This window comes from Mustela lutreola, chromosome 8, assembly GCF_030435805.1.
Source record: "Mustela lutreola isolate mMusLut2 chromosome 8, mMusLut2.pri, whole genome shotgun sequence".
Classification (NCBI taxonomy): Eukaryota; Metazoa; Chordata; class Mammalia; order Carnivora; family Mustelidae; genus Mustela; species Mustela lutreola.
In genome coordinates this window covers 18,290,981-18,435,159 of record NC_081297.1, presented here as the reverse complement: position 1 = coordinate 18,435,159, position 144,179 = coordinate 18,290,981, and the positions used below count along the sequence as shown (strand labels likewise).

The 144,179-nt window shown below is 38.9% G+C and overlaps 1 protein-coding gene and 1 long non-coding RNA gene across 6 annotated transcripts; both read left to right on the top strand.

The window, feature by feature from the left end:
• The first annotated feature begins 1,637 nt into the window (after positions 1–1,637).
• On the top strand, positions 1,638–24,655 carry LOC131838169 (uncharacterized). The gene is made up of 4 exons (XR_009356513.1): positions 1,638–1,782; positions 15,294–15,763; positions 19,117–19,258; positions 21,766–24,655. It is a non-coding gene; the product is annotated as an uncharacterized LOC131838169 (long non-coding RNA).
• Positions 24,656–43,474: 18,819 nt separating this feature from the next.
• Positions 43,475–134,858, top strand: ARMC3 (armadillo repeat containing 3). Of its 5 annotated transcripts, XM_059183939.1 has the most exons (20): positions 43,475–43,559; positions 47,310–47,358; positions 58,563–58,680; positions 66,505–66,630; positions 71,654–71,722; positions 71,964–72,139; positions 74,337–74,531; positions 76,862–77,045; positions 87,320–87,472; positions 87,574–87,679; positions 103,960–104,209; positions 108,065–108,201; positions 109,062–109,230; positions 111,920–112,017; positions 112,940–113,041; positions 113,466–113,573; positions 126,593–126,793; positions 128,916–129,078; positions 129,872–129,995; positions 134,350–134,493. In XM_059183939.1, exons 2-20 carry the CDS (start codon positions 47,311–47,313, stop codon positions 134,358–134,360), a joined length of 2,538 nt encoding a protein of 845 aa, XP_059039922.1. In that variant the 5' UTR covers positions 43,475–43,559; position 47,310; the 3' UTR covers positions 134,361–134,493. The 5 variants fall into 5 exon arrangements, with proteins under 5 accessions (XP_059039922.1, XP_059039920.1, XP_059039921.1 ...); XM_059183937.1 differs by lacking the exon at positions 129,872–129,995 and having other exon boundaries at positions 71,967–72,139; positions 134,350–134,858; XM_059183938.1 differs by lacking the exon at positions 129,872–129,995 and having other exon boundaries at positions 113,478–113,573; positions 134,350–134,858.
• The last annotated feature ends 9,321 nt before the right edge of the window (positions 134,859–144,179 follow it).

Here is a 144,179-nt window from a genome sequence, read left to right as displayed (position 1 = left end):
TCGGAATGCTGTTTCCTAAAGGTCACTCTGGCTTCTGAGTGGAGGGGGGGGGAAGAGTGTGGGGACTGGAAGAATAGTGAATGACCCAGATTGTTACAGGAAGAGGGTCCTGAAGTCATGTGCACAGGTGGCCATGGTGGCTTGGGGTGAGACAGAGATATATTTAGGGGATGAAATCACAGGACTAGATGTGGGGATCAGAATGTGGTGAGGGAGAAAGGGCAGGTAAGGGTGAGTCCTAGATACCTGGCTTCTATAACAGGAAAGGTGGGTGTGTCTTGTGCTGAGAAAAGGAAAGTAGAAGACTTCTATGGATTGGTGGGTGGAAAGATCAAGAAGTTAGTTCTGGAACTGTAGGTATACCTGTGAGACATCCATATGGAGAAAAGGCAGCAGGTGGATAAATGGGTCTGAAGCACCCATGGCATGTCTGGTCCCAAGACATATTTATCAATCACATGGAAAGGTTGCAATTGATGCAAATGCATGGGAAGAGAACACAGAGTGGGGGGAAAAAAGGGAGGGCCTGGTACCACGATGACTATTTAATGGCCAAGCATAAGAGGGTGAGGTGGCAGCCAGAGAAGTACAGGGAAGGCCAGCAGAATCATGCATCACACAGCCCAGAAGTTTCCCCACCACCACGTTGTGGTCAGTGGGTTGCACAGAGCTGTCCCAGCAGTGAGTTGAGGGCTGTGCCGTGGCCACTGAACCAGGGACCTAGGAAGATTATGGTGACCCTGACAAGAGCAGTTTTAGTGGAGGTTGGAGTAGCCGCCAGAATGAGGGGTCGGGAAGTAAGTGGCAAATGGAGGTTGGGGAAGGCAGGATTAAAAAAAACAAAAAACAACAACAACAAAAAAAAACCAAACCTCAAAAGCTTTGACAGCGATGAGGAACCTAAGAAGTGGCTGAGTGGCCATAAGAGGCTGAATAAGTGGCCGGTCCTAAAGTGTGCACAAAAGAATTCTGCCAAGAGAGATTCTCTCTGTGGGAGGAGAGTTACCAGACCGTGCAAGGGTCCTGAGGAGACAAGCCGGAAGGGAGCCAAAACCCGAGTGTAATTATGGCTGTGAATGTCTCGTATCCAGGCCACGGAAGAGACCTCATGTTACAGCTTCAATTTTGGTTGGGTTGCAGCAAATTTGCTGCTGAGATCGAGGGAGGGGCGAATGCGTGCTTGTGTGTGCACGTGGTGCTGAGTGCCGCCGTCGGCCAAGGAGGTGAGAAGCCTGGCCGGAGGAGAGTGAGTTAGCTAATCGGAGAAAGGCAGTAAGAGGCTTCATCTGTGATTTGTTTTTCTGCATTGACAGAAAAGCAAATCTTCTCTGTTGCACGGCATTCTTCGGAAGGGTTAGGCGCTCGGGGCTGGACGGAGACCGTCGGGGTCAGCAAGGGAAAGATTCTGCCAGACAAGGGAAACAAAAATGCTGACCCTTCAGCAAGTGAACTTAGAGTATTGGCAACAGGGCCAGAAAAGTGCTGAAGCACGGGCTCTGCGGGACGAGGAGGGAAGTGAAGACAGGAGAAGGTCAATGACCTGTGTCGGAGACTGGAGCACCGCACCGGAAGTCCGAAGTCCGGAAGTCCGAAGTCCGGAAGTGGTTGAAGGGAGTGGTCTCAGTGGGAGGAGCTGAATGAGCCCGGAGCGAGGAGCGGCGTGCAGAGAGCGTGGTGGCGTCCACGGTTCTGAGCGTGAGGAGCCGCGCGTGATGGCTAGACCCAATGTATGTGCACCAAAGGAGGTGACTTGGAGGAGAGCAAACCAATGGAGATGAGCATGTGAGGAATGAGGGGCCGTTTTGTCAAATGATTGTCACGTGTGCATTGAAGCTCCTGGGGGTAGCAGAGCTTGTAGGCCAGAGGCTAAGAGTAGAATTGGTTGTTTTTCTTTCTTTTTTCTTTTTCTTTTCTTTCTTTCTTCTTTTTTTTTTTTTTTTTTTTTTTTCTTCAAGATGAAACAATGGTGGAGGTGGGAGTAGAAATGAGCAGGGAGGGTGGCATCCCTACCTCCTCTGGATACTAAAGTAGTGGGGACCGGAGGGAAGAAACCTGAGGGCAATCAGAGGAAGTGACCTGGAGGGGAGGCGAAGTCTCGGGTGAGGCAAGGTGAGTGAAGGAAGGTCAGTGAGAGCTGAGGAGCCTGGAGAGTTTCTCTGACGGCCAGCGAGGGGCAGGGCACTAGATCAGGGCTCCCACTAGAGCATTATTATTAGAACACAGAGGAAACAGAGTACTACAACCGCAGGCCAGAAAGAGAACAAAAGCCTTAAAAAATTGTAAGAAACGGAACCTATTAGCGACTAATCTCTGCCAGGGTTAAGCTAATTTAAACCAAGAAAAGCAGGTACCCCCAAGCAGCTCTCCGAACGCCCTTCCCCTAGGAAAGGAGGCTTTCAACCAGACAAGAAATTTGTCGAAACTAGGGTCGGAACCCCATTTGAGACAATTCTCTTAATATTTAACCCCAAATATTTGTGCTGGAGCTTAAAAAGTGTGTTTGCTCCCTAGTGAAAACAGAGAACAGCTGAATAAGAAAATACGTATACAAGCTTGCCAGTTAAAGACGCCAATCTAATCATCTCTTGGCTTTCTCTTCTTTAGACCCAATGATCGCTGTCTCTCACTTGTTTGCATACGTCTTATTTTCTAATCCCTGTTGAATTTAGGGATAGAACGTTCCTTGAGTTCTTGGTGTCCCTCTCACTTTGGACCTCAGGAATGGACGCAGTGCCCTGGGGAACGTTGAGCCAATACCAAGTAAAAAGGGAGGATGATCTCACTGTTCCTCCAGGCGCTTGTTTGCTCATCCCCACACTGTGCGGCGGTTTAAGAGCTGGTGTGATGACTGATTGCTTATCTATTTTCATGGCTGGCTCTTGTTTAGTTGCCCTCGCCTGGAGCCAGTCACGTCTCACTTTCTATTTGTACACTTCATTTCCCTCTCTTGAAGGCACTACCCTGTATTTATCTCCAGGGAACTTAAAAAAGGCATTCTGACCACTTCTCTCATTCAGTCAGGTTATTTTAAATTTTGCTGTTCGCCAGCAGACCGATGCTGGCCTTCCCAGTCCTCCAGTGAGGAAGTGACTCATGTTCTCCGAGTTCCCTTCATGCCAGGGCTGTGTCGGAGGGCATCTGTTTGCAAACATTTGCAGCCGGAGTGGCTATCTACGACTCCTGGGGCTTCTCTTCTGTGCAGGGGGCGTTCTCCACGTGCCTCCATCATCTTCCTGCAGGCCTTTATCAGTGTTAAGAGAACTAACTCCCTGGTGTTTCGCACACTTTAAGGGCATCATCAGGCATCGATTGAAAGAAGAGTGAATGTCAAGAGAGAGCTCTGGAAAGGATACACCTCAGCATGCACAAATCCTTCCTCAGGAAGAGCTAATCTCTTCCTTGGCTGAGTTACGGTGGATGGCACTTCATCTCCTTTTCTTCTCCTCCTTCTGACTCTTTCTAAGTGTTGTTGCAAACACTTGTGCTTAAATCTTGCCTCCCCTAAGAAACTATAGGCCTGCTGAGGAAAGGGCTGGTGACTTAATTCATCTCTGTTTCACTCACAGAATCTTACGTAATGTCTTCCAACAGTCAGTGCTCAATAAATATTTGTGGAGTGAGCGAACAAGGAAAGGGCGCATACGACTTAAGAGAGTTCAATCCCAAGGTTTTGTTTTTTTCTTCCTGGCAAAGTCACTGAATTTTGATCAAACTCTTGCTTCTTTCTAAATAGAATCTTTAACTGATTTAAACAGTGAAAGAATGGGAAAAGATACATTTGGCACCTAGAAATCAAGATTATTTGGAGAAAAGGAGAAACCTTTGTGGATTTTTCTCTAAAAAGCCCTCAGATCAGTTGTCCTAAGCAACTGTAAGAGGAAGTCAGGTGTTTTCCTGCCCCTCTCAAGTTTGGACAAGATACTTGGAAGTGTTCAGCAGCAGTAGCAAATCAGTGAGGGCCATATGCTGAGATCCTCTTAGCCGGCTCCAAATGCTCTGATTATGAGAAGAAAAAAAAACCATATGCAAGCTAGTATTTCTGGATAAAGCACGCATTCAAAAATGAACAAGACAGTCTGAAAAAAATTAGATTGAATTAAACATATAAATCAGATACTTTGTCATACCGTCATTGCCATGCAGGATTATCTAGACCAGGCTAAGAAGGCTACTGTTTGCAAAAATTGACCTATAGTAAATAGGTGTTGTTAATTCCTGTGATCAAGTATCCCTTTATCTGTCAGGCTGTCCCCTGCACTGTAGCCCAAAGAATGTATTGTACCTGAAAGTCCATCCTGGGACTGTTGGTGTTCACGGTTTGGCATTTTCTTTATGGAATGTATAAATGGTTTTAGTTAATGCAAACGTTTTGGTAAGAAAAATAGGCCACATGTAAAAAACAATCATCTACTCAATTATCTATTCTGATATGGTTTGTTACATTAATGGACGATCAGCCACTGTGTTGCTGTTTCTTGGTATGTCAGGTGGAATGTAGAATAAAGAAGGAGAGATACAGATATGAGCTACAGTCTTAGTAGGAGGTACTGACTCTTTCAACATACAAACTCACTCAGACCTGGTCCTGAGCTTTTCCAACCAGAGCCAGGGGCAGGGACATGGAAAGCCATAACCTGAGTCCATTTGTCTAGTGGGATCTGGAATAATTTCTGCAATTGCAGAAACTGCAGGTCTAGAGAGAAGTTTGGAAACTGAGGTATCAGAGTGAGTTTGGAAGCCAAGGCATCCAGGGCATTGCAAAATATCCCTATGCCATGAAGAATTGAACCAGCCTACAGAAACTCAACACTATCAAACAAATATAAAATTTTCCCAACTACTGAATATAGCTACTCTCATTAATTGAAAAGTCACTCTGCTAGGCATTATGCAGAATGCTTTACATAGAATATCCTATTTAATACCTCATCACTACTTGATGGGGGCGGGGGTGGGAGCATAAATCTGCATTTCATTGGTGAAGAAACACAAGATTGCAGAGGATTAAAGGACTTGCCCAAACCACCAGATTGTGGTTTGGTCGCCACATCTCCCCAAGCCTGGGCTCCTCCACTCCACCATACACGCATTCCGTGGAAGATTGCACACCTTGGTCCCTTGGCATTTGGAGCAAGCTCTGACTTGATTCCCAAACTGCTTGGCAGAAAACATGGGGCCCTGCCCATTTCTAGCCAGTCCCCTCTGCCTTTTCCTCAAAGGTTCCTGATGGAAGAATTGTCTACAAGATGATTTATAGAGAAATGGGTTCCAAACAAACAAAAGATGTAGAAATGCTGTAGTTGAAAATTCCCCCTTGGAGATTCATATTATACAGTAGAATCCTAAAGACTCAGGACAGTCTTGCATGAAGGAAACACTATCTAGCGCAGTGTTTCCCAAGCTGATGTGAATACAGAATCCTTCCTGCTTGTATAAAATCTATAAATAACTATGGAAAATTATAATCTGCTGGCCATATCTTGGAAAATGGTGATTAAGGACATTTCCTAGCCTCCCCTCTCAAGAATGACTCTCTTTCTTGGACTCTTGCTTCTATAGCTTTGAAGTTCTTGTTCTTGGATCTTTTTGGAAATCACACCAATTGAATCAAGATGGGTTTTGCTGCATCCTTTTGGACAAAAGACTGCTTAAAGGGTTAGTACCTAGTGCCAAGCTCATCCAGATTTCATACCCTTCTCCCTCACCCTGGCTTCACTTTGCTGAGGCCCCAATCACAAGAATAAATCCATCATTTATAAATAAACCATAACATGCACAGATGTTGATAAAGAAGAGCAAAGAAAGACGATGGAGGCAAAGGAAATGGAACAAAAAAGAAGGAAACAGGAGATTCAGTTTTCTTGTTTGAAAGCTTAACCACCACTTCCTTAGTGGCATCTGATAACAAACAATATATTTACAACCTTTCCTATTGTTGAATCATTCCAAAACAACTTGACAAGTCATGTGTTTGTGGACAGAACTTGCAAATTTAAAGTGAGAAAAATACTCTGTCTTCTGTGACAGGGATGTCGCTGAAGGTGAGCAGTTTTGTCGTTCAGCTCTGTAGACCACTGACCTTCCTAAAGACAATAATTAGCTCATTCATTCAACAAGTTTTTATTGAGCATCTACTAAATGCCAGGCTTTTTTCCCCCCCTCTATTACTTAAACAAGGAGGTTAAAAATACTGTTTGTTGGAAGGGGATAAATGCTAGAAGAGAAGTAGAAAGAGAAAAATTGAATAAAGGTGGGTCAGAGAGGTGGGGGGAGTGGTACAATTTGCACTTCTAATTTTTATAGTCACACTTTCTTCCTCATCTCCTCTCCCACCCTCTTCTTCCTCATTTGGTCAGGTTCTATTCATAGTTTAATTGTTCTTAAAACATAGATATTCAGTCTGTTTAGAAAAAAAAGTAAAAAAGAAGGCGAACGTGACCTGAAATCTTACCAGGCCTTCCAGTTCTGCTCCACACCCCACTATATATCTCCATGCGTGTGAACATATGTACATGCAATATTTCAAAAATGGCATCATGCACTATATATTACTCCATAACCTACATTTCCACCAAACAGAATTTGTAATGTCATTTTCCTGATTTTTTAAAACTCTATTCTTATATTCTGTCACGTTTTAAAAAATCAAGATGATATCAAAATATGTACATTAAAAATGCCACTGCTATTTTCATGCCTAGCCACCCTTTTCTCCTCCGTAATAGATAAAGATGTGTCCTTCTAGAATTTACTTGATGCACATATAGCAAATACAGATTTATATACCTTTTCTGCCTGCCCACCCCCACTTCTTACATAAAAAGTTACATACTACACACTTTCTAACACTCAGCTTTTTAACTAAAACAAGGGGGGGATCTTTCCCATATTACCACAGAGAGGTCTTTTTCAACTTAAGGCCTTGGTTGTGTGGCTCTACCATAATTCATTTAACGGCTCCACTATTGATGGTTATTTGGACTTAGTCTTAAACACAAGGAGACATGACCTTGAAATAGAATGTATCTGAAATAGAATTTAAGGGATGATACTAAATTACTAAATTTTCCCCTTGAAATTGTAATTGAAGTCAATGGGGAAAAATGTTCCACAAAACTTCCGCTGACATCTATGGCTGCTTTAAATATTGAGGGTCCCTGGGCAAATGCTTATGAATAAAAAGATTTTTTTTTTCTTTTCATGTTCATTTCTCATGTGAAGGGGGATAGGAATTTGTAATGAAACTTATTTAAAATAATAATTTATGGGGCGTCTGGGTGGCATTGTCAGTTGTGTGACCGACTCTTGGTCTCAGCTGAGGTTGAGATCTCAGGGTCATGAGATCAAGCCTCATGTCTGGCTCCATGCTTGCTTTCTCTCTCAAGTAAATACATAATTTTTTAAAAAATTTATAAATAAAATAGCACTTCACAGATTTATTCACAGGTTTTGAATATTTTGTAAGCGTCTATCTGGTCAACTATAATATATATCTATTTCAACAGTAGTAGTAAAAGTAGTTTAAATTTCTCTGTCAGATACTTCTTTTTCTTTCTTTTTTTAATCTTTTTAAAAATATTTTATTTATTTATTTGACAGAGAGAGATCACAAGTAGGCAGAGAGGCGGGGGCGGGGGGAGGTTGGGAAGCAGGCTCCCTGCTGAGCAGAGAGCCCAATGCAGGGCTGGATCCCCAGACCCTGAGATCTTGACCTGATCTGAAGGCAGAGGCTTAACCCACCGAGCCACCCAGGCACCCCTCTGTCAGATATTTCTATTGCAAATTTTTTATCAATTATTTCCCCCAAAAGCTTAAAATTACTCATTGTGAGCATTAGTGTAGGATTTTCCTTCAAACTAGTTTATGTTTTCAGAAAAGTAGGTAGTGAAATGTTGCATAGAATGAATGAATGAATACCATGTACCAGGTGTATCCAAAACTTATCTCAGGTGATCCTCACAAAGCTATGATAAGACATTATTAGCTCCTTTTACAGATAAGAAAATAAAATCCTAGAGGTAAAATTTTATGTCCAAATTACTTATCTATTTAGTTTAAAAGCCAGGATTCAGGGGCTCCTGGGTGGCTCAGTGGGTTAAAGCCTCTGCGTTTGGCTCAGGTCATGATACCAGGGTCCTGGTATCAAGCCCCGCATTGGGCTCTCTGCTTGGCAGGGAGCCTGCTTCCTCCTCTTTCTCTGCCTACTTGAGATCTCTGTCGAATAAATAAATAAAATCTTAAAAAAAAAAAAAAAAGCCGGGATTCAGTCCTTAGTGTTTTCTTGCTCTGCAGTCTGTGTGCTTATGCAGTGCATTACCCTGACTCTCAGGAAGTTAATGGTACATGGCCTGTGCTCATTTATTTGCTGACAATTTTCAGATAAATCACCTTCCTTTAAATTAAAAAAAGAAAAATCATTTTGCCATCTTTTAAATTAAGAAAAGAAAAATCATTTAAGGTTTTGTAAGCTAGCCAGGGACCTAGGTCAGCTATCTCTTTCTCTCTCTCTCTTTTTTTTTCTTTTTTGCCCTCAAGAATAAAGTAGCTCTGAAAGGAAGTGATGCATATTAGATAGTAGGTCTTGGTTTCTAAAATTTAATAATGGGACAACAAATTTTTATAGACAAACCATTGTCCCTTACAAAGATAAGGTAGAAAGAAGCACAGAGAAACCCGCTCTAGAGCATAATTTTAGTTTCTTCCACAGAGAAACTAGATCTGGAGAGATAAGTATGTCACCAAACAAAAGAAAGTAAAAGAAAAATGGGGTAATTAGAATCATATCTCCAGTTTTGTAGAGCATGGCCATATTATAACTGTTCTCTATTGACAGAAATACACTATCATCTACTGTTGGGAGATGTCATTTGGCACAACATGTTTTATAGAATTATTGGAATAAAAAAAGGGGGAGGGAGTCCTGTGATTCATATACTGAAAAAATATCTTTATATATTTTGATATATCTTGAGGATGAGGTAGTTCATCCTCTTGTCTAGGTTGTTGATGTGTTCGTGAAATGTAATGTGCACTGAGATTCTCCCTTCCCATTTCATCGGTTTATCTTACTCTTTCTCTTAGAATTGGAGAAGTAATGTGGATTTGAGTTTCTCCATTGTGAAGCAACTCTAGTCAGAGAAACTATTGATGCTGTCTGTGCATAAAAACATCATTTTCAAAAAACAAAGCCAAAATGATATCAGTGGGAAAATAGGAACGTTTTGTGGGTTGGGCAGGTTCAGGAAAAAAAAAATTTCTTTTGGTTGGTAAGAGTTGTTTGTTTTAGGTATTCTGACCGAGAACTTATGGACCCAGAGTGTAGGCACCCTTCCAGTCAGCTGTCCCAGTAAATCCCACCTCTGTAGACATTCAAACCCCTTCAATGTAGAACTGCTGCATCCTTCATGGATTCCAGGTTGTAGTCACTTCATTCTCTGAGCAGACCTGGGGAGGTGATAACTGGGACAGCTGGAGGCCCCACCCCATTCGCTTCAGTCAGTGATGGACAGAGACAGAGAACACCTTGTGATTTAAGGGCAGTGAAGCACATGTACCTGAGAGAAATGACATAGCTGGAGAGAGAAAATGATCTTTCCCCCAGATTTCCTTTTCTCAGGGGAGAGCGAGGGCTACCTACCTAGGAGACCACAAGAAGGTGTCCATCACAGGAGCTACATACATGTAAAAATATTTTTAAAATATTTATTTATTTGAGAGAGAGAGAGTGAGTGAGTGCAGGGGTTGGGGGCAGAGGGAAACAGAGAGAGAGAGAGAATCTGGAGCAGACTCCCTGCTGATGCAGGGCTTGATCTCCAACCCAAGATCATGACCTGAGCTGAAATCAAGAGTTGGATGTTCAAGTGACTGAGCCACCCAGGTGCCCCTAAAAGTATCTTTCAATAAGAAATTATGGAAATTGGGCATTGGAAATATTAATCACACTTGTGTGTTGAATATTCTTGATATATCTTTTTTGGTACATATCAATAAAATAAATGAATATTCAAAATAGTGATTACTACTGGGGAAAGGAATGAAGACTACAAGGGTCAAAATAAGATTTAAAACATATCTATTAAATTTTATGTCTTTAAAAATAAGATGAAACAGGTATGGCAAACTTTAGTATTTGGTAAGTGGGTTGATTTGCTCATGGATATTAAATGAATTTCACTCTGGTTTTTTTCATGGTTTGAAATATTTTTTTGTGTGTGGTCAATATGAATTGCCTTGCTAAAAAGATCCATACCAATCTCCTTCCAATGTGCCTCTCTGAGCTCAGAGAATGGAAATCTAAAAACCAGACTCTCTTCCATCTGGAGTCCCTGAAATGATTTAGATTCCAACAACATGAGACTTAATTGGAGCTGACATAATCGAGGCGAGAGGCAAGAATGAGGCATCTATTTGGCGGAATGTCCGTAGGGGTAGTATGGTTCTGAATTCAGTGGCAGATTCCCCAACATAGCTAAGATGGCTTGTTTTGGAGCTAGCAGGTTCTTAAACCATGCTGTGTGTGGGTGTGGGTGTTAACACCAAGCAGAAAACCAGCAGAGACAGAGTTCCAGAAATGGGTAAGCCTGCATAGGATGGTCTTAAGTCTGCGGTTGCATACTGAGCTATACACATGTCTAGTGAAATACTACAACCTGGCAAAGACCAACAATATAACCTGAGCCCTCCCCAGAATCCTGCAAGGCTAGAAGATAATCAGGTTCTGACCAGTCAGAACTCAGAGATCTAGTTGAACACTTAGGCAATTGATAGAAATGTCTCATTTTAGTAGTGGGATTAAATTAGATTTTGTTTAAAAACTACCCTAGACATATTCTAAAAAAAAAACTTATAGGGGTGCCTGGGTGGCTCAGTTGGTTAGGCAACTGCCTTCGGCTCGGGTCATGATCCCAGGGTCCTGGGATCAAACCCCATGTCGGGCTCCTTGCTTGCCAGGGTGCCTGCTTCTCCCTCTCCCTCTGCCTGCTGCTCTGCCTGCTTGTGTTCTCTCTCACTCTTTGTCAAATAAATAAATAAAATTTAAAAAAATATCTTATAAACAGACTTCAAAAGGGTCAGATTGTCTTGCAAGTGACTTAACTACCAGCCAAAACAAATTTCAACAAAGTGTATCGTCTTTTACAGGAAGGGAAAAATTCAGATACTCAACAGTATAATATTCACAATGTTCAGCATCCAATAAAAAAAAAAAATAGTGTCAATATAGAAAAGCAGGAAGAAAAGTAAAAGATCAAAACGACAGCAATGATGGAATCAACAGAAAAATCCCCTAAGACAACTATTGTATGTTCAAGTATCTAAGGGAAAGCAAGAGCATAATGAGGAGGCTAAAAGAAATTTAAAAAGAACAAAATGGAAATTTCTGAAGTTGAAAAACACAATGTCTGAAGTAAACATTTCATTGGATGGGATTGGCAACAGATTAGACATAACAGAACATAGCAGTGAACTTAAAAACATTGCAGAAGAATGTTGGGTGGCCAGACTGAAGCAAAAAGAAGAAAAGTGGGGGGCCTGGGTGGTTCAGTTAGTAAGCATCTGCCTTTGGCTCAGGTGATGATCCCGGGGTCCTGGGACCGAGCCCCACATTAGGCTCCTTGCTCAGTGGAGAGCCTGCTTCTCCCTCTCCCTCAGCCCCTCCTCTCTTCTCATGCTGTCTCATACACAGTCTCTCTCAAGTATATATATAGATCTATCTATCTGTATGTATATAAAGAAAGAAGAAAAACGTGAAAAAAATGAAGAGACGTAGCACCAAGGAAGACAATAAATATCAAGCAGTCCAGATCCATGTAATTGGAGTACAGAAGGCGAGGAGAAAGGAGAAAACAAGTCATTGAAAGAAAAAGATGTTTGAAGAAGTAATAGCCCCCAGTTTTCCAAATCAGCTGAGCAAAATCCATAACCACACTATTGAGAAACCATGATAAACATAGAATATTAAAAACAGTACGAGGAGAAGGGATGGGAAGAATTACACATGGGAGGAAAATAAGTATATTCAGCGACTTCTCATCAGAGACAATGCAAGCTGGAAGACAGAATATTTCTGTTCTGAAAATGATGAAAGGGGAAAAAAGTCAACCTAGAATTCTATATCTAGAAGAAATATCCTTCAAAAAGACAGACAAAAACACAGACATTTTTGGGCAAGTAAAAAAAAATGCTAAAACAAGATTTGTTTACAAATTTTACAAAATTTACAAATTTAACAAAACGATGTTCTTTGGGCCGATGAAACAAGATCCCTGATAAAAACTCAGATCTATAAAGGAATGAAAAATAGCAGACACAGTAAATATGTTAGTAAATATTAATAACTTTTTTCCTCACTTTTTATTATTTTTCAAATAATTGAGTATGCCAATCAAAATGAATGAGAATGTATTTGTGGCTTTTACCACATGTAGAAGCAAAGTGTGTGATGATAGCAGCGCTGGGACAGGAGAGGGTGAGCAAACCATGCTATCTGTGTGAAGTGGTATACTATTACATGAAAGTGGACAGAGACAAGTTCAAGATGGATGTTCTAAATCCTTGAGCAGCGATAACACTGGGGAGCTGGGGAGGTGTTTTGGAGCTCTGCATATTCCCTCTACAACTTTTCTGTAAGTCCAAAATGATTTCAAAATAAAAAGTTAAAAAGACTAGCAATTTTTTTTCTTTTAAGAGAGAGAAAGTGTGAATAGTGGGGGCGGGGGAGGGGTTGCGCTCAAGGAGAGGTAGAGGGAGAGAGCAGCTTAAGCAGGCTCCACACCCAGGGTGGAGCCAGAGGTGGGCTCCATCTTACAACCCTGAGATCAACACCTGACCCAAAATCAAGAGTGGGACACTTAATGGATTGAGCCACCCAGGCACCCAGAAACTACCAACTTTATATATATATTTGAAGTGGGTGTATTTTATCTTATGCTATTGATATCTTAATAAAGATTTAATAAGCAAAGATACCACCAGGGATCCAGTTGTGTTTCCTCTCTGTGTGTCACGGAATCAGCTCCATTTTCAAAGTGGTTAACCATTCCAGTTTCCGGACGGCGCCAGGCACAACTGGGGCTGTTGGTTTCATGATTGTGTAGGGAGAAGAACAAGCACCTTACAGGAAACTCTGATAATTCTCTCCCAGAGAGCCCCCAAACATCGCTTCTGATGTCCCACTACACCCATTGGCTATTCTTCCTACTCCTTAACAGAGTACTCTGGCCTGGCAAATAGGATACCTTGATATTGGGGCAGATGGGGTCTTGTTGAAACGGTGGTAAAAAGGAATGTAGGCTGGGGAGCTAGCCAACACATGCCTAGAAGAAATGGCTTCTGGCTTGCTGTAAGGACAATATATTTTAAATTTCAAGCCTAATAGGCTCAAAAGACTAACTACTTAGCATTACTTAGTTAACTATAGCTATTTTGTCAGCCTACTTGCCTTTCTAGGGTTTGGATGGGTTTACACTTATACCATTTACATCAAGTATAAGATAAGCTCAAATCAGCGATTTTGACTTCCAGAAGATGCACCATCCCATTCTCTTTCCTCCTCCTTCCCCTCAACAGCCTTGCTTTCCCTCTCCCTCCCTCTCATTTCCCACATTCTTTTTTGTTCTGAATACCTGGCTTACAGTAAGTAGCACAAGTAGAGCAATCTTTGAGTCAAGTGCAAGACCGAATGAAATTTATTTGATAGTTTGCTGCTTTTAAAGAATGTTTGTCCTATAGATGCTGAGGCTTTGATTTTTCCAACAGCTACCAAATATAAAAGTGGTTAGCGTTATGTACAAAAACATCGAATGTTCTAGCTGTGAGCTCTGTGCAAGGGAATAATCAGTTTAAGAGTGGGAATTAGAACCTTGGCAAACAGAAGAAAGCAATCACAATGAGTCCTCCATCCCCCTTGCCTATGGTATACAATTTTCTCAAACTTCCATTGGTAGATGTTTCCCCAGCAACTGTCATGGTAGAAGATTGTAATTTTCCTAAGCCTACTGCAATGCTTCTAGCTTTGACTGAGCCTAACACTTTTGGAACGGATTTCAAATTTTCAAGGAAAAATATGTAACTGGTTTCAGAGTTTGCCAATAACAGGAATACACATCAAATAATGTGTTAACCATAATTATGTTTTAGTTAGCAAGCTCTTATATAATTAGCAATTTTTAGATTACTGTAATAATCAAAAATGCATATATTTTGATAATGTACTGATTACATAGCCCACAGAATATCGCAGTTCTTAAGATGCTTGCCTCTGAGCATTTTTAGAATTCATACAGTGAAAAGTCAGCTCATCTAGCTTCTCAGCTGCAAACCACTTAACAAATCCAGAGTGAATTTGAAAAATGCCAACCCTGCTATCTAAAGAGCCTCTTATTGTGCCAGATTCCGCTGATGGAGGAATGTTTTCTACAGCTTGAATATCAATTGTGAAAAAGTATCCAGCAGAAAGTAGAAATATTAGAAAAAGGGGAAAACTTTTAACCTGAGAAAGAATGTACTATTTCCCTATCTAGAGTGGCCTGGACTAATGATTGTCTGAATTCTGACTTACCAGGTCTGTCCATTTAGAAGTGTTACTTTTGCTTTTTTTTCTTTTTAATAATCTGTACACCCACCATGAGGCTCGAACTCACAAGATCAAGAGTGATCAAGAGTCACACGTTTTACTCTGAGCCAGCCAGGTGTCCCTACTTTTATTGTTTTTAACTTTCAAATATTTTACACCATTCACTGTTATTAATTCACAATTTGGTTGAGTGTTAATTAAAATAAGTTAAATATAATGTGTGTATGTTTAACCCAAATTTACAAATCAAGGTAAATCATTGTTCTTTTTCCCTGGAAGATAAAAAAAATATTCTGTGCTGTTTCATTGGGAACTGGTGCATATGCATTAGGTATGAGTGTGTAAAGCCAGGATTTACACTAACTGACCTCACACTCAGCATAGTGGCAGAGTTGGTGACACTAGGGCCATGCTGTCCAAGAGAACATAATGTGAGCCACAGATGTAATATCTAATATCTTAGTAGCCATATAACAAGCAAAAAGAAACAAGTGAGATTAATTTTAACAATATATTTTATTTAGTCCTATATATCTAAAATATACTGTTTAAACATATAATTGATATAAGATGATTAATAACATACTTTACCTGTTTTTCATACCATGTCTTTAAAATTTAGTGTGTATATTATTCTTACAACACATCTCAGTTTGGCCTAGCCACATTTCAAATTCTCAATAACTACATGTGTTTAGTGGATATCATTTCGACCACACAGCTCTAGGTCAAATTTGCCATGGATTGGATGTCACCTGCTCATCAGGCTTTGGAAGATGAATTATGTTAATGGATTTTTTAAAAATATGAACTTCTTTTGAAGTATTAAACATACAGAAAAATGCACAGATGGTAAGTATAATTGGGTGACTTGTCATTAAAAAACATAGCTGTTTAACTAGAATCCATGAGATGAAATATTAACAGAACCACAGAAGTTCCCTCATGATCCTTTGGATTTTCTTTTAATATCACAAATATCAAGACCTTACTCTCTTCTCTTTCCCTGAAATGGATCGGTGTAAATAACCAAGAAGATATTGTTGATGTGGTGAAAACCAGCCCTTTTGTGCTCAGGGCATTTTCATCAATGACCATGAACCTGGATTATGGACCCTCACAAATATGAAGAAACTCTCAAGGAATCACGCCAGGAAAGGAGGCTTGGCCACAAAGAACATCTCGACTATTGTGCGTATTTGTATTTGTCCTGGCTCTCACTTAGTTTCAAATATAGAGTGATTTAGATTCAAATGGCTTCTTAATCTGCTTTCTTTCCTCACATGGTCATTAAATATAAGAGTAGGATGTGAGAGAAGAGTATAGTACTCAGTTATATCAACTTCCATGAAATGTTGTAAAGATGATAAACATTTTTCATCAGCCAAAGTTTTCTCCTGGCATAAGAAGAACTGGGCGTCCAACATATACTCTAGAAATATTTTGTGTAACTAGGAGCTTGAGAAGCAGAGCAAGTAGCCAAGCACTTTATGTATATTTTTCTGGAAAAAAAAAAAAAAAAAAAAAAAGAAATGTTTGGAAGGCTATCTCTGAGCTTTATAGTTGTAAAATCTTTCTGGAGCCTGGTTGGGATGGGGGAGGCGCACAGAAAGGGCCAGCGTGGGGGTAAATGGGAATGCAAGGAAGCAAACACGGCCAAGCTAGAGACGAAATCACACATTATGCTTGGGATGGGAGAGCTGCGTACCTTAAAGAGCATTCCTAGGCAGAAAGCAGTCTCATCAACGCACAAATCAAAATGGCTCTCCCAGGAAATAGGACGTCTAGCTCCTGCTGTGAGCTTGATGGCTCTTTCTCTCCCCTTCTCTCTCTTTCTGGCTCATCCTTCCCAGGAGGGTGCCTTTCTTTGGAGGAAAAAGTGTCTGGGCTATTTTCAAGCACCTGACAAATGAAGGTCATAATGAGAGCTGAATGGCCATATAGCTATTTAAGTGGTCAAAGACAGAAAATGATATTGGCTAAAACCCAGTCTTTCCATAGCTTAGTGACTACTTTGTCAGGCCCTCTTCTGAAGAGACTGAAATCATTTTATAATATTGATGTTGAGGGAATGCAGCTGAGAATTTCATGTTATTTCACTTTTTCTGTGTCATAGAATATGATTTAACCCTGGTGTATCTGAATGGGTTGAAAAGGCATATTATTGTGGAGTCTCTGGGCTGAGAAATGGGCTGGCAATAGTACATGACCTGTGAAAGGTCTCATTCCCCACAAGACTTCTGACTGAGAATCTCTGAGAATAATAGCCTTAGAACATTCAAGAATAAGGGGTGCTTGGCCTCCTCAGTCAGTGGAGTGTGAGACTTTTGATTGATCTTGAGGTTGTGAGTTCAAGCTCCATGTTGGGTATACAGATTACTTAAAAATAAAATCTTTTTTTTTTTAAATCAAAAATAAAATCATAAAAAAAAGAGCCTTCAAGAATAAAAAAAAGTAAAATCTGAATATTTACATGGAAAACAGATCTTCCTGTTCCCTGAAAAAGAAAACTACAAAGTAAAAAAAAAAAAGCTATCTGAAGTTCTTATTTTTTTAAAATTTCAGCTTTAATGAGACCTACTATAAAATTGTAAGATATTCAAAGTATAAGACATGATTTGATATAATAAAAATTGTGAAAGGATTTCCCCCCATCTAGTTCATTAACACTTATTGCCTCACAGAAAAGTCGGTGCTAGCTATGTAGTTACTGCATGTTTTTTAACAAAAGGAGCAGCAATCTAGCTCTGGGAAGGCAGTTGCCTACAGCAGTAAGAGTTTGATCTCCAGACAGCCCCCAGACAATGCCTAAAACCTACCCATTTCCATTACAACTTTCTGTAACTTCCTCCTTGAGGAGGAAGGAGGAAAAGGAGGGAAAGATGGTGACCTTATGTATCTACTTTCTCTGGCTCTTCCTCCTATCTTCTGCTCTACCCTACTCTTTACTCCCTGATAAAGGTCTCAAGGGTTGATGTGTTTGAACAGAGCATAGAGCTAACATTGTACTAGAGCTTCTCTTTGTGCACCTTCAGGTAAGTTTATCACTGTCATAAATTCAGATGCCTTCTCTATACCAACAGCTTCTAGATCTACATATACAGCACAGACCTTCCCTCTGAGCTTCAGACGCATAAATGGAACTTCATAATAGACATCTCCAAACACATGGTGTCTAGGTACATCAAGTTCTGCAAGTTCAGGGCGCCTGGGTGGCTCAGGCAAGTAAGCTTCTGCTTTCGGCTCAGGTCATGATCTCAGGGTTCTGGGATTGAACATTAGGCTTCCTGCTCCATGGGGAGCCTGCTTGTCCCCCTCTCTCTGCCTGCTGCTTCCCCTGCTTGTTCTCTCTCTCACTCTCTGTCAACTGAATAAATACAATCTTTAAAAAAATTCAGCAAGTTCAATTGATCTTAGGATTGTTCCCTGACAAACCTGTCCTCTTCCAGTATAATGCCTCAGTGAATGGCACCACCATGTCCCTGGTTGTCCAAGTCTGACACTTGGGAGTCATCCATGACCTCCTACATCAGTAGTCCAACTTCCAGTCAAGCACCCAATCCTATTGAATCCAGCTTCTGCATCATCTTAAATCTATCCACTTATCTCCACCACTCCTAGCTGCCCTATCACCACCTCGAAACAGTTATCTAATACCAGTCATATCCCTGGATTGTGTGTAGGGTCTCACCATGCATGTCAAGTAACTATTAAATGCGCAAAAATAATTGTCACTGCTTTAAACCCTTCAAAGTCTTGTTTCCTACGTCTCTAAGAATTAACTCTGAAATCTTTAACATCATGCACCAGACTCTGCATGAGCACAATCTTCCCTCACCTCAACTTTCTGCTGCCTAGCCAGGGTGGCCCCTTTCAGTTTCCAGCGGGATCTTCTTCATCCTGCCTTGGCCTTTGCATATGCTAATCACTCTGCTTAGAATGCTCATCTACTTCTAGGAAGATTTCCCTGACTCCTAAGACTAACTCAGGGCCTGCTGTTCTGTGTTCTCACTATTTGCAGTGTAATTATTCTGTATCTCTCTTCTTCACTGGTCTGTGGGGGTCACGAGAACAAGAAGTGTCCAATGTTAGTACAATGCTGGGTATACAATAGACACCCAAGAGACGTTTGTTGAATGGATGAATGAAAGAAAAGTCACTCATTGGTCCCACTAGAACTAGAAGCAAATTGTGTTACAGAGGCACTAGGGAGATAAAGAACTGGGATATAGGTATCTAACTGGCTCAAGTCCTCCATGCCAACCTCCCACTCAGAACTCCAAATTCCAATCAGCCACTCAATCCAGCCCCTGCATATCTTATATCTCTACTTCAGCTTTGGGTGAAGGGCACCATCCTCCAAACTGTCAAGTCTGCTCAAGACTTCTGACACCACCCAGAAGTTTGACGGTTCCCGGAGCTACCCTCACATCAGATTAACTGGGCACAAATTCACAGACTCCCTCAGGCCTGGTGGTTTGAAAGGATGACTCACAGAACTCAAGAAAATACTATGTATATGAGTACAGTTTTTTTTTTTGTAGCAAAAGATAAAAATCTGAACCAGCCAAAAGAAGATATGTATTGGGCAGAATCTGGGACTGAGAAGACTCCAAGCTTGAAGCTTGCATGTCCTCAAGGAAGTGTTACTCTCCTGCTGGCTGTACACACATGGAGTGTGGTCAGGTAACAGGCTCACCTGAGCTTTGGTGTTGAGATTTTACTGAGGTTTCATTAAGCATGACTATTGAACATGGCCCATATTATGGTTAAGCTCCGTCTCCAGCCCTCTCCCCTCCTGGGAGGTAAGATTGGTCATAATGTGGCTCAAAGTCTTTACGGTATGGTCTGTGCTCACTTTAAAACTATTGGTGTAGGCAGGGCCCCTCTACTGACTTATCTCTTTGCATAACCAGTCAGATGCCCACAATGAATCATCTAATTAGCAGAAACTATTAGGTGTAGTCTGAGGGCCCACTGTGAATATAACACATTTTTATTAGAATTCTTCGGGAAATTCCAAGGGTACAAAGATTAACTCCCAGGAGGAGGGACAAAGGCCAAACCTCTCTTGAGTCAAGTTAATTCATCACCATACAAATCTTGGAACTGGTAAGATGATGCCCAGGAGAGTCTGTGTTCCTTTCCTAACTATATAATAAGGCCAAAGACCAGAAAAAAGCAAATTGGGGCTTAGGGAGGTTTTAGTCTTCAAATACCATTAGCACACTTTAATTTGGTTACTTTCATCTTTGGTTACTTAAACTTCATGTACAATTTCCTCCTAACAATGTGAAAGGCTTACTGATGTAATATTAATATTACGAGATATACAAGTGAGAGATGACATTTTCAGTGACCACTATAGTAGATTAGGGCTTACTTAAACTAAGGGTTACAATATGCTACCTTACCTTTTCCTGGTGATTTGTAGTTTACAAAATGCTTTATATACCTTATCCCCTTGATTGCTAGTCAGAGTGTAAAAGAACATAAATAAATAATTTGAAAATTGAGTGACAATTAACAGAGGAAAAAGATTATTCAACTTAATTTATTTAATAATTAAATCCTGCTAGAATTCATTTCTCTAGCTCCCAGAAGCATCATTTACATAAGAATTGATATGCTAATTGAGATTCATTTAAGAACTCTGTTATGTGACAATGCTTTGTTAATGTAGTTAACATTTTACAAATTTGAGAGTTCAAAGTTTGATAGACAATAATTTTTTGAGAGTTTTCTTTTTTTTCTGAAATCAAGCTTATGTTAGTGTGACATAAAAAATTAAGGTAAAGTTGATAATTAATTTTCTTCTCAGAAAGAAGCTGTTTGCCATTTAAGCAGACTATTTGTTCCTTTTCCCCCTAAATAGGTAGAAATTCTATCATATGTCTTTTTGAGAACATGTTCTTTACTTCTAACAATATCTCAACCTACCTCTCAGTGATTTTCAGCTGCAGAAAGTTATGGCTTCACACTTTGTTCCTTTAAAATTTCTATATTTAAACCTTTCACAAATTCATACTGTCCAAACTAAGGCTTAGCTATAATGATGACATTTTTTTAAACCTATCAAAAAATGATTCCAGATACTTTATTTAAAAAAAAAACAAACAAACAAGAAAATCCCAACTAACTGGGCCCGGGTGCTTCAGTCAGCAGATCACGTGACTCTTGATCTTTGAGTCGTGAGTTCAAGCCCCATGTTGGATGCAGAGATTACATAAGAAACAAAAGAAAAGAAACCCCAGCCTACTAAAGGATTCTGGTTCATGATAGCAGATTGGGCTCAGACCAAAGCCTTATTCTATACCTTCCAAATCCTAGAAATAAGAGAAAAATTAAAAAAAAAAAAAAACAACTGATAAATCCCTGATTGTTTGGTGGTGGTGGTGAGGGGAAGTTGCAGAACAAAAACTATGAGATGCTTGTAAAATATGGAAAGCAGAGAAGTTCAAATTTTAAAAGTCATGGCTGGAAATTTAAGAGTAATTGCTGGAAGAGAATTTTTAAAAATTAATAGATATATTGCCATTTATCAGTTAGGGAAGTGGGGAAACAGGGAGGGTAGGGGTGTGTGTGTGTGTATCTCACACTATCCATAAACTATATACATATGTATATGTTTATATATACTGTGTAAGTACTACATATATATTGTATAAGTGGATAGAAATATACCAGTAAGTGAGTTAGCCAATTTCCTGAACAAATCTCTTTGTACATAGGAATATATATAGGAATGTGTATATAATATAGAGGTATTACATATAGGGATTAGTTATAGGGATTATATAGGAATAAATATATTTATCCCTATATAATATATGTAAATAAATATATTTATTATAAATATCCCTATATTCTATATGGATAAGTATATAATTATATATCATTATACATATATAATTGTATATCATATAATTGTATATCATATAATTAGTATCATATATAATATATATGATTATAATTAATAATGATTAATCATACATAATTAACATTTACTATATAAAATTAACATTTACTATATAAAATTAATATTTACTATATTAATTATACGTGACACCAATTTTTATATTATATTAATTTAATAATTAATTAATAATTAATCATATTATATTAATTATGCTGGTTAAGTAGATTGTGAAACTGTTGTCTCTGCATTTGATACTGAAGCTTGAAATCCACAGGGCTAGCATTATTCAGCATGGAAAGATCATGAGCAGGATGGAGCCCACAAACACCAACTGGAACCCCTTGAGGAGAGACTGAAATCTGTGCCCATTCTTGTTAATTCTGACATTGGTGACAAAGGTATCTTTCAGAAGCCAGGCCTTGTGTCATGGAACTAAACATGCAAACCTGGCTTGGGTGCCAGAGAAGTGGAAGGATGATCCAGAGGAAGGTAAAACAATTTCAAGTCTAGCTGCAATTCCTTCCTGCCCGTGGGACACATTAGGAGATCAGTAACAACGTGTGAGAGAAGTCTAACTGGAAACATAAAAGAAAGGGAACTCTGGGAAAGGTAGCTCAACCTAGCCAAGTTGGCACATTACAAAGTCATCATACTCAGAAAGAAGGAAAATATATTGGATCTGAGAATTTATACTTACCAAATTTGAAAAATGGTTGCCATTATTTCTTCAAATATGTTTCTGCTCCCTATTCTTTTAGGATTCCAATTACACATATGTAATCATGTCTCACAGATAATTAAGACTCTTTCATTATTTATCTAGCCATTTTCTCTCCATGTTTCATATTCGATTCTGTTTGCTATGTTTTCAAGTTCACTGTTCTTTTCTTCTGCAGAGTCCAGCCAGCTGTTAAATCTATCTGGTAAATTTTCATTTCAGGTTTTGTATTTTATAACACTAAAAGTTACTTTTATATGATTTAATTTCTCTCAATATGTTCATGTATTCCTTTAATTCCTTGCTAAATTTTTAATAATGAGTTCATAGTCCTTTCAGCTAACTTTATTATCACTATCATTCTGAGTCTATTTTATTTTTTATTAGTTTTATTTTAAGTAGACTCCATGCCCACTGTAGGGTTTGAACTCATGACCCCAAGATCAAGAGTCATGTGCTCTACCATCTAACCCAGCCAGGTGCCAGTGATCTAATTTTATTAACAGATTTCTTCTCCTTATATTAGTTATAGTATTCTGCTTTTTTTGCCTATATAGTAATTTTTATTGGATGCTGGACATTGTGAACATTACATTGTTGGGTGTCTTCTTTATTCTTTTATTTTTAAAGGTTTATTTCTACATTTGAGAGAGAGTGCAAGCATGAGTGGGGAGAGGGGCAGAAGGAGAGGGAATGGGAAAGAGGCAAACTCCTTGATGAGCACAGAGCCATCTCAGGACTCCATCTCATGACCTTGAGATCATGACCTGAGCCAAAACAAAAAGTTGGCATCCTACTCCACTGAACTACGCAGGCATCCCTATGAAAACTTCTTTCAAAGAGTGCTGAAGTTTGTTATGACTGGAAGGCAAGTTATTTGTGGATCAGTTTGATTCTTTTGGTGCGTCTTTATAAACTTTGCTAAGGTGGGCGTATAGTAGCCTCAGCTTTGGACTACTCTAGCACTAAGTTGTTAAACTTCTGGGGTCTCCACTGGATGCTCTATGTTATCAGTATGGTTTCTCCTTTTTCACTAGTTGGAAAATCAAACATCTCCCAGCCCCATGTGAGCTCTGGGAATTTTTCAGCTTACAGCTCTTTTGCAAGACCTCATGGAGTTCTGCATTGCACATGTGCCATGTAGTATCCTGCCAAAAACTAAGCAGTCTTATGAAGATTTGCACATTTCTTGAACTCTTGTTCTGCACAGTTTCCATTTCCCCCAGCATTCTGCCCTGCAAATTCCATTCACCTAAGTGCCCCCAAACTCCAATCCCACTCTCTTCAGTTCAGGGACAACACGGTGGTCTGCCTAGCTCCCCCTTATTGTGCTACAGTCCGGAAAATGCCTTTAGGCAGAAGCCAGTAGTGTTCATCAGTTTCACCTTATTTGTTTCATTTCTTTCAAGTATCGCAGTCCTGACTGTTTGACAGTGTCTAAAAACTGTTGTTTCAGACATTTTGTCCAATTTTCTAGTTGTTTATGATTAGTTCAGTGCCAGTATTCTGTCATGGTTGAAGAAAGAAATCTACATTTTCTCTTGGCTAGTATCATTGAGCCAATGAATCACATGAAAAAGACTCTACCTCTGGACTTTTTAGAGCCATGAGCCAATGTTCTCATTTTATTGTAAGACAGTGTGAGTTGGGTTTTTCTGCTTACCTACAACCAAAAGTTATATAGTAAGTGGAATACTATATAAAGACTTGGAGTCTCAGTAAAAAATTAAAATATATATTTAATATTCTATTATTTCTCTTATATTTTTTCTCCCAAATTGGTCTTTAGTAATGCAAGCATTGTTCTTATTTGGTTAAATTGCCATCTATACATTATATATGCCTTTTATACAATAATTTACTGAGATATATCTTATAAATTCACCCAACTATAATTCAGATGCTATACTAGACACTAAGAGTTTAAAGGTAAAGTTCCTGCTCTCAAGAAGCTAACAGTCTACTAAGGAAAATTTACACATAAGCATATAAGGATAACGTAGTTCTTTGGGCGTTGAATTACGTCTCCCAAAAAGATATGTAGAATCCTAACCTCTGATACTTATCATGCCATTTTCCTTGGGAATAGTGTCTTTGCAGAGATAGTCAAGATAAAATAAGTCCATACTAGATTAAAGTCCAATAACTAGTATCCTAATAAAAAAGGAGGAAATTTGGACAGAAACACAGAGAGAAGGCCACATGAAGGCAAAAGCACAGAGAAAAACAGAGGAGAAATCTACACCAAGATGGAGGCAGAGATTGGAATGATGTATCTACAAGCCAAAGAATGTGAAGGATTGCCAGCAACCACCAGGAGCTAGGAAGCTGAAAAAAGAAGATTCTTCTCTAGAGCCTTCTGGAGAGTTTGGCTCTGCCTACCTCTTGATTTTGGACTTCTAGCTTCCAAAACTGTGAACAAATAAATTTTTCTTGTTTTAAGCCACCCTGTTTGTGATACTTGGTTCCAGTAGTCCGAGGAAATTAATTCTCAGTTTTATACACACAACAGTGGAAGTGCATGGCAAAGCAGCAGCACAAAGGAAGGAACGATGCATTTCCGGAACTCATATGCACTGTGATGTTATTTACTAGTAGTGACTAGAAGGACCTCTTAGTAGACACTGATCTAGATACTTGGTATCCGTCACAAGCCAGAGAGGGAAGGAGGAGCAGAAAAATATTTGAAGAAATAAAAGCCAACACTTTTCCAAAATAGATGAAAACTATGAAACCACATACCCAAGATCCTCACATTTCAGGAGCTGAAAACAACAAAGATTTCTCGCTCACATGACATTCATCGTGTTTCTGGGAGACTCTGCAGGGTGTTTTTCATCCAGGTGCTGGCTGAGGGGATCTTCCTCAGCTTTCAGCCAACATCACACAATTCTCGGGGTGGCTTCTAGTCAGTGATGAGCAAGGCAATGGATCAAAGGCTTAGTCATTTCTGCCCAAAGCAGAACTTCTCTGTTCTGCCCAAGGGCACTCTCTGATCCAGGGTCCTGCCTTTTGGGGGTGGATTCTGCCGGGTCTGCACTGTGGTCTTACAGCTTCCCCTGCCCAGTCTTGTTTCTTCCCCTTTCCCTTTGTAACTTGTGCTCCGCAATCCAATGTTTATACCCCTGACTCCACCCCCACAGCTGCTTTCTGGAGGATCTAATCTGTGACCCTCCCCTTCTCCCTCCACCCCTCCAGCATGAGAGGAATTTGGAAATCAAAGTAAAACAGATGGAGAAAGGTAGCTTTCTCTGTCTGATTCACGAAGAGATCTTTCTTGTAAAACAGAGAGCACTGTTTGTTGTTATTGTTGTTTGTTTGTTTGTTTTTAATGTTTTAATTTTTTAATTAACATATAATGTATTATTAGCCCCAGGGGTACAGGTCTGTGAATCGCCAGGTTTACACACTTCACAGCACTCACCGTAGCCCATACCCTCCTCAATGTCCACAACCCAACCACCCTCTCCCCCACCCCCACCCTGCAACCGCAGTTTGTTTTGTGAGATTAAGAGTCTCTTATGGTTTGTCTCCCTCCCGATCCCATCTTGTTTAATTTATTCTTCTCCTACCCCCCAAACCCCCCACATTTCATCTCAACTTCCTCATAACAGGGAGATTATATGATAGTTGTCTTTCTCCAATTGATTTATTTCGCTAAGCATAATACCTTCTAGTTAGTACTTGGATGGGAGAGCACGTTTTAATGGAAACATACCCAAGTAGGAGGCAAATGTTCTTTCAGCAGAGTAAGTGGCATTTTTTTGTAAGATAGATGGACTCTGTCACTGTAACAGGAGGACTAGGCTGTCTGTGGTCTCAGAAGAATTCTAATTCCCAGCTGAGTCAGTGGAAGCCAGCTGCAGCCTATCCCTGCAAAGAGAGAGAAGCCAAACTGTCTTGCCCAACACCCAAGGAGCCAGAGCCTCTTTTCGTTCTTTCACAACCAGGCCATAGCTGGGCAGACGAAAAGCCATCTACACCCAAGTGACATCTGTGCTGCAGATTTTGTGAGCCCGGAACGAAGCTGGGGATGTGGTCCTTTATCCTGGGGGGTGGTGGAGAGTGGTCACTAACATTCCCCAAAACTGGTGCCGTGAAGGATCTTGGTCAGCAAAATCCCAGCCCGTAGTGGGCTCATGCCATGCTGCCCGAGGATGTTTCCTGGAAAACTTGAGTAATGACCTTTTGATTTCTAATTTTTGCAAAGTATGCCTTTACTTCCAGGCCAGTTCAATCTGATTTTAATCTGGGAAAAGAGGCACAGCAAAATTTAGGAAGGACGGGTTTTCTATCACTTGGCAGGTCACTGTCTGAATTTTTGTACCATCAGGAAGGACAGCTGGTCAACCTAGATTTCCTTTAATGATCTCTCCCCAAAGAAGGTTGCAAGGGACATCCTGTGTGGGATGTTGATAAAGACAGGTCACCATACTGTTTGTAAAGACATCTATCTGTGTGTAGAATTTCCTAGATGCAAATCGCTCTATTTTAGTTTTATGAATCTCAGTAGTTGGTTTAGACTATAAAGTGGTTTCCCAAAGTCTTCAGGATAAAACCCAAAATGTTTTATGTCAATGTCTTGGGTGCGAGGTCTCTTTCTACCTCCCAGTTTCACCTCCTGTCCCTTCACACAGACTCTGGGGACTCATGTCATGGTAACTTTCTTGCAGTCTGCAAAATGTATCCTGTTAATATTATTTCCTCTATCTGAAATGAGAGCCACCTATTGTCCCTCTGGTGAAAACAATCATTTCTTGAAATTCAGCTTGTACCACCCACTTTTTGGAGCTCTCCTGTATTTTTCTTCCTTCCCTCCTGAACTTGTCAAAGGAACATGTCTCTTGAACAATGCCATCTGTTGCTTCCCCCTGATACTTTCATATCTAATCATGGAGGCCAAGAACTGGGGAGTTACTGACAGCTTTTATAAAAGACAACGATTTTGTAGTCATTAATTACCTTACGCTTTTTATAGGTATAGTGCAGCTATTTTTAATCCATTCATGCAATTCAGATGAATCAAAGTAGAAAACATCTGTGTAACAACAATTGTTTTGTTTTGTTTTTGTACCAATGATCAGAATTTATTTAGCCTTACTATCTAGTCAGGTAAATGGTGATTTTTAAAGAACAGATTGGGGAAAGAATGGAAGTACATACACATGATAGAAAATTCAAAAAGTACAAAAAATATACTGTAAAAACAAGTCTTCCTTTTGCCTCTAGTTCCCCAGTTCTCTCCCTGGAATTACTAATACTACAATTTATTGTGTATTTCTCCAGAGATATTCTAAATATATTTGCAGAAAAATAATTATATATCATAAATGGTAGAAAGAAACAATAATTTTTAAGTAAAAAAACCTTACTAAAATAAAGCATTAGTATAAGTACTATAATTACTATATTCTTTACTATATGTTCCTGAGGAAGAGGGTCTTATATTTAGTTAATTAAATACACAATAAGCCAAAATCTGGATAGAGGAGTGAGGCAGAAACTTAAGTAATCAAATGTAATTTTTCAATAGATTCTTCTTGGTGTTACAGTTTTGCTTCTGAAACTAATAGTCTAATTAAAGACAAATTTCCTAGTTCCAGAGATGGAGTATGAGTAAAACACAAGTGAGTTTTGTTGCCTCTTCCCGTCCTCCTGAGATGCAGAGAGAAAAACAAGAAAGATCTTCGTTGACTTGGGAGGTGGGCATTCAAGTTTCTTAACCTTTTCAGATATGGTGAGCTCTCGCTGTCAGAAGAGAGGTGGGGACAGATTTGTTTCCGAAATGCACGGGTTTCTAAGGAACTAAGTTCTTTTTCCACTTGTCAGGGCAGGAGAACACTGGGTTTGGTGGTCTCTCAGCAGTGGAATGAGCTGACTGTTCTTCCTGTCACCTCAGACTGTCCCATAGCTGAGGACCTTGAATTCTGGCTTAAGGAGCCAACTGGGGGCACCTGGCTGGCTCAGTGGGTAGAGCATGTGACTCTTGATCTCAAGGTTGTGAGTTCAAACCCCACACTGGGTATAGGGATTACTTGAAAATAAAGTCTTAAAAAACAAAAAAGGAGCCAACTGGATACACCCATGGTTTCATAAGCCCGGTAGGGTATTCTGGGTAGGGCTGCCCAGATCCAAATTTCTTCTTCCACCTCTCCTTCTTATTTTTGCTTTAATTCTCTATTTATAAATGATCTTTTTAATATTTAAATCATCAGTGTAATCCCATATTACACAAAAGATATTGAATGTTATACCACTGAGAATAAGTCTTGCTCCTACCCTGGCTCTCGAGTCATTCAGTTCTGCCCCAGATGTGACAATTATCAATAGCTTGTATGTCTTCCAGAGCTTTCTCTCTGCAAACAGTAGAATGATATTCACAGTGGTCTGTACCCTACTTACTCATTTAATATCTTTTTGAGACTATTCCAAGTCAACACATATATGCTATTCTCTTTTTTTTTTTTTAACAACTGCATATAATTTCATTGGTAAATAAACTCTCATTTATTGCACGACTCCTTTCTTAAGGGACATTTATGTTGATTTCATCCCCTTGCAAGTAGTGCTAGAATGAATTTTTTTTCAGCTTTTTTGAATATAATTGACAAACAAGATTGTGATATATCAAGGGTATACAATGTTATTTGGTATTTGTATTTATTGATATTTATTGAGATTTGATATTATTTGATATAGGTATACGTAGTGCATGGATTCTCACATCCACTGCCTCTCATATTTACCTTTGTGTGTGTGCGTGTGGGTGTGCACTAAAGTTCGACTCTCTCAGCAAATTTCAACTCTATAGTATAGTTGTATCAACTCTGGTTACCATGTTATACATTAGATCCCCAGACCTTACTCATCAGGGAGTTTGTACCCTTTTATCAACTTTTCTTCCTCAATTTCTCTTTTTCTCTTCTCTTCTTTTATTGATTTCTATTTCCCCCAGCACCCAGCCCCAGGCAACTACTTTTCTACCCTCTGTATCTATGGTTTTGATTATTTATTTATTTTATTATTTATTTATTTTTATTTATTATTTTCAAATTATTATTTTTTAGTAATCTCTATACCCAATGTGAAGCTTGAATTCATGACCCTGAGATCAAAAGTCGCATGCTCTTCCAACTGAACCAACCAGATGCCCCTATGAGTTTGACTTTTTAAAAACAATTCCACAATATAAATGATACCATGTAGTATTTGTCTTTTTCTATGTGGCTTATTTCACTTAGCATGGTGTTCTCCAGGTTCATTCATGGTGTGACAAATGGCAGGATTGTTGTGGTGTTGTTTTTTTTAAAGGCTGAATAATATTCTATTGTGTGTGTGTGTGTGTGTGTGCGCGCGCACGTGTGTGTGTGTATCATATTTACTTTATCCATTCATCTGTCAACACTTAGGTTGTTTCCATGTCTTGGCTTTTGTGAATAATGCTGTAATGAACATGGAAATACAAATATCTTTTTGAGATTGTGATTTCATTTCTTTTGGATAAATACCCAGAAGTTGGATTGCTAGGTCATATGGTAACTATGTTTTTATTTTTTAATTTTTTAAAAAGATTTTATTTATTTATTTGACAGACGGAGATCACAAGTAGGCAGAGAGAGAGAAGGGAAGCAGACTCCCTGCTGAGCAGAGAGCCCCAATGTGGGGCTCAATCCCAGGACCCTGGGATCATGACCTGAGCTGAATGCAGAGGCTTTAACCCACGGAATCACCCAGGCGCCTTACATAACTGTATTTTTAATCTTTTGATGAACTCCCATACTGTTTCCCATAGTGGCTATACCAGTTTACATCCCACCAAGTATACAAGAGTTTCCGTTTCTCCAAATCTTTTCCAGCATTTGTTATCTCTTGTTTTATTGATAATAGATGTCCTCTAACAGTATGAGGTGATATCTCATTGTGGTTTTGACTTGCATTTCCATGATGATGAGTGATGTTGAGCATCTTTTTATGTACCTGTTGGTCATTTGTGTGTCTTCTTTAGAAAAATGTCTTTTCAGGTATTTTGCCCATTTTTATTGGGTTATTTTTATTGATTGACTGACTGATCACTCTTGAGGTATATGAATTTCTTTTTTTTTTTTTTTATAAGCATATATTTTTATCCCCAGGGGTACAGGTCTGTGAATCACCAGGTTTACACACTTCACAGCACTCACCAAAGCACATACCCTCCCCAATGTCCACCCCCTTCTCCCAAACCCCCTCCCCCCAGCAACCCTCAGTTTCTTTTGTGAGATTAAGAGTCACTTATGGTTTGTCTCCCTCCCAATCCCATCTTGTTTCATTTATTCTTCTCGTACCCACTTAAGCCCCCATGTTGCATCACCACTTCCTCATATCAGGGAGATCATATGATAGTTGTCTTTCTCTGCTTGACTTATTTCGCTAAGCATGATACGCTCTAGTTCCATCCATGTTGTCGCAAATGGCAAGATTTCATTTCTTTTGATGGCTGCATAGTATTCCATTGTGTATATATACCACATCTTCTTGATCCATTCATCTGTTGATGGACATCTAGGTTCTTTCCATAGTTTGGCTATTGTGGACATTGCTGCTATAAATATTCGGGTGCACGTGCCCCTTTGGATCACTACGTTTGTATCTTTAGGGTAAATACCCAATAGTGCAATTGCTGGGTCATAGGGCAGTTCTATTTTCAACATTTTGAGGAACCTCCATGCTGTTTTCCAGAGTGGCTGCACCAGCTTGCATTCCCACCAACAGTGTAGGAGGGTTCCCCTTTCTCCGCATCCTCGCCAGCATCTGTCATTTCCTAACTTGTTGATTTTAGCCATTCTGACTGGTGTGAGGTGATATCTCATTGTGGCTTTGATTTGTATTTCCCTGATGCCGAGTGATATGGAGCACTTTTTCATGTGTCTGTTGGCCATCTGGATGTCTTCTTTGCAGAAATGTCTGTTCATGTCCTCTGCCCATTTCTTGATTGGATTATTTGTTCTTTGGGTGTTGAGTTTGCTAAGTTCTTTATAGATTTTGGACACTAGTCCTTTATCTGATATGTCGTTTGCAAATATCTTCTCCCATTCTGTCAGTTGTCTTTTGATTTTGTTAACTGTTTCCTTTGCTGTGCAAAAGCTTTTGATCTTGATGAAATCCCAATAGTTCATTTATGAATTTCTTATATATTTTGGATGTTAACCTATTAATGGATATTTGATTTGCCAATATTTTCTCCCATTATGTAGGTTTTTTTCCAGTTTGTTCATGGTTTCTTTTGCTGCGCAGAAAGCTTTTTAGTTTGATGTGGTTTTACTTTTTGCTTCTGTTATGTTTGCTTTTGGTGTCAAATCTAAGAAATCATTAACAAGACCAGTGTCAAGAATCTTACTCCCTGTGTATTCTTCTGAGAATTTCAGGTCTTACATTCAAGTCTTAATCCATTTTTAATTGATTTTTGTGTATGGTGTGTTGTATGTCTAGTTTCCCCAATACCATTTATTAAAGAGATTGTCCTTAACCCATTGTATATTCTTGGCACTGTTGTCAAATTTAATTGACTATGTAGGTATGCATCTGTTTATTTCTGGGCTCTTCATTCTGTTTCATTAATCTATTTGTTTTTATGCCAATACAATATTGTTTTGATTACTGTAACTTAAAAATATAGTTCAAAGTCAGGAAGTATGATACCTCCAGCTTTGTTCTTCATTCTCAAAATTGCTTTGGCTATTTGGGGTCTTTTATATTCCATAAGAATTTTAGGATTTGTTATTCTATTTATGTGAAAAATGTCATTGGAATTTTAATAGGGATTGCATTGACTCTGTGGATGCCTTTGGGTAGTATGGATACTTAAATAATATTAATTTTTCCAATTCATGAACATGGAATATCTTCCTATTTAGTTGTGTCTTTTTCAATTTCTTTCATCAGTATTTTATAGTTTTCAGTGTACACATTTTTTCACTTCCTTGATTAAATTTATTTCTAAGGGGGCACCTGGGTGGCTCAGTGGGTTAAAGCCTCTGCCTTCGGCTCAGGTCATGATCCCAGGGTCCTGGGATCCAGCCCCGCATTGGGCTCTCTGTTCAGCAGGGAGCCTGCTTCTTCCTCTCCCTCTTTCTCTGCCTGCCTCTCTGCCTACTTGTGATTTCTGTCAAATAAATAAAATCTTTAAAAACAAAATTATTTCTGTATTTTTTTCTTTTTTAAACTATTGTAAATGGGATTATTTTCTTAATTTCTCTTTCTGATAGTTCATTGTTAGTGTATAGAAACAAACCTAATTTTTGTACCCTAAAACTTCACTGAATTTATTTGTTTTAATGGTTTTTAGTGGTGTCTTTAGAGTTTTCTATGTATAACACATTGTTTGCAAACAGAGATAATTTTACTTCTTCCTTTCTAATTTGTATGCTCTTTCCTTCTTTCTATCTTGGCTTAATTATTCTGTCTCATAATGTTGCTGGTACTGCACAATACTGGTATATAAAGTAGTTTTGGCCATCAAATAATTTTCTCAGTAGTCACAATACTAGCAAATCCATAATTAAATATGTGTCTAAATATTTGAATCAGTTACATATCCCCATAACACTACACATTTTTACTTACATCATAGGGCAAATTGTCATGGAAATAGAATCCAGTAGCCTTGCATTTAAGGCCAAAGTAACAATTATTTTAGGGGATATAGATTATTTTCTTGATTTTGGCTTTTAAGATGAGTTTTTTCTTGATTGAAGCCACTTGAAGGACAACCTTAGAACATTCAAATCATAAAATGTAGTATTCAAAACTAGCAGAAGGTAGAACTTCTGGTATGATCTGCTATTTTTAATTCTGGTGAACCAATTAATTAAAAATGTTTTAGTAAGAGAATAGAAATTACAAATATTTCTCATCACAAAAACTGTAATATTCTATAAAAACACTTTTGGATAAATATAAAGCATACTAACTTTAAAAAAAAGATTTATTTATTTATTTGAGAGACAGAGAGAGAGCGAGCACAGGGGGGGAGGGGCAGAGGGAGAGTGAGAGAGAGAATCCCAAACAGACTCCCTGCCGAGGCCAGAGCCCAAAGCAGGGCTCAATCCCAAGACCCTGAGATCACGACCTTAGCCAAACCCCAAGAGTCAGACCCTCAACCAGTTGAGCCACCCAGGCGCCCCAAGCATAGCAACTTTCTATTTGAACTAATTAATTTCCAATTAGTAATGCCAAACTTAGAAGGATAGTTTTGGATTTCGATTGTATTTATTAGATGTTCAAAAATGTAATGAGAATAATCCAAAATTGCAAGATCTACATGAAATATATTGTATGTGGTCAACATTAATATATTAAAAGAAAAAAGTCACTAGTGTTTAATTCCTGTTATAATTTGAATGCTAAGTAAGAACAGTAGAGTAACACTGGTTTACGCTTAATTTCTCAAGTATAAGGACCAAGTAGTATGTTATGACTACAATGAAAATAAATTGCGTAAGAAGTGGATTATATTTAGAATTACATTTTCTTTTCTGCAAGGTAGGAATGGGCATAAAGAGTTAGAGATTAAATTTGAAATAAAAAATTTGTTCTATTTTGAAGGGAAGAAAACTAAATCTCTTTATTTGGTATCATTTTCTTTTTGGATTTTTTCCTTCTTTTAATATATATCAGCTCTATGGTGAAAAATTAAATTAGACTAATGTGATAGAGAAAATCTCTTGTACTTACGAGTTTGTTTTGTTGCTTAATCTTTGTGTGAGCATGATCTCGGTCTTCCATTAAATACAGATTTCAGAATATTTTATCCCTCTTTAAGTTTTTGATTCTTACAGAAAAATCATATTTAAAATCATGGCTATACTCCTGCAATCAACTGCCCAAAAAATCAGTAGCTCCTTCAGGGTTTTCTGAAGTTGGGGGTTTAGTCAAAATTAAAGATACATTTTAGATAATGCTGATCTCTTGCAAATTATGATTTTCTTAAATTTATAAAAGTTCACTTATCACAGATTATACTCTGTTTGAAACTAATAATTATTTCTTTAAATATTTAATAATTAAGATGGTCACTGGTAGATATATTTATCCATTATAATTTTTTTAAGGTTTAATTTTTTTCTTTTTATTAACATGTAATGTATTATTTGTTTCAGGGGCACAAGTCTGTGAATCATCAGTCTTACACAATTCACAGCACTTACCATAGCACGTACCCTCCCAATGTCCATCACCCAGCCACCCTGCCCCTCTAACCCCTCTTTCCCCCTCTTCCAGCAGCCCTCAGTTTGTTTCCTGACATTAAGAGTCTCTTATGGTTTGTCTCCCTCCCCGGTTCCATCTTGTTTCATTTTTCCCTCCCTTCCCCGGACAAGTCCCTGCCCTGCCTCTCAAATTCCTCATATTAGAGAGATTGTATGATAACTGTGTTTCTCTGATTAACTTATTTCACTTAATTTTTTAAAACACAAACAAACAGTGGGAACCTTTCCTCTCTACTTATTTCAAAATATACTATAATTGGTTATTATCATCTTTTGCTTATTTTTTTTGAGAAGTTAGGTCAAATTTTAATTAATTTTTTTAAAAGATTTTATTTATTTATTTGACAGACAGAGATCACAAGAAGGCAGAGAGGCAGGCAGAGAGAGAGGAGGAAGCAGGCTCCCTACTGAGCAGAGAGCCTGACGCGGGGCTCGATCCCAGGACCCTGGGATCATGACCTGAGCCGAAGGCAGAGGTTTTAACCTACTGAGCCACCCAGGTGCCCCCAATTTAAATTAATTTTAAGTAAGAATTTTCATTTTTAAAAAATATTTCATTTATTTATTTATTTGTCAGAGAGAGAGAGAGAGCACAAGTCGGGGGGCGGCAGGCAGAGGGAGAAGCCAGCTCCCTGCTGAGTAAGAAACACAACATGGGGCTTGATCCCAGGAGCCTGGGATCATGACCTGAACCAAACAAAGGCAGACACTTAACTGACTGAGCCACCCAAGTGTCCCAATTTTGTTTTTAAAGCTTATTTTACTTGGCATTTTTTGAAATAAATGATGGAAAATGAAAAAATTTGGAAATGAAAGATTGATAATTTTGTCCTAAATTAGACACAATTCTCCAATAATTTGTAGAAACTAAACTAACTATACCTAAAATGATCTTGCCTTAGAACCAGATCCATGTGGGGTGGCCTAGTCCTTCAAATAAGGAGGGGCCAAAGGACCCTCCATAGTCAGGATCCAGGATGATAGTCAGCACCTGCTCCTGGAAAGGCTTATGCTCAGACTCCTTTACTGGCAATAATCACTTATCTGTCATGATCCAACCAAAATCTTCGGCCCATTTGGTTAAGAAAGCCAACGTGAGATCTGACCCGGCATCCTGGCCTACAATTTGCTATTGGATCTTACCTCTCACCAAAGAGAAGGGCTTGGAGAACCATTCTTTCTACCACCAAAACACTGGTTTTCTTGGGGAGTCCCAGGTTATTCAATAGAGTTTATTTTGGTGCTTCTGATCTGGGTTGTATTTTTGATCAACCCACTTATTTTCAGTGCCAGGCGTCCTTAAGCTGAGATTGTTAAATAGACAGAGTTGTTCAGCTGCTGCTGCTGCTGTTTCTTCTTCTCCTTCTTTCTTAAAGCACGCTGAATGCCAGAAGCCAAACTAAAGGAATCTTCATGTCAAGGGATTGTTGAGACCATAGTTTCTACTGTTCTTCCATAAGCATAGGTTCACATTTCATGTAGGTATCTGGCTAGTGGGAAAAGTCATTCTAAGGCTTCCTTCATAGCATGAGATGTCCTCACAAAAAATATATATTGTCTGATACACCTGTTATCAATCTTTTTCTTTAAGTGGAATACATCCTGTTTTCTCCTCAACCCCACAACCTCTAGCAAACAAGCTGGTATTTCCATAGTGCAAATTACAGAAACTGAGTTCAGAGTCCAAGGAATGTAATATCAAGTCTAAGAGCTAAATGAGTCCTACTTATGGACCCAGTCCACTAAGTTAGGCTGATTTTCAAGGCCTGGAGTAAAATAAACAATGAATATTGCTTATTTGGAAACTTTCTCTCAGGCTTTTAAATGATCTTTTTTAGGGTGTGGCTTCATTTCATGTGAGGAGATCTCATTTTCACAGTGGGTACTCAGTGATATTACACTTTTGAAAAGCCAACGGGGCTCCCCACTGATTCGTGACCATTTGCAGAACATTGTCAGTCTCTGGGGTCCTTAATTTTTTTCTCCCCTGGTTCAAAGAGACAAATGCACTGAAACTCTGCCAAGGTTTTGCTTCAACCATTGCATGAGATAAAGAGGATTTACAGGCAAAGAACTCTCTTGAACAGCAGCCAAAAAAGCAGATAACTTTTAAATAACACACTGTGGTAGAAGAAACTGCCTTGTGGCAATCTACTTTTGAGAAAAATAGCAACTATTTATAGTACATGTTGGCAAACATGTATGCTAGGCTCTAGGAAAGGTGGAAGGTTACCATACTGTTTATGGTTTTTCTTACATGGCTAACACTGAATTGAATGTTACAGACAGAAGTTACATTTTTATTACTTATCTTCAACCAAGTTCAATTGATTTACAACAATCAGCCATATGACTAATTCAATTTGAATGGAAAGGAGTTCAAAGAATACATTAAAAGAAACATACAATGATAAATTATCTAAATTATACAAATGTACCCCCTCACTTTAACAAATTTAGATTTGTAAAGTAGATAAATAATAGATAATTGCTTTCTTTTATTGAAGGGCTTTTTTCTTTTCCAGTATAAGGTGATTCATCTCCAGATTTCCCTAAATAGTGAACTCTCTTAATGTTCTTAAAGTATAATTAGATTCCAAAAATGCTTTTCAAAAACATGTTTTCTGGAACACATCTATTGCGTGTGAGCCGGGGAAGGGGCAGAGGGAGAGGGAGGAAACTCTCCCACGGAGTGCAAAGGCAGGACTCGATCCCAAGACCCTGAGATCATAATCTGAGCCGAAACCAAGAGTGGCTGCTTAACCAACTGAGCTCCCCAGGCGCCCCTTGTTGACACTTTTTTTTTTTTTTTTGAACCAATAAACCAGCCTTTATCTGCAAGTAAGAATCATTTATACCCACAGTTATACTCACAATTTCATTTCCTTTTTAGCTCAGAAACTTGAGAAAATTTTCTTTGGTCTTCCTCTTTGGTAGGAACTGGTAGTATATTTTTCTGATCTTAATTCTTTGCATAAACTTCTAAACAAGTATGACTCTAGTGGCTTAGATTCACCATTCTGAGAATATCATTTAATGTGGAAAACAGGACCATGGAAAAATTTTACACCAACATTTCTCTGTAATTAACAGTCAAAGATGGCATTTTGGAAACCAACTATTGATATACATCCTTTGACTTAGAACTAAAATATCAGTATACACATCTTAAGCATTTTGCCTAATTTATATTATTTGTTTCAACATATTCATTTAGCATTTTAAATATCTTATCTCAAAAAGTTGGTTTTGGTACCTTTCTGCAGAACAAATGATGGTTTTTTTTGAAGCTTTTCTCTTTAGGTAGTCTAACTAGATTAGTTAACTGGGTATACTTTGTATTGCCTACAGATTGATCAATGTTTGATTTCTAGATTAGAGCTATCTCTATGGCAACTCACATACCGTAAATGCATCTACTTGTGATATTGCTCAAAAATTACATCTTTTCCATGCTCTTATCTTGCTCACCCCAAACATGGGCAATTTTAACATAGGCTGTTTAATTGAGTGATTCTATAATTATGTATGTGAGTTGGCTATTGCTATGAAATTAAACTTCATCTCATACAGGTGTAATTGGTTTCATAAAAAATTTATTCTTTTTAAAATTTTAAGCTCACAGATGCTTTAAGAAGTTCAAATCTTTTTGGAGGGGAGATGGCCTGATTTGCTAGGCACTGTTGCTTCACTTCATAACTTTTCCATGACAAAAAAAAAAAAAAAAAAAAAATGCTGAGGATTAAATGAATTACTGGAGCATACATGTGAATTTCAGGTAATCCTCATTATTCTGCATGATTTAAGGTTTCTGATTCCTTGGTTTTGTTGGTTTCCCACTTTTGCCCCTACGTTTAAGATATATTGGGTTGGGCCGCTGCCTTCAGCTCGGGTCATGATCCCGGGGTCCTGGGATGGAGTCCCGCATCGGGCTTTCTGTTCTGCTTCCCTTCCTCTCTCTCTGCCTGCCTCTCTGCCTACTTGTGATCTCTCTCTGTCAAATAAATAAATAAAACCTTTAAAAAAAAAGATATATTGAGATATATTTATTTGTATATTATATATAAATATTTAAATACTGATATATGTTTATGTATTTATTAATATATATTAACATATTTATTTTGCTCCCAGATTTATTGAGATGTAATTGACATACATTGTATAAGTTTAAGGTGTACAATGTGATGATTTAACACACATATATATTGTAAAATGACTACCACAATAAGGTTAGCTAACATATCCTTCACCTCACATAATTACTGTTTTATTGTAGTTGCAGTGGTGGTGAGAATATTAAAGCTTTACCTGCATAACAGTTTTCAAGTATATAATACAGTTATTGTTAACTACAGTCACCATGCTCTATCTTAGATCTCTGGAACTTATTCATCTAATAACAAATGTCTCTCCATTTTTCCCGACCTCTTGATTCCTGACAATGATGATTCTACTCTGTTTCTATGAGTTCAGTGTTTTTAGATTCCAAACCTAAGTGTGATCATACAATATTTGTCTTTCTCTGTCAGACCTATCTCAGCATAATGCTCTCAAGGTCCATCTGTATTGTCACAAATGGCAGAATTTCTTTCTTTATGGCTGAATAGTATTCCATTGTATATAGATACACATTTTCTTTATCCATTCATCTGTCAATGGACATTTAGTTTGTTTACATATCTTTGCTATTGTGGATAATGCTTTGCAGTACTGTTTGTCAAAATCATCTCTGAAAGCCTAGCACCTGTTCCTTCAGCCCTTGCAACAATGCTATAAATCTTGAATTCTCTGTCAACTAGAATAGATTTTGTTGTCCATAGTGGAACTTCAAATGATACAGTAATTGGTACCAGAAACAGCTGCTGACCTTAGAAATCCAAAGATGTAAATCTGGAAGTGGTTGTTGAACATGAGTGAGTTTGAAAACAGTGAAGAGATCTGTTTACTTTGAGAGGATTTCTGATGGGAATCACCTGTGGTCTCCTAGAAAGACGTACTTTTTGGAGAGAGTTTTGACAGGACAAAAGTGGCTATGCTGTAGCAGAGTGTAGTGAACAAAAGCACCATAAGGGATGCAGACTGGGCAAATTACTTCTAATTATATTTAGTAGTTCTGAGACAGAAAATGACAGGCTTAGAGTTTTAAGTTTAAGTGATTGCTAGAGAACCAGAGAGTTCCAGTGACTGCCGCACAATACCTTGTCTCTTGTAATCACAGTCTGGATCTATAAATTTCTGATTTATAATGTGTGCTGAATTCGTAGCCTCACCAGGCTTCTGAGAAGACCTAGAAACAGTGACCAACCCAGTAGCAATGAGCAACCCACGTGTTTAAATTATGCTCTCTACATTTAATTTTCCACTATGATGAAACTGGGCAGAAAATATTTCCAAGTTATATACGACAAATGACTTGTATCCAGAATATATAAAGAATTATTATGAGGCAATAGTAATAAGACAAACAGATCAGTTAAAAGTAGGACAAATATTTGAATAGATACTTCACAAAAGAAGATATAGACATGGTTAACAAAATGTAGAAAGAGCTGATCATTAATCATGAAGAAAAAGCAAATTAAAACCAGAGGAGACACTACTACACACCCAATAGAATGGCTAAAATTTGAAGGCCTGATAATATCAAGTGTTGTAGAGCATAGGAAGCAACTGGATCAATCACTCATTGGTAGTGGGTATGCAAATATAGTATAGATCCTCTGGAAAAACAGTTTGGCAAGTTCTCATAACATCAAGCATACACATGGCATAAGACCCAAAAATTCCATTTTTGGGTATTTTCCCAAGGAAGGGGAAACATATGTTCACACAAAAACCTGTGTATAAATGTTTAGAGCAGATTTATTTATAACAGTCCAAAATTGGAAAGAACCCAAATGTCCATCAACCAGTGATTGGATGTTGTATATCCATGTAGTGCAATACTACTCAGCAACAGAAAGAGACAAGCTATTGATACATGCATACTATGAACAAATCTCAAAAGCATTATGCTAAATTAAGAAGCCAGACACAAGAGGCGGCATATTGCATGGTGCAATTTATAAGATATTCTAAAAATCCAAAATTATAGGGAGAGAAAACATCAGTTTTTCCTGGAGAAGAAGGCTGGAGGGAAAAGTCTGACTTCAAAGGGGCATGAAAAAAATTGGGGATGATGGAAATGCTCTACAGCTTCATTGTAGTAATGGTTACACAACTGTAAACATTTATCAAAAATCATCCAGTTATATATGTTAAAATAAAAAGGACCCCAAAATATAGACATGCACAGTAAAGACTAAGAGCCTGGGGAAAATAATTAAGAGAGTAGCTTAAATTGCTTTATGAAAACTCTACAATTTGTCTCTACAACTTAACACTGTTAAGTGTATTTTCAGGATGGGCTAGTATGATGCATTGGTTCTGAACAAGGCTATAAAATTCAAGTTGACTTCAGTTCAAGTTCTGGCTCTGCCATTTATGAATAGAGTGACCTTACACTAATTATTTCTTTTCCACCTGAAAGGCTTATGGTGGGGATTTAATGATGCAATTAAATGCTTCATCACTGCTTGGCTCATATGGGCATTCAACAAATGTTAGTTATTTAGGAACATTTAGAAAGAGCCTAAGGTGGGGAGACACACACATAAACAAATAAATTACAGTATCTTGTGAAAAGAGCAGAAATAGAGCAAGTGTAAGGCGCAGTAATGGCAAAAAAATGAGAAATGTTTCACCATGTTTGGAGAAGCCAATGAAGCCTTTGTGGAGGAAATCATGACTAAGATAAAATTTGAAAGACAAATAGATGGTTTTCATCCTAATTAGGAGAGTGAAGGGCATAAAATGTCATAGTGTACTTGAGAATTATGCCCACAGTTTGCCATTTCTTTCCTTTTCTTTCTTTCTTGAGTGATTAGAGAAGTTATTGCAGTGTGAAGGAGTCAGCCAGAATAAGCTCTGGAATGCTAATTTAAGAATCTTGTTGTATCTCATCCTGCATGTGGTGGAGTGGTTGGGAGCCAGCAAAGAGGGAAACAAATTACAAAGATTACTTTGGTCATCTTGGAGAAGGTGGATTGAAGCTAGGATGAAGCTAGAGGGAGATAGACCTGTCAGAAGTCTTGTTAGATGAAATCAGGTAAAGGATGGTGACATTCAGTGCTTTAGCTATGGGAATGGAAAGGTGAGAATAAATTCAACACAGTTTTAGGGGAATTCACGTAACTGAATATGAAGGAAAATGGTTCCAAAATGACATTCACAATTCATGCTTGGGTATCTAGATGGGTAGTGGTACCTCTTGATACATAGAAAAAACATATTCCTAAAGGGAAATGATGAGTTCAGGTGGGTAGTGTTGATATTTGAGATGCCTGTGGACATCCAGTTAGAGCTTTCCAGTAAGAGGAAGGATATGTGAACCTAGAGCTCAGTATTGAAGTCTACTGGGGAGCTATATATATGGCAGTTGAAGTCACAAAAATAAAGATCACCCTCGAAAAGCATATAGTATGGGAAGGGAACCAGGGACAGGACCCTGGGAAATATCAACACTTAAGTCTATATAGAAAAGACCTTAAATGGTGGTCATAAAAGTAGGAGGATCAAGAACAAGTAGTATCAAGGAAACCAAGGAAGGTGTTTCAAGAATGGGGTATTATCAAGAGAGTTATACGCAGCAGTGATGTCAGGAAGAATGAAAACCAAGAAACAGCCAATGGATAGGAGTAGTTTTAGCAGTGGAATCAAACCAGATCGCTGTGGTTTAAAGAGTGAATGTAAGTTAGTACATGTGGAAATATCAAATGTAGGCTACTGTTTTGGAAACTCAGTCAAGAAGAGAAAGAGAAAAACGGAATGAAAGAAATACAGGTTGAAAGGAGGTTTTTTGTTTCTGCTTTTTGTATGAGGCAAAGGAGAGACTTCACAGTATTCCCACATCGAAGGGGAAAAGGCTGAAGATCCAGGAGTGTATTATTTAACGCCCAATCCCAACCAGAAGATAGAAATCACAAGTTATTTGATAGAAAATTTAATATAAAAATTCTTAAATATGAATAAAGTTGTTTATCAGGTAATTTAAAAGGTGATATAAGGACATAAAGCGATATGAAAGAAGCAACTATAAGAAACATCTAACTCTCCTAGGGCTGGGGGACCAGCAGAGGCAGGCAAGGGATGGAGTTTTAAAAGTGTGATAGGAATTCAAGAGAGGGAGATATTTTTGTTTGCTTGTTTGTTTGTTTTTTTTGTTGTTGTTGTTGCTAAGATCCGATCAAAGAGTATTTTATGAAGACGGCATTTGAGCTGGGCTTAACTAAATAGAAATGAAAGAATTTTCCAAGAATTACACAAGTTGCACATGTCCTGGCAAATAGTAGATGCTTAATAAATATTTTTGAATGAATACAAGGCAAAATGAAGAGGGCCAATTGCCTTAACTGCTGATTGGAGGGGAGGGTGGAAGACGAAGAAGGGAAACGGAGGTCTAGGCCATTGGGAAGAATGCATGAAGAGGAAAGAAAGGCGGAAGGGGAGATTTTGAAGGGCCAAGATAAGTTCTGGGAGGGCAGACTAGACATCCTAGTGCACGCAGGGTCTGGGCCCTGCAGGTCTGCGGCTTCGTGGAGTCCGGACAGAAAGTGGAGATTTGTAAATCATCCCAGGATTCTGGCCAGCCCTGTCCTGGGGAGAGAGCGGTAGCATCTCTGAGTTGGTGAATCCAGAACCAGTCCACAGGCGAGAAGCTGAGGCCGCACGCCTGCTGATTTACAGTTTGCACCTGCGCTCGCCTGCAGCTACTAGGAAGTGGAGGATTCTCCCGTCTATCCTGCTTCAAAGCAGTGGAGTCTGGGAGCGGAGGACGCCCGAGCTCCTTCCCTACGGACCCCTTTCTGAAGGCAGGACAATGAGTTCCTCTGGCTGCCGAGCGCGAGCTTCCTGGGCGGAGGCGCGCGCTCCGCTGCGCGCGCAGCCGCGGCCCGGTGTCGCCTAGCAACCAAGAACAACAGTAGCCTAGGAGGCGCGCGCCAGCCGCGGCCGGTGCAGTTCTCCAGATCCGAGGAGCCGCGGCTCTGAGGGATCTCCTGGCAGGTAAACGCAGGAGTGCGGCTGAGCAGCTACTCCCGCGGTTTGGAGAGGCCCAGGGCCAAGGTCCCAGCAGAACTTGGGCAAGGAGAAGGTGCCCCGCGGGTGGGGACATCTGGGCCACCTGAGGGAACGAACGAACACCTTGGAGGGGTTGTCGGTCCCTGCTCTATGCCCGCAGTATTAGACGGGGGTCGGGGTGGGCTTCCTAAGCATCCCGCTGCCTGCCACTTAACAGGTGACAAAACTGAGGCCCGGAGAGGGCATCTGAAAGATTCCGCTACTTGACTCTCAGCAAATCAAGAAGCGAGTCCCCACTTGTTCTAGCCTTCCTCCTCCCCGTAAGTTTTCTCAAAAAAGATCTCCCCGTTAGACTAAAATTTAAAGTCGTATAGTCCGAAAGTTCACCAAGAAGTACAAATAACTGGTACATTTTCGGGGGGGGGGGAATGTGGCGCCTCTCTAATAATCGGGAAGATGCACATTTAAAGCAGATTTGGTTTTGTACCCAATGCCGTGAAGTTCATGCCTTTTCATTTATTTAGTTCATTTATTTTCCTTTACCTTAGAGAAGCAGGTGCAGAATGTGGATGAACATTTTAGGTTTAAGGATGTTCATTGCAGACTTACCCGTAATTTCAGGAAATTGGAAACAAGTGCTCAGCAATAGGAGACTGTTCGGATAAATAGTGGGCTTTACAGTATTATTTTATTTTATTTTTTAAAAAAGATTTTAGGGGACACCTGGGTGGCTCAGTTGGTTAAACAGCTGCCTTCAGCTCAGGTCATGATCCCAGCGTCCTGGAATCGAGTCCCACATCAGGCTCCTTGCTCGGCAGGGAGCCTGCTTCTCCCTCTGCCTCTGCCTGCCATTCTTTCTGCCTATGCTCGCTCTCTCCCTCTCTCTCTCTGATAAATAAATAAAATCTTAAAAAAAATAAAAATAAAAAATAAAAAAGATTTTATTTATTTATTTGACAGAGATCACAAGTAGGCAGAGAGACAGGCAGAGAGAGAGGAGGAAGCAGGCTCCCTGCTGAGCAGAGAGCCCTATTCCAGGACCCTGAGATCATGACCTGAGCCTAAGGCAGAGGCTTTAACCTACTGAGCCACCCAGGCGCCCCTACAGTATTATTTTAAATGACATGATATGCTGATTCATTGGAGATGATTGGAGCAATAAATTGAGAATGAACTCTCTTGAACTTGTCCATCAGTTTAATATAGGAGGAAAATGGTTCCATTTTCCTACTATATTAGGAAGTTGAGAATAGGAGCTAGAAATCCAGGTAGGCTGGTAAAATCACTGTAGAAAACACACGAAAAAGGAACTATATTGAAATAGTGCTGATCTCCCTCAGTTTTTTCCTGAGTGATTCTTTTTTTTTTTTTTTTAAATCCAAGTGCCCTTCCTTGTTTTCCAAATTTTCTGTAACGAAATGTATTACCTTATAAAGTAGACAGTAGACACAGAGTTATACACTTAAACATGATTAAAATCACAAATTTTATAGTATGTTTATTTTAGCACAATAAAAGTCATCAATGGGCAGGTGGTAAAATAGTCAAGGAAAGCAGGTTTGCTTCAGTAGAAAGGATTTATTTTCTTAATTTGACATCTCTGAAGCTTTAAAGGAAAACAAATTTTTAAAGAATAAAATAATATAAGGTAATTTGGTTGTAGCATGTTGATTTTAAGTAAAATGTTGAATTTACAAAGTTAAAAAAAAAACACCTTAGGATTATTTTTGAGGTTTATTGCCTCTGGCTCTATGTCAGTTGTATACTTCCTCCTGCATTAACTGTTATGCTCAAGGTGGCAATAAAAACACAAACTAAATGCTTCCTACTTCAGGGTATTGCGTAGGAACAGCTCCAATGCTATAATCCTGTGTTAAGGCTATTCCAACCTCTGCACTCTTCAATATGCAATTATTCAAAGCCACTATCTTAAAATGGGAAAAATCAGTTCCTGAGTGAAAATCAGATTACCTACAGTAATTCTGAATTACAGGTGTAATTCAGTTCTCAAACACTATTCAGAAGCAGTTCTTATATAAATCAAAGTCTGCCGTATCTTGGAATTGGTTGCAAAGAGCTGTGAAGTCTCTTTTTCCTAGAGGTCAGTCGTAGGATAGATTTTCATTCATCCAGAATAGTTTCTGTGCATCTGCTTGGAATATTATAGACAAAAGCCTAGGGTCTTTGTGCTTGTTAAGCATCTATGAGATGATGTTTGAATTTTGAAAAAATATTGCCTCTAAAATCTGAAAAGAAAATTGAAAAATTAATGTTAAATTTTTTAATTAATATTGTTACATTTGAAAACAGTTTTCTCATTTTGTAAGAATTTCCAAGTGCACAAACTGCTGAATAATTTCAAATGCTTAATTTCAAGACTTTTTAAGAAAAAATTGTATTTAATGGATAATGTGGGTACATTTTAATGTTCAATGTATTGGATATAATGTGAGGTAGTGCATCACAGCATAAACTTGCCCAGACCCTCAAAGATCTTGAAATTTATGTGACCTGAGCTTGGGGATGTCATTTCAGAAGTAACTAGGAGTTTTTCTAGGAACATGTGGCTTTTAAAAATATGTGATAAATTAGGGTCAGTGTCCCTAATGCTAGGAGTTGCAGTTGTATCTTGACAGACTATCTGGACTAACTCTGACATTGTAGATTCTCTCCAAGGATTTTTCACTTCCCAGAATTTCTCTGGAAATTATAGTAATTTCCTCAAGACTAGTTTATACCATCTGAGATTGCACAAATGCCAAGCACAACCCCACAAGCTCTCATGGGAGAAAATTCAAAAGATTTCTGGGGTTATTCTAGCAGTCATCAACATCGGGAAAGTCCTCTGTACCTAAGTGGAGTTACTCCTCTGTGGTGTATCAACTGTGAGTAACAATGCTCTTGACGTTTTTCCTGCACAGTCAAGGACATGTGAGGTAAAAAGGGTCTTGCAAGCAAGAGCCCCTATTTCTCCAATATACAACTCTTCACATTCTGAGTTACTTTTTTTATTGAGCTATGGGTTATATTAGAGAAAACTTCTGGTTATTTGGGAAAATGACACCAATGTTAGTTTAGTATTGGTATGTCTTGGGTATTATATATAAAATCATACTCCCAGGAAAAACGGTTAATGATTTTTATAAGTATCGAATGCCTAGTGTTCACCAGATACTCTCAGGATAGATCAGTGTGAGAAAGCAGTCCAAAATCCATCCTTTTGTGGCAAAACATTCTTGCAGATCTCAAAAGTAACTTGGATTTAGTCTCCCAAGCCCTCTAAGTGAGCTGTAAGCATGGTAAACTATTCCCGGTTATGTAAGTAAAAGTTTTGTCTCTAATGTAATGTCTTCCTTACGATCTGGAAGCCAGAACTAATGCTCAAAAAATTCCAAAAACACTGAGAATTTGAAATAAGAATGTAGGTAACATATTTGTACATGTACAATAATTTCTACATATATTAGTAGAAATACTAATATTAGTAGCATAGTCTCTTTTCATGTACAGTTAAAATGAGGAAATAAATCTCTTTCTAAGGGCATAGGTGACATAGATTTGTACATTTTATAAACAATGTACAAATGACACTTTTTTTTTTTAAAGCAGGCTCCACTCCCAGCCTAGAGCCCAACATGGGGCCTGAACTCACAACCCTGAGATCAAGAGTCAGATGCTTAATCAACTGACCCACCCAGGTGCTCCTATTTAACTATTTATTGCATCTTTTTCCAGAATGGGTAAAAAGATAAAGAAGGAAGCAGAACCACCTCCTAAGGATGTGGTAAGTATCTGATTTGAATATTATAGTAGCACATTAACAACGGTTTTAAAAATAAATTGTTCAAACAGTTTGGCACATACCAGTATATACATGAGTACACAATGGCAGAAGTCCAAAGTCTGACTAATGATAAGATTAGTTAGAGAAATCTAACATTATATAAACAAACATTTACAATGTTGTCATTACATAATTAGCACAATTAGAGAGTAATTATTAGCTTTTCCAGTATGTGGATGGCATGTTTATAAGCCTAGTTAATGAGAAAATAGTTTTGGTTTGTTCTTTTAAATATTTTAAATTTATATTTGCCTGTCTCTCATTAATGTTAATCATCCAAGTGCATTTTCAAAGATAACTAGAGTTTATGCTATAGCTATTAGATGGGGGTAGAAGGTTGTCTGAAGACTGCCGTTTGGACATCAGAAGTCTTGTATTTTCCAGTTCTATGGAGACGAAAGTGTGGGTTCACCCTCTTTTTCTATTCCCAATATTTGAGTAATGCATTTCCTACAACACGAAACCCTGTCTCTCTTTTTAAATTTTTTAAAAGGATTTTTATTTATTTGACAGACAGAGATCACAAGTAGGCAGAGAGGCAGGCAGAGAGAGAGAGGAAGGGAAGCAGGCTTCCCGCTGAGCAGAGAGCCCAATGCGGGGCTGGATCCCAATGAGGGGCTCGACCACAGGACGCTGGGATCATGACCTGAGCCGAAGGCAGAGGCTTTAACCCACTGAGCCACCCAGGTGCCCACCCCCTGTCTCTTTTAAATCATGGTTTTATCTTATTTCTTTAAGGTTTATCAATTACTGAAAGATTGTGTTAAAAATAGAAAATGAACTTGGACAGTTTTCAGTGTGGAAACTTCTTTTGAAACAGACATTTGGTATCATTTTCTTCAAATAAAATGTACATTAAAAAAGTGCTTATAGTCAGTCAGTAGACTCACAGGATTTTATAGTTGAGGGAAGCTGAGCTTAGCACAAGATCTTCCCAACAACACTGGAGTTTTGTGGTTACAAACGTGAGCTACATCCCAGCTCTGCCTCTCATGAGCTGTGTTATTTGGCACAGTTGCCAATTATGGCTGAGTTATTTCAGCTTTTCAAAAAAAAATTTCTTCAGTGCGAATTATAATGTCCAATTCATTTTGGTTGTTGTAGGAATTAAAATGAAATAAAGCACATCAAATTTTCAGTACCTGGCACATAGTTAACACTAGTAAATAAGACCTATTATTATGGGACTCCTTTAGACTCTGACACGGGCACACACACACACACACACACCCCCTACATAACTCCTTGTGGATGATCCTTCAGTACAGTTGGGAACAAAGACAGCAGAAGCATATGTCTGCTCAGGTCTAGGAAATCTTTGCAGAGATAGATGGTCATTGTGGTTCATGATACATTTTCATCATTCTAGTTGTTCTCCCTTTGGACATACTCCTAAAACATTCCAAATTCTCTTGTTTTTACATTACCACTTTTTATTGCAAAATAGCATTTTTTAAAAGATTTTATTTTATTTTTTTAAAAGATTTTATTTATCTATCTATCTAACTGAGGGGGAGAGACAAAAGAGAACACTCAGGGGGAGGGGCTGAGGGGGGAGGGAAAGAGGCACACACAGACTCCCTGCCAAGTGCTGGGCTCCACACCAGGACCTGAGATCATGACCTGAGCCTAAGTCAACAGTCAGTTGCTTAACTGACTGAGCCACCCAGGTGCCCCAAGATTTTACTTTTAAGTGATCTTTATACCCAGTGTGGGGCTCAAGCTCACAATCCCAAGATCAAGAGTTGCATGCTCCACTCACTGAGCCCGTCAGGTGCCCCACAAAACAGCGTTATTGACATCTTATTACCGGAAAGTGGACTAATGAACACAGTACTTGCTGACGAACACTGATTAAAATTGGAATTAAGAGACTATTAAACAACAGAAATATTTGTCTAATACACTTTCTATAATTTTGTAGTGTATTGCAGTCCTTGCAGGGCACAGTCAAGGGCTTGAGAAACAGTTTTAATCCTAGCATTACCAGAAATCTAGCTCTTGTTTCCTCATGAGGTTCACGACAGCCTTAGGGACAGCCAAAGCGTGTGCAATGGCCAATGTCAAAGAAATTACTGCCTGTGTTTTCTTTGGGAGTTTATGGTTTCAGGTCTCATATTTAAGTCTTTAATCCACTTGAGTTTATTTGTGTGTGTGGTATAAGTTATCCGGTTTCATTCTTTTCCCTACACCATTTGTTGAAGAGACTGCCTTTTCCCCATTGTATACTCTTGCCTCCTATGATGAAGATTAATTGACCATATAAGCATGGGTTTATTTCTGGGCTCTTATTCTGTTCCATTGATCTATGTGTCTTATTTTTCTGCCAATACCATGCTGTTTTGATGACTATAGCTTTTGTAGCACATCTTGAAATCTGGTATTGTTATAACTCCAGCTTTGTTGTTCTTTCTCAAGATTACTTTGGCTATTTGGGATATTTTGTGGTTCCGTACACATTTTAGCATTATTTGTTCTAGTTCTGTGAAAAATATTGTTAGTATTTTTTATAGGGATTGCATCAAGTATCCCTTCATAGATGAATGGATAGAGAAGATATGAGATTATATATATATATATATATATATATATATATATATATATACACACACACATACACGCACACACACACACACACACATATATATACAATGGAATATTACTCAGCTATAAAAAGAATGCAAAAACATGAAAGGACCTAGAGGGTATGATGCTAAGTGAAGGAGGAAATCAAAGACAGACAAATACCTAATGATTTCAGTCATACATGGAATTTAAGAAAAAACTAAATGAACAAAACAAGAGACAAACAGAAAAAACAGACTTTAAATTCAGAGAACAAATTGGTGGTTGCCAGAGGGAAGGTAGGTGGGGGATGAATGAGATAAAGGAGATCTAAGAATACACTTATCTTGATGTGAAATGAGAAATGTACAGAATTTTTGAATCATATTGTACATGTGAAATGAATATGACATCCTATGTTAATTATACTTTAAAAAAAATAGAGTGAGACACCCCCCCCCCCAAAAAGGCATGTTACAGTTACCAATGGTCCTTGACTACTGCCTTTCCTCAAGGTCCTTCCATCCTTTCCCTACTCTGACTTTATGTTAATAAAGCTGATAGATTAGTGTGAAAGTATGTAATCACTCTCTATCTTGAAAATTCAAATACTTCAAAACAGTATGCCACAGTTTAAGCTATCTGAACTTGGAATTTTTTCTGAGGTATAGCTCTTCAAAGTCTACAAATTTTTCTTGTACAAATTTTAAAGGAATACCAAATTTAAAAGATAAATATATAACTGCTTAAGAAAATAAACTTTCCTGTGTCAACAAATAACAACTTCCTTATAGAGTTCCTAAAAACATTATTTCCAAAGATTTGTATTTTTATTAGTCTTTCATCTACTATTTAAAATGGGTTATGGGGACAGAAAGAAGAATGTTCAGTTATATGGTTAAAACAAAAAGCTCCCTTTGCTTTTCTTATTTTCTCATTGTCAAAGCATACATCTAATATATGCCTGTATGGTTTATTGACTTCCATTCTTTTTCATGAAATTGACTACTACCTAAGAAGATGCTTGGATGTGGGGAAGATACAGCTTAAGTGAGCAGTGTAAGATTCTGCCTTCCCACATCATTTCCATGTCTAGCTGAAAGGTTGTTTGTGATGCTTTAAATAAAAGGCAAACTTCCTGTAGAGTGATTGCATAAGAGAGTTACTAACAAAGGATCTTAGTAGACAATACTTAATATAAGGCAAGATATTCAGTGACTGAGAACATAGGCTGCAGAGTTATACTGCCAGAACCTGAATCCTCACTCCATCATCCATCGTTTGATCTGGGGCAAAATTTCCAACCTCTGTCCACTCCAGTGAGGAGGTAATGATAGCCACCTCATATCTACTCGCAGTAACGAGACAACGTAGATAAATAGAAGATGCTTAGAACAGTGCTTGGCACTAGATAAGAATTTAGTAAAAGTAGTTATTTTGAATCATGTAGTTGAGGGTACTCTTCATTACTCTGTAAAACTTTAGAGTTTTTATGAATTGTCTAAGGAGGCAGGGAGATCAGCTGTGGAAGACCCGCTGGCCACTGAAGTTCCCGGTGGCCTGGGTGTGGCCATTATGATTCATGGTCAGGTCTTCAAGTCTATGAGCATTTGCTTAATACTTCAGGAAATCAAGTTTCAGTGGATAAATCCACAGCATCTAAACTCACTAGTCACGATGGTTCTGGAATCTCACTAAGTATCAAGTTAAAGAACATTTATTTTCATGCGTCAACACCTTTTCTCCATAGTTCAGTGCCATATGGGGGAGGAGTATTGAGTCAGAGCAACAGGCAATAACAGAACTTGCTCCCTCACATGGGCAACCAAACCCAGTTCCTTGCAAGAGTGGGATGGCTCCAGGGTCCTTTTTCTCCAGGACGCTTTCATCAACCTCAGAATGCAACCCTTAATGCTCTGACACCGACTGCCAAAATGGACTTATTTCAGAAATGGAGCTTCATGGGACTTTATTTTCCTGTCTTTTGCTCTCATCACAGATAAATAAAATGTCATAGTTTAGAGGTGCCTGGGTGGCTCAGTGGGTTAAAGCCTCTGCCTTCGGCTCAGGTCATGATCCCAGGGTCCTGGAATCAAGCTCCGTATGGGACTCTCTGCTCAGCGGGGAGCCTGCTTCCCTCCTCTCCTTCTGCCTGCCTCTCTGCCTACTTGTGATCTCTGTCTGTCAAATAAATAAATAAAATAAATCTTTAAAAAGTCATAGTTTAATGAAAATTATTATAAATTAATAAACATATACAAAACTGTATAAAAAATTATCAGCTTGCTTACCTAGCTCTAAACCTTTAATTTGGGTCATAGAGAAAACCAGAGACCATTTTAGCTGTTTTCATTTTCATTTTTACACGTTTTAGCAGATTTTAACTGATGTCTAGATGTTCTTTACTAAAAGTTCATACTAGAGTGGTAGTCTGCTTGCTTCTGTTTATCTCTCTTTTCCTGTGTTATTGGTTCCTTGTGACCTGAGATCACTGATGTAGTAAACACATTCCAGTCGACATCAAAAAAGCCTTTTATTTGCCCTTATTGGTACCATAAAAGTCACTAAACTGTCATGATTTATATACTTTCACTGAGTTCAACTTTATAATTTTGTATTCTTTTATACCTGTGCTAAAGCAGTAGTCACTGGCCACATGTGGTTATTTAAATTTAAATTTACAATAATTAAAGTAAAATCAATCAAAATTAACAACTAAAACTTAAATGAAAAATTCAGTTCCTCCATCACATTACACTTCAAGTGCCCAAAAGCCCCACGTGGCTTGTGACTTCTCTATTGGACGATGCAGAATCAGAACATTCCCATCATTGAAATTCTACTGGGCAGCACTGTTCTAGACAATCTTGTTTCCTTACCAGAGATATAAAAATATCTCTATGAGTCTATGGCTTCTCTAATTAACTGAGCTTAAAATTTCAAGTTTAGCCAAAATGCTTCCCCTTTATTACACTCTTTCTATAAATAACTTTTGTTCATCATTTATTTTGTACAGAGCGTGAAATTATAATTTCACAACCAGCTTGCTGGTGACTGACTGTGAGCTCCTCACAGGAAAGCAGATGGGATATGTAATTACAGCACAGTATTATTTATTTAGTTGTGTGGCATTCTGTTATAGCTATCATTTTATTCTCAGCACCCATTTTAATAAAAAATTACTATAATGCTGTAGGCTCTGTAGGAGAAACAAATATCATGCCAAGTTTCTCCACTCTCTGCCAAATATTGGTATTTTCCCTCTTTTAATAGCCCTCTAGATTGTGGCTCTCACAGTTTGAATCTTCCCTTTAAGCTTCTTGTAACCCATATTACCTTTTTCTTAAGGATGACCAGAAGACATGGCAAAATACTGAAGTGTTTTCTCAACCATTAAAGAAGGATTAAAGATATTTATGATAGTTTTAGTTTAAATATATTTTCATGTACTCCTTTGACAATTGTAGTCATTGTGTCATGACATAGCCTTGTTTTAATATGGCATATTTATTCACATGCTTATAAAGTCAGCTTTAAAAATATTGAAATACCAGAATAGTAAATATTCTAGTTGGTGGAAACAGTCACTTAACACATAATAATATAATTCAGATAGCAATGATCAATGAGGAAAAATAAAGTAGTCTATAGGGATGGAGAATGATCAGGCTACTTTAAATAAAATCCATGTCAGGGCAAGCTTTCCCAGTGGAGTCACACTTAAGAAAGACAAATGGAATGAGGAAGTATGCTATGCAAATATCTGGAGAGAGCACCCCAGCCAGAGAATAATAACTAAGGCCTTACTTAGTATGTGTGAGGAATGCCAAGAAAGTTGGTATGACTGGAAATTAGGAAGCAGGGAGTACAAGCTAGGTACCAAAGGTGGTGGGATGGTGGTGATGATTGGGTTTTTTTCCTAATGTGCAAAAAGGGAAATCCAATGGAGAGCTACAAGTAGAGGATTAGCAGCATCTCATTTGTATTTAAAACAAAAATCACAAGAGCATTCTAGCTCCACTGTGAAAGGAAAGTGAAAACTGGAAGACCAATTCAGAGGCTGTTAACAGAGGAGCCATGAACTCTGCAGCTAGCCCCAGATGGTAATTGTGCAGGCAAGAAGTGGCCATAGTTGGGATCCATGTTGAGGGTAGAGCTGACAGAATTTGCTGATGGTTTGCATGCGTTGTGTGAGAAGAAGAGGAGTTGGGGGGTGTTTCAAGGTCCGGCTTGAACAACTGAGCAAATGATGGTAAACTTATTGAAGAGGACGCATACACAAAAGAAACAATGCAATGTCTTGAGTGCTATTCTAGAGAAGTTCAGAGGAATATAGCTGTGGAAAAAAAAAAAAAAGCGACTCCCTCAAGCAACAACAAAAACCAAGGATTTTCAATATCTGAACTACCATGAATAAAAAGCAAAAAACATTATCCAGAAAGATGGAGGCCTGGTAATTAAAGTCAGACTTAAGCTTCTACAGTTTCAAGTATTATTATTTTAATTCTCTAGAAGTGAGATAAAAATGGCAAGTGATAGGTAACATGGTGATCACTGATGATGGTCTTAGACTATTTTGGTAAACTGATGAAGATGAAAATCAGTTTAGAGACGTTCAGCAGGAAGTGTGAGAAGGAGAAAATGGAGAAAAATCAATAGTTCATAGAATTTTTGACCAGAAGGGAAGGAGAGATAGGATAGCATCTGGTGATTAACATCTAGGAAAAGATTATTTTTGTTTTAAAATAAGAGAGTTTTGAGAAGCCAGAGTTTAGAGAGGCTAAGATGGCTGGAATTTGCAGGGCCGAGTGCCAGAGAGGAGGGAAATACATAGAAAAATAGCTCCAGAAATTTGGTTAATGGTCCCCTTGATTCTTTGAAGTCAAGCAGCACAAGGGTGAAAGTCATGCTCATGACAAAGAACAGGCTTGAACAAGTATCAGGGAGATGTAAGCTGCATAATTTTTAGACTCATACCGGTCTGGAAGACATTCTGATTTTGACCCAAAAGATTGGAGAGATCTTATTGAACATCTGGGGTATTAAATAGGGGCTCCAGCAAGGTCATGCCTTAGTAGTAGAATGGTTAATCCAGCCCTAGAGCAAAGCTTCCCCAGGCTTGCTGTAATAAGGCTTTAAAACACACCTTAAATAGATCAAGCTGAACCATAAATAAAACAACTGTCTAGCAGAACAAAATTCAACATCCTTTAAGAGAACCCCCCCAAAAGAATCCAGACACTCAACAACGTAATTTTCACAATGTTTAGCTGCCAATAAAAATTATTATATATGCAAAGAAATATGTGATCTAGTCAGAAGAAAACTCAGTTGTTAAGCCAATAGAGAAGATAAAATTGGATACTAAAAATATTCAACTATCCAAAAGAAGATAGGAAAAAAGGAACCAGGGACCAAATCAGAGAAATAGAAAACAACTAACAGGATGGTCCGTTAAAACCCAATTATATCTATAACTATATTAAATGTAAATGATTTAATACTCCAATTACAAGTGAGAGATTGTCAAACTGAATAAAAAAACAAGATCCAAAATATAAGCTGTCTATAAGAAATCTCCTTTCAGTATAAAGATACAGATAGGTTAAAAGTAAAAATAAGGAAAAAGATACACTGAAATAAGCACAAGAGAGCTGGAGTGTCTATATTAATACTAGATGAATTATATTACAGGGCAAATAATATTACCAGAGAAAAAGAGATATATATCATCATAATGAAAAGGTTCATTTGGAAAAATGGTCCTAAATGTTTTTCACCTAGTAACACTTGTTTAAAATACATGAAGAAAAAATGATACCATTTGGCCTTAGCATCAAAAATAATGAAATATTTAGAGATAAGTTTAACAAAATAAATGTAATACTTATATGCTGAAAAACTATAAAACATTGCTGAGACAAATTAAAGAAGACAAATAAGTGAAGAGAAATACTTGTTGGATACAGATACATTGCTGGGGGGAACACAAGACAGTAAAACAATTTTGGAAAAAAAATTATTATTATTATTATTGTTAGTTTTTTTTTTTTTTTTTTGTAAAACTAAACATGCAGTACTAGACAAGCCAGAAATTCTACTGCTAGGTATTTATTCAAGAGAAATGAAAGCATATTTCTATAAGAAGACTTATATGAAAATGCCCATTGCAGCTTTATTCATAATGGTCCCAAATGGAAACAAACCAAAGGTCCATCAGCTGAGTGGATAAATAAATTGTGTTGTATTCATACAATGAGATACCACTCACCGTTAAAAAGGAATGAATCACTGATACATGGAACAATCTGAATGAATCTCATAAGCATTCTGCCAAATGAAAGGAGCCATACATAAAGGGTACCTATGTAATAATTTTATATTAAATAGTCAAAATTAACCTATAGCAAAAGTAGGCAGATGAGTGGTTGCCTAGAGTGGATATGGGAAAGGGAATCAGTTGGAGAGAGAGGCAGGAGCATTGTGGTAATGGAAAGTTCCACATATCATTGGTTATACATATGAGTTTAGTAAAATTCATCGTACTTATACTTGGGTGGATTTTGTCAAATCTAAGTTGGCCCTCTGTAAAGTAGACTCAAACAAAGCAATGGGAATAATTTAATTGTTAGGTGGAAGGTGATTACCCAAGAGAAAAAAAGGATGATTAATGGTATGACATAACTGAGAATATGTATGTTCTATGAGAGTGGGGGAATTGGTTATCTTGTTTAATGTGTGCTCTTCTCAGTGAAATGCATTTATTAGGGGTTGAGTGAGTGTTTATTGAATGAATTAGTGAATTAAAGATGAATAGGTTAAAAATCCAAAACACACATTAGCCATTGGGCTTAGGTAGTAGAAGAAGCATTTCCTTTAATATAATACAGGGATATGTGTAGAGGCTCTTGTGAATATGTGAGGCTGTTGTGAATTTGCTGATCATGAATTTATAGTAATACTGTTTTTCCCTATAGTTTAATGTTCTCTAAGAATGCTCAGTTGCTTGAGCACAAATGCAAAGAGAGAAATTCTTAGTGTCTGTTCATGGTTTGGATATTCTAAAATTGATTTGATAAGAAGACAGAAGGACACAAAGATTTATTTCGGGTTTGGCAGGAGTGTTATTAAAATAATAGATTATTAAATCTAAGCAGGATAAGAAATAAAGTGAAGTAAGAGTAAGACACTTAGGGGCACCTGGGTGGCTCAGTGGGTTAAAGCCTCTGCCTTCGGCTCAGGTCATGATCCCAGGATCCTGGGATCGAGCCCCGAGTCAGGCTCTCTGCTTAATGTGAGAGGAGCGGGGAGCCTGCTTCCCTCCTCTCCTTCTGCCTGCCTCTCTGCCTACTTGTGGTCTCTGTTTGTCAAATAAAAAAAAAATCTTAAAAAAAAAAAAAAGAGTAAGATCCTTAGAGTAAGACATACACAAACAGCTTTAATTTGGATGTTGGATGATGCTGTCCTGACATCCAACAGCCATTTCCCCTACAAGGGGCATTTCTATTCCAGCTGTGCCCTTTTAAGTCATTGCTTACTGCTGTCTTCTCTGCTTTCCCAACCTTACACAATCATGCTTCCTTACTCAGAGTAATCTGTCCCTCCATTCTTAGCCTGAAACTGAACATCAATTTTTGTTATATACCTAGACACAGTAAGATGTCCATTTAGGAAGGGCCAACACAAAGAGCCAGCTAAAACTTTGAAATTTATTTTTTCCCTTTTAACATAAACAGAACACCCTCCTTCTCCAGTCTCTGGAAATGGAAGAAAAATGGTGTGATAATGTGTTTTCACCTTGACTGAAGAAAACTCATAGGAGCCATGAATTTGTTATTGTGCATCATGGCTACCCATGAATTCTCAAGATCTCATAACACAATAGAGATCTTCCTAGAGTTCTGTACTTTTTCTTTACACTGCATTACCATTTGCCCTGTTTCAGATTTTATCCAAATGGGTTTTACATTTTGGTTTTCTATTTTACATTGCGGTTTTCTATTGCCTTTTAGTTATTCTGCCTATGTAATTTCTGCTTTCTCATAAAGAGTAGTGATTAGAAGCAAGTACTGATTATTAGAACTGTCAGGCCATGTAACATATACCGGTACTTCAGGATTCTTGTGTATCAACTTAAAATTATGCTAGTATATGTTATTTAATGATCATCTATTATGTGCCAGACAATGTGCTAAGTGCTTTACATATTTGATCTCTAATCCTCTCCTTGATCCTTCAGGGAGAATATGTATCATTATGCCCATTATACAGAAAAGGAAAACAAATTCTAGCAGCATAAGTAACTTGCTTGATGCCACATAGCTAAGTTGAAAGACTAGATCCATCAGATTCCAAAATGCTTTGCTCTTCCTGCCATTACTCCAGGAATTCCAAAGCCAATACTGGCACTATCTATCAGTGATTTTTTTAAATGAAAACTTTACAGTGCACTTCGTGGGCAGCGACCACATCCTTTTTGAATGATTACGTTCTCTTCAAGTTTCTAGACACTGTTCATTTTTTTATGTGTTTCTTAAAGCTCATATGTGAACCTGACATGTTTTCTCTCTACATTTCAGTTTGACCCCTTAACGATTGAAAGCAAAAAAGCAGCAACTGTGGTGTTAATGCTTAATTCTCCAGAAGAAGAAATTTTGGCTAAAGCATGTGAAGCCATTTATAGATTTGCTTTAAAAGGTTTGGTTTTTTTCAGTTTATTTTTCCATTTCATTAGTTTCTTAAAATATTTACTACATAATGGGCCCTTTCTTCCTATCTTTAATTTACTTCTTGTCAGATGAATTCCTTCAGACAACCAGAATATCGTTTAATGCATTACCTGAAAGTAATATATCTCCCTAAGTGCCTATCTTAATCTTAAGGAGTAATTTAGTCACTGCATAGAATAGTCATGTTGAAGGTTTTATTGTAGTTTAAAAAATTGTAAGTCACAGGAGCTGCAAGAGCTCCCAGTGGTCAAAGCTGGAACAATTTGAGCAACAAAATAAAGTAGTATTGAATTATAACCCAAAGTATAAATAAGTATTTATGAGCCTGTACTGATAAAATAAATAATTGAATAAGTAAATAAATGAGAGAGAAAATAAAAAACTCCCATGCAGAAGAATTCCAAATAATTTATGTACTTTGACCTCAAGGAGGCAGAATGTAACTTTTCACTCTGTGGGTGTGGGCTTTGCATAGGGACTTCTTTTCAAAGATTGCAATATGGAAACAGGGAAAAAAGAGTAAGTTCATAGTGGAGAAACCTGACAAGCACTACTGAGTCAGGTGATCAAAATCAGCATCAATAGTGATAAGTCATAGTGATAATATGTAAACTTGACATGATGTAATGAAAAATGGCACTTCTGTAATTTTCCCCCAAAACTTATAACCCTGAAATCAGACAAGTTCCAAGTCAGGGACATTCTACAAATACACCTAACCAGTACTCCTCAAAACTGTCATAGCTATCAAAAGCAAGAAAAGTCTGAGAAACTCATAGCCAAGAGGAGTTGAGGATAGGATATATGACTAATGTCACAGGGGACCCTGGATAGGATCCTGGAACAGAAAAGGAACATTAGGCTAAAAGTAAAGAAATCTGAATAAACATGGACTTTAATTAATAGTAACATATTAATATTGGTTTATTAATTATAACAAATGTATCTACTAATACAAAATGTTAATAATGGGAACATGGGTTTAGGATATGTGGTAACTCTGTTCTATCTGAGCAATTTTTCTGTAAAACTAAACCATTATAAAAATTGGAATTTATTAAAATACTATACATGTTACAAGTTAGGTCCTATCTCAAGGATTATTCATAGAGGGTTTATAATCACAAATGGTAATTGTATTCTAATTCATTCCAAGTGATGATAAAAGTAGACTTTTATTATACTGTATAACATTTTAATTGAGAATACTGAAGAGTTTAGTATAACTTTGTATTTTTAACAAAACCATTTAAACTAAGAAGGGAGCAATTTGAATTTTAAGGAAATGATACTTACATTTAAGGAAATGATACTAAACATTGTTTTGGGACTTGTATGAGAGAGCAACAAATCACTCAAGTAGCAAATGGTGAAATACTCACCTTGATATATTTCACTCTAGTTATTGGGAATCCAGATAAAAACCAGAATCATTACTTCTGGCAGGTATGGTTTGTGAGTAATTGTGTAGAATTCTGGGCTGGATTTCAGGAAGACATTGGATCATGAAGTTAGGGCAACTTGAGTCTCACTCAGCCATACAGAATCATCAAATGCCATCTTTTTTTATATGACATGAGGTAAAGAAATAGATAGATATATATTTTATGTGAAATCAATACAGAAATTACTGTAAGTCTGGTGTTCTATACTAGCAGTATTTTCTGACTGTGTTTTTAAGATAAATTGCCTCCTGGCCATGATGGACCAAGAGGTCAAATTTACTTTCCTGATTGAAACAACTAAGAAAATGAGAATCTATGAAATAACAGTTGGCAAAACACTGGATATTAGGCAATGAATGACAGACCATTGAGAGATAGGAAATGAAAGAAATAAACTTTGATTACCCCAGCTTATTGATTTCAGAGAATTTCCAGGACCACATCACAGGAAGGGGTATCCTGTATAGAGCCTTGTAGACTCTGAGAAGACAGATCTAAGAGTTCAGGGAGACAAAGGCAGCAAGAGCTTTCAGTAACAGAGAGGAAAGAGAACTCGGGAGAGTGGCAAAGGGTCTGATTCAAGAGTTCAGCTGAGTACTGATAAGGAGATATGTATGTGGGAACTACTTGAAGTCAGACAAAGCGCTTAACAGGATCAGATTTAATAGCACCTGGTGCTCACACAGGGTCACAAGTTGTGCCTATTTCCATCAGCCAGACTAGAAAACTTCAAGATTCATGGAGAATTATATAGAATACACCGAAGGGTCTTGCCTCAAGAGTTAGAAATTATTAGCCCTAGATCGAGCTTTGCTCTAGTACCACCTAATAAATATTTTAAAAAGCAAGACCTAAAGTGATCAAATTGTTTCCAGATAATTATGTCCCAAAACAAATTTGAAGAATACAAAAATTACCATTTACCAACTAGGTAAAATCTACAATGTCTGGCATCCAATAAAAAATAAGCAGGCATGAAAAGAAACAGAAAAATATAACCCATAATGAGGATAAGTCATCAGTAAATAAAAACTGACACAATGTATGTGTAAGTGTAAAGAAGAGAAGAAGGACCGAAAATATGTTAGAAGAAATAATGGCTCTGAATTCCCCCAACATGACAAAAACTCCAAGCTTCTGGAACCAAGAAGATCATACAAAACCAAGCACAATGAATATGAAGAAAACTACACCAAGGTACAACAAAATCAAATTGCTTGAAAAGAATAAAGAGAAAATCTTAAAAAGCAGCCAGGAGAGAAGCACATTACATTCAGAGGAACAAAAATAAGGATGACAGTAGATTTATCATCACAAATGATGCAAGCAAGAAGTCAGTGGAGCAGTATCTTTAAAATATTGAAAGAAAAATAGACTTTAATCCTAGAATTTTATTCCCAGTAAAAAATATCTTTCAAAAAACACAAGTGAGATAATGTCTCAGACATTCAAAAGCTGAAGTAGTTTATTGCAAGCAGACGCACACTACTTATTGTAGTAAAGTAGGTCCTTCAGGAAGAAGGAAAATTGACACTAGATGGAAATGTGGATCTGCACAAAATAATAAAGATAGAACACTAGAAATGGTAACACACAAAGGTTTCTCTCATTATTTAGATCACTTAAAATTGGTTATTTTAAACAAAAAAGAGTAACCATTTCCTGTGCAGAAACACTTGTAAAAATAAGATAAATGACAACAACAGAACCAAGGTAGAAAGGGGAAAAATGGAAGTATACTACTGTAAGTTTCTTGCACTATATGTGAAGTGGTCTATCATGACTGGAAAGTAGACTGTGATAAGGATGTTTACTACAGAATTTAATACAACCACTAAAACAACAAAGAATAATATTAAATAAGCCAACAAAGGAAATGAAGTGGAATCATCAAAATAATATTCAATTCATACAAAGAAGGCAAAGATGAAAAAAGGAAAACAAAGAATAATGAGATGCACAAAAAACAAGATGGTAGACTTAAACCTAATGATATCAACTATCAAACTAAATGTAAATAGTCTGAGTAGTCAATTAACAGGGAGATAGTGCTATAGTCTATAAAAAGCAAGACCAAACTACATGCTACATCCAAGAAATGCACTTAGAATGTAATGACACAAATAACTTGAAAGCAAAAGGATAAAAAAAAGATATCCTATATCAATACTAATTAAAAGAAAGCTGGAGTGACTATATTAATATCAGAATAATAAAAGAGCAGTATCAGATAAAAAACATTATTTTATAATAATAAAAGAGTCAATTAATCAAAAAGCTATGAAAAATAAAACAAGATGAAAACAGAGAGGGAGGCAAACCATAAGTGATTCGTAACTATAAGAAACAAACTTAGGATTGTTGGAGGGGAATTGGGTGGGGGAATGGGATAGTTGGGTGATGGGCATTGAGGAGAACACTTGATGTAGCGAGAACTGGGTATTATATGAAACTAATGAATCATGAATTCTACCCCTGAAACTAATATTACAGTTTGTGTTAACTACATTGAATTTAAATAAAAGAAAAAAAAAAGAAGCTATGAAAAAACCCAAACAATTATTAATGTCAGACCTTCAAAATACATGAAGTTAGAGATGTAGGGAGAAATAAACATCCACAATTACTGCTGAGAACTTTAATAACCTTCTATTAATAAGTGAAAGAACAAATGGATAGCAATTCTATAAGGATATAAAAGATTTGAATAGCAATATAAATGAATTTATCCTAATTGATATTTATAGAATACTCCAAGCAGAATAACATTCTTTTCAATGCATACAGGACATTTATCAAAATAGGTGATATTCTGAGCCATAATACAAGCCTTAATAAGTTTATTAAGTCTTAATAAATGTAAAAGAATTACAATCATATAAAATATGTGTCATACCACAATAGAATTAAATTGAAAATCACTTAACACAAAGGACTCTGGATAATCATTAAATAGTTAGAAAGTAAATTACACACTTCTAAATGATCTGTCAGTGAAAGAATGCAAAAGGAAAATCCAAACTGAAGATGAAAACATAACATATAAAAATAAAAATTTGTGGGATGCTACTCACAGGGTAGCTGGGTTAGCCAAAAGTTTCTTAGATATGACCCTAAAAACATAATCCGTAAGAGGACAATTGATTGGATTTTATCAAATTGACCCGAAACACACACATCACCAGAAAAGATACACAGATGGCAAATAAGCACATGAAAAGACATCAAATGTTATCAGGACATTGCAAATTAAAGCAATAATGAAATATCACTATACACTGATTAGAATGGCTAGAATTCTAAAAACTGACAACATAAAATGCTGGTGAAGATGTAGAAACAACAGGGACTCTCCTTCATTGCTGGTGGGAGTCCAAAATAGTACAGGCACTTCGGAAGATGATTTGGTAGTCTCTTAGAAGCTGAACACGATCTTATACATTTCTCAAAACCTAAAGAATTGTAAAACACATACAGTGAACTGTAATATATATTATCAACTCTACTTAATAGTTACATATCAATATTGATTTATCAATTGTAACCAATGTATCACACTAATGCATGATTTTAATAATAAGAGAAATGGGGGAGGAAAGGGAGATGGAGTATATGAGAACTCTGCATTTTTTGTTCATTTTTTAAAAAGATTTATTTGAGAGAGAGAAAGAGAGAGAACATGAGCAGAGGGGAGGGGGAAGGGCAGAGGGAGAGACCCCGGAGCCCAACACAGTACTCGATCCCAGAACCCTGAGATAGTGACCTGAGCTGAAATTCAGAGTCAACAGCTTAATCGACCGAGCCATCCAGGTGCCCGTGTTCATTTTTTAATAAATTTGAAATTGCTCAGAAAAGTCTAGTAATTTTTTAAAAATATGTGCTATAGACTAGAAGAAAATTTTTATTAATCATATATCTAAAGAACTCTCAAAATTGAATAATAAGGGGCCCCTGGGTGGCTCAGGTGATGAGCGTCTGCCTTCAGCTCAGGTCATGATCCCAGGATCCTGGGATCCAGCCCTGCATGGGGCTCCCTGCTCAGCAGGGAGCCTGCTTCTCCCTCTCCCTCTGCCTGCCACTCTGCCTACTTGTGCTCTATCTTTTTGTCAAATAAATGAATAAAATATTTTTTTAAAAAAACCTCAATAATAAACCAAATTTAAAAATACATATGAGCAAGAGATTTGAACAAACACTTCGCCAAAGAAATATATGGATGGCAAAAAGTTACCTTATGCTCACCATCATCAGTTGTGAGGGAAATGCAAATTAAAACCATGATGAGATAATACCTCACACCTTCTAATGACTATCATCAGAAATATGGACAGATGTGTTGGCTAGGATGGGGAAAAATTGGAACTTTCACATTCACTTTGGAACAGTTTGTCAGTTTCTCGAAAAACTAATGCACATCAACCTATATGGTCCAGCCAAATCATGGTATATCCATGTGGAATAGTAAATAACAATAAATAGGGTGAACATGCTACAACATGAATTAATCTCAAAATAATTAGACTGAGTGAGCAAAACCAGACAATAATGAATTCATCCTGCATGATTATATAAAAGTTCAGGGAAAGGCAAAATAATGTATAGTAACAGGAGGAAGAGATATCACAGTGTCAAGAGGGCACTTTTGGGGTGTTAGATATGTTCTTCATGGTAGCGTTGGGTTTCATTGATGTAAAACACATGTCAAAACTTATCAAGTGGTTCTCTTTAAATATGCAGTCTATTATATGTCCATGATCTCATTAAAGCTTTAAAAAAGAATAAAAATAGATGTAAAAGATGACATAGGTTGTTAATTTTGCAAATCCTCTTCTTCTGATCATAAAATTGTAATATATAGCATTATTTTAAAAATTTTTAAAAATATGCTTTAATGAAATAATTCAAGTTATATAATAAAAGTCTCAGAATGAAAATTTAAAGAAGCCATTAACTTTTATAACAATCTGATATATAATACATGTTTTTATTTAAGCATAAGTATCTTAAAATTTATCTTAAATTAAGATCATTTAACAAAATGTTTTCATCTAAGAAATTAAGTTTTAAGTTTCCATAAAATACAAATATTGGAAGATTTGAAAAAAGTTTGTAAGAGTCAACGATGCATATTTCAACATGTTCTTACCAGGCGACAGATTTGACCATATAGATATGGGGCAGTTCCATGAGCTCTAAGAACATATAGTCCATGTCTTACGAGAATGTGGACCTACAACTTAAAATATAAAATAGTCTAATTTTATGAGAAAACTAAGGCAAGGAAAGTTGAAATGACTCTCAAATTAATTTTGAAAGTGAAGTCTCTATTTTCATTGCCTGTGAAATTGAAAAGCTGAAATTAATCAGGAGGTAAACATTATTCCTGACTTTGTACAATGCTATCTCACTCATATAGATATAGACAGACAACTTCTACAGTTAAGCAAGACTCTGGCCTTACCTGGCCTTCTGGTTCTGGGGCTTCTTGCCACAGCTAAGGAGTCCCCGGTGACCCTGGCTGCTCCCCTCTACATGGACACCTCCATGCTAGCTGCGGGTACATCTTGCCTGACAAAGTAGCTATAACCCCGTTGGGTGAAAAATAAACCCCCGGAAATCAGCCACGACCCCACTTTAACTCAAAGTGGGGACTGTGTATGTTTAGGAAGTCTTGTGATTAATGATGCTAATCCATGACTGGTACTATGCTAGGCACTGAGGGATATGAGAGAGTAGAACAGGAAGGGAGTCTGTCCTCATGGAAATTAAGTTAGAGAGGAACAGGCAGACAAAGCAAGGAGATCGCCAACTGGTATGAAGAAGGCAGACTAAAGAAGGATAAGAAAGGCTTGGATGGGGACTCCTGGGTGGCTCAGTTGGTTAAGCAGCTGCCTTTGGCTCAGGTCATGATCCCAGCGTCCTGGGATCGAGTCCCACATCGGGCTCCTTGCTCAGCAGGGAGCCTGCTTCTCCCTCTGCCTCTGCCTGTCACTCTACCTGCCTGTGCTCACTCTCTCTGTCAAATAAATAAATAAAATCTTAAAAAAAAAAAAAAAAAGAAAGGCTTGGATGTAGTGATAACATTAGATGGGGGGTCAGGGGAGACACCTCAGAGCAGGTGCAGTGTGGGCTAACAAGAGGAAACCAGCTTTGTCACCGTCAGGAGGAAGGAGAGCAGCTCACGTCTAGGCTACCTGTGCTCCAAAGTTTATTCCGAGCAAAATATATGTGGAAGCAAAGAGGAATATGGGAGGCAAATGGCAAATAAGAAATTAAAATGACATGAGGAAGAGTTTTGATGAGACTGATGATGTCCATGCATGATTTTATTTTACCTGTGACATCAGGTGAAGAAAATAAAGCTACCCTCCTTGAACTTGGAGCCGTGGAGCCCTTAACCAAACTGCTCACCCATGAAGACAAAATTGTAAGAAGAAATGCTACTATGATATTTGGAATCCTGGCTTCTAACAGTAAGTGTTAACTTAAAAAAAATAATTAATAATCTCATATAATGCGTTCTCTTTTTTAAATTTAATTTTAAGGGATTTGTTTGAATTTTATTTGAACTGACTTTAATGTTAACAAAAAGTTATGTACATATAAAAATTTTATTTTTTATTTTAGAGACAGAGTGCCAGCTGGTGTGGCGGGGAGCGGGGAGGGACAGAGGGAGAAGGAGAGAGAGGCAGAGAAGGAGGCTCCCTGCTGAGCGCAGAGCCAGATGCAGGGCTTGATCTCAGGATCCTGAGATCATGACCTGAGCCAAGACCAAGAGTCAGAGGCCAACCAACTGAACCACTTAGGCGCCCCAAGAGATGTTTTTAAAATATGAAAATATGTACAAATATATCCATGCAAAATTTGTCAAAGGTGGTGATTTATGTTCCAGTCTAACAAGCTGAAGGCAATCATTGTCTCTTAAAATTAAAATGACTTTTTTTTTCGAGTTAGCATAATGCAATTTGTCTGCCTATATGAAGCTACACTTCATATGTGTGTCACAGTGAAAGTAGCCCAGGCTAAAGAGGTTTGACGCATTGGGTTTTTTTGAAACTATTAAATATATTTTGCCAAAAATAATTTTAGATGTGTATTTATTTCTTAAATCAGACTCATTACTTGCTTGAATATTTTTCATATATTTAATATGGTGGAATAATAGCATTAGTCAAAACATGCTATTATGTCTGTTAGAATATCAGTTTGACCAAAACCATGGCAATAAAGGCAGCCCCTGACTCATGAACAGGATGTATTTTCCACTTGAAAGTCATTTTCATGTTATAATGATAGGTTTTTTGAGTTAGCCAGTGAAAGTCTTCTAACTTTATAATAAAAAGTGACATTCTTGGTAGAGACTGAATTCTAACATGAAACTCAGGCAGCTAGGAATAAACATGTCTCTCTGTCTCTCATGGCATCTGGCTAAAATTACCATATTTTCCCTCTCACCAGTCTCAGTGAAAACACAGTTTCCACCTTCAGCTTCCGGCCCCCCCACCTCACTTTCCTGAACGTGTGAGACAGGGCGGGGGCGGGGAATGGGGGCGCTCCTTATTTCATGGTGTCCGGCAGGGACTGTCGCATTAGTCAGAGACAGGAAGATGGGAAGAGAAGGGCAAGGAGCGTTTTCTGTGGCATCTGTGCCATTTCCGCCTCAGCTGCAGAGCCGGCATGGACAGCCCCTGCAGTGGTGGAGGGCAGGTGGGGCTCCGTCGGGGCTGTTACTGAAAGGGATTTGGGCAGCACATGCAGGAGTTCTAAAGGTGGCTGTTGGGTAAGGCACGGGCTCTGCAGATGGCTGCGGGAGGAGGATGTCCCACCAGCCCGGATTACGGTAACAGTGGTCAAACCTTACACAGAATTTCCAGTGTGCCAGGCGCTGCTCTACGTACTATTTGCATATTGTCATTTAACGAGGTCGGTGCTATGATCGTTCCCTTTACATATAAGGCAACTGAGGCACAGGGCAGTTAAACGAGGTAGTAATCATTTATATTGTGGAGCCCTCATAAATTTTAATCTCAGGGGCTGCCTGTATACTTATTCTGCCATATTGTATGAGCCTCACTGAATGTACTTAAAACCAAAAAACGGAAGACTAAAAATTTTCTTGTGTTTTATTCTGTTTACACACCACAGAATATGAGATCCAGTGGTGCTTTGTAACACGTCTTTTGCAATTCCCGCAAGTCCTCATCTTAAAAATAGGAATGGGCTCTGAAGGGGTTAGGTTCCTGGCTCAGTCATGCAGGTGCTTAGTAGAAGAGGTGAGATCAGAGCTAGAATTAGAACGTACTCTCTAGCTCATAGTATAGGTGGGCTTTCTGTTCTTGGATCTTCTCTGATCCTTAACATTAGTGCACATGCTAAGTCAGGTTCTCCTTCTAAGTGATTTTGTGGGGGGAGAATGCGCTTTGTTTGGAATGGAGAGTTATAATTGCCTGTGTATACTTATATATTCTAATCTAATGTCTAGGTTTCTGTGACTTTTTTTCTGTGACTTTCCTGTTTACTTTTGTTCTTAATTTCTATTACTCATTTTAATTTGATATTTCCATCTTCCAATATGTGAGGAGTTTTAACCTGTGAAGCCCTCCAAATGGCAAAATTTTCCTGGGCAGGATCTATATAGTGGATTCCATGAGTTTCTAAAGGAGCCTGTGACCACACAATATTGTGAATGACTGTTGCGTCTGAGTGCTAAATGCGGTGGTACTCGGACCTCTCGGGTGCTCCTCTGATAGCTGCTGGCTGGGCGGCCACCAGTGCTGGACGAGTTCAGTCTGCAGCCACGAAGCCTAGCAATGGAAAGAGCTTTGCTGTATTTGCGATTTGAGTCTTACATATGATGAGTGAACTTCCAAGAGCTTTCTTTTGATTTTATGAATTGGGTGGAAAAAAATCAAACCATTATGGGAATGAACTCATTTTCTATTTGAATACATGGCGTCCTCAACCGCTTGTGGAGTTTCTTTTCTGTTACTACACCCAGCACATTAATGGCTGTTGCTTCACTCTGCATACATGTCCAGGTTGACATGGAATAAAATATGAGCTGCAGTCACGTGCTCTAAATCAAAAGGCATATTTCCAGATGAATATGTAAATAAATGTACCTCTGTGGCTCCATGGTCAAGCTGTCCTAGGGCTGTTTTAAAATAACTAATTTTACTTTAGCAATTTTTATCTTTACATGGCTTTTATGTACTCAATTGTATCACTATGTTCATATGGATGAACCCACAGAATGTTCCAACAACAGATGCCAGGTCTTAAAAGGATTGCCATGAGAGCAAACAAATCTTACTTTTTCTTGTCTTTTTTTCTGAAGTGATTGAGTTACCTGCCCATGCCAAGCCTGGGTCCTTCAAGATAGGCACTTAAATTACTTTGCTAAACCTTTTTATCAAATGGAGCCGCTGTCTCCTTTTACCTGCCAGTCTGTATTTCGTTTGATGAGACCATCTAACAGAGACTCGTTTAATGGAGTCAGCTAAAGAGAGAGTTCATTGCAATCCTCAAAGCTCAGACTTTACATTGCTTTTGGCAGTCTGAATAGCTTGCCTTCTTAAGAAATGGTTGATGTAAAAGAATATATAAGGCCAAAAGTAAATTTAGACAGTCAGTATTATGTAATCAAAACTTGTAAATAAGAATGCAATGAAAACAGATCCTTGAAGGTACTCCAGGACGTGAAGGTGCTGACAGTTCTGGAACAACCTAAAATTGTAGGTGTCACACTGTTTAGCAAGAGTGGATTTATGTGGGCCAACCACAAGTTGGCTGCCATTATAGGGGGGTCTGTTGAGAGAGAAGGGGACAGAGGGCAATATTGTTTTTAAAGTGATGAAAACAGCAGCTTCGCCCTTATTTTTATTTTACTGATTTAACCTCAAGAAAAGAAGGATTGGGGGGGGGGGGCAATTTAGTGTTAAAAAGCAGAATAACCAATTGATCAGCCATGCTTCTGATTTGTAAGACTGGTCAGTGAATCCATATCATCCACGGAGCCAAGAGAAAATGGTTTAGTGGATAGATCTACCAGATCTATCAGATTTGGCTAAATTTATATCGAGAAGGGAATTTCACAGCAGAGAGAATCCTCTGATGAGAACTTTGGACTTGTTAGGGCAGACCAAGGGGTGATGGTACATACGGAGGCAGCAAGCCGGCCTCTCCCTGCAGGAGCAGGTCCTTCCTGCAGAGAAGCAAGAGGAACAGAGAGCACACAGAGCCTGAACGTCCCCAACATGTTATTTTGTATACCAAAAGGGGAATGAGCTTGAAAATGTAAAGGCCAGAAATATTTAGTGTTAAGTATGCAAAAATAGACTGGTATGGCCTTCTCATTTTGAAAAATAGAGACTGCACTCTTCACAGTGAGACGAAAATAGAAGCAGCTCTTCCGGAGGGCACGCACCTGTATAGCTTGCCAAGACACCTGGAAGGATCTGAGTATTATGCCTTAACTGAGTTAAGGTAATACCTTTGTTTTTTGAATGAGTGTCGACTGAAAAATAATGCCCTTCACTTTGGGGCACTATGCTTTTCAGACACTCTACTATTCTTTTGTACTTCAAGCTTGGGTTGACATACCTATAGCTAGCTGTAAATTTGCTGGCCCTCTGTAGCCATTTTGAACAGAAACAGAGAAAGCAGAAGTTTTGGTGGGTAGAAAAACAGCCACATCCCAGAATCCTGCAGGAAAAGGCGTCCAGTGGAGGTCAAGTATGCCCAGTGGTTAATGAGGAAAAAGTCATCTAGAGACCATCTGCCTTAGATGTTGCCGAGCGAAATTTTCCAGAATTTTGCTGATGCTAATTTTGGCGTACAAGCAAAGATAATTGACCAAGAAGAGAAACTAAAAATCTAATTAGTACCTATGCCTTATTTCTCAGAAAATTGGGGCTAAAGATGGCAGGAGATGAGCGGGGGCATACCTGCGTGGACTTAATTAGCCTCACATAAATAATACAAAAGTGAACTTAAAAAATCGGTGTACTTATCTTTAATCAGTTTTGGCATCTCTGATAAGGAAATGGAATACAAACAAGGTATATTCATTGAAAAGACTGAGGATAATTCTCTTGTGCATTCTGTACAAGTTTTATTAAAATATAAAATTTAAGAATGCACTTCCCAGCAAAGCAACACAACAAAGAATTTCTACTATATAATAAACAAATGTAGGGCACAGTTACTCAAATGTACTGATTATGTTCCAGGAACATTTTGTATTTTTTTTTTGGTGTTTTGGAAGAAAGTATATTTCAGTGATCAAGGAGCAGAAGCCAGATTCTGTCTCGTGTCAGGTAGCCCTGGACAGGCCACCTGGTCCCACCACTCACTAGCTGTCCGACTTTTGAGCCTCAATGTCTTTATCTGTAAAATTAGGTAATGATAAAGCCTTCTTCATAAGGGTCTATTTCAACAGCATCACCATTATTAGTAGTAGTAATAAACATTAATATTCTGTGTCTCCTTTTGTAGATGATGTTAAAAAACTGTTAAGGGAATTAGATGTCATGAGTTCCGTCATTGCTCAACTTGCTCCAGAAGGTAACTTTCCTTCGTGCATCTGTTCCAAAAGCGGGGCTGGTTTGTTTTTCACATTGGGCTAAACTATTCATTGAAAATAGTTTACATAGTATCAGCTGTGAATTGTCATTAAAATCTCTCAAACCAAGATGGACTCCAACCAAGTAAGATTTGCAAAGCTTTGGTTTTCAAAACGTATTTTAACATAATGCTTGAGTAAGCCTTTTGCATACTTGTGGTGTTGTTTATCTCTGATGCACAGAAGAAGTGGTTATCCATGAGTTTGCCAGTCTTTGCCTGGCGAACATGTCTGCAGAATATACCAGCAAAGTGCAAATATTTGAGCATGGTGGGTTAGAGCCACTCATCAGACTGCTGGCCAGTCCAGACCCTGATGTGAAGAAGAACTCTATTGAGTGCATTTACAACTTGGTCCAGGTGAGGGTAATTTCTAAAAGTATGCTATGACCTAAGCTATTTCTAGAATTTTTTTCAAGATTGCTCTGCTATTTAGGGTCTTTTATGGTTCCATACAAATTTTAGGATTGTTTGGTCTAGCTCTGTGAAAAATGCTATTGGTATTCTGATAAGGATTGTATTAAATGTGTAGATTGCTTTGGGTAGTACAGACTTTGTTCTTCCAATCCATGAGTATGGGATGTCTTCCCATTTCTTTATGTCCTCTTCAATTTCTTTCAATGTTTTATAGTTTTCAGAGTTCAGATTTATGAAAGGGCATTTTAGGAGTGTATTTAAATTTTGAAATAATAGAATGGCTTGCAAATTAAGACAGGATTATACTAGACAAAGGTATTTCTTCTGAAACAGGATATCTAATATATTGAACTAAGTTTGACACAGGCAGTCATTTGTTGACCTAACCTTGGTGATTTAAGCACATTGGGTGCAATATATGCCTTATTCAGTGTACCAACATTTTGGATTAGGCTTATTTATTGGTGAAAATCCAGTAAGTTGAGTACATGGAACAGAACTCATTGGTCACAATTGTAAGATGCTATGTCACTGAACAGTTGTCCTTTGTTATGGAAAGAAACAGCCTCCCTTGGCCTTTTCCACCTGTGCTGTTCTATGTCCCTTCCCTTAGCTGCAGCCCCACAAGGCACACACACTCACACCCACAATAGGTCCCCTTCCTGACACTTTGGACACCCTTCTCTGCTTCTTTCCCTGCTCAGGTTCCTGAACAATTCCCATGCACACTTGATAATCTTTAGATCAACTGAAGATACAAAAACACCATCTTAAATAGCCAGGAGTGGAGTATAAAAGGAAGAGATAGTAAAGTGAAAATGAGGCCTCCATTTCATGGAAAGGCGATGAGCTCACGCCCAAAGACAGCAAAGCAGACCTACATTCCTGGCCTTAGAAGTCATTGCCACAGGGCTGGGCACTCACTGGCTTTCCCCTTGTTCTTCCTGAGGGAGACCTGCTGAAGGAAGCTCAGCTGTTGACCTTCTCTCAACCACAGGCCTAAATAATCCTGTCAATGTGTTAGTGTCTTTTATCTCAAGACTCCTCATAGCTTTGATTTCCCTGTATTTTTTCTTTTAATCAAACACAAATGAAAAGCTTACTTTCACTATTCCTTAGAACAGAAATATACTAGTTAATAACAGTATATTAATTTCCTTGGTTTACAACTGCATCACTGCAATCTCTCCTCCTCCTTTTAAAGACACACTCTTAGGAGGACACCGTGAAGTACCTACCCTACTCCACTATGACCTTATCTTAACTAATGACATCCGCAATGACCCTGTTCCCCAATAAGGCCACATTCTAAGAGTTAGGACTTCTAGCTTATAGCTTGGGAGGGACATAATTTAACCTATAACAAATAGCCACCCACGATTTTTATATTTGTAGGAAGCATTTGTTGAAGAATGGATAGAGAAACCTAAGCTGTTAGTAGGGTTTTTCCACCTTTAATACTATTTTACATTTGTGATGTTTTGATTTTAAGTGTCATGATTTAGCAGTTTGGGGGCTTTTCATGACTTTTCGCTCCGTTTTCTCCATTGCTGACTGCAGCTAGCCCTGTCCCCACCACTCACATACACAAAATTATAGACAAACTACAGAGCAACTCATCTAGACTCTAATGACCCCTTGATATTATAACATCTTAAATAAAGGTCATGTGTCTGAACTAAACCTGATAAAAATCTGTGTGCACAGGGCCTACCAACAGCACTATGTGCATGTATACGTTTCATAAACATTCCATATCAATAAAGATAATAAGGAATTGATGCCATCATTTCATTTTGTCAAATACAATTGTGTGTGAAAAGAATTTGATTATGCACAGATTTTATTATAATGCTATTTGTAATAAAAGAAATTTGCTGGATAATAAACAATAGATACTGCAGAAGTCATAGATCGCATCTTCCTGTTATCGACAATGTCTGCAGAGTTAAAATGAATATTTAGGTGTTGCTGGTTGAGGGTTTGCTTATATTTTGGGGGAATTATTTTGGAAGGGAATCTGGAATAAAAGATGGGAAACTTAGAATGTCCTTCGTTAGAAGATAGAGTTTTCCATTCTTGAGATTGACTGTATTTTGCTTTCAAAGTTACTTACTTGATCATTTGTATTTCATGGCAGGATTTTCAGTGTCGAGCTACAGTTCAAGAACTAAATGCAGTCCCCCCTATATTAGATCTCTTGAAGTCAGAATATCCAATTATTCAATTGTTGGCTCTCAAAACCTTAGGTGTTATCACAAATGATAAGGAGTCACGGGTGATGCTAAGGGACAATCAAGGAATGGACCACCTTATTAAAATCCTAGAAACTAAGGTATTTGTAACTTTCATTCAACTCTCTACAAGGAAATGTATCTCTTCTAAATGTTTTTGTAAAATATGAACTGTAGAATTTTTAAAAATTAAATTTTAATATATTTAAGCATAGTACTAAGAACAATGGACTAATTTGCTTATTGCTGCATTGTTTATCAGCATGGTTAAATCAGATTAATGATAAAGGCCATTATAAGATAATTTTTTTAGTCTTCTGGTTTAGAAATTTAAGATTTAAAAATTTTTTTTTAGGACCTTCTTTATGATTTCCTGAAGTACCTAGAATTAGTCTTTTAAGCTTTATCAGCCATAATTTTCTCTAAGGTAAAGTAAGAAGAGTTGTTTACTCCTCATTGTGGAGAGTAATCTGCTTTACTCAGTCTATTGACTTAAATATTATTTTCATCTAAAGAAATACTTTCACAGAAACATCTAGAATAACGTTTGGCCAAATATTTGGATACCAGGGCCTACCCAAGTTAATAATCATCATAAGTCCATCCCTTATAAATCTGGCACCCATACCCATCTCCTTAAATCATACTCAATCTCCAGGTGAAGGCAATAACAGAGTCCTACTTCTGCCTGGCATGATGTAACTATCCTGTGTACAACCAAAACATACTAATCCTTTCTTCAGAACAGGATGCAATGATGTTTACTCTTCTCCTTGATATTCTATAACATAAATACTGTGATGTAAAACTAGTGCTAATTTTTTAAAGTTAGTACATCTTATGTTACCTAAGGGGATAAGAGAGGGGGAGAAAAACAAAGATATTTCATACATACACACTGATTTATAACAAAATAAGGAAGAAATACTCATGGCAGTTACAACCCTTTTGTCTATAGGTAGCCACATGGTGGTAGTTAGTATTTTTAACAACTTTCTTCCAATACACATTCCATGATCCCTTTGCTCTCAGCAAGCACTTTAGCTGGGTGCGGTTCTTTACCTGGTCGGGTGATCCATGTCTTCATTCCTGAGGGTCTGGGCCATTAGTAGTCCTTCCTGGATTGCATAGTTACAGTTTTCCATTGACCTTAATCACCACGCGTGGTAATACTAAGAGACACCACCCTGAGGACTTCCTATATTCCAGATACACCTTCTTACCTCTATTGTGGAGTAACAGTCCAACATCCCCTTGGTAATTGGGATCAGTCACCCCAGCAGCACTTTGCCTGCGTTAGAGGCATGGGGAGGCCAAAGTGGCTGGGTGGCAGTTTTTAACTTCCAATTCAGTGGAATCACTGTTGTGTCTTTTGGTGGAAGCATTCTCCTCTTTGGAACTAAGACCTCTGGGCCAGCAGAGCCTAAGGTCTGGGAGACAGGAAGCAAAAATGTTGCTCATGGGTCCCTGGGGGTAATCATGACTGATGCCACACCCATTTCCACCCCTTGATTCCTGGACCCACCATCACTGGCTATGGGAGAAGGGCACCTTATATCGGACGCTGATTCAGAACATAACCTCATGAAGAAACTTGCCCAGCCCCTGCAAAGTACTGCCACTTTGCTGACATTGTAACTAAGTCTTCAGAAGGCCATTCTGTCAAGCCAGCTGCTTCCGGATGGTGGGGATCATGGTAAGACTGGGAATTCCATGGGCATCCTTCCTGTGTTCCTCTCACTCTAAGGATTCCCACTTTAAATGTCTTGCTGTTCAGGGAAGGCTGCAGTTTTCCACAGTGATGGGGATTCGGGAGATTTGTCAGGCAAGAAGGCCACAAACTTATACTTCCTCTGCTAGTAGGAGATTTTAAGGAATATGCTTTCCTTCAGCTTCTGTCTGTTTTTTCAAAGAATATTATCTTCAGGGGAGTCTGGCTGGCTCAGTGGGTTAAGCCTCTGCCTTCGGCTCAGGTCATGATCTCAGGGTCCTGGGATCGAGTCCAGCATCGGGCTCTCTGCTCAGCAGGGAGCCTGCTTCCTCCTCTCTCTCTCTGCCTGCCTCTCTGCTTACTTGTGATCTCTCTCTGTCAAATAAATGAATAAAACTTTAAAAAGAAAAAAGAATATTATTTTCAGATTTTAAAGGTGTTGTTGGTAGGAGATTGTATGAGCAGCTTCATTTGGCTGCCATTACTGGAAATGTCCAGTAATTATCTTCTTTTCTCTGGGGGAGGGAAAACGAGAAGAGATTGGCAAACTGTGAGGGAGAGCGATGTTATGATCGCAAACAAAACTGTTTCCTTGGGCATCTGTCAGAACAAAGTTAACGGCATTATGTTTTGACTGACCTTTGGCCTAACAGTAAAATTTAGGAAGTATCCATCTCTTTTAGTACAATTTTCTAAAATTATGTTTGCTTTTATTATTAGGAATTGAATGACCTTCATATAGAAGCACTTTCCGTGATCGCAAATTGCCTTGAAGATATGGATACTTTGGTGCTGATTCAGCAGACGGGGGGTCTTAAGAAGCTCCTGTCATTTGCAGAAAACTCTACAATTCCTGACATTCAGAAGAACGCAGCAAAAGCAATAACTAAAGCAGCTTATGATCGTATGTCTCATTTTATATAAACTAAGCACACATATTTCCTCTTTTATTCTTGATTTAGATTAGAATTAACAAGCACTAGAGTATTTGTCTGCTTTTATTTTTTTTAATTTTATTGTCTTTTATATTTTTTCAGTGTTCCAAAATTCATTGTTTATGCACCACACCCAGTGCTCCATGCAATATGTGCCCTCCTTAATAACCACCACCAGGCTCACCCCACCTTCCACCCCCTCCCCTACAAAACCCTTATTTTGTTTCTCAGAGTCCACAGTCTCTCATGGTTTGTCTCCCCCAACTCACTTCTCCTCTCCTTCTTCCAAAGTCCTCCATATTATTCCTTATGCTCCACAAGTAAGTGAAACCATCTGATAATTGACCCTCTCTGCTTGACTTATTTCATTCAGCATAATCTCCTCCAGTCCCATTCATGTTGCTACAAAAGTTGGGTATTCATCTTTTCTGATGGAGGCATAATATTCCATAGTGTATATGGACCACATCTTCCTTATCCATTCATCTGTTGAAGGGCATCTTGGTTCTTTCCACAGTTTAGTGACTGTGGTCATTGCTGCTATGAACATTGGGGTACAGGTGGCCCTTCTTTTCACTATATCTGTATCTTTGGGGTAAATACCCAGTAGTGCAATTGCAGGGTCATAGGGAAGCTCTATATTTAATTTCTTAAGAAATCCCCACACTGTTTTCCAAAGTGGCTGCATCAACTTGCATTCCCAGCAACAGTGTAAGAGGGTTCCCCTTTCTCCACATTCTCTCCACTTGTTGTATACTGTCTTATTAATTTTGGCCATTCTAACTGGTGAAGGTGGTATCTCAATGTGGTTTTGATTTGAATTTCCCTGATGGCTAATGATGATGAACATTTTTTCATGTGTCTGTTAGCCATTGGTATGTCTTCTTTGGAGAAGTGTCTGTTCATGTCTTCTGCCATTTTTTGACATGATTATCTGTTTTGTGTGTATTGAGTTTGAGGAGTTCTTTATAGATCTTGGATATCAGCGCTTTGTTTGTAGTGTCTTTTGTGAATATCTTCTCCCATTCAGTGGGTTGCCTCTTTTTTTTGTTGACTGTTTCCTTTGCTGTGCCGAAGTTTTTGATCTTGATGAAGTCCCTAAAGTTCATTTTCGTTTTTGTTTCCTTTGCCTCTGGAGACATGTCTTGAAAGAAGTTGCTGTGGCCAATGTCAAAGAGGTTACTGCCTATGTATTCCTCTAGGGTTTTGATAGATTCCCGCCTCATGTTGAGGTCTTTTATCCATTTTGAGTTTATCTTTGTGTACAGTGTAAGAGAATGGTCAAGTTTTATTCCTCTTCACATAGCTGTCCAATTTTCCCAGCACCATTTATTTAAAAGACTGTCTTTTTTCCACTGTATATTTTTCCCTGCTTTGTCCAAGATTATTTGACCATAGTGTTGAGAGTCCATTATCTGGGCTCTCTACTCTGTTTCACCAGGCTATGTGTCTGTTTTTGTGCTGATACCATGCTGTCTTGGTGATTACAGCTTTGTAGTAAAGCTTGAAATCAGGCAACGTGATGCCCCCAGTTTTGTTTTTCTTTTTCAACATTTCCTTAGCAATTTGGGGGTCTCTTCTGGTTCCATATAAATTTTAGAGTTGTTTGTTTAAGCTCTTTGAAAATTGCCGGTGGAATTTTGATTGGGATGGCATTGAAAGTATAGACGGCTCTAGGCAGTATAGACATTTTAACAATGTTTATTCTTCCATTCCATGAGCATGGAATGCTCTTCCATCTTTTTGTGTCTTCTTCTAAATGGTCATTTGAGAATAGGTGCCATATTTACTATCTGGCAGCAAAATTCATCCTAATGCCAATGAGTAAAACGAGAGATTGCTTTGTCAGGGATATAATAAACTCTTTGATTTAATTATGAGTCTTTTTTTTTTATTAGGTAATTCATGCCTAAATTGTTTTTAAGTTTTTATTTCTCTTGATTCTGAAACTCTACAGAATCTATGCATTGTTTGTGATCCTGAAAACATTGTTTCAGTATATTGACATTTGGAATGGTATCTATATAGTAATTTCAATGTCAGCTGGAGACAAGCAGTGCCATGTGATATAGCTGGGAAAAATAATATGCTCATACTATATACATAATACAATTTTCATTTCAGTGGCAAGCTATGTTGACATAAATCTGTAAAATATGAGGGATAAATTATATCACAAGTACTGAAGATGAAATTATAGTTTTAATTTATGTATATTTGGAGTCTTTTATTTAATAAAAGAAGTGATTTTATTTTCCCCCTTCCACATCACTCCTCTTATAAACGATGACAGCTCTGACTAGTTTAAGTGATTTATATTCTAAACCTATATACTCACATCTGTATATTTGTCTATGTGTATATTATGGGAAACATTTCCTTCTCAATCCATACTGATTTCTTGAAGGCAGAATTTTATTGCAGTAAGACGGGTTTCACCATCCAGTGCATAGTTAACATAGAGGGGACTTGGCACATCTAGACAGGCTGTGAAATTAAAGTTTTAATACTGGCATAAGTTGCTTGATTCAGTATTCTGTCAAATAGAGTTTAGAACTTATCAATCCTGATCAGTTCTGTTTTCCAACTTTCTCAGCTATTTGAGACCAAGAGCCATGGACAATATCAGACCTAAAATTTTTACAATTTGTCTTATTTCAAGATGGTTGCAGCCCCTCTTGGGATAGTGAGTTTCATGAATTTATTACTCATCATGTGATGTAGCATTGGGAAGAGCACTGGATGGAGAGTCCCTGGTGGTCCAGTTGTTCTGCTAGTCCCACTACTGGCACTGCAATGACCTAGGTTGTGACTATGAGGGAATCACAGCCTCTCTGGACCTCTTTATTAATGATTTATTGAGCCCCCACTCTGTGTCAATAAACCCAGAACAGGCAAGGAAACAGGTGATCACACTGTAGTGTTAAATGGGCTTGATGATGGAAGAAGATCAGATCTTCCTGACATATGTGATTTATAAGCAGGACCTAAAGTAAATAATAGAAATTGGCTGGGCAAAGAGGGTCATGGTGAGATGGGGAAGGATCACCAGTGCTCTAAAGGGAAAGAGCAGTGTATACAGGCCAGAGGAGAGACTGAGCATGGTAAATTCCAGAACTGAAAGTTTTCAGAATGCCTAGTGAATAGAATACAGCAGAAAACTAAAAGTGGAGGCTGTAGAAAAAGAAGCCAGATGCTAATGGGTGATAGAGGCCAAGTTAATGACTTCGGACCTTATTTTGCTAGCAACAAAGAGCCACTGAAGTGGCTTAGAGAGCTGAGGGACCATTACAGATAGTCACTTTTTAAAGAAAGCACCCTCTTGCTGCAAGGTGGAGGAGAGGTGAGAAGTGTGCAGGACCAGACCCAAAAAAGACCAGGAAGGGGATTGCTGTGGTAATCGAGGTAGAAGATGAGAGTATCCTGAAACAGACATTTGCAAGGAGGACCACCAGCACATGCTTGGCACATTGGGAGGGTCCATAAGTGTTTGTTGATTGACTACCTGGGTGGGAGGAGGAAGAAAGCAATGTCAAGAATAAGACCAGGTTTCTGGCTGGGATGGCTAGAAGCAGAATGGTGCCATTCACAGAAATGATTTTTTGATGAAAAGAAAGGAAATGAATTCTATTCTTCTTTTAAAAATGGTTGTAAGAGGGGTGCCTGGCTGGCTCCAGTTAGTGGAGCATTGCAACTCTTGATCCCAGGATCATGAGTTTGAGCCCCATGTTGGGTGTAGAGATTATAAAGAAATAAACTTTAAAATAATAAATAAATAAATAGGCAAAATACACATAATATTAAGTTTATTGTCTTAATATTAAGTTTATTATAAATAAAGTTGATTATAAATAAACTTAATATTATAAATAAACTTCTTATTATAAATAAACGTAATATGAAGTTTATTGTCTTAACCAGTTTCAAGCTCAGTGGCATGAAGTCCATTCACATTTTTGTGCTGCCATCACCTACATTCGTCTCCAGAACTCTCTTACATCTTGCCAAAGAGACAGCCTGTATCTATGGAACAGCTGGAACAGCGAACTCCCCACTTCTTCCTTCATGCAGTCCCTGATAACCACCATCCTTGCTGTCTCTATGATTTTGACTATTTTAAGTGCTTATGTAAGTGGAACCATACAATATTTGTCCTTCTGTGATTGGCTTATTTCACTTTGCACGACTTATCCTCAGGTTCATCCATATTCTAGCATACATCAGAATTTCCTTCCTTTTTTAAGCCTGACTAGTGTTCCATTGGATGTATATATCACCTTTTGTTGATCTATTTGTCTATTTTTTTTAAATGTTTTTTATTATTTATTTATTTGACAGAGAGATAGAGAGCACAAGTAGGCAGAGGGGCAAGCAGAGGGAGAGGGAGAAGCAGGCGCTCTGCTGAACAGGGAGTCCGATGCAGAACTCAGTCCCAGGACCCTGGGATCATGACCCGAGCTGAAGGCAGACGCTTAACTGACTGAGCCACCCAGGCACCCAATCTATTGTCTGTTAATGGACACTTGGGTTGCTTCCACTTTTTGGCTACTGTGCATAATGCTGTTATGAACATGCATACACAAATAGCTTTTCAAGTCCCTGTTTTTGGTTCTTTGGGATATACTCATGATTGGAATTGTTGGATCATATGGTAATTCTGCATTAAATCTGCTGAGGAGCTGACGTGCTCTTTTCTATAGCAACTGCACCATTTCACATTCCCATCAACAGGACACAAGAGTTCTAATTTCTCTACATTCTCACCAATACTTGCTATGTTATTTATTTATTTATTGAGTCAGTTAGTTAGCTAGTTAGTAGCCATGCTAATGCCTATGAGGTGGTATTTCATTGTGTTCTGGTTTGTATTTCTCTAATGATTGTGGTGTTGAGTGTTTTTTCCATGTGCTTATTGGCCATTTGTTTTTTTGGAAAAAATACCTGTTTAAATCCTTTGTCCATTTTTTTAACCAGGTTGTGTTTTTTGTTTTGTTTTGTTTTATTTTTTTGTTGTTGTTGTGTTGTTTTATTGAGTTGTAGGAGTGCTTTTTATATTCTGGGTAGTAACTCCTTATCAGATGGATGATGTATGAATATTCTCTCCCATTCCGTGGGTTGCCTTTTCACTCTGCTGGTTGTGTCCTTTAATGCACAGTTTCTAATTCTGATGTAATCCAATTTATTTTTTGTTTCTTGTACTTTTTGGTGTTATAGCCAAAAAATCATTAAGACATCTGATGTCAGGAAAATTTTCCCCTGCATTCTTCTTAGAATTTTATTGTTTTATCTCTAATGTTTAGGTCTTTGATCCATTTTGAGTGGTTTTTATATACGGGTATAAGGTAAGGATCCAACTTTACTCTTTTGTGATTAGAAATCCAGTTCCCTAGCACCATTTGTTGAAATCCATTCTTTATTTGTAATACAAGGAAACTTAACAGAGAGTCTTTAAATCCCATCTGGCACTTTATGTTTTATGAATCTACTTCCTTATGTTAGTTCTAAAATGACTATATTCCAGTTCCAAATTGTGTCTCCTCACTCTTTATTTTAGAATCAAATGACTAAATCTGTATTTATTACATCAATGTCATTTGTGATTTTTTCATGTTCCCTTTAGCCACCATTTTTCCAGACTGAAGAATCTATATTTTACTTAGTCTTTCCCTATATATCATGTCTGTAGGCTATCCTGTAATCATCCTCTTACTTTTTCTGGACTTTCTCTTGTTCACCATGTCTCTCTCAAGTGAGGTGATATGTATTATAAACAACATTTTAAAAATATGCACCATCATTTTATGTAATATAAAGATTTGGTTATCTTATGATTATTTTCAGTTTCAGTTTTATGAAGCAAGTATTTTAATCAGCCTTTTGACCATGTCAGCAAACTGAGCCAACACTTTGAGGGAAAGCCCTACAGTGAACCCCAGATCCCCATTTTGAACCCAGAATTCAAAGGCTTCCATTTTAAAGTCTAACATTTTTTTAATTTGTAGTTAAAAAATGTAAATTTTGCTTTGGAAATAATATTGCATTTTCACTAAGGTCTAGGAAATAATCAGTGGATACAGGTCTTCTATGAAATCTTGAAAAGATACGCTCTTTTCTTACTACCTAATATTTATTCTATGCATGCTATACGCAAGGAATTATTCTAGAAGATAAAGGTAAATAATGAATAAAATAAGTGGACAAATATTTGTTGAATAGAAAAAAGATGTATTTCCGGTGGAATGTAGAGTTTGATATTTACCTTTTAGTTCAACTTTATAAATTACATTGTACAGTTTTTGTCCTCTTTATTTTTATCTATTCTTTGATATCACAGAAGAAGAGTGGTATGTTAGAAGTTTCTCACTATGTTATTTCTGTTTATTTTCTCTTGTAATTTTATTTTAACTGACTTTGCTTTATTTAGAGTTATTTTATATCCACTATTGATTTTTTTTTTAATCTCACTTAACTGATTTTTAGCTTTAAATTCTAATTTGATATTAAGATTGCCACTTTATCACCCAAATATGGTCTTGGCAAAAAACAGTTCTGGTTTAAATAAAGAGACAAATGAAGGGACCCCTTTCCAAAGTATAATTAGGGTTAAGGGAACAAACAACGGATGGTGATGTCCCCACAGATTAGCAATATCTTATCTCCATCTCTTAACCTTAAGCATGTGACTTCTGTTCCTACCATTCTGCCAAAACAGTCCTTGTAGAATTTGACATTGACTTCCCAACTCCTAAATCTTACAGAAGTTTCATTTAGCTGATTATTCTCTTCTACTGTTTGTTTCTTTACATCCTTATGCTGTTTACATGGCCAGATCAACAATAACCACCTCCTCTTCCCTGCTTCCATTCTATTCTGTGCTTTTTTTTTTTTCAAACCCTACCTATATTTCTTGTCTACTCCTTTTTATAACTGTTGCCTGCCTTGACTTCTCTCTGCCAGACCTAGCCTGATCTAGCATGCTGTCTTTTATATTAATTAGTAACAATGATAAACTCTAAAAACTTAACAAAGATTAACAAAGTTACCCCCTAGTATTTCTGTATTGAAGATAAATAATTGTGAAGTTTCAAAATAATTTTCCACAGTTAGAAAATCCTAGAAGAGAGCACAGGCAGTAATTTCTCTGACATCAGCCGTAGCAACATTTTTCTAGATATGTCTCCTGAGGCAAGGGAAACAAAAGCAAAAATAAACTATTGGGACTACATCAAAATAGAAAGCTTCTGCACAGCGAAGGAAACCATCAGCAAGACTAAAAGACAGCCTACCAAATGAGAGGAGCTATTTGCACAGTTAGAAAACTCCATTCATAAGCAGGTTTTAACAAATACTGCTCTTTATCCTGTTGTTAAGAATAATGTAACCATCAGTATTCTTTTATAACTTTTTTTTTTTTTTTTTACTTTCCATCATCATCAAACATGTTTTTGGGTTAGGTAATGCATTGTCATCGCATGTCAAAAACACAGTTGAAATACACAAACACATTAACACACAACCTTGAAGTTTTGTTTGTTGAATGCTTTTTAACACGGGTCCCCACCATAGAAAGCCCAGCTCAGTATGCCTTTGACCTGGCACCAGGAGGGGGAAGGTGTTAATTACCACGTTGCCATGAGGTTTATGAACTGGCATTAACATCTCAGCAGGCGCAAAGGTGGCACAACAGCAGCTTCCTAGAATGGGTGAAGAAAGCATCATCACGTGAAATTTATTTCCAGTTACAAAACCTCATGCTTTTTATTTTAGTGATACTGCACAAATGTTATTTTTAAAGCACGTTACTCTATTAGTCACGTAATTACCTTCCCATCTTTATTATCTGTGTAATTAAAGCATAAATACTTTACTTCTTGGCGTAGCAGTTCAATGACGGTGCTTGGTTAATACATTAATTCATCTTTTAAATCTATTATAGCCACACTGCAGTCAGCACTTTTGAGGTTTGGTGAACACAGCTGGATTTCGAGAACACTCCCAGCAGGGCTGAGAAACTAATTGCCCGCAGTATTTAGACTATTTTGAAAAATCTTTCCAATAATTGCATATATACTGTTTTTTGAATGCAACAACAGCATACTCCAAAGTTAGTCTTTACAAATTAATTTGTTTGGCTGATTTCCCTGGTAGAAATTTACTCTCAGACTGTTCTGTTTAGTAAAGTTGATTTAGAGCTTTAAATTCAGGGAAGTCTTAATAATAAATCTAAATAATTTAGGTCAGAGACTCTAGAAAACTTTCAAATCTTGTTTATTCAGGGATTACTAATCAGGACTACATATATGTGAGTGCTGTGAAGTGTGTAAACCTGGTGATTCACAGACCTGTACCCCTGGGGATAAAAATATATGTTTATAAAAAATAAAAAATTTAAAAAAAAACATTGCAGAAGCCACATAGTTGAGATTTAACTATTAATCACAACATTTTTATAAATCAGTTCTGACCTGATTGAATTCTAATTTTAAACGAAAGGAACAAGGGATTAAAATGATAGGATTACCGGACATGGTTTGTAATTGGTTTAAGACAAATGACCAGAAGTGTTAGTAATTTAGCTGATGTCTGTTACGCCCAGATTGCGGTGTATCAGATGAACAAGGGCCAAAAATGCTTGCAAAAATGGTGGCATCCGAATGTGACTCTGCTTCTGTGAAGGAGGCAATTTTAAAAATTTATTTTTGGAAGAAGATAGAAATCATATATTAACTTTAAAGTGGAAAACCAGTTTCAATAACTTCTGAGAATATTCCTGGAAAAACAAGTTAATTACAGTATATGTACATAATGAATTACTTCCACATGCAGGTTATGTATGACCTAAATTACTATCAGCTGTTTTTACAGAGATTTTTATTTTAACAGAATAGTATTCTCCGATGTATAGCAACATCTTAAGACATGTATCACAAATTCTTCTGTTTTAACCAAGTAAATTGAGTCTATGAAAGTCTATTAATGGAGAATCAACCTTATGACAAAGTATTTTGAAGGAAATGTGAATAAATGAGCAAAAAATTATTTGTAAGCTGTTGCTTTTCAAACTAGTTTCTGGCACCTCTTATGGCATTAAAATTGAGTTTGGTTTAATATATCTTTTTTTGAGTACATGCCTTTAATAAATAGTAACTTATTTAGAATTAACTATAGAACACAGACCAAAAAATTAGGTTTTAATGTTCTAATTTAGTTTAATGTAATGTTTGCTTAGTATAATAATGAGGTTGTCATTTATTTAAAAAATGAAACAAAATCAGGAGAAAAACATTAGGGAAAAAAGAGCATTAAAAATACTTTGGTTTTTCATTTAGTGTTCTATAATGGGGTAAATATCATGCTATGTACTTAGAGTCATAATTTTATTTGTTTTCAAATAAAGAAAAACATACTAATGTGTGTTTAGATTATATTGATGGTAATTTAGCAATTAAATATTTCATTTCTGCTATAACAGCACGTATTGTAATGAGATAAAAATGATTATGAGGTTTAGATAGAGGATTATAAATCCTTGAGACTTGGAATCATACTCTATTACTCATTTTTACTTTCTCCTCTTCTCTCTTTTTCTCTCAAGCATGTAGCATGCCAGTTTGTACACCTTAGGCACCCTTCAAATACTGAGTTTTGTATTTAAAATGAAGATCGAATAAACAGGGCTTTGTCCTTAGTGTGAAGACAGCATCACTCCAGGCACCATGAATGACGTTAAATAAGTTCTCTCTAAATCTGAAACTTGGCTTTTTATTATTATGCAATTTTCCTTCTTTTTTTTTTTTAAGATTTATTTATTTATTTGAGAGAGAGAGGGAGAAACCATGAGCAGGAGGAGCAGAGGGAGAGAGATTCTCAAGCTGACTCCGTATTGAGCACACAGCCTGATACGGGGCTCGATCTTACAACCCTGAGATCATGACCTGAGCTAAAACCAAGAGCTGGAGGATTAACTGACTGCGCCACCCAGGAAGTCCTAGAATTTTCTTTGCTGTGTTATTGATATCATATTAGGGAACAGGAAAAAAATTCCAATAACCATAAGTCATTTTGCGTCATCACTGTGTTCTAAAAGTTAAGCAGCTATATATTTTGTTTAGTTTAGAGTCTTTGTGACTGAAGCTAAGAAATAGTTTGAACTCTTGTCATATTTTCGATGAGGAAGTAGTTACGCTTGCATGGTTTTTGCAGCAACATTCTGAATTTTTTTTTTCCTTTTGGTTTATGCAAGCCGAAAATAGAAAACTCTTTCACGAACAAGAGGTCGAGAAATGCCTTGTAGCCCTTTTGGGTTCTGAAAATGACGGAACGAAAATTGCTGCCTCCCAAGCTATTTCGGTGATGTGTGAGAATTCAAGCAGCAAAGAATTTTTCAATAATCAGGGTAAGCAAACCAGACAGACCCATTTTGAACATTTTTAGGCCACCAAACTGTTGTTTTTTTGGATGTTTATAGACTCACGTCTCCCCTTTCTGCTTCTGCAGGGATTCCACAGTTAATTCAGTCGCTCAGGAGTGACAATGAAGAAGTGAGGGAAGCTGCGGCCCTCGCCCTGGCTAATCTGACCACATGCAACGCGGCAAATGCAAAGTGAGTACCACACAACTCCACACCACCTCTTCCGGGGACCTCCAACAGTCCAGTATGTTCTGATTGTAATATTTTGGCTTTCAAGCCATTGTACATATTCTGACAGCTGTTCTATCTTGGATTATTCCTCAGGAACCCTCTCTTGTGGAAGATTCTAGAACAAACAGAACTGGAGAGTGCTGGAAATATTAAAGACAACTCTATATAAACCTTTGATAAAGCTAGAAAAAATTTAAAAGATCCGTTTTAAAGTGACATAAACATTAGGCAAATCTAGAAACATTTTAGAAAGTCAGTCTGAAACAACATATTATGGGTAAATACTATGAGGAAAGATTGGAAAGGAATGCCCTCTGCATGCCAAGCACTGTGGTACATGATCTGTATTCATTAGAATTTTAATTATCAAGATTATCTGTCAACAAATGAGAAAACTGAGGCTCTGAAATTTACCTAATTTTCCTGGGTATACAAATTTATTAAAATAGCTGATCTGGAAATTAAACGCAGGTCTCCTGGCCTCCAGAATCTATGTTCTTTTCTCTGCAGAAGTCCACCTGATAAAAGAGTGAAAATTTATTATTTTTTTCTTCTTAAAGATTTTATTCCTTTATTTGACAGAGAGAGATCACAAGTAGGCAGGCAAAGAGAAGGGGGGGGTAGCAGGCTCCCCGCTGAGCAGAGCTCAGTACGGGGCTCTATCCCAGGACCCTGAGATCATGACCTGAGCCCAAGGCAGAGGCTTAACCCACTGAGCCACCCAGGCGCCCCTAAAAGAGTGAGAATTTCTTGAAGGCAACTTTCATAAATAATTATTTACCCTCCCTATATCACATTTGGTATGTTTATTAGTCAGAATTCTCTAGGGATACCTAACCGATAGGACATAATATACATAGACGAAGAGGTTTATTAGAGGAATTGGCTTACGTGATTCTAAAGGTCAAGAAGTTTCATGATCTCCCATCTGCAAACCTTGGAACCAGGAAAGATGGTGGTATAATTTAATCAGAGTCTGAAGGCCTGAGAGCCAGGGGAGCCAGTGTCCCGGGGCAGGAAAAGATGAATGTCTCAGCTTAGGTAGAGAGCAAGTTCACCTTTCCATTTCTCTTGTTCTATTTGGACCCTCAATGGATTAGGTGAGGCCCACCCACTTGGTGAAAGCAACCTTTACTCTGTGTACTGATTCAAATACTAACCTCTTCCATAAAGACCTGCACAGACACACTCAAAAACAATGTTTTACCAACTACCTGCATGTTGTTTAGCCCAGTCAGGTTGACACATAAAACCCACCTTCACAATTCGCAAGTCAATAACTTTTGTATATTATTCCTTTGTGATATTGTGGTTAAAATCATTCTTTCTAAATTTGAAATAAATCTTCCTCCACCTCCCTCATATACTTAATCTATTTCTTACCCCTTCTTTCCCTTTCTCTCCTCCCACACAAATGTTTTACAAGGCCTTATTCAATGACTAAAAAAAATCTAACAATGCCTGATTAAAATACAGCCAAAATGTATAAGCATCAGAATAAAATTGTTCTCCTTAAATAGCTATAATCGTTGACACGGTAATTTTGAAATTCAGGCTCATCATCATTTACATGAACCACACGAATTTCTAGAATACTGAGTCATAGTAAGTGGCAGTTTGAAAATAGCATATTTAGTGATTGTTCCAGTATCAATGTGCTGGTGCAGAAGTCTTATCAGTGACATTAAAACACTTCTGGCTTCGGTACATTTAGATTATATAGTATCTGAAATACTTTAATAGGCCCCCAGAGTATACAGACATTGCAATTTGATGTGAGTTTGCCTGGCTTCTATCATCTCACGGTTTTATATAAAATCAGAGAAAATTAGGATGTTAAGTAGCTTCCAAAAGAGGCTGCCCCCAGTTTTTCTCCTGCAATTTAATCATCTGTTTCACAGAATTTTGTCATCTGACTCTATAGTTCCATTGTGTCAACACAGAAAGGTCAGTTAACACTAAATGATGCCACACCCCTCTCTTTTTGTAATTTATTTTTATTTTGATAAATTTCCAATTGCAGTTTTACCTATTATATATGGTCCATTCTGATTTTTTTTGTTTGTTTGTTTTTCAATTTGTGTTTGGTTTGGAACATGGGACATGAATGAAAGTGGTTTTATGGATATCTTTTGAGGCTTACATAGTTTTTACTTTGGACTTGCTTGGCTAAAAGATATTGAAAATAAATGTTTCTGAGAAGGAAATGGAGTAAGATTTGACATGTTTGTGTCAAATGTTAAAGACTGGAGTTGACAAAGATTCTATAGTCCACCAAAAGGAATGAAAACAAATAAGCCACATTGTCTATCATTCTAGCAAACCTCTTAGAGTAGTAATTAGAACCACAACAGAAGAGACAGCAACCATGATTGATTATTGTTAATAAGAAGCATTTTCTACTCAGATCATCTTTAAAAACATATTAATTTAAACTCAGCATTGATGAGTATTTCTAGCATCACATTTTAGAAGCAGGGCCTTAGATCATCTTTCCTAGCTGTGGGATAGAGGTTGGTGGGCTGAGTCATGGCTCTGCTGCTGGGGCAGTAGGACTAGGAGATGGAAAGAATGTTGCTTTTCTGCCACACCTACGTGATAAAAGAAGGCAAAAAACCAGAGCTAATGGCTTCCAGGTGTACTGCATAGCTGTTTAGATACCTGATAATTGCTGGCCTAATTAAAAAGAAAAATTGCAGTTAAGCACTGTGAATACTAATTTTGTTTGTTAGAAGACAACCCTTCTCTAACATTGGTATCTCTATATGCCTATAATTCTTAAAGCCAGGGTAACTTCTGGAGTTGGAGGCCCATTTCATGAATTGAGTTTTCTCTGGTGTGTTATGATTACATGTAATGCTGATATAATTTCCTTTATGTAACAATGGATTTTTGCCTGGAAAGTTGTGGGTAAATAAAAATTTTCTAAGTTAAAGGAAAAAAAAAAAATCAACCAGAGGAAAGAAAAATATACTTTGTGGTGACTCTTTTTGTAAATTTGACAAATGCTTTTAAAAAATAAAATATTTTCACAGTCTAAAAATAGAATTTTATACAAATTTATAATCTAAAATACTTATAGTCAGATTTTCACACATCTTGCTTTCTTAAGAAAGAAAACACACCCATATGCTAGAGAATTAGGTAAGACAATGAGTAATTTTGTTAGCAATGACCAATAAATAGCCACATCATCCATACCTCTTTCTACTTTAATTATAAATATCACCTTAATTGGTGCCAAAAGATTTTGCCTCAGTGGTATATTCTCTGTGAATGAGGATTCCTAGATGCTCAAGTTTTCCATATATTTGAAAATTCTTTATAATCAAAACTTTTTAAAAAAATTCATAATGCATTTGAATTAAAATCTGAAATCCTTCCCTCCAACTTTTGAAACTGATCATACTGTTTTTAGACTTTTGCGGGGGAGGGTTATGGTTGCCATTTTGAGTTGATGGCCATCGTGTGCTCCAAGGTGGTGGTGTCAGGCCCTGTAGGGAAGGTAGATGTTTGCCTCACTCCGAGTGTGGCCTTCTGGTGGCATTGCCTTTTGGGTGTTGATGCGTTTTGTTGACCCCTCATTGGCAGCCTGTCAGTATGAATTTTAACTACTGTCTGTAGATCTGATTGGCAGGACTGATCCTGCCAAAACTCTCCTCAGATCCCTCCTTTCAGTCAGTTAAAAGCTTGGATACCAGGTAACTGAGCTTTATGCAATCTTACATAAAAGCCACAAGTAAGGACCCGAGACCTCTTCTCTAAGTGGTGTTTTGGTCCCCAGTGACCATTTCTTCCTTTCTTTTTCCCTCCCTCCCTCCCTTCTTTCCTTTTCTTTCTTTCTTTCTGATAGTACTCGTGTATATTCTGAATATATGACGTTTCCAGGTATTTGAGTTATATAGACAATTGAGACTGTACTTAAAAAAAAAAAAAACAATAATAATCGAATAGACACAAATCGCTTTGCTTACAAATAAGCCAGTATTGGGGAGTAAAATAATGAAAGGTGAAGTAGGTCATAAAACTTTTCTGGAAATATGTACAACTTTCAGGAGTGTTTTGCCTCAGGCCTTATGGCTGGACTAGTCTCAGTGCAAGGAACATTCTTGGCCCCAGAATGCCCATGGCTCTCTCCTCCTTCAAGTCTGTTCAAATGTCACCTTCTTAAAGAGACCCACCGTGACCACAGTGTTTATAGTTGTACCCAGACACACTTTTTTTCAAACCTCCTTCCCTGCTGCCCCTTTTCCGTAGCACTTTTCTAATACACTATGTGACTCATTATGTTTGTTATTTATTTTCTGTCCTCAACCCTTCTCTGACCAGCACCCATGAAGGAAGTGCCTTTGTCGGTTTAATACACGGATACTTCTCAAGCATCTAGAATGTGCCCATTGCAGAGTAGGCATTTGGGGGAAGTAGACTTACCACAGATATAATGGAAAGCAACAGGACAGTGAAAAAACAGTTCTGACATCCACCAATGCCCATAACCTCCAACAGAAAGTGATCATTTTGTGCGCTCATTTTTACATAATTTGAATCACAAAAGCAACAGTGGAAACTCACCTCTAAGAGTTTCCTAGTCATACTTTTCATTCTTTATTATCTACAGGGTACAAATCACTTAAAGTGGATAAAAACACAAAGGCCACGAACACAAATAAAAATAATAGTTTGGAGGTATAGGAAAAAAAGGACAAGTAGAGCCAGATTCACTGAAAGTGATGGGGGAAAAGAAAAAGTGAAATTATTTTTTAAGTGAATAAATAAAAAGCAAAAAGCCGGAAAGGAAGAAGTAGGTGAAAATGGAAACCAGAGAGCAATAATGAATTTTTATATAAAAATGTAACCCATTGGGGTGGCTGAGTGACTCCATCAATTAAGCGTCTGAGTTTCAGCTCAGGTCATGATCTCAGGGTCTTGAGATCAAACCCTGCGTCAGTCTCTGCTCTCAGCACGGAGCCTCCTTGAAGATTCTCTCCCTTTCCCCCTGCTCCTCCTCACCAGCACCCCCAACCCCCAGCCCACATACATGCACCCTCTCTCTCTCTCTCTCAAAATAACTAAACAAATGTTTTTTTAAAAATGTAACCCATTTAGTTACTCTGGACACTGTTATCCTTTCTTGGTTCACTGCTAATCTTTCTGACAATTCTCAATTTATAATACTTTTTGGAAAGGATAAAGTTGATTTTTGATGTAGGAAATACCATTTCAGCAACATTTCATGTGATATTTACCTTGTACTCTTCTATCCAGTTATTCATATCAAAGCTGTACATTATTTATGCAAATATCTAGAGAATTATTGTTGGTTGACATTCTTCTGGGGGGCAGACTCTACCTATTACAAGAGTGTTTTAAACTGTTAATTTATAACATCACTGCCATCTGTTGGATCTGATCAGAATTAGTTTTTGAGTTATCCTAAGAATAAAAAGAGTTTGATGTTTTTCGTTTTCCTTGCCAACACTCAGTAAATTTTGGCTATTCGTAAACTATGAAAAGATTAGAAAATAGGAGGGTTGGTGACTAGATCTCAAAAGATATAGTTATTTTAGGAAATAAGACAATGAATAAAATGGAAACATAAAAAGTAATAATACAATGAATACCCATAGATAAGTAAGTACAAACGGTGGTTTTGCTGTAGAGAATACATAATCCAGTCTCTGTTGTTTACTCACAGACCATACTAAATCCCGCGTTTTCATACTCCTTACTTCCATGTTCTCTCCATGTAGAACTGAGCAATTTCACTCAGGCTGAGAGACCTTCTTATCTCCATTTCTTTATTTTTTATTTCTTGTACCCCTTCTTGGCTTTCCACAACAGTGACTTAAGTAACTGAATTCTTACTTGATTAATGATTAATAATTGATTAATGATTGATTAATCAACCATTGATTAATAGTTGATTAATGATTGATTAATGACAGCAGATATAGTGGTTACTTAAACAAACAGGAAGTTGACTGATGCAGGCCACTGCAGGCCTCCACAATATGAAAGACAGAGCCCACCTCTCCCCCCTTCCCCTCGGCCTCCTCTTCCTCCTGCTCTTCCTCCTCCTCCTTCTCTTTTTAAAGATTTTATTCATTTACTTGAGAGAAAGAGATAACAAGAGAGAACACAAGCAAGTGGAGAGAAGGAGAAGCAGGATCTCTGGTGAGCAGGGAGCCCGAAGCGGGGCTCAATCCCAGGACCCCAGGATCCTGACCTGAGCTCAGGGCTCAGGTCACTTAACTGACTGAGCAACCCAGGGGCCTCTAGAGACAAAGCTCTTCTGTAAGGACCCGTCTGCTTTTGTGTGACCTACGGTGAGGACCACAGCAAAGGAAATGAGAAGATGAGTAAGGAGCACACCTCAAAGGGATTCTAGAAAGAGACAAAATGTCCCCAAACTATATGGATGTATATTTGAGTACTTTGGGAACTTTTGAATGTTCTTTATTACCTATGGATAACCTGTTATTTTGTATTATCAGTATTAATATTTCTCTTTGCTAATTTAGAAATAAAACATTAACTAAATGGTAGAATTATTCCTGGTGGGCCATGCCTAAGGAAACCATGTAAGGTGTAGAGAAACCATTTCAAAGGTATGCCACGTGCAGAACTTTATACAGCCCTTCCGGAAAAGGCAGGAGCTCATCCATTCACCATGACCCAACTCCCCGTCAGTCACTGGGCGTTATCAGGGGAGAGCCTGACTCTAAGTCATTTCTTGGAATGTTAAATCTCCCTCATATGTATAGAAAGCACTTTTCAAAGCTTTTTTTTTTTTTTTTCCATTCTCACCCCATTAAATAGAATTGGTGGAAGGTAATATATTTGTATATTTATTTTTACAAATATTTCTTTTGATTTGTAAACTTAAGTATATAGACTAATGCTGTATCTTAGAATTGGTTATATTGTGCTCTCAAGGCTAATGTGCGCTGAATGAGGACAGTCACTTTGAAGGAGAAAGAAAGTCTCTCCTAAAGTTGGCAAAACACCACAAGCTTCACTTCTAGCTCTGTTCCGCTATGAGATGGGATGTACAGCTCTGAGATGGCTAGAGTGGTGTTTTCTCACTCTTTGAAAATAAATTCTACTATCTGTTCTAGAGCATACTTCTTTTTTATTTATTTTTTGAGATTTTATTTATTTGATAGAACAAGAGTGCAGAGGATCAGAGGGAGAAGCAGACTCCCCACTGAGCAGGGAGCCTGATGCAGGACTCAATCCTGAGACTCCAGAATCATGGCCTGAGCCAAAGGCAGATGCTTAACCAACTAAGCCACCCACCTGCCTTTAGAACATGCTTCTTGGCCAAAGCACACAGATACACTTAGAGCAAACCATCTTGTCACTTTGAATACTTTGCTATTAAAGAAACCTCCACTGTAGAACTAACCCACTGTGATTTACAAAATTAAAATTCAGTCTTGTGAAAAATGCAAACTCATGTTATAGACTTGCCGTCTCTGCTGGACTTCAGAATGCCAGAGCTATACAGTTACTGTCTTTGTTGCCTAAGGGTTTTTCACCAGTAAAATATTTCCAGAGCTCCGGTTTCCTTGTGAACGGTGAAGGGAACTATGTCTTCATACTGACCCCTAGTGGTCATTGAGGAGGAAGTTGGGGGATGGGCAAAAAAGGCAACGGAAAGAGCTCTGTATTGTCATGAAAGGCACACTAATTTAATTTGAAACACTCTCTGATGCGTCTAAAATAATATTTTGAAAACATTAAAATATTGTCTCATAAGCATTTCATTTTGTTTCTTTTGAAGAAAGAATATTCTACTGCTAAATGTGTGTTAATAGACGCTTGTGTTTGTCTTTGGTCCCTTTTAAGGTGCAGGCGCTTTAAAATGTTTTGACACGTGCCTTGCTCAAGTGACGGAATAGCTGCGGTGCTGTATAATCATATAGATTAATAGATATGCTTGGACAGCACAGTTAATCACATTGTTATTGTAGTCTCTCTAGAGCTGATTTTTTGCTCTTGACTTTATATAATAGAAAAGATTGTTTTGTTTTGAAATTCTTATTAGTATCATTTTGTTGTAAGATGCTACCTCCTTTGGGGCACCTGGGTAGCTCAGGGGGTTAAGCCTCTGCCTTTGGCTCAAGTCATGATCTCAGGTCCTGGGATCGAGTCCCGCATTGGGCTCTCTGCTCAGCGGGAAGTCTGCTTCTCCCTCTCTCTCTGCCTGCCTCTCTGCCTACTTGTGATCTCTGTCTGTCAAATAAATAAATTAAAAAAAAAAAAAAGATGCTACCTCCTTTGAAATAGAATGCTCACAATATGAGCATCCTACAAGATAACTGAGTTAGTTTCATAACCTTTTAGAAAATTCAGTTTTGTATAAGGATATTTTAAACTTTTGTATTAAGGATGATATCTCAAAGAACTTAAAATATTTATTTTCTATTTTAAAAGGTTGCTGAAGTTAATAGATCACATAAATGGGAAGAGTCTTTGTAGTAAATTTATTCTTGTATTATTTCCATTCAAGTTTACTGAATGAATGCTTTTCCTTTCTACCTGTTAGCTCCTTGATAGGGGAGTTCGAGGGAGTTGAAACTCTAGTCTCCACTCCGGCAACTTTTCTCTCTCTGCCTCCTGCTCAGTATCTGAGTCTGAACTTCTCCAGATCTTCACCAAAATGCTGTTCTTTGCTTTCCTGATGTCTTTGAGTCCTAGACTGGACCGGCCACGCCCCTCTGGAGGGGTGAGTCTTCATTTTCTCCTTTCTTTCCTACAGTCCCTCCACTTCTCCCAGTTTCCTTTCCATTAGCCTTCCTCTCCTCCCCCCTCCTTCTGCAAAGAGAATAAGGAAAACTGAAATAAATATATCCAGTGGTTAGTAAGAATTCCCCACTATGCTACATAGCAAAATGGCTTGCCTCATTTCTCATTCCCCGGCTTCTTTTTTTTTTTTTTTCCTAGAAAACCTCATACTTTTTAAAGCTTCAGAGATGGATGATTGTAAAAAAGGTTATAGACTAAACGTCAGACCACCAGACTTTTAATCCTGTGTTGGTTGACTGACTTGCCTCACGAGCAAATCTTAATCTCTCTATATGTTATCTTTCTTCACTGTAAAACAAAGAAAAGTCAAGCCTAGATTATCTGTTGTATTTTGTGCATCTACTAATTACCCTCTATCCAGCATCATAAGGAGTCTTGAGCTCAACTTCCACTAGGAACTAGTTGGGATCATTCTTTACTACTTTTATCATTTTATCGCAGAGGTGAAGGAAGTTACGAGTTTAAGTTTCTTTTGTAACTTTCACCATTACTTGGGGGTTCTTATGTTTAGGCATTGTTCGAGGCTGCAGGGAAACCATATGGAGCACATCGAAGGTTCCACCAGACTGCTGTCAGGCCATAGAGAGTAAATTTAAGAAGGTAATTTCAGAAGTGATAACAGTATCAATTAAATACAGCAGCACAATGTCCTAGAGAGGAACATGCATGACATTTTTTGTGAAAAGGGTCAGGGCCAATGACATAGAGCTCATCCAAGACAGCCTCTCTGAAGAAGTGACGTTAGAACTGCCGAGAGAATAAGGCAGCTCAGCAAGTGCCTTGGGTTTTTCTGTCCTGTCGCATGAAAGCATGTGGCGTCCTTATTATTTAGTGGAGAAAATCAACATGGTACCTCTAATTACTTAGGGATTGCGTCACTTGTCACATACAGATGCATAAATAGACCGATTTCCGGATTAAACAGAAACATTCGGTAGCTGCAAAAGCCATTTATTATAAGTATTCCAACACCTTGACCATTATTCCTGTTTTATCAGGAAACAAGTCAGCCATGTAAAATGAAGATGGTGGTTCTTTCCTGATGGCAGCTAGTTAATTATTGGCAGGCAGTCCAGCTTTTGAAACAGAAGGTGGCATGTATGGAAGTGAAGTATTGCAATTGAACAGAGAGGTCAATAAGGAATCCACGTCACTTGTAAGAAAATTACATTTGATTTCCCTAGACTTTGATTGACTGCCTTACAATTGGTAACAAAAACCTGCACGCTGCTTGTGGAAGTGCGAGGTTAGCCTCTCTGCAACTGCCGCTCTCTCTTTAGAACCCATGATGTCATAGCCAGCTAGAGAACACAAACTCTCAAAACTCTCAAAATTATGCCACAGAGATACATCAATAGAGAGAAACGATTAGATCACATACTTTTTAAAAAAATTTTTATTTATTTATTTATTTATTTATGGCATTTTCTCTATTTTGCTATAGGATGTAAAACTGCTTGCATTTGTTTTTGTGGCTGGGTTTTACTTTAGTAATTACATGCTACTTTTTAAAAAATCCTTCATTTTAAGCATTCACCTACAATTAATTGTGTTAAGGGAGAGCCCTTAACTACTGATAAGTTTCTTTAAATAAGATTTCTTTAAAAGGAGAAAATTCTCTTGGCTACTTTTGTCAGTCCTGGAGTTCGGCCAGAGTTGGGGACAAACATCCCATTCTCCCGCCACCGTGGGGCTGCGCCGGGGTCAGAGTTGTTTCGGATGTACTCAGAAATTGATCAATTTAACGAACACACTTGACTTTTTGGATCATTACTTTTGTTGAAAAATTGGCTGGACGAGAGTCAGGAATCCTGCTCCCAGCATTCCAAATCTGGCTGTGATAACCAGGAGACCCGTTTATCATCCCCGCCAGCGTCCCCGTCCCCACGCACCTGTGCAGACTCACGCGGAGCCGGCAAGGCTCAAAATGCCCCACCCCCGCCTGCTGCCTAAGCACCTCTCCTGACCACTTGCACCAGGTCTGCCGCCAACACGTCTTCCTCGGTGTGACAAACTTCGCCGAGACATATGAAAAGTCAGGCTGGTGGGAATGGTTGTAATCACTGTTAACAAACAAGGTTCTGATTGCCAATATTACCATCTGTTTCATCGGGTTCCACAGATTACCCTGTATGTGGGCTCTGTTGAACAGATTTCTGTCCTGCCCAAGGTCACCCTTGATTCATGTAACCAGCCTTTACCGATGGGTTAAATGGGATCTTGGAACCACAGCCAGGATTTTCTGAGAACTACCAAAGAGGGTCACCTGGTGATACCACCCAGACGAACGGAGCTGCCCACGTCTGCAAAGAAAAAACGTGGATGTCCTTTGGTTTATAAATGGACATATCCCTAAGACGTGTTCTAAAGTATAAGATGTCATTCCCTAAATTCCATATAAAAACTCCTTCACTAAATTAGGGAAGAGTTGGGGTTGGGGAGAGCGGCTGTAAGTGCTCCAAGCAGAGATCTCAATTCTTTGGGGTACCGTACTTTTTTGTTGTTTTTTTTTTTTTGTCCTGTGCCTCTGTGCCTTCTTGAAACCGTAAAGCAGAACTGGGTATTTTCCCCTCACCCTCTCTCGACTCCTCCTGAGGTTTTCTTCATCGCTTCCCTTGAGTGGAGTCAAGTCAATTTATATATATTGATCTTCTCGGCACTGGGGATATAAATAAGACTCCAGATGTGGGGACCGGGTGTAGACATAGCAAGAGGAAGGAGTGAGAAACCAGGAGAGGCGGGGATGGACAATGACCACAGCAGAAGGGGCAGCTGAGTGGGTTCTGAAGGGCAAACTATGGTTCCCCCGGGAAAGGGATGTGGACAGGTAGGGCCAGGCCTTTCGGGCAGAGAAACCACGAATGCAAAGACACACAGACACGAAATCGCATAGTATTTTCAGTGAGCCGTAAACAGACACTATGTGTGTACGGTCATTGTATTTTTCCTTAACCATATTCTTAGTGTCCCTCTTCTAAGTGCTTTTTCACTGTGGGGTTCAGGGATTCAACCAAAACGCTTTGTGGTCAGTCCTTTACACAACAAGCTTCTGTAACAGAATATTTCAAGATTGTTGCCATTCTGTGGGAACCTTTGTGCCCAAACAGCATTTTTTAAAAAATGTATATATGTTTCACAAACAAATAATCTTGAGCTCGTGGGGAAAAGAGACCTGGTATCCAGTTTGGGGCTCAAGATATGCTAACTTGAGGATGAGGCACTTGTGCTGAGCTTGGCAAGGTGATTGGGAATTATCAGGAGGAAGAGTTCATCGAGAAGTTAGAATGGCGGGTGTATGAGAATACCCAGGGATAAGCCAGAGCCTGGCGTGTTGCGGGTTGCCAGAGAGGCCCTGAGCACAAAGCCACAGGGAGAAGTGAGGGGGGTGTGGGCCGGCAGGGGAGGCAGGTAGGCTCGAGCAGGGCCTCAGAGGCCATGTGGGAAATTTAGGGCTTCATCCTGAGCAATGAGAAACCAGAAACATTTTTTTTTCAAAGATTATTTATTTGACAGACAGAGATCAAAAGTAGGCAGAGAGGCAGTCAGAGAGAGAGGAGGAAGCAGGCTCCCCAAGGACCAGGGAGCCCGATGCGGGGCTCCATCCCAGGACCCTGGGATCATGACCTGAGCCGAAGGCAGAGGCTTCACCCACTGAGCCACCCAGGCGCCCCCAAAAACATTTTAAAGAGGGGGAAAATCTGATGAGGCATATGATGTATATAATTATAATCATCTGGTAATTATTTTAGAAGATTCCTTTAGCTGGAAGTTGGAGAAAGACTCGGGGGTGGCGGGAGAGACCTGTTAGAAGAGCACATCAGTTCACAAGGGGTTGGCAGAATGGATTCGATGGAAGAGACGGAGCTCGAGAGAAGAGAGAGATTCGAGAAATAGGGAGACGGAAAAGAGTCAGGACTTGGTAATAAATTGGTTACACACGACATGCTGAACTTCACTTCTGTTTACATACATCAAATGATATAAACAGAAGTTTTTATACTTTTCCATATTTGGGTTTTAGGTTTTTTTTTTGAAATGTACATTTTAAACTCTTACTTGATGAAACTCCAACTGATGGAGGTTCACGATAGTAAGAATCAAAATATTTTCAGATTATCATGATGACATATGGCTCTATAATTCTGGATTTTGTAACAAAGCAGTTTGACTTCTGTCCCGTTCATTTGGATAATGCCATACTATCTAGGAAACAGAAATGTGTTTTTAAAATATGACAGGCTCCAGCCTGTGTACATTATCAGACACAGGGAAAAATAAAACAGAATGTCTTAGGTTTAAAACACAGAATTAATGCGATTCTTTAAAAAGAAAAAAAAAAAGTAAATTCTGTGCTCTATTACTATAATGAAATGAGGGGTTTTTTGGTTTTTTGCTTTATTGTTTTTTGGTGGTTTTTTTTTAGGTAAAAATAATAGCGGGCGCCTGGGTGGCTCAGTGGGTTGGGCCACTACCTTCGGCTCAGGTCATGATCTCAGGGTCCTGGGGTCGAGTCCCACATCAGGCTCTCTGCTCAGCAGGGGGCCTGCTTCCCTTCCTCTCTCTCTGCCTGCCTCTCTGCCTGCTTGTGATCTCTCTCTGTCAAATAAATAAATAAAATCTTTTAAAAATAAAAAAAAAAAATAATAGCTTGATTTTTTTTCACCATAATAACTTAATTTCGCTTATGCTTTTTACACCTAAGCAGACGGCACACAGCGCATTACGGGCAGGTTTGTACACACAGTGCAGCTCGTTCTCCCAGCTGCATGCGTGCGATCTGTCTTTCAGTGCTGGGAGTTATGTTCAATTTAGTAAAAGCTATATTCCACTGTGCACTAGAATCTCCTGTTTCTTAAACAGCTAGGATTTTATGTACTTCTCCTTATTGGCTCATAAAGAGCACAGAAAAGAGGAGAAGGTAGAGATAAAAATGAACCAAGGCAAAATCCGCCTTTGTCCAGGAGAGAGGAGGAAGCAAACACGAGCACAAAGGCTGTGAGCAGAGATGCATCTGGCGCACATTACGGGAGCTTGCAGCCTGTCTTTTGTTTTGTTTTGTTTTGTTTTTTAATAAATAAGAGAAATCAAACGACAAAGTGCGATCCTATGTATTCACTTAAATTTTCCAGAAAACCCGTGAAGCATACAAAAGACGCAGCCCTGGAGAATGTACTGGTAGGCGCTTTCCTACAATACTTGCAGCTTCTAACACGGTTGCAATGAAACACCTCCTCTGTGTGCTCCTCCCTGATTCTCCAGGACGTTTTAAAAACGTTCCCTTGAACGTTGTCAAGGGAAAAATCACTAAATGACAAAGGAATCGTGCCTTCTAACTGAGGCATGTTTCCAGTGGTTACTAAGTACAGAGTATTTTGGTTGAAGGGACTGATTGCATTCAGTACATGAAAAATAAGTCAAAGAAATTAAACAATTTTTAATAGGTTTATGTCTATATTAGAAAATATGCATAATTTAAAATTCTTGCTGGCAGTTTTAAAAAATTCAATATTTAAGCTCTAAGTACAAAATAGGAGAAGTTTCTGAGAAACTAATGTACTAGTGCCTCCAAATTTTTCCTTATTCATACAATCAAATGACCCCTGTTTGATTAATAGTAGGAGAAGCATGGAAAGTAAAATTATCTTGAGTATTTATTTTGTCCCCTAAGACAGGAGGGCAAATGCTGGCCCTCAAGCTGTCATAGTGAGATGCAGGCAGACCCTTCCTATATTTTTATAGAAACAAACTTTGGTTACAGGTCATCTAACCAATTTTTAAAGAGATGCCTTCCCCAGAAAATAATGGGTGACCCCACAGGAAGGACTATAGGAAGAAATGGAAGCAAACTCTGACTTTGCCTTCATAGCAATCTAGTGTGTTTTCTGGATGGATTTAGTCAAACCAGGGGTGGGAGCTACCTTCAGGGTTAACACCAACAGAGCCCAGCATTCCCCAGAGTGGCCGCCTTCATTGGTCATTTCATCTCAGCCCAGTAGCTGCTGTTCGGTCCACTTCAGAGCTGGTCTGAGTGACAATCACAGCTTCCTTTCTCCCTGGTGGCACTTCATTTACATTGTGCCCTCTCTCAGACAGTTGTGATAACCTCTAATCTCGAGATTGTCACTTCTTCGCAATCAGCAAATGTAAGTGACTACCAAATTAAATTTAATTATCAGAATATTCATCGGAATACAGGGTGATGGGCTGAATCCTATAGCCTCACTTGTTTTCAGATTTCATTCTTAATATGATCTTAAGTGAAAAAAAATTGTCAGATATAAAACGTAAAGGGACGTTCATGTTATTGGAGTCTCAGGTATGTTTTTATTGTCTTAATTACTTCTATTCCCATGACAATGTAAATGGGTTTTTAACACAATTTGGGGTCTTTCTTTGAAAGTAGGATGTTCTGTATATCTTATGGCTTGGAACATCTCTTATTTGAAAGAATTCCAAATATTAAAGAACATAATTAAATCATCTACCTCTTCTTAAAATGATCCCCTTTTTAATTTTTACTACTTTATGAGCTTTTTAAGTGATTAGAAAGCAAGGACTTTAGAGAGTAGGGCCTTCTTAAAAAGAGGCTTATTACTTGTGAGACTATTAATGTGTTTGACGGATAATCATGATCTTTTTATAGCAGAAATAGGAAAGTAAGCAACTGAATATGCCTACATTACTAAAACTAGTCATTATGTCAATATTATGACTTTGATCTTTGATATTTACTTTGTAAATCAGCTTTCACCTCCAAAATGTTTTGCTGGCTTCAAATGTGTTAACCCCTGCCTACAATTAACAACCTCATTTAAAGAGGGGGAGGATGAGCTAAAGAGTTTTAACTCAAACCAGGAGCATCTCTCACTCAATCATTCCCCCTATTTAAAGGCTTAGTTTTCTAGGGACACTTGGGTGGCTCAGTTGGTTAAGTGCCTGACATTTGATCTTGGGTCAGGCCCTGATCTCAGGGCTGTGAGATTGAGGCCCAGATTAAGATTAAGATTAAGGTTTTTCCTCTCTAAGAAAAAAAAAAAAGAATAAAGAAATATATAGTTTTGCTTTCCTACTGGTTGAGAATATCTAAATCGACTTTCTTTGAATAAAATTTCCTGGTCTTATAAGTATCACGGAGTTAAAAAAAAAAAAAAAAAAAGCTGTAGGAGGTTTTCTAAGAAGTAGTCATGCATTTTTCTATAATGACAAGCTGTAGAAGTAGGAAAAGGACAATTTAAATTCACTCTTAACTGACATTTTCCCAGACTCCACTTAAATCACTGGCACCTCAAGTCTGGGTTCATTGCATTGGACGTTAATTTTTTTTTTCTAAAACCGTATTTATGTACTCATTTGTTTAATAAGCTCCATTGTACCCTCCAAGGACCGTTTCTTGAACTCAGATGATGCGCATTTCTCTTCTGTGTACCCAGTGCTGCTGCTGAAGCCGATGCAATCGATCCACTGATAAGCATCCTGTCGAGTAAACGAGACGGAGCCATCGCCAGCGCCGCTACAGTATTGGCGAACATGGCGATGCAGGAGCCCCTGCGGGTGAACATGCAGAACCACGACGTCATGCACGCCCTCATCGGCCCGCTCCGCTCCTCCAACACGGTTGTGCAGAGCAAGGCGGCTCTCCTGGTGGCCGCAACCGCGTGCGACGTGGAGGCCCGGACAGAGGTGAGAGCTTGTCTGTCCGCTCATTTTTCCGGTCTGTGCCTATGGGTGGATTAATTTGAAACATTTTCAAGGGTTTGAACCTACCCATCATTTAGACCCTTCAAAATTGGTGCAGCCCTTCAGCCACCGGCGCGGGGTGATAATAATGTGTCAGTTACTTTCATCAGTTGTAACAAATGTATCAGTCCGACAGGGGATGTATTTGATAATGGGAAAGCAGCTCCTGCCTGGGCGCAGGGGAGTGTGGGAAACCTCTGCACCTGCTACTCAATGTCGCTGTGAACCTACAACTACTCTAAAAAGATAAAATTATTTTAATTGGTGTGACCCTTTGGAAAGCAAATTGGCTTTATCTAGCAAAGAAGAGCAAATCCTCTAATCCGGTATAATCTGGCAGTTCTGTTTCTAAATTCTACCTAGGATGGTCTCTTGCCTCTTTGCACCAGGATGCATTGTTTCTAATACCTAAGCAACTGGAAACACACCGATTGTCTCATTTTTTAAGAGAATGGGTAAATAAATTTGTAATATATTCATAAAATGGAACTTCATATCGGTGAAAATGAACTATAGCTACAGACATCAACGGAGCATAATGCTGAGCAAAATCCAGTTGCAGTAGAATACAACTTATGATTCTATTTATGTAGCATTCAGAAATACACACATCTAAGCAAGATATTGTTTAGGTAAACATACATGTGAGTTGCAACTGTAAAGGCAAAAGTCAATGATTAGGCCTTGATTAACCACAAAGTAAAGAAATCCTCTTTGGGAATCAAGGGAGTGGATGTAATTGAGAGGAACAAACAGGGGTTCAAGGTCATCTAAATGTGTCATTTCTTAAACTGATCAGTAGACAAACAGGTGTGCCTTGACTATGATGTGTTACATTATACGGGTGGGTTCCACATACTCTCGTGTTTCTTGTATATTTCAAAGTTTTAAAACCTAGAATTGAATTTTTTTACAAGTGTATCATATAAAAGTGTGTTGTATTCTATTCATAAAAATAATGCAAACCTACAAACATTCTTTTTTTCTCTCTTTTCTCCTATTTACTTGTCACAGGGCACTCATTCAAACACCTCAGGGCTTTGTTCCTCTCCCGCCAATATAAATAACAGTAGCTAACACTTACTGAGCACTTACTAGGCAACGGGCACTGTGCTAAGCACTCTACAAGCATTTAAGCCTCACTTGTGATGGGCATGTTTGTAATCCCCATTTTACAGATGAGGAAAACGAGGCTTAAAGACACATTGTGCTCCCAGCAGAGTTGGTAAATTGGGAGATCAGGGATGCCATCCAGAGCCGAGGCTGTTGCACTGGGTTCTCTGCTCAGACAACTAAAAAATCTTTTCTGTCCCCTAGGGCAGAATAGACAGACCCTTTCTATTCTGTCCCTTTCTTTGTTCCCATTGACTCCAGTTCATTTGTATTCATCCATTAAGGCATTAAGACTACCAAATTTTTAAAAAATATTTATTTATTTAGAGAGAGGATATGTGCACACACAAGAGTGGGGGCATGGGCAGAGGGAGAGAATTCCTAGGCGGACTCCATGCTCAGTGAGGAGCCCAACAGGGGGCTTCATTGCACCACCCAAGAGATCATGAAAACCTGAGCTTAAACCAGGAGCTGGACACCTAACGGACTGAGCCGCCAAGGCGCCCCAAGACTACCAAATATTTATTTGCCCTCTATTCCATGTCGGGCACTATGCTAGTCTTTAGCAACATGGCAATCAAAGCGCTTTGGTTCTGCGTCCATGCAGTCTGCAGAACAGTCCATCTCCTTCCAGGAATATCGCAGCTAAGTCTCCTGCTCTCCCTACGCCTGCCACCTCCTGCTTCCCACACTGTCCCCAGACTGATCTTTCAAAGATATGATCGTCCTCACATCATTGATGTGGCCATTGGTGCACCATCGCCCCAGAGGAAGAGTTCAGCAGCTTAGCATGGTGGGCGAGGACGCCCAGTGACCTGCACCTACCCACCTTGCTTGAAGCCCCTTACCAGGCTTAACTCCATAGTCCAGAAACCCCATGCTATTTGTAATTCTGTCCATATGCTCTGTTCTCTTATTTATATGTCTTTGATTTCTCCACTTGGAGAAATATTCTCCCTTTTGTCCACCTGATAAAATCACACTTCTCCTTCAAAATGCATGTCCTTCAAGCCATCCTGTCCTCTATGATGCCTTTCTTCAGTCTTCAAGCTGGGAACCGCCCTCCCCCGTGCTTCCCTTATGCTCTGTGCATGCTTCCCGTGTCCTCTGCTTTGCGTATACGGTTCTTGTATGAAAGACTATAAGCTCCTTGAGTCTTTAGAGAAGGGACCTGGGAGTTTTTCTTCCCTGTGTCTATGCCATTAATAGATATCTGGCACAGAGGGCATACTTAATTAACAGTCATTAAATGAATAGGGAAATGAATTAATCAATGAATTAGATCTTTACCACAAGAACACATGAAGAGTTAGACTATCTTCTCTTATACTCAGAGATAAAGAGGTTCAGAAATTTGAGTTCCTGAGCTTAAGATGCTTCCAGTAAACTTTTTGAAGCTGTAATGTTCCATGTACTAAAGTGTGATCCCTGAGAAGAAAATGTCTCCGGACATTGATGGAAAATGACTGACTGTGGATCAAATGGATCATACCCCATAATGGCTCTTGTCTTCAGATACTACACATAGAAACTGGTAGAATGTTCTTTTTTTGTCCTCTATGTTCAGATGATAGAGTGTTGCATTTCAGACAGTGAGAAAAGAGCTCTGTCAAATCTTTTTTTTTCCCTGATTAGAATAATTTTATCCATGAATAATTATTTTTATTACCTGAATTTCCTTTAACAGTGTAATTAATGTAGTTCTGTCCAATTCTTATTCTTTTTATCTCTTCCTCACTCCTGGGAGAAATGAAGAGAAGATACTACGCAGCATTAACAAAAATCGGTCTTTTTCTAGGGCATTGCTATGGTAATTCTTTGGCCACACTGATGATTTGGTGGTGGTGGCCAGTGACATGGGTCCCCTGGTGTCACTGTATCAGTTCCTCCTGCCCAGCCTTGGGGACTGGATTCCTTCCCTATTATTGCTGTAGCAAATGAACACAACATCACAGCTTAAAGTAATGGAAATCTATTATCATATAGTATAGGACATCAGAAGTCTGAACACAGGTCTTATGGGTTGAAATCAAGGTGTTGGCAGACCTATGTTCCTTTGGGAGACTTTAAGGGAAAGTCTATCCTTTCTAGATTTTACCATCCACCCCCCATCCCTTAGCTGTGGCCCCTCCCTCCAGCTTCAGAGGGTACCACTCCAATCTCTGTGTCTGTACGGCTCTGCTCTTGGCTCCAGTCACCCATCTCTCCATCTTACAAGGACTCTTGGGATTAAATTGGGCTCACCTGATTATCCAAGACAATCTCCCCATCTCAAAATTGTTAACTTGTCACATCTGCAAAATCTCTTCCAGGGAAAAGGACACCTTTGGGGGACCCTCATTCTGTCTACCACAGGGCCAAATGAACATTCAGTGTTGATGAGCAGAATGAATGAACACAGGGGAACAGGAGGACAGGCTCTCCGTCTCCCTCCCACGCAAAAAGTCACAGTGACCTCCCTCGATTATTTGACTGTGGCCTCCTCTTGACCTTGAATAGAAATCTGGGCTCCTGTCTCTAAGGTTTTGTGATAAATTGTTTCCCTCTGGATGTAATCAATTCTAAAAATCCTAAAATGTTCTCACATGGTTAAAATCATTTAAAAATCCAATGAGATTTGAAAAAAAAAAATCAGTGTTTATATTCTGTACTTCCGATGCATAAACTTTCGGTTTCCACGTCCAGTTAAGAAATTCGGGTGGCCTGGGGCCGCTGGTGGAGCTCCTGCGCTCCAAGAATGACGAAGTGAGAAGGCACGCCAGCTGGGCTGTGATGGTCTGCGCCAACGACGAGCTGACGGCTGTTGAATTGTGCAAGCTTGGGTGAGTGGAGCGGCCTCGAGTTTCGGGCTCAGATTAAGGGCAGAAGACGAAGGAGCACATCTTTCGGGTCCAAGGAAGTCAGGCAGAGTCCACGCTCCCGCGTGCATGCACCGGAGCCCTCGAGAGCTGGGACCGTGCAGTGGGTCTTCCCTGGGAAGGGGCGGCCTGGCAGTTTGGCCGGGGGGGGGGGGGGTGTCCTTCTCCATTCTTTCCAACTGGAGGTCTTCCCAGCACGCTTACACAACCACCTTCACCATTTCCCTGTCCTCCACCTCTTCACCCTGATCAATCCCTCTCTTTGCTTTCCTCCTGCTATTGCTAACCCGCAATTCTGCGTCGCCACTTTTGGAGTGAAAATAAAAGGTGAGCCATGACTACGTTTCTCTCCCTCCTCCACCCAGACCTCTCCGTCAGAATTAGGCACTCACCAGCCTCCCCAGAATAGTTTCTCCAGCCGCAGCAGGTGAGCGAGTTGCCTTAGCGCACCGGCAAATAGGATTTTCAGGTTCCACGGATGGGGTCACCCTACTTCTAATCATCTCTGTGTTCGTGGATATTGCCTGGTTAGCTGGAAAACTTGGAGCCCAATACTACTTCCGCTTTAAATGAAGAACCTCCCTCCTTTGTCCTTTTCAGCTGTTTGAATATGAGTCTCTAGGTGGCACATATATTCTCAAAAGGACTGATTTGTCTTCATAATTCTGTCAGTCTTGCTTTATCTAATAGGGTGAGATAACTTTAACCTTTCCATCTCAATTCTTCATTCAGGGTCTGGGCCGGGTATATAAATGAGAACTTAATGTTGGATTGCTTGTTTAAAGCAAATAATGCTTTTTTTTTTTTCCCCCTCTTATTGACAGGGCTTTAGAGATCCTTGAAGAAGTTAATCTATCAGTAAGTCGGAAAAATAAATTCAGTGACGCAGCTTATAACAAATTGCTCAACAACTACCTGTCTCTGAAATACAGCCTGACTGGCTATTTGTCATCAAGTAACATAATTGGTGATGGATTCTATGACTACGGTCGGGTGAGTGACAGCACTAATTCGTATTTTAGTATATACGATCATTTCTTCTTTAATCACGGTGCCCTTTCATTGCAATTTTATAACCACCTTACAGAATGTATATTTTTATGGGCAGAAACTTGGAAATCAGAGCTTTATTCTTAACTTTGGCTGTAAGATTTTGCATTTGTGTACAGTTTTAACTAGAATCTGATTACTTGTACTAGAATCAGCTTGCTGAGGCTACTCTCAAGTTTCGGAGAAGACATAAAAGAAGGAGCATTTTCTGTTCTAATATTTCTATGGTTCATAAACCGTGATAAGGATAGAAGTATAAGTGTTTCATTCTATTATAATCTAACTGAAATTAAGCAGACTGTAATACCAAATTTTAAATGTAATATAGAAGAACATTATTTAAGCTGCATTTCTATGATTTTAAAAACAATATGCAATGTAATTCAAGGTTAATGTCAAGAGAAATGGGAAGCTAAAAATTAGAATCTTAAGGACTTTTCAGCATTGCTGCTTAAGCCAGCATTTTCCTTTCTTCTGGAAACTAAGAGCAATTAGGAGAATGGAAAAAAATTTTTTAAATATACAAATGCCACTTTCGGCAAAAGTGGGAAACAGATATGATCCACAGACTTCATTTTTTAAAAAATGTAGGAGTTACTGAAAATGCCTGAGATCAGACAAAAGGAGTGCAGGAGGAGGAGTGAAAAGGGGAAAGAAATAAGCCCAGAGAGGGGCAAGGCAGCTAGTGGGAGCAGGTCTTGGAAAACACCATCCCCCTCTCAGCTGAGGGGAGAGCTCAGAAGTGCAAAAGCCAAATGCTCTTTTTGCCAGGCAGGTACAGGACCAGAGACCTGGATTGAGCAAGGCTGGCACCAAAAACCAATTTGGACCAGTTTGGTCCAAAAAGGCAGAGCAGACAGGGCCATGAAAGAATCACATAGCTGACTGTATTTGAAGGAAACACTATCGTGGTAATAGAACTGGAGACATTTAAAAATTATATTATTTTTTAAGTAATCTTCACTATGTGGGGCTCGAACTCATCACCCCGAGATCAAGAGTCACATGCTCTACCAACAGAGCCAACAAGTCGCCCCTGGAGACATTTTTTAAAAGATTTTATTTATTTGTCAGAGAGAGAGAGAGAGCACAAGCAGAGTGAGTGGCAGGCAGAGGGGAAAGCAGACTCCCTGCTGAGCAGACAGCCCGATGTGGGACTTGATCCCAGGATTCTGGGTTCATGACCTGAGCCAAAGGCAGAGGCTTAACTGACACAGCCACCCAGGCATCCTGAGACATTCTGAATAATGAAAAATGGCTAGCCTAAAACTGGACTCCTGCTGTTCCTTCTGCTTTCCCTGGCTGCCGCCACCACGTGACCTAACATCACACACACACACACACACACACACACACGAGCCACTGAGAAATCAGTGCTCCCAGAAAGCCCATCTCATTCAGTGGTGCGTCGTTCAAAAAGAATAAGCACACCATTATTAGGACAAAGGTGCTCTGAGAGAGATGAGGAAAAGAGCAGAAAAACCAACAAAGAACAAGTTTCTCAGGAAAATGTTGCCATAAATCAGATAAAACTGTGACAAATGTATTTGTTCATACAGTTTTTCTAAAAAATTTAATGAAACAATATTCTTTATAAAGGAGAACTCACTGATTTCTTCATTCAGTAAATATTAAGTTTCTAGTATTATACGTTGAAGATGTCAGTAGATAAAAGACATAGATCTCTACTTTCATGACACCAGTGAGAAGAAACAGACAATAAGCAGTAAACATGACAAAGAGATAAATAACATTTATCACATGATCAAAATGATCAGAGCTTGGGGGCAGTAGAACAGAGGCAGGATAAGGGGGCTCTATAGTGCTGGGTGGGGACTGGGGTTGATGTTCACGGTAATTTTGGAAATTGTGGTCAGGAAGGCAAAGACTAGAAAGTTGAGGGACTTAGCTGTGGGGACGGCTCAGGGAAGAGCTTTCCAAGCAGAGGAATATGTGTGCTTGGTACCGTTAAGAAACAGCAGTCAGTGTAGCTGTAGCTGAGTGACCCAAGGAGCAGACTAGTAAGGACTAACCCGCAGAGGTAGAGCCCAGACCATTTAAGTCTTGTAGACGACCGGAAGGAGTTTCGCCTTTATTCTGAATGAAGTAGGAAAACTTGGCAGAGTTGGGGGCAGAAAAATGACATGCTCTGTCTGATTTTTAAAGGATCTTGTAAAGTATCTTGGATGAGAGAGGGATCTCAGTATAATACAATTGGGGAAAGACCCCAGAAGGTGGTTCGGTCTAATCCACCTCAGCAGGCTGGTAAATTTGCTAATACAGGACCAGGACTAGCCTGTTTTTGCATATCCTCACAACATTGTCAGTCATCTGTTTGGTAATTAGTTACTCTCACAGACAAATTCTGTCTTACGTATACATTACATACATCAAAAACTCAACTATTTTCAGGGGCCGAACTGATAATGATGGTGCGAAACAGCTGAGAGAATAAAACAATACAGATTGTGGGGAACCAGAGGCGCGCTGCCCACAAGTTCAAGTTCCTCTTTCTGACTGTGCCTTTGTGTGTGTGAAATTACATTACTTCAAACAGTCGAGAACATCAGTATTCACTTAAAACAATATAACCCACGCGGATATTACTTTTTTGTTCTTAAATTACCTACAGATTAATCCCGGCACCAAACTTTTGCCTTTGAAGGACCTCTGCTTACAAGAACCCAGTGATCTACGTGCTGTACTCTTAGTTAACAGTAAATCCGACATGTGAGTCTCGTGGTGGGGGGGAGGGATGCAGGGAAACACATAAGGCTTTTTGTCTGTCCATCATCACGTGAATATATAAGATTTCCAGGACAGTATCCTTTTGCTCCCCTGTATTTGGCATTACCCCGAAAACAAACACCAATCCGTAAACTCATAGCCTGCTACAGAAAAGACCATGAAATCACCACCAACGTGGTTTTTCCTCTGACCCCCTTTTACCACTCAATTCCAGATGTATTTCTGTAGTCAGTGCTTCTTACTCTGCTGGTAACATGAAGTAATTGAAGAAAGTGTAAGTAGATAAGAGCAAACCAAAACGAATTATGTTTATAAGGCTCCACAACTGTATGCAGGACTCTAACTTCGGCCCAGAGGTTTTCTGTGTTGTTGCTTTTTAAAATATAAAATAGGAAGTAAATACTAAAGCTAAAAATGAAAGCTTCAAAATGTTTCCTTAAAATGTTCATGTATATCTATATATCTGTCATAATTTATTTTATGTGATGTATTTTTTTTTAAGATTTTATTTGTTTATTTGACAGAGAGAGAGAGATCACAAGTAGGCAGAGAGGCAGGCAGAGAGAGAGGGGGAAGCAGGCTCTCCGCTGAGCAGAGAGCCCGATGCAGGGCTCGATCCCAGGAACCTGGGACCATGACCTGAGCTGAAGGCAGAGGCTTTAACCCACTGAGCCACCCAGGCGCCCCTATGTGATGTGTTTTATAAAAATATTTCCAGTTCCAGTTCATGAACAGTAAATCTTTTTGTCCTACCTTCACCTCTCCTTTATGCTTTCATTCTGTCACTGCTAAAAGTCAGCTCCCATTATGATTTTCCGGGAAAAAAAAAAAATCTGTTTTTTAGGACAAATCTGGTATTGAAAAATAAAGCATTTTAACTTGTATATAATTTCAAAAATTTTAGTTCTCCACCTCCATCTATGGAAGATAAGTCATCAGACATTGGTTACGGACGGAGTATTTCTTCCTCATCTTCTTTAAGAAGAGCAAGCAAAGAAAAGACAAAGTAAGAAAAGGGTATCTTTTCTGTACTCAAATAATTCTCCCCTCGGTCTGGGAGTAAGAACGAATTTAGAGTGTAGATTTGGGCCAGTTAATTCTTCTCATGCTTCTAGTATGATCATTTCATAACTGCCTTTTTAAATTGTTGTGGAAAAGATCTCTGGGACAAGTAGGCTTTGGGTGCTGAGTGCTGGGAACTTCCAGTGAGCCCTGGAGCACAGGACACAGGAGCTGTGAGCTGGCTTTGTTTGATTATCTTTGCTGGAGCCATGCCTGGTGCTCAGCCTCCTGAAGGGAAAGGGAGCCCAGGCATGTCATGGCAAAGAAACATGTCTTCCAAATGACCAAATGCCCGGCAAATGTAATGTTTTATTATTTCTCATGATGGAAATCAATGATGAGTTTTATCTTGTCCTAAGAACAAATAGTCTTCATTTTAGTGCCGGATTTGGATCCCCTACGGAAGACAGATCAGAACCGACTTCTGGACGAAATACGGCTCTTAGCAAACTCGCCATGAAAGAGAAAGGATCAAGGTAGGAAATGTAGGACTGTCTCCTTTTCCAAATGATCATCGTGGGAGGTCTTGATTCCCCACCCAAGGGGCGGCCTTTAAAATAGGAAGCTTTTCTTGTGGAATCAGGATGTTGTACGAGGCAAGACTCATGAAATGTAATTAAAAAGTAACTTCGTTTCTGTCTCTTGGAATCTCTTGGAATTTTTGTCTCTTGGAGTCTCCCACCCAGAGGGAATTTCTTCTCCTGCCTCTGGGTGAGAACTCAGGTCACTTTGATCAACTGTGTACCGTCCTACAGACACGTGCATTTGAAAACAGCAACAGCAGTCTCTACCCAGTCATTTAAAAGTCCAGCCCTGTGTCGCGATCAACGTAAAATGACCCTCTGCCTCCCCTCCCGCCCATGCCCCCCCCCCCCACTGCCTTCGCAGATAGTGAGCCCCACACACCGGAGTGCGGTCCCCTCTCTCTCTACCTTGTGCTTCTATCACCCCCCCTTCCAAGCCCCTCCCGCCCAACACCCCCGCCCCCGGCATCCTGCTCACCCAGAGAACCCTCCGACCCTTCAGGAGGCAGGGAGAGGGAGGAAAGGGAAATAGGACCCAGTTCTGCCTTGATGGAACAATTAGAATGTGGTTTCATGCTTTTTAGGCCTGGCATGTTTCAAACATGCTTTCTATATGTTTACGTATTTTTAAACCTATTATTTCTCTAATGAGCACTTTCCTGGATTCCTCAAAAACCCACTTGGACCTCTCGCCACACTCCGTGACCCTTTAATTATTGTTGACTTAAGCCCTTCAGAACCACTGTGGTATTGGAGGCTGTTGGCACACATTTCGAGCATCCGCTTTCTAAACTGAGACAGCCCTCTACGGTCTCCTGAGGTCCGGGCAGTGGTTTGCTCTCCTCAGACCTCAGAGCTGTTTCTCGTCTGTTTCTGACCTCATTCTCTATTGTCAGTCTCCTTTGCTTCTTATCTGCCCCTCTTGCTCCAGGACTGATACTTTCTGCCCTTCCCCTCCTCCCCGCCCCTTCCTGCCTCTCCCCTCCCTTCCTCATCCTGCCCCGCCCCCCACCTTCTCTTCCTGTCTTAACTTTCCTCCCTGGGCTTCTCTGTGCTTCATTCTACTTGCATGGAGACCTCCTTGAGGACAAGACCATGTTCTGACTTGAGTGATTTCTCTTTCCATCCCTAGTGCTTAGCCCAGGGCTTGGTGGGCATACAGAGGCATTCCTGTTTCTTCAAGAGGATAGAAATCTGAACGTCTGCCGGAAAGGATTATTTCTGACAAGGTCCACTGTGATAAACCGTGTGTCTTGAGCAAGTTGTTTACCTTCTCTTTGCCTGAGCGTCCCCCCCCTCAGTACAATGGACATAACATAGGGTGTTCTGAGGCTTAAATAAATTAGCGTGCGGAAAGTGTATAGAGCAGTGCCTGGCGCAGAGGAGACACTCAGCAAAGTCAGTACAGTTGTAGGAGACAGTTGCACGGAGCCCAAGTCCACTCAGCCCTTGCAGGGATGCGGAGGAGACTCCAGAGTCCGATGCGGGAAATGCAGCCATCCCCTCGAGGACGGGAGCTGGGAGGAAGTCAATAGAGTCTCTGTGTGTCTCCCTCTCTTTTTCTCTCTCCATGTGTGTGGCATCTTCTTTACAGATGCTTTGTTATCCTCCTTGACTTTCTGTTGGCTACGGCCTCATCTGTAACCGTAGTTTTTATGGGACTTTGGTTTGCCATGGGGACAGATCTGGCTCCAGTTCCAAGCAAACTTTCAGTTCTAAAGCCCAACAACTATCCAGTGCATACTTGTCAGAGAGACCATCTTCCCCTTCATAGGCCATACAAGGTATGGGCTGGCTTTGAGGCAGGTGTCTCCCTTTGGTCTACCCAGCCATGGCCCTGGGGAAGAACTGGCCTTCTGCCCTCTTGATAAGGGAAGGGTAGGCACTTGTCTGATGGGAGACCATTGCACATATATTGTACTTAACATCATCAGTCAAAGTGTACTTTTCCCTCTGGGGCCTCTGATAGCGTATCAGCTTTAATCCTTGGTGATTCTGCTATTCTTGGCAGAATATCGTCTTGTTTTTCTTATAGCTTAGTCTGGTTCTTAATCCTAAATCTTTTGGGAGAGAATGGACAGTCCAACCGGTTTGAAAGTTATTTTGTGTACTTGTAAATATCAAAATGTTGATCTTCAGGGAGGCAGAAAAAGAGAGGGGGAAACAAACTATGAGAGACAAGATCTTAACTATAGAGAACAAACTGGGGATTGATGGAGGGAGATGGGTCGGGGATGGGCTAGATGGGTGATTAGGGTTAAGGAGGGCCCTTGTGATGATGAGACATGCATGTTTTATGTAAATGATGAACCACTGAACGCTACTTCTGAAACCAATATTGAACTCTTTGTCAACTAGCTAGAATTTAAATGAGTTTTTCAAAGTGCTGATCTTCGGATAGCCATGGGTTCTTAATTACAATATTTGATAGTTGGATTTTTCTGTACTACTCACATGTTTATCTCATTTGATCCCTACCTTCTTGTTTGATGGTAAGTCCACTCTTTTCTGGCCCTTTTTGTTATGTCCTCATCTACCCATCACAACTACCTTATATGCTGACATGCTCCAGGATTCTTCATGTACTCCCACTCTCACTCTCCATGGTTTTAGCGACTGCTGACATGTATGTACCCCTCTCCTGAGTCCAGCCTTCTCTCTCCTGCTGCCCTGTAAGCAATGTGTTCCCAATGAAACTCATTGTTCCCCCAACTGCCAAACTTCCTCCTCCTCTCTTCCCTAGGCTGGTGAATGTTACCATCTTCCCATGTAATTGCTCAACCTCGGAATCATCTTAAAGTCCTTCTTTTCCTTTCCTGTCCTACACTGACTCTCAGTCCCATGCATTCAATGTCTCTTAAGTCATGGTTTTTCTCCATTTTCACCTTTATGTCCCCAGTTCAGGCCTTTGTATTACATCTCAAGTCACTAACCTCCTTTTTGTAAGATTCTTCTGCCTTTTGTATAGCCCTCCACAAACCCATCCTCCATGCTACCCCCTGAATTACCTTCCCTGAAATGAAAGGCTGATGATGTTATTCTGCCTAAAGCAATGATTCCCTGTCATCCTCCAGATGAAGTCCAAACAGCCACCATGGCGCCCCTTCTGATTGTCTTACATGTCTCCTAAGCATGGCAAATTTTTATTATTATTATTATTATTTTTTTTTTGCATGGCAAATTCTGACTCATTATATATTTTGTTTTGTGAGGCCTTCCCTAGTCACCCCACGTTAGGTATTCTCTTTGTGTTCACTCCTTCGTGAATGCAAATGGTCTCATATGTAACCTGAACTACTTGCTTTTGATCTATTTGTCTTTCTTACTCAGCAATGGACAACTTGAGACCTGGGACCAGGCCTTTTTCATTTTTATAGTCGTAGAGCCTAGACTAATATTATGAACACCAGGGACAGTCAAGAAATATTTATAGATTAAATATTCATAAATAATTTCAAATATTGAGTGTTGGTTGTTGAAGGGAATAGAGGTTTGACTCCCTCCCAAAATGCCCCAGGAGAATAAGTAAATAAATGAAGATAATTATTTCTTCTCACACCATTTCCATTCTCCTCCTTGTCCCTGAATCTTCTCCCCACTTGAAGATAAACCCTGATGTACCCCTTGTCCCTGAATCTTCTCCCCACTTGAAGATAAACCCTGATATACTCCTTGTCCCAGAATCTTCTCCCCACTTGAAGATAAACCCTAATGTACTCCCAACATTCAAACAGATTGTTAGCATGAAGGAGAACACACATTTTACGTTCAGACAAAACTGGTCCTTTGTTTTCTTATCTCTAAAACAGAAAAGATCCTTGCCTCATAGAGGTTCTGTGACAGTAAGTGAAACTATGTTTGCCCAGTGCCTAAACCATTGCCTGGCATACTTAAGTGATAAGTGTATGTCCAGACCTTTACCCCTTCTTATTCCTGGGTCCACTGGGGAGATAGGTTGGTCATAATCTTGTTGTCTGTCTTTTGGTCAACCCTTCTTGTCTTGTGACTATTAGTCCTTTGGATTGTGGAGATTGAATAAAACATTTTAACTCTATTCATCTGAGAATGTTTAATGTTACCACGAAGTTACTGAGAGGTACTGACAAAGAATGATGAGCCATCTAAGACCACAAAGTGGCTAACTTCTTGAAAGGAAGTGGAGAGAAGGGATGGGAAACAAGCAAATCAATTATGTGTGTGGGGGTAGCCTAATATGGATAAGGAAGGAATGATTTTTCTCTTTCTCCTCATGAATATCGTCACCATATTCTACGTAAATTAAAATCTGGAAGCAACATGGTCTCACTGGGTAACCAGCAACCAGATTATTTTTGCATGTGAAGGTTTCAGTCATGCTGTCCTTCGTGGGAAAACACTCATGGGAGAGGTGATTAGTTTCCTCTTTATTCTTGATACATTCCTAGGCTTCACCGGAGCCAACAAATCTAATATGCCCTCTGAAGCTTTTCTTTATGAAGACCATTCTCCTTGCAATAAACATTTACTATACCTATTTGTAAATGTATTATAAGTTCTATCTGTGCTGTATTTTTGTACTCAGACCAATTTTCATAAATATTTAAGTTGACTGTGTGTGAGTTTATTATACACACTTAAAAGTTTATTGCTTTCCTGTCTCTATTTTGTTTCCTTCCATTTTGTTTATCTCTGGAGTCTTCTAGAAATTTACCACATGTACTTAAACATTTCTGCTGTTCTGTCTTGATCTTCATCATCGTGACTTCCTAAAATATTTTTATTTTTAAAATAATTTCCCTCAAGCCCTTCTTTTTAACCTTAGCTTAGCCATTTTTTCTCTTCCCCCCCAAATCTGGACTGACTACAAAAGTCTTTCAGAAATAGATACTGTCTCTTAATCACCCTTAACATCTTAATCATATTTAAATACCTTCTTACCTTCTTTTCTTGAGATTATTCATACATTCAGCAAATATTTACTGTACTAGGTACTAGGAGCTGTTCTAGTGTTATAGATACAGCAGTGAACAAAACCTCTGTTTTCAAAGAGCTTACACCTTACTGGGACATTGACAAATGACAAAATAAACTACACACACACACACACACACATGCATCCTTCTAAGCCCAGAATACATTGTGTGTCCACTTTGTACAATACTCTCTTTGGGTAGGTGGAACAGGATGCCCAATGGGGATAGATTTCTAGAACATCTTGAGTTTCATATTTTTATCACCCATGTGGAATTTATTGATCAATACCAGGCATGATAGTTATTTTTCATATACCAAGATCTTCCTGCCTAAATTGAAACCCCATGTGGGCCAGATTCATGACTTACAGTTCTCCCAGCAGGCTTGCCTTCTAATTTATTCAAATAGTTGATGATGTCAAAAAGGAGTGAGTGATTAAACTTTGAAAATGTCAATGCACAATTTGGAGCCAGACAAATCTTAGCTGCCTACCTTCCCATCCACCTATGAACACAGAAACGATCTTTATTGTTCTAGATTCCCACAGTAAATCTCTGTTTTCTGAGGTAGTTTTGTTCAAGCCCCTGTAAGAAAGTTAAAAGTCCTGCTATCTTTAATCACAAATTGATGTTCTTTCTGAGGATTAATTTTACGAGAGTTAATTTTGTTATTTCTGAGCACTTGTTTCCATATTTATTTAGAAATGAAATTCCTTTAAGTATTAAAGCCCTCATTAACACAACTGAGCAGACTTCATGGGAAAGAAGTCCAAATGAAATACTTCCATAAAGAGCTGTGGGAAACTACAGTTCAAGAGCTCCATTAAATTATCCCTTTTTAATCACTCAATAAGATTGCCCTCCATGATGCACTTAGCCCTGTGTGCTGGCTAACATCTTCTACGTGCCAAATCATTCTTTCTTTCTCCTGGAGGCACACTCTGTGAGAAATACAACCTGCTTTGTTTTGTAGGTGGCTCTGAGTCAAATTGTCCAATATTACAAAGCTACCCTGTAACTGGGTTTACCCTGAACAGGTAAACCTAAATATGCTTCCCACCATTCTAATTGACCTTCCAGTGGTCGTTCGTTTTTTCCTAAAGTCTTCCTATGGGTGTGAAGATGTTCCATTTACAAAAAAACAAAGGAAAGTGTTTAGATGGTAGAGCTGGAAAAATACGAATTTTTGCTTAAAGATTTTACCATAATATGTGGTGAGTGCATTTCATACATGATTAGGCTCAACCCTTTACTTAGCTATAGTCAAGAGAATATTGAATTAGAAAATATAAAACTTGGGGCTCCTGGGAGGCTCAGTCAGTTAAGCATCTGCCTTTGGCTCAGGTCTTGGTCCTGGGGTCCTAAGATCAGGCCCTGCTCAGCAGAGTCCTGCTTCTCCCTCTGTCTCTCTCCAATAAATAATAAATTTAAAAAAGAAAATATAAAACTTTTAGTATTTGTTATGATCACAGAGTTTTGTGTAATTCTCCAAAAGCATTTCATAAAATTATTTTTGTATTTTTACATCAAAATAAAGAGAAAATTCATGTGGCCATTAGCTGACCCCCTTTCCCTTCACCTTGTACTTCAAGAAATACTTAAAGATAATTCCTGCCAATGTACTGCTTGTGGAACAGAATGCTCAATAGTTGCAAGGACATAATTTAGGAAATTCACCTGACCTAGCCCCATTTTCTTGGCTAGCTGGGGATATATTATATTTATATTTATATTTATATATAGTTATGGCCTAGATTTATTATAGCAAAAGATATAATACAGGAGCTGCAGGAAAAAGACACACTTAAGCAAAGGCTATAGAAATCACACAGAGGTTTCCTTGTCCTCCCTCCCTTTCTGCTAGCATAGCATAGGATGCAATTTTCATGTGGGAGATAGCTCTGCCCAAGGAAGTCCCCCTGAGTCATGGAATCCAAAATTCATAAAAGCGCATGCTCCAGTTTCCTATAGGGAAACTCCAGTTTGAATGGCAGTACATTTCTCTCAGGCTAAAAGGAAATGGCATAATATTTCTCAACTGCTAAAGAAATCAACCATGTCTTCTGTCTCTTCGAAAACTATCCTTTAGCAACGAAGAGGGGGAAGTAAAGACATTTCCAAGCAAAGGAAAACAAAGAATTTATTCCTGATAGTTCTACCTTTACATACTGACTAGTTACTAGAAGTTCTTCAAACAAGAAGAAAATGTTGAAAGAAACTGGAAGCATCAAGGAAGAAAGAAGGAATAGCAAAAAGAATTGGAATATGGGTATACACAATAGCCTGTCTATTTCCTCATGAGTTTTATAAACCATATTTGATGATTGAAACAAAAATGAAGAAAGGTAAAGAGACCTACATGGATGTGAGGTTCCCACGCTTCCCTCAAAGTGGTAAAATGTAGATAAATGTGATAAACCACCTATGTGTACTAAAATCTTACAGTAACCACTACAAACCAATACAAAGAGCTATACTCAAAAATGGTGCAAATAAATCAGAGTGGAAAACTAAAAAAATGTTCAGGTAACCAACAAAAAGTCAAAAAAGGAAAAACAGGGGTAAGAACCAATCAAAAGGCAGAGATTGGCAGAGTGGATTTAAAAGTTATAATGGAGGGGCACCTGGCTGCCTCAGTTGGTAGAGCATGTGACTCTTGATCTCAGGGTTGTAAGTTTGGGCCCCATGTTGGGTGTAGAGACTACTTAAAAATAAAATCTTTTAAAAAATGTTATGTGGAACTATATGCTGTTTAAAGACACTCACTTCAAATTCATTGGTATAGGTAGGTTGAAAGTGAAAAGATGGAAAAAAATACCATATAAACATTAATTTTTTAAAAAGCAGGAGTGACCTTTTAATATGTAATAAAGTAGACTTCAGAGCAAAGAGAATTTCTAGAGACAAAGAGGAACATTACATATGGCAAAATGGGTTAATCCACGAGGAAGACATAATGGTCTAATAATGTTAGCACCAAACAGCGGATCCTCAAATACATGAAGCAAAAACTCATAGAGCAGAAAGTAGAAATAGACAAGTCCGAAATTATGGCTGAGGATTTCAACACTCTCCTCTGAGCAACTGACAGAACTACTTGACCTGAAATCAGCAAAGATATAAAAGATTTGAACAACAATAAATAGGATCTAATCAATATATAGTAGAATACTCCACCACTAACAACAGAAAACGTATTTTTTTCAACTTCATGTGGAACATTTACAAATATCCAGGGTCATAAAACAAAGCTAAGCAACTTTAAAATAATTGAAATCATACAGGATATGATCTCTGACCATTATAGAAACAAACTAGAAATTAACAACAGAAAGACAACAAGAAAATCTCTAGATGGGCAGAAATTGAATGACACGTTTTTAAATAAACTATGGGACAACAGTCTCAAAGGAAGTTTAAAACTACAAAGAACTGAATGAAAGTGAAGATATAGCATATCAAAATTTGTGGGATAAAAGCAAAGCAGTGTTTAGAGGGAAATTTATTTTACTAAATGTATTAAAATGAAAGGAAGGTCTTGAGTCAGTAAGCTAAGCTCTTACCTCAAACTAGGAAAAAAAAAAAAAAAAAGCAAAGAAAACCCAATACAAGGAGAAGGAAGAAAATAAAAAGGGCCAAAATCAATGGAATTGAAAACAGAGAAACTGCAGAGAAAGCAAATGGAATCAAAAGCTTATTCTTTAAAAAACATCAATAACATTGAAAAGCTTCTAGCAAGACTGACAAAACATAAAAAAGAAAATATGTAAGTTATCAATATTAGAAATGAAAGAAGGATTTATCATCACAAACCCTACACACATTGAAGGATAATGCTATGAGCACTTTAATTCAGCCACTTAGAGGAAATGAGCAAATTCATCAAAAACTGCAAACTACTAAAACTCACCAAGGATGAAATAGATGACTAAATAATCCAGAACTATGAAAGAAATTGAATTCATAAAACCATTTCTAAAAAGAATCTCCTGACCTTGATGGTTTTAGTTGTAAATTCTGCTAAACATTTCAAGAATTAATAACAACTCCAAATAGTCTTTTTCCAGGAAATAAGGGAAAATGTTTCCCAATGTATTATCCTAATGCCAATATCAGAAAAGGCAGTTATACAAAAAATTATGGGGATGCCTGGGTGCCTCAGTCGGTTCAGCCACTGCCTTTGGCTCTAGTCATGATCCCGGGGTCCTGGGATCAAGTCCCGCATCAGACTCCTTGCTCAGCGGAGAGCCTGCTTCTCTCTCTGCCTCTGCCTGCTTGTGCGCTTGCTCTCTCTCTGACAAATACATAAAAAAATAAAATCTTTAAAAAAGAAAAAGAAAATTACTGCTGAATCATGAATACAGATGTAAAAGTCCTCCATGAAATATTAGCAAATCGAATCCAGCAATACATAAAAAGAATAATTCATCCAAAAGGAGTTTATCCCAAGAATGTAAGGCCGGTTCAGCATTTGAAAATCAATGTAATCTACCATATTGACAGTATAAAAAAACCCGCCATGATCATATTAATTGATGCAGAAACGTATTTGACAAATTTCAACATTATTTATGATAAAAAAAATACAACTGTCAGCAAAACAGGAATATAAGAGAACTTTCTCTATCTGATGAAAGGCATCCACGGGGCGGGGGGGGGGGTGAAGAAAACTACTGATTATATTTTAATGGTGAAAGACTGGATGCTTTTTTGACAAGATCATGAACAAATCAAGGATAACTATCCTTATCACTCCTATTCAACATTGTATTGGAAGGCCTGCACATTGCAATAAGGCAATTTTTAGAAGTATGAAGATTGGAAAGTGAGGGGGAAAAATAATTCCTATTTGCAGACAACAAGATAGTCTAAATAGAAAATCCTTAAAGAGGGTCGCCTGGGTGGTTCAGTGGGTTGAACCAGTGGGTTGAACCACCTCTGCCTTTGGCTCAGGTCATGGGATTGAGCCGTGCATTGGGCTCTCTGCTCTGTGAGGAGCCTGCTTCCTCCTCTCTCTCTGCCTGCCTCTCTGCCTACTTGTGATCTTTGTCTGTCAAATAAATAAATAAAATCTTTAAAAAAAAAAAAAAAGAAAAGAAAATCCTTAAAGAATCTACTTTTGTTGTTGTTGTTAAGAAAAGAATCTACTTTTTTGTTGTTGTTATTTATTTATTTGACAGAGAGAGATATCACAAATAGATGGAGAGGCAGGCAGAGAGAGAGAGAAGGAAGCAGGCTCCCCGCTGAGCAAAGAGCTCAATCCCAGGACTCTGGGACCATGACCTGAGCCAAAGGCAGAGGCTTTAACCCACTGAGCCACCCAGGTGCCCCAAGAATCTACTTTTTAAAAAACATCATAGGACTAATAGGTGAGTTTAGCAACAGATCAGGATATCAGGTCAATACACAAAAATCCTATTTCTATATACTGACAGTAAAAAATTGAAACCCCAAAATTTGTCGACTACCATTTTTAATAGATTTCAAAAGGAAATATGAAATAAAAATGAAAGTGAAACAAAACTTATACATTGAGAACCATCAAATACAAAGGAAATCAAAGAGTCACTGAATGAGTGAAGAGATATACCATGTTCATGTGTTGGAAAATTCAACATAGTAAAAATGTCAGTTTTCTCCCAAATTGATCTATAAATTTGGTATAATTCCATCAAAATTCCAGTAGGATTTTCTGTAGATACAGACATGCTAATTCTAAAAACTTTATGGGAAGGTATATAAGATAATTTTGAAAAAGAAGAATAAAGTTGAATCTCTCTGATTTAATGATTTGTGATAAAAATACAGTAATCAAGATATTAGTGAATGAGTCTTATATGCCTTCTAAGAAAAGTGTCTTTTTTGTGTGTCTGTTTTAACCAGTAGTTGACCCAGTTGATTTCTTCTTCTTCTTTTTTTTTTTTTAAGTTGTATTTTTTTTAAGTTGTATTTTATTTACTTAATCTCTACACCCAGCATGGGGGCTCAAACTCACGACCCCAAGATCAAGAATCACACACTCTTCCAACTGAGACAGTCAGGCACCCAGACCCAGCTGCTTCCAATCTTCAGCAAGTTTCAGCCAGTGTTCTGTGGGTTGTCATTTCCACGGTCCGTCTGGTTTCCAAAAGCTTGGCAGTGCTATTTGGAACAGTCCTGACTGTGTGTCCAGCTTAGGATTTGGGTGGTGGTCAGTTCCATTGTTCCATCCTTAAAATCTGTGATGTACTGTTTAGGGTCAGAACTATGTATACACAGCTTGGGGGTGGGCAGCGGGTAAGCCCAAGAATTCATAAATAACTTGATTTTTTTTCCCTGAGCTTTTCCCTCTTCGTGATCTCCCTTGTCTTTGTTGGTTCCTTGGAGGTTTCTTTTTGGTCCTCAAGCCAGAAAACTTCATTTATCCTGCCCTGCTGTACTCTTACCATGACTGCCCCTATATCTCCAGCCAAGCAACATGAGGGCTGAGCAAGTATAAAGTTATTTTAGGTTCTTATGAAATGCTGATGTCACCACTGCCACCACTGTCACAGGATTCCTTAGGGGCTGGGGCACAAAAGAATGGAGGGGGGAAAAAAAGAACACAACAAAACACAGCTTTCCTCCACCCTGTGTCTTTCCTGTTTCTCAAGAGGGCTCCTCCTTGAGCTCTGTCTGTGCGAATGCCTACTTCCAGATTTGAGCTGTGTCTGGTTTGGAGAATACTGGAGGAAAAAATAAACTCACCTTCTGTTCAGTAATAATTCAAAAGATTTTCTCAGATCTTCCTGCTACCATTTGCTTTTCAGAGTCTTCAAGTAGTGGCCGAATCCTGTCCAGGTTTGATGGACTGTATTCAGTAGGAGGAACAGGATTAAATGTGCCTACTCCATGTTACTTGGAATAAGAACACATGTCATTACTTTTGCCCAGCTCATAAGTTAATGAGGGAACCAGTAAGACATTAATATTAGTCCAAAGGACATTTGGTCCAAAGGACATTTGAGGATCTAGGTATTTATATCCAGTTTAATTAAGGAATGTTAGGAAAAGATCACTGAGTTACATAAAAAACAACAACAACAGCTAGTTAGCATCCTACAGGATAATAAACTATAGCCTCTGGCAAGATCTTCTCAATCCACAGAAACAGTTTGCATCTCTACTAAACAAACACATGTTAGCTAGCAAATTCTCTAAGTTTGAAGCAATTAATTCACGGAATGTTTTAATTAAACTATCTTTACAACTAAGTACATTCCAGTTTTCCTAAGTACAGAATTAAGTGCACTTCACCAGATAAACTTTAGATAAGGGATGCCTGGGTGGCTCAGTCGGTTAAGGCACTGCCTTTGGCTCAGGTTCTGATCTCAGGGTCATGGGATCAAGTCTTGCGTCGGGCTCCTTACTCATTGGGGAGCCTACTACTCTCTCTCCCTCTACTTGCCTGTGCTGTCTCTCTCTACTACTCTCTCTCCCTCTACCTGCCTGTGCTGTCTCTCTCTGTCAAATAAATAAAATCTTTAAAAAAGAAAAAAGATAAGCTTAGGTAAATCTTCACTCCTGTGTGACATGGATGTCAGCCTTATTTTATTTTGCTTTTTTTCCATGTTTTGGATCATTCTTTTTTTAAAAAAACAGTGATTCAGACTCTTCCTGCAGAAGGTCTCAACTGAAGCAAGAAAGGATGTAAGACTGGCTTAGACTCCCTGAGGAGGCCACCTATTTTTTCCCGATTCAATAAATGTTTATTACGTACCTACTACGCACCAGACATCTGGCTAGGCAATCGTAGGCAAGACCAGTGTACTATTTTCATAATACATATCAGTCACGTCATATTATCTTGAAAGCTAATTTCTCTTACATAATATAGAGACTATAAAATGCTATCGTTGTCATCAAAAATTTGAAAGCTGCATATGATACAGTCGTTAAGGTATAAAATACTCTATTTCTTGGGTGCTCTTCAGATGAACTCGGAGCGCAGTTACTGCCTGTTCATTTCATGACTCTGATTGCTGCTGTTTCCTCTCAAAGGAAAGGCCGAGGGAAAAAAGAAGAGGAAAAAGTGAAGGAGGAAGAAGAGGTTGCAGCAGTCCCCAAACTGATCGGAGAAGGGAGCCCCGATAAAGAATGGTACCCTCCCTCCGACCCGGACTTCTGTGTTTATGTGTATGAAGTGACCAAGTCAATATTCCCCATAACGAATATCAAGGAGCAGATTGAGGCTCTTGCCAAGTAAGTTGTCTCTATCTACATAGGCATTTAAAGTTTCTGAAGCAAAGTTTTTAGTGGTTTTTTTAGTTTTTTTTAGTTTTTTTTAGTTTTTTTTAGTGGTTTGCATTTCTTAGCCCATTTTCAGCTAACAACACCATAATTACTGGCCCCCACTTCTGACCCTGAAGCAGAAACACAATAAATTGAAAAAATGCCCAATTTCTATTTTAGGTCCCATTTCCGCCAAGAATCAGAGCTAGGAGCTGGAAATTGCTTAAAGAAAAATGCTTTTGTCATTTTCTCCAGCTAAACCATTAAGGCATCGTTCAATGTGATCCTGGAGAAGTTAGGAATGAATCAAAAGTTTGAAAATTAAATTACTCCAAAAATTAAAAAAAGAAAGAAAGAAAAAATTAAATTACCCCTTAGGTACATGGGGTGCTCATGATTTAAAAGAATCCTGTTGTGAATTCTTTGCAAACTCACAAATTATTTCCTTTTTTTAAATTTTTTTAAGTTGAAATTCAGTGGATTAACATGTGGTGTATTTTTCGTCTCAGAGGTAGAGTTCAGTGATTCATCGGTCTTCTATGACACCCAGTGCTCATTCCGTCACATGCCCTCCTTAATGCCCATCACCAGGTTACCCCAGCCCCACAAATTCTTTTCTGATACAAATAGTGATCACTGATTTTTTGATCAGATAGATGTCTGGTATTTTGCATTTTGCGTTGCTCTCAAGTGAGGGTGTGCACGCTCTAAGGGGTGGCTGTTCGGGCAGGCTCCACGCTCTGCGGACACCAGGTGACGTTGCCTTCCTCATTAGAGCATTTAATGTGAGTCCACTAAGAGAAATCTGAGAACTGGACTTGGTAGCTGTTAGGGATTAGGAATCACAGGAAGCGGAGGGTGGCCTCTGTAGCTGGCACCAACAACCCGTAAGTGAGCTACTGGATCCTACAACAGCTGTAGTCTCCACGAGAGCCTGGATCTACTCCAAGTAGACGTGCCTTGCACTCATCAAACCTGGGTGTGACAACTGCAAGAAACACAGCCGCCAGATCATTGACTTCTCGGCAGCCAGAACTGGAAGAGAACATTTTTGGCGATGGAAGTTTTCCTGATGTCCTTGAGAAGTGATGACGTGCGCAGAACTCTGAGCTCATTTCAGCATTTGTCAGATGTCCCATGCTCTGTTCCTATCAGGAACACTTTTCATCATTCCCAAATAATTGTGTGTTTTTGTTTTTTTAACCTGAGCCCTTTATGCAGCGAGATCCAGAGCTTTGTCCCTGTGCCTTTGGTTCCCAGCATTCGTTACAGGACTCCTGGTGGAGCCCATGGGCCAGCTCTTTCCCCACCCCTTTCTGGTTTTCGCATGGCTCTTCTTTGCTTGATCCTATGGACAGCAAGAGGAAATTCTTTCTTAAACTTTGCAATTCTGCTTCTACTCCAAGATGTAGGAGCCTTCAACAGAGGATTTTTGGAGGTGTGTATACTAACTTCTGCTGGGAGAGCTTCCAATAAGGAGGAAAGCCCCAGGCAAAGCACGCCACCCAACTTAATTAGTTCTCCTTCTGCCCCCTTCCACTCTCCTCTTACTTCAGTGTTACATGAATGCCTCTAAATAAAAAAAAAAAAAAATAAGACAATTTAAAAGGAAAACACTTATAGGACTTGAAAATATTTCCAAATATATTCCCAATGGGAAAATTTCCAGTGTGTTTTTATTATCCCTTTGTTCAAATTCCTTAAAAGAAGGACCATATTTAGTACAATGCCTTGGATTTCAGATTGAAACGTTTGAAAATATTTTTCAAGAGCAAGATAGAACTTGAAGACTGCTCTGATACAAATTTAGTATGATATTGATTTGTATCTTGTTGTAAATATTGAAATTAACATTTATTTCTTCCTTTGTTTGAATGAGTTTTGAATTGTGTTGAATGAAAGAGAATTTCAGTTTACACATGATAGTTTGAAGACAACAGGCATAATGTTAACACTCTTATAGTACGTTAAAAAAAATAAAGCCAATAATAAAAGTCAGAGGAAATACAGTTTTTGCACATATAGTTATACTCAAAGCATCTAAAGTGAGATATTAAACTTGATTAATTTGATCTCAATGTAACTGAAACAGGTATGTGGCAGAAAAAATGGGTGGTAAAGTTTCAAAAGAGAAACTACATGATTTCAGCTGGGAACTTCATATAAGTGAACTAAAATTTCAACTTAAATCCAATGTTGTACCAATTGGACTGATCAAACAAGGAATCTTCTACCATCGAGCTTTGCTTTTCAAGGTACTTAAAATGTTTTGTTTCATTTGCCAGTAGGTAAAACTGTTTGTCTTTATCATGATGGTGTGAGCCAGCGGCTAACATTTAACTGGCTCATACTAATCCTATCATTTAGAGTTACTTCTATTTGAGATATGTATGCATGTGTATATTTGTTAGACTATCAGAAACATATTCATTCAACATTTATCATACATCTACTATAGGCCAAGGGCTCTTCTATGATCTGGGAATATAAAGATATGAAATTGGTAGCCCTTACGCCAGCTACCTAAGGAGACTTGTGGGTTCTAAGGAGGTGTCAGGGAAAGTTTCAGGGAGGAAGTGATATGCATCCTGAATATTAGAGACTACGTAGAAATTCAGCAGGTAAAGAAGGAAGACAAGAGCATTCTAAACAAAGCTAACATTTTATACAAAATAACAGGAATGAGAGCCCCTGGTCCATTGGAGGAATGCAGAGTAGTTTGTCTGGATGTAGGAAAGAGGAGAGGTTGGGTGAGGCCAACAGGCAGATCACAGAGCACCATGGGAGTTTGCACTTGACCCTGTGAGAGCCACTGAATGTGGTTAAGGGGAAAGCAGTAACGTGATTTTGAAACACCAATCAGACAACAGAATGGGGAATTGATTAGAGCAGGGGCAGGACTGGAGACAGAAGGACCAACCGGAAGATCACTGCAGCCAGAACTACGGATGACCTTTACTTCAGCCATAGCTGTGAGGGTGTGAAAAAAGGTGTGAGTGTACAGGGAGATTTAAGAGATACAACTGAAAACAGTTGGTGTCTGCCTAGGTGTGGTATGAGGGAGTGCATGAGAAGAACAACGTGATTTTCAGGTCCTGGGCGGGGCAACTGGTAATGACGGCATTAGTCACTGAGATGAGGACACTCAACAAGGATCAGATTCAAGAAAGAAGTAGGTGGTTTTTTCCTCCATTGTCTCAAGTATCTGGACTATAGAAGGAATCTGCAAAAATGGTTTTTGAACTATAGACTGAATGTAAAGATTCCTACCCCCTCCCAAATACCTACAAACCTCTTTACATCCATGTGTATCTTGTTTCCAGTTCTAAGGTAATTCGATCTCTAATCCAAATGCCAGCCTTCCCTATTTTCTTGGATTTCTTGCTTTATCGAATTTTCTCCTATCTTCAATCTTTCTCTCTATTAGCTGTTTTTCCTTGAAAATCTAAAGTTAAGTCTATACTACTTAAAGAGGAAATAGAAATCTTTTCTCATCATAGCTACAACTACTCCCAAAGCTCCTATTACCATGACCACCATCATTTTGAACTACGTGTCAAGCACTTGATAAATGCAATTGTGAAAGTCTCAGAAATGCCAAAGGTTGAAATTACTACCCTTGTTTGAAAGACAAGAAAACTGAACTCAAAGAGGGAACTTACCCAAGGTCAACCAGAAGCCCAGCTGGAGCCTGAACCCGTGCCTATCTGAATCAAACCTACCACATTGATTCTATATGTAGATAATTCTCATTCTGGGTCAAAATTCAGAGTCATCTCAGCATCTTGTCCTTCCTCTGTTTCCTTAGTTTTTCTCCTCAGCCCACTGAAGTCTGGCCTTGGCTTCCTGTTAGAACGGACCCCAGGAATCTATCGTCTGTCTTACTTGATATGTCAAAAAATTTGCCACTGGTCCTTCTTGTCCCTTGACACCACTCTCTTTAGTCTTTTGAACTCTCTCTCCCCCTCACCTCAGTCACCTTTGGTGACCTCTTTTCCTCGACCCCTCTTCAATGTAGGGCTCCCTCACGGTTCCACCCAAGACCTTCTCTTTTCTTACTTTATATATTTCCTACAGTGAGGTCCTCCGCTCACATGGCCTTAAATACAAACTGCCAAAGGCACCCAGATTCTTTCCTCTGTCCCCCAAACCTCTCCTGATTCCTGATCTGTGTGTCTGCGCACAGTGGGCTGCACCCTAGTGTCTCACAGGCACTGTATTACTGTGCTCATGCTACCCTCACAAAATCCCATACTCTGGGGGGTTTAATCAGTGAACACTTTTTTCTCACAATTGCTGAGGCTGGGAAGTCAAAGATCAGGCTGCCAGCGGAGTCAGCATCTGGTGAGGACCCTCTTCCTGGTTTGCAATGGCCACGTTCTGCCTGAGTCCTCACATCCCAGACAGACAGGAGGCTCTGATCTCTTCCTCCTCTTACAAGACCATTAATCCCACAGTGGGGGGCTCCATGTTCATGACCTCCTCTGAACATGACTACCTAAAGGATCCATCTCCCAATACCACCCAGCTGGGGAATCAAGGTTTCAGCATATGTGTTTGGGGTGGGGAGGGGCATGAATATTCAGTCTCATCATGCTAGACTGAACCTATTACCCTCACACCTGCGTGGAGTCACACAATTCAATAGCCGGGTCTTGCCCACCCCTGACATTCTGACCGCCAATACCAATGATGAAATCTTATCCTTCCGCCCTCCTAAATCATTCACTCCTATGAATACTCTTCATCCTCCTATTTTCTTCCAGTCTGCTGCCTCCTTTTTGGCTTTGCTTTTCCCCCTTGGAAGCCTGGATGAATTATCCTTGGACCTTATAACTGGCTCACCAACTTCCCTCACTTTCTTGACCCCATCTGTCCTCCCCACTACCTTGCCAGTCCCCCCACTGGCCTTGGCTTCCTGTTAGAATGGACCCCAGGAATCTATCGTCTGTCTTACTTGATTTGTCAAAAAATTTGTCACTGGTCCTTCTTGTCCCTTGACACCACTCTCTTTAGTCTTTTGAACTCTCTCTCCCCCTCACCTCAGTCACCTTTGGTGACCTCTTTTCCTCAACCCCTCTTCAATGTAGGGCTCCCTCACGGCCCAGTCGGATTGCTTGCCCTTTTCACCGTGATGCTCGGGCTTTGGAACTTGACAGTGGGGAATGCCACAGCCAAGTCAGCATCCCCAACTCACATGGACAGTCATGTAGCCTGGCCACTCTTTTCCAGCTCCTGGTCACAAGCTTTCCCTTTTCTCCTCAGCAGCTCTGCCCTACACCTGCCTGTCCTTCTACTAACACTTTCATCTCTGCCTCTTTCTTGGAGCAGAGGACCTTGTTTCCCACTTCACAGAGAAGATGGAGACTTTCAGCTGGAAATTCATTCCACTCAGTGGGAGGCAGGATCACCCTGAGCTTAGGAGCTCAGATTCTGGGGACAGATTCCCTGGCTTCCACATCAGGTCACCACTTATGGTGACCTTCCTCGGGAAAGTGATCTGGCCTCAGTTTTACTCTCCATAAAATGAGAAATGCTATCTAAAATGGGAAAACATCATCTATTTTATAGAATTATTTTGATGATTTAAAGGGCCTTGACATGGAGTTAAGAGAGCAATAAATATTATTTCAGAAAACATGTTTATTTTCAACTCTCTACCCCACTAGACAATGAATGTAAGAGGATCCAAGTACCAGTTCCAATGAGGGGAGGGGTGGCAGACCCGGGGTTAGGGGGCAGTTTTATACACCCAGCCAGTCCTCCAACATCAGCTAGCTCAATGCAACTCAATTCCGACACTACCCACCTAGAGACAGCATCTGATGCCACAGGTTATGGGCTCGGTCCTGCAACACTGTCCCATCCCTGCCACACACACTTCAGCCAACCAGTCCCAAGCGCCAGTTGTCATCTGTGCTGCTGTAGATTGGAGGTTCCCGAGAACACAGCCCCTTCAGGGCTGATTAATTTGCTAGAGGCACTCACAGAACTCAGAAACATTTGGATGACTAAATCTCCAGTTTATCATAAAAGGATATAACTCGGGAATAGCCAAATGGAAGAGATGCATGGATAAAGGTATGGGGAGAAGGCTTGGAGCCTAGGTGCCCCTCTCCAGGTGCACCACACTCCCTGGATCTCCACATGGTCACCAGCCCAGAAGCTCTCCAAACCCTTGCCTTTTGGGTTTTCAGGGAAGCTTCATTTCATAGGCACAATTGATGAAATCATTGCCACAGGTGACTGATTCAACCTGCAACCCCTCTCCTCTCCCCAGAGGTGGGGGTGGGACTGAATGTTGTAACCCTCCAATTAAGATTGGTTCCCCTGCCAGACAGCCCCCATCCTTAAGTGTGGTCCAGAAGTCACCTCATAAACATAAAGACACTTTTATGGTTCTCATCGCTTAGGAGATCCCAAGGATTTAGGAGTTCCATGCCAGAAATGGGACAAAGACCCAATGTGTATTTCTTATTATAAATGATGATACCACAGAACGCCATCCATTTGGATACTGTTGTATTGGAGTTGACTATCAGGCAGGCTCAGACTAGATAGGACGGAAGGCTCTAAGAGGGACAACCATGTCTTAATCATCTTGGTCCACCCAGAAAAGTCTACCCGGTGTAGTCAATACATTGTAAATCATCAATAAATCACGTTACTATATACATGGGTTATTAAAACCACACAATTCTTGCCTTCTACTACTGGGAACCCTTGTTGAGTCCCCACTCTGCAGCATTCATAACTCTAAACACTTGTCACGCATTCGTCCCCTTCATCTCCACAAACACCCCGCTAGGAAGGAGGCTCTTCTGTTGTTCTCATCTCTCAGCTGAAGAAATGGAAGCACAGGGAGGCTGAGTCATTTGCCTGAGTTGACAACAACTAGAAAGTGGCTAAGATGCTACGATGTGGCTAAGAAGTTTCCAGATTATTTTAAAGACACGTTTTAAAATAACCTCAAAATCAGGGCAAACTGAAGAGAGCACTTCCAAGGGCCATAAGCCACTCCAGAGGAAGTGGCATCAGGCAGCCCAAGAAGGACGGACCCATGGCGCACGGCACCGTCCCCATCACACAGAATAAATCAGCCAGGAAAAGGTCCCCACCAATTTGATCCCTCCATTCTATCCCACTGCATATCACACCCACAGAGCAGCCTAGAAACATAGAAAGATTGATAGGCGTGGTAGTGCTGAAAGCCCGTGGAATAGCTTTTCTCCAATGACGTTATCAATCTTGTACTGATACAATGCAGCGTAACTGCCTGAAAAATGTCACTTCCCAGCAGGACCTACACAGAGATTTTGAGTCTACAGGATCTCGGGGAACAAGGGAACTTATCATACTGTATTTGCTCCTATCACAACATTTCACATTTTTTTCAGCCTCCTTTCTAAGCCCTTCTTTGCAAGAGTTGTACGTTTCACCTTCAACAAGGTGGGTTTTCCGGCTAAGGATTTTTCCCCGTCCCTCTCCCTCCCCACTTTTGGTTGCTCTTGTGTTTTCTCCCACAGGCGCTGGCTGATAAAATTGGCATCGGCTGCTCTCTGGTTCGTGGGGAGTATGGCAGAGCTTGGAATGAAATTAAGTTGATGAATGAAACTCGTAAGGGACTGATTGGGGCTCTCCCTCCCCCTGAGGTGTATATCGTTGACCTCATGTTCCATCCAGGCGGGCTGATGAAGTTAAAAAGTAAAGAAGCGGATCTTTACATATATCTCTAAGCTACCAAAAGAACAAAAAAAGGGTTCACACAAGAAATGTATTATGTACACTTCCTATGAAGTTCACCGATTGATTTTATTTCTTTAAATAAAAGTATTAGAAATGTTCTCTCTGTGTAGAAACGAGGACACGTGGATTGAACTTGGTGGTGGTTCTGATTTCAGGCTCTTGGCGAGAGTTCAGTCTGGTTAGATCCTATTACGCACACTGACCCTCATGTAAAGTTTATTATTGTCAAAATTCATCCATCCCACTATTTCCTGAGGAGCCTCTGCCCTTTGGGAACCTTGTGGTAAAACACCTAGCTGCTGACCGCTATTCCAGGGACAATCCCATGGCCTCATGCCTGTCATGTCCAGAAGCTTTAGGAACACTAGGTTAAATAAATTCAATAGTATTTTATGTCTTCAGTCACTAAGACTATGTCTTGTCTCACTAAGTCAGAGTATTGATAGTTCGAATATCTATAGATCGATTTTAGTATTACAAATTCTAAAAATTTGTTGTTCCCACTATAAAAAATGTATTATTAAGAAATCACTTAATATATGTCACTGAACTAAAAATCTTTCTAAAACCTATTCCCATAAACTGTGTCTTTTGTCCTGTCTGTGTTTTACTTAAATATATACCTCCAGTTAAAAACAATTCTGATTTGCTTTTACACATTTTCATGCTGGGCCATGAAATGAGCTGTTTGCATTTGTGTAGCCTAAAAATCCTTTTTTGGAAAATTTCAGATAAGGAAAAGAGAGTAAATCTTTGTGAGAAATTGTGTTCTGAGTATGGAGAGCGAAAAAGGGAACAAACACACATTTTAAAAGAGAAATAAAAACTAGCAATATGATGACTGTCCTAAAGTACACATATCCTAGCCTGACTTGAAGTCTCAAGTTTACTGTAATCATTTTACTAGAAGGTTTTTAAAAGTCAGCTTGGTTTTAGAAATGAAGGCTGAGATGATTCTGTATGAACCGATGTATAACTTCAAAGAATTTGTATTTCCTTATTTCAAAATAAAGTTCTTTATATCAAATGGTGTGGTAATTATATTTATCATGCAATTTCGTGAACTGGGGCATGGATTATAGGATGCAAACCCGTCTAAGCATTTTCAAGTCTGTTTTGATCCAGAACACATTTAGAGTGGATTACAAAGATATGTAAGATGTAACAAGATAAAAATAAATGAAAAACAGGCGTAAGTGTTGGAAAGCAAGTTCAACAAGACCAGGAATAAGCTTAGAATTCAAATGCATCCATGAAAATCCCATGCATTTGTTAGCAGTGGGTGAAAATTTGACGCTAAGCTCTCTAGCAGACAAGGCAGTGGGAAATGCTATCAGTTACATGATTTATAATAGGGTCCGCTGGCTAAAAGCACAAAGCAGTTTCTCAGGAGGAACAAAGACCAGGGGAATTCCTCTTTGGGAGCTTCATACAGATGACAAATGTAATATAGAAAATAACATCGTTGAAAAACAACCTCCTAGTAAGTCCTGAAAAGGGTTTTTGTAGGCAATGGCCTAACGGCAAGAGGGAATGAAGCGAAAGTTCCCGTCGGAGCCACTGTGCTGCGGTTCGGGTAGACAATGTATTTTTCAGCCTGGTACAGGCCAAGGGCCATCCCCCGCCCCTTTTCTCATCTAAGAAACATTTGTGTATAATGTCTCTCTCAGCTGGCTTCTGGGAAATTATTGCGCAGGTTTGAGTTTAAATTCTATTTGGAGACAGTTCTTCGAAGTTCATCTATTTTGTGTTACCAAAAGACAACATGTTCACAATAGCAACACAAGGTATAAAGTACCTAGAAATAGATTTAATAAGGAAAACTATTTCATGAGATCTGAATAAATGAAGATACACATCATTTTCCTTGATGGAAACTCAGCAATATAAAGATTTCAGTGCTTCCCGTATTAATATATACATTTAGTATCTCATTTAGAATCCCAGCACATTGCCTTTTATGAAACCTGACAGATAGGAAACTTTATCTGGAAGAATGAATGCATGTGCATGCCAATAATATTTGCAATAAATGAAGAGGAACTGGGTGCATCATATAGCAGAACATATATTAAAAAGTGGTAAGAAATTAGTATGGAATGGGCATAAAAATAGAACAATATCAAGAGTACAGACACAGATACATATTTTATATGTATATATAAAACATGGCTCAGTGGGTTAAGTGTCTGCCTTCAGCTCAGATCACAATCCCGGGGTCCTGGGATCAAGCCCCATGTCTGGCTCCTTGCTCAGTGGGGACCCTCCTTCTCCCCCTCCTCCTGCCCACCATTCCCCCTGCCTGGGCACATTCCGTCTCTCTCTCTCTGTCAAATGAATACATAAAAAAAAATTTTAAAAATGAAATCTTTATATATGTGTATATATACATATATATATACACACAGATTTATTATTGATAAATCTAATTCTAATTCTAATCCTCTGCCAGGAGCAAGGCACAATGATAACACAATGATAACTTATTTAGTAAATGACTATGAGAAAATTTTTATCTTAGCAAAGGAACATCCTCTATTTCTGACAGATAAACTAGAAGCCATAGAAGAAAATATCTGACAAGTTTAGCTCTATAAAACTTTAAATTTCTGTTCAGAAAAATACAGCATAAGCAAAAATATTTGTTTGGCAAAAAAAAAAAAAAAAAGGAAAACCATAGGAGGAAAATATTTGCAGCATACATTAACAGACACCATGTCAATATCCTTAACAAAGAGTTTCTATAAACCAGTGAGGAAAAGACAATGCACTTAGAGAATAGCCAAAAACAACAGTATTTAAATAAGACATCTATACAGTGGCAACAAACAATTCCCAGATCTCAGGAGCTTGTCTTTTATCACATTACATGTCAAACAGAGGTCGGTAGAGGGGCTCTGCTTCACACAGTCACCCAAGGACCCAGGCCAATAGCAGCCTGGAATATAGGACCTTCTAAGCCACTGCAGTGGGAGGAGAAAAGGCCGAGGATCTTCTTCAGGAATTACCTGTTTTGGAAGGCAGCTGTGCTAACCACTACACCACCAACGCAGGAATCACCTGCTTTGTGCTGACATACCATGTAATTTGGTCAGAACTAGATCCAGGAAATATTGGGTAATGTCTGGAACCAAGAAGATCTGAGTGAGAATCCTACCCTGTCACCTAAATCCTACCCTGCACACCTGCCAGTGTGCAAACTCTGGCAGCCATTGTGGCTGTGAGGTTTCAAAACAATCTATAAGTAGCTTGTTGTTATTCTGTCAGAATCAAAAGCCACAGTTTCTCTTCTGGAGATCAAACCATTTCATTAAAATTAATATCTGACGGGTCGCCTGGGTGGCTCAGTTGGTTAAGCGGCTGCCTTCGGCTCAGGTCATGATCCCGGCGTCCTGGAATCGAGTCCCACATCAGGCTCCTTGCTTGGCGGGGAGCCTGCTTCTCCCTCTGCCTCTGCCTGCCACTCTGTCTGCCTGTGCTTGCTCTCGCTTCTCTCTAAGACAAATAAATAAAAAATCTTAAAAAAAATTAATATCTGACTTTTATTTTCTTTAGAGGTGGGGGGAGGAAGAAAGGGAGAGAGGGAGAGAGAATCTTCAGCAGGCTCCACACCCCGCACAGAGCCCAAGGTGGTGTTTGATCCCATGACCTTGAGATCATAACCTGAGCTGAAATCAAGAGTCGGATGTCTACCCAACTGAGCCACCCAGGCGCCCCTAAAATTAATATCTAACTTTTTAAAGCAGCTATGCATGGAGAAACGGACAGTTAAGTAAAATTCTTTCCCCAGGCCTCCGACTCTGGGGCAGGTATCATAACGAGGATTCGAGACTATACTGCACTTTAAGTAGCGCACATCAGATGGCAAATGTATTGTTTCCTTGTCAAAGAAGTGGCATTGTCATCAATGAGAAACACTTTTCTAGATGCTCAAAGTAATATGTAAAATCAAATGAGTACTGACCTTTTCTTTTTATTGACACAGAATTCTCCAAATATGCTAACTTGTTTCACAGCAAGATTATTACCAGGCTATTCCTCTGCCCAAGGGGTATCTGGGGATACAACTTAAGGGGTTTGGGGAGATGGTACATTTTCCTTTAGAAGTCTTCACAGAAAGCCTGGAATATACATACTGGTGGTGATCATTGCTTTCTTCCCCCCTCTAACTCAGCCCTGCTCAGGGTAGGATCAATGGACTCTATGAGAATTATATGGAAAATATCACTGTTTGGGGGTTGATTCTTAAAACAATGCAATAGTAACAAATCACTTATCTACAGTTTAGTATTTAAAAGCACTATTCTCTCATTAAAATTACCGGAATATTGTTATATAAATAACTGGCAAAACTTTGCTTAGACTTATACTCTTAAAACCATGAATGTTATTATTTTAATAATAAAAATGGACTTGACTTCAAAGGATAACCATCAAAGCCTTAGGTGGGAATATATTAATATAATGAATTCAAATAAGGCTCTTGCAGAACCCAGACAGGACAAGAGATCTGTAGGATCTGCCAATAAACAACCCACAAGTCACAATTTTAAAAATAAGTATTGTCAGAAAGGGTAAATTCTATTGTGATTTTACGTGTGAATTCTATAATATTGAGAGGCAATATAATAGCAGTAATAAGGTCCAGATTTTAAAGCCAGAGCTGAAATTAAGTTGTGCATCTACCTTTTCCTACCTATGCGACCTTAAAAAAATACCCAACCTCTCTGTCCCTCAGTTCCTCTGCTGGGAAATGGGGATACACAATAACAAATATTTCATGCCTCTGTGTGATCCTTCCATGGACCCTGTAAGTGTAGGAATTTCACAAGTAACAAGACTGAGGTTCAAAGAAGTTAAGTGACTTATCAAAAAATCCCTCAGCTAGTAAGTAGCAAAGTTTTAAATTTGGACCGAATTTGTCTCCAGCAGCTCTCCTCCCAAATCTATATGCCTAATTAGCCCAGCTGTGGAGATGAAATAAGACCACCTGGCGAATGACAGGTGTATGATTAGGGGCAGGAAGGGACATGTACACACGTGAGTACATGCTTGTGTGTCTGTGTGTGTGTGTGTGTGTGTGTGGACAAACATGAATGTGCCTGTGTTTATGGCTCTCTTTTTTATGCCCACATCATGTTCTGCTCATACCTCTTCAGCACATTTTGGGGGAATTCTTTATTCTACATGAATCTGTTTATTTCTTTAGACCAGAGGTCACCAAGTGTTTTCTGGAAAAGACCGGACAGTAATTATTTTAAGCTTTGCAAACCATGGAGTCTCTGTTGCAACCATTCAGTTCTGCTATTGTCACACACAAAGCACTACCAATAATGCCTAGACAATAAAAATTTACTTACTGAAAAAGGTGTGGGCCAGATTTGGTTCATGGGCCAGTCCGTCAACCCTTGCTTTCAGTGATGAGCATTTTAAGAGTATGGACATGGGAACAGTAGTACTCTACTTAGCCTCGTCTCTGAGCACCTGGCTAACATTCAAGGGCGCCCCCCACCTACTGCCATTTTGTCTTCCTTTATTTCTTTAGGCTCTAAGATGGACCTACTTGATATTAATCTAACAGATGCCAAAGCACATGCCTTATTTTTCTATAAGGATGAGGACAAATTTGACAAATTTGACCTCTCTAGAAAAGAAATTTTCCTGTCTTCTAAAGTGTGAAGGGCCTGAGATTTTACCCCAGTGGCAAGTTAACTGCCATGGTTTCATGGTTACTGGCATAAGACATGAGACTCCTGGGTTAGAGACAAAGGGCTTTGTTACTCATAGCACAGCAAGCAGCATGAGCCAGGGCAGTGGGTTAATTCTCCTTACTCCCAGGTGTCATGGGGATAACCCGGATAGACCCGGAAGGATGCCTATAAGTGCAGTGGATTGCATTTCAGGAGGGGGACCCTGGGCTTAGAGAGCCCATTCTTTTATAATAGGCAGTAAGCCTACCTGCCCTTTCACCAGAGGGAGACACCATATCTTTCCAGGCTGTGTGCCAACATCCTTGAAAAGATAATCTGGAACAAAGGGAAGTTAGGAAGCCTCTGTTTATAAGACACACAGAAACAAAGGAGACTCATGGAGATTTGTCTCCCAGAAGCCTGATCAATTCTTATAATATCAAAGGCTTTATGGAATTTCTCATGTATAAAATAGAGATAATTAACACATGGATATGAAAACCTATCCTAGCCATTGTCTCTATAATTTTCATATATATATTTTTTTATAAAATATACATTTTTATAAAATGTTGTGTAAATACATTATAGATCAGTTCAATGACTTGTGTATCAGCTCAATAACTCATGCGTCCAAATTTTCTTTCGAGTCAAAGAAGTGTTGGTGAGAAAGTATGGTAGTTATCCTCAATATCATCCACTAATCTTTTGTCTGCAAGTTCAACCCAAATTCAGATAAGCCTCACTGTCTCCCCTAAGCTCCCCCATGCCTCTCACTCTTCTCATGACCTCTACAACCCTATCTTCGGCACTCTTTCTGGCTTCTCCCCATATGCTTCCTGCCCGGCACTGCCATTTTCTTAACACATGTAACTATCGGGTTGAGAGCACACGTGCCCTTGGAGTTGGAAAAACTTGGGTTTGTGTCCTCTGTCTGCCATTCTTAGCTGTGGGATGCTGAGCAAATGTTTTGATTTTCTTGTCTTTAAAATGAGGATGTAATAATAGTAGTGACTTCATAAAGTTGCTCTGAAGAATAGATAAGACAGCGCATATAATGTGCTCAGTACGGAGCTAACCCTTGTAAGCAGCTAACAATTGTTAGCTCTTATGCTTTGATCTCCTCCAATGAGATGGAAAGCTATTTCAGGTCTGGCAAACCCCTTACTGGCAGAGAGTTGCCGGCACAAGCAACTGAGCGATATTTGTTGACTGTCTTGAGCGATATTTGTTGACTGTCTTGATGCCTTAAACTAACTGACTTTAAAGACTGAAAAGGGATTTTCATTTTCACTTGGGTGCTTATGAGAGCAGCCATGGGGTCAAGAAGAACACTGCCATCTCCGATTAGGTACTGGTTTCCTTCTACCTTTCAGTGTAGAAGAGATGATGACTGCACCGCCACTTTTGAATTTATGCAATGGGGAATGAAAAGTCAGAACCGCTCCCTCTCTTTGGAGATTTTGTCTGAAATCATCCTCATTGCCTCTGTGCGCTCCCACGTAACCATCACCTTGCCTACCCACAGGATGCAACCTGTCGTGATTGTTTCATTGGGAAAGAGTGGAGCATTGCTTCCGTGGTTTAATGATTTTATACTGCTGTTTGGCCCAGCTTGCCTGTGATTTTGAATGGTTCTTCTTGCATATATACCTTTTCAAGTAATCTGTGTTGTGAAGACTTCTCAGGTCGTTGTTAACTTGCTAATAGCACTCAAATGCTCCATATTGGCTGAGATCTCGCCATCACCCAAATTCTGCAAAGGAGCAGGCCCTTGTAGTGAGCATCTGCTTTGAGTATATTTCAGTCACGAGTGTCTGGGTCTGACCTCAGGATGATGAGCTGAGAGCCATCAATTTCCTTCTCCAGCTCATAGGTATCAGCCCCCAAATCCTGCAGACAGTCCGACTCTGATTATCTTGAGAAAGTCCCAGTTTGTTTTACACAAGAACAGCTGGCATACAAATGGAATCAAGCACTTTTAAGTAGTCATTAATCATACTGATGAGAACAGCTGAAACAAACAGTGTTCTCTCTAAGTACTTACATATCTGACATACAAATCAAGTGATAGTCCAATTAGTTATTTATAGGTTCCTTTCTTTGAAAAATCGTAGTCTCTATCTTTCCTCTTTGATTCTATAGTCTTTACTTTTAGGAAAAAAACTTTTGAAAACCTCAGATGAATGCATTTATATTTTTGTTATCAAGTCATTTATCTGCTAAATCATTGAAAGTCAATCCTACATACACAATTTTCTGTGTGATTTCGTTTATTTGTTTTCGGGGAAAATTTTTTTGATCTCTTTTAACTTTATTAATACATAAATAGAAATGCAGAAAGACAGATCAATAGGATAGAGGCTTACAGAATAAAAAGCTTGGCTTGTATGCAATTATTTATTCCTTTAAGGATTAGGATGAGAGAGAGAACTTAATTGTTTGATGAGATGAGATTTTCATTATGCAATTATTTTCTCTAGCCAAACAAAACAATAATAAAATAAAAAATAAAAAGGAAGCTAAGAATTGCCAGAGATGGACATCACTGCCCCCACTCAGAAGTAATAATATGGAAATCACCCTACCTGGCTTTAAGGATCAGCACAAAATTGAGCAACAGGAAAGCTCTCTCCATGCCGGGAGCCACGATTACTAGCTACACAGACATTATTGGCAAGTTAAAAACATTTATAGGATAACTCAAATGCTCCCTTCTCGCTCATGTTCTTTACTAAATGAGTGCCCTGGGACTCAGGATTGCCATGTGCCACTGCTACACCAACACATTCAGAGAATATGCTCACGAATATGAAATCCCATAGAAAGACAATGAAGAAATGAGGAAGCCTTGGGTTTCTCTCTTAAATACCTACCATCTGATTCCTTTTATGCTTAATTTTAGCTTCACCATTACATTATTGGCATAGTCCTGAAGGCCTGGGCTAGACTGGGAATGATGTGTGGCTGGGAATCTAGTCCAGAGCTATAAAGTAAATCACTCCAGGAAAGAAGCCAAGTCTTGCCTTCGGCCTGTCACTGGCCGAGCTTCAGAGCCTGGGAGAGGATGCTCAGAGAGTAGCTTCCCCAAGGACATGTTCTATTATCATTTTTCATGTACAGTTGGCATCTCTGTCAAAGACACCATGTAGAAAGAACACAACAACCTATAGAGGTCAGCTATGAACTAGAAATGTCCACAGGCAAGGTCAGAGTGGGTCGTTAGCAAGTGCTCCAAAGTGTTCTTTTAGCTCAGGTTTCAATGTCAAAGGTTAAGTGTGGATGTTAAGACATTAATCCAAGCAGAGATTTGTAAGTAACTGTTCTTCAAAGTTTTTTTGAAAAAAAGAACCAAACATTTTTTTTCTTTTTTTTTTTACAGCCAACATGGGGCTTAAGCTCACAACCCCAAGATCATGAGTTGTATGGTCTGCCAACTGTGCCAGCCAGGCTTCCTCCCCCATTTTTTTTAATGAGTGTATTCATTTCTATAAAAAGACAATTTAAAAATATATGAAATAAGTTGTCTAAGAAACTTGAGATGCATGTTGCTCTGAATGCCTTGGTTGCAAGATGCCATTGGCTTTAAAATTTTGTTACCACCAGTTTCATTGACTGATGACAGGGTTCACACACTACTCCAAAATCTGGCAACTTGACAAAATTTTTAGCTGAAGGAATTTGAGAAATGCCAGGTACAGGAAGATCTCCCTGACTTTCTGTGCATCCCCCAAAACAGGTCATGAGATCCTCATGTGAGAGGTGCTCTCTCTATGCCCAGAGGAAAGGAACAGCCCAACTCTGAGATTGAAGGGCTCTGAGAAGAATTTGAACGAAGAGGATTTGTTAAGTTTCCTCCAACATTACAGCAATTAACTCATATCTTGGTCCTCAGGTGCTTTCCATGACTTTCACTTTTC

Coding starts and splice junctions, on each gene's coding strand:
- ARMC3 (XM_059183936.1), top strand. CDS start 47,311: ATGGGTAAAAAGATAAAGAAGGAAGCAGAACCACCTCCTAAGGATGTG. Junction 87,473..87,573: donor AGAATTTTTCAATAATCAGG/GTAAGCAAACCA, acceptor CTGCTTCTGCAG/GGATTCCACAGTTAATTCAG. Junction 112,018..112,939: donor GTTAACAGTAAATCCGACAT/GTGAGTCTCGTG, acceptor CAAAAATTTTAG/TTCTCCACCTCCATCTATGG.